The sequence below is a fragment of the Calypte anna genome, chromosome 10 (genome assembly GCF_003957555.1).
Source record: "Calypte anna isolate BGI_N300 chromosome 10, bCalAnn1_v1.p, whole genome shotgun sequence".
Classification (NCBI taxonomy): Eukaryota; Metazoa; Chordata; class Aves; order Apodiformes; family Trochilidae; genus Calypte; species Calypte anna.
In genome coordinates this window covers 20,648,656-20,788,500 of record NC_044256.1, presented here as the reverse complement: position 1 = coordinate 20,788,500, position 139,845 = coordinate 20,648,656, and the positions used below count along the sequence as shown (strand labels likewise).

The 139,845-nt window shown below is 50.9% G+C and overlaps 4 protein-coding genes and 1 long non-coding RNA gene across 14 annotated transcripts in view; 1 reads left to right on the top strand and 4 right to left on the bottom strand.

Annotated features, from left to right (window-relative positions):
* The window catches only part of GLCE (glucuronic acid epimerase), a 47,441-nt gene extending 11,447 nt beyond the window's left edge, over positions 1-35,994 (bottom strand). The window contains exons 1-4 of one of the 6 annotated variants that reach the window (XM_030457140.1): positions 35,902-35,967; positions 29,244-29,438; positions 28,579-28,658; positions 20,138-20,256 (exon numbers count right to left, since the gene is read on the bottom strand). The gene's annotated coding sequence lies outside the window, so the exon portion shown is untranslated. Of the gene's footprint in view, positions 1-20,137; positions 20,257-28,578; positions 28,659-29,243; positions 29,439-35,901 lie in introns of all 6 variants that reach the window. The other 5 variants (XM_030457144.1, XM_030457143.1, XM_030457142.1 and 2 more) reach the window with 5 other exon arrangements.
* A 7,171-nt stretch (positions 35,995-43,165) lies between these two features.
* NOX5 (NADPH oxidase 5) lies at positions 43,166-55,192 on the bottom strand. The gene is made up of 16 exons (XM_030456663.1): positions 55,070-55,192; positions 53,810-53,960; positions 53,055-53,265; positions 52,207-52,432; positions 51,127-51,280; positions 50,410-50,597; positions 49,757-49,939; positions 48,149-48,281; positions 47,160-47,302; positions 46,880-47,011; positions 46,735-46,779; positions 45,945-46,069; positions 45,040-45,124; positions 43,861-43,960; positions 43,576-43,742; positions 43,166-43,297 (listed from the first exon to the last, which is right to left on the bottom strand). The coding sequence occupies exons 1-16, from the start codon at positions 55,190-55,192 to the stop codon at positions 43,166-43,168; spliced, it is 2,298 nt and encodes a 765-aa protein (XP_030312523.1).
* A 17,294-nt stretch (positions 55,193-72,486) lies between these two features.
* On the bottom strand, positions 72,487-76,429 carry LOC115598819. 4 transcript variants are annotated; one of them, XR_003987947.1, is made up of 4 exons: positions 76,158-76,429; positions 73,431-73,638; positions 73,193-73,323; positions 72,487-72,937 (listed from the first exon to the last, which is right to left on the bottom strand). It is a non-coding gene; the product is annotated as an uncharacterized LOC115598819 (long non-coding RNA). The 4 variants fall into 4 exon arrangements; XR_003987944.1 differs by lacking the exon at positions 76,158-76,429 and adding an exon at positions 74,119-74,356; XR_003987946.1 differs by lacking the exon at positions 76,158-76,429 and adding an exon at positions 74,119-74,356 and having other exon boundaries at positions 73,431-73,634.
* On the top strand, positions 74,474-96,158 carry ANP32A (acidic nuclear phosphoprotein 32 family member A). The gene is made up of 8 exons (XM_030456855.1): positions 74,474-74,735; positions 89,321-89,470; positions 89,639-89,761; positions 91,031-91,223; positions 91,534-91,620; positions 93,215-93,312; positions 94,214-94,274; positions 94,548-96,158. The coding sequence occupies exons 1-8, from the start codon at positions 74,682-74,684 to the stop codon at positions 94,607-94,609; spliced, it is 828 nt and encodes a 275-aa protein (XP_030312715.1). The 5' UTR covers positions 74,474-74,681; the 3' UTR covers positions 94,610-96,158.
* A 3,950-nt stretch (positions 96,159-100,108) lies between these two features.
* On the bottom strand, positions 100,109-128,531 carry CORO2B (coronin 2B). 2 transcript variants are annotated; one of them, XM_030456847.1, is made up of 13 exons: positions 128,351-128,424; positions 116,415-116,482; positions 115,038-115,238; positions 108,984-109,100; positions 106,654-106,803; positions 105,409-105,573; positions 104,950-105,066; positions 104,462-104,566; positions 103,968-104,064; positions 103,448-103,560; positions 102,989-103,079; positions 102,742-102,881; positions 100,109-101,548 (listed from the first exon to the last, which is right to left on the bottom strand). In XM_030456847.1, the coding sequence occupies exons 2-13, from the start codon at positions 116,463-116,465 to the stop codon at positions 101,417-101,419; spliced, it is 1,479 nt and encodes a 492-aa protein (XP_030312707.1). In that variant the 5' UTR covers positions 116,466-116,482; positions 128,351-128,424; the 3' UTR covers positions 100,109-101,416. The 2 variants fall into 2 exon arrangements, with proteins under 2 accessions (XP_030312707.1, XP_030312706.1); XM_030456846.1 differs by having other exon boundaries at positions 100,111-101,548; positions 115,038-115,241; positions 128,351-128,531.
* Positions 128,532-139,845: the final 11,314 nt, after the last annotated feature.

Sequence of the window (139,845 nt, the reverse complement as noted above, 5' to 3'; positions counted from 1 at the left end):
TCTGGTACAGAGTAAATAAACTAAAGCCAAGCCTGAGCAGTGACTGCCAGTCTGAGACAGGTTAAATTCAGTATTTGGAGAAAAAATCCACTGCAGTTTAACAAAACAAGGCAACAAGGCCAGAACCTCCAGACATAACCAGACCTGAAAGTTATACCCAGTTATGCACAAACCTCAGGGAGTTTTTTCCCCACCCTTTTTCTATCAAACACAGCAAAACACCACTTAGGTGGTGACATTACCCAACATAAACCCCAAAGAACTCAGGAGTTGTTTTCAAGAATGGTGGAAAACTCCATCTGATGAGCAGAAGGACATCAAGATTTCAGACCCCTTGCCAAGATCCTTAAAATGTGATGTTTGAGCTTCCTGACAGCCCCCCATTCCCCACTCCATGCTTCCCCTGCTCACCCTTCCCACCTCCTGCTCTGCTCTGCTCTGCCTCCTCCTCTTCCTCACTCCCCATCCCACAAACCCCAAGGCCTGGAGGTCTTTCCCACTGAGGAAAACCCATTCCAAAGGTTCTGGCAGCAGGTAGAATCCAGCAGCACATTAAGCAGCTGAGCCTGGGTGCTGAGATGTTGTTTCAAGTTGGGTTGCAGGCTGTATTTCAATACCTCAAAGGTTGCTGGGGTTTTGGGTGAGGTTTTTTTTTTTTGGGGGGTTTCTTTTCTTTCCTTAAATGCAGGGAAATTACCAGACTGTCCAAACAAATGAACGTGCCTGCCACAACTGCCTCTGGATTACCAACCTCTCCACTGGCTCTTTAGCTCAGATTTACTGGCTAATCCTCACTGCTTCCAGTGCTCCATCTGGGGGTGATTAGACAGAGAGGATCTCAAATAAAAAGTGAAGAAGCCACAGCCAGCAGCTCATCCCACACTTCTCCACTCCAATTAGAACCTAACACACAGGTTTATTTGTTCCAGCACACCCGTTATTAACCACCAGCCAAGCCAGTGGCTGGGCAAGAGTTAATCCCAAGAGCCAAAGGACTTTTCCTCCAGATCCTGATGTTATCATTTCCTCCTGGAAACTGAGATCTGCATCTCATTTCAGCACCAGGCACATTCCCAAGCTGGTATCCACTGCAGCTGCAGGATTTCCAAGGTTTTCCAACAGTTTTAGCTGCTGCCCTGAGCCACGTAGGAGTGACTGCACCCCATCCTCCCCTTGCTTCCCCAGGGCAGAGCTGGCTTCTCCTCCCCACTGGTCATTTCTCAGCATGCAGGACAGAACTTTGCTAAAGCAAACCCCTTCCAGAGCAGGAGCTTAGTGACTCACAGGCCTTGGATGTTTTATGCTCTGAAAGGTGGTAAAAATGGAACAATAATACTGTAAAATTGGGGAAAAAACCTCACACGTTGCATTGCAGTGAGGTGGAGAAGCAGCTCCCAAGACTTTTCAAGGCCCTTTTCAAGGGTAGCTTGGTCTAAGCCCTGCTTTCAACAGGAGGTGGGGCTAGATGATCTCCAGATGTCCCCTGCAACCTGGGAAGCCCCTGGAGGACACACAAGTCACAGGCAGCACTGGTGGAGTCAGCAGAGCACAAGGATCTGGTGATGCTGCTCTCCTTCCTCCCCTCCTGCAGAAGCTGCAGGCTTTTAAAAGCATTCATCAGCCTCTATCAGGTAAAAAAAAATAACCCAGCAGAGCTAAATTTAATAGAAAAAATACTTTTTCTGAGCTGCTCCTGCAGAAGCTGCAGACTTTGAAAAGCATTCATCAGCCTGCAGCAGGTAAAAGATAATCCAGGAGAGGTAAATTTGATAGAAAAACCACTTTTTCTGAGCTGCTGCTGCACTTTATAAGCTCCTGCTTCTCCTGTGTTTCTGTGCTCAGCCTGGGCAAGCAGTGCCAGGGGCTGCAGAGGCTCCCAGGCACCTTTGTGCCTTTGTTTTTCCAGGGAATTCCATGCAGAAGATCACTGCAGGACTCTGGAGCCAGAGCTACTCCAGTGGCACACTTTGATGCCATATCAGGGAAAGGAGCTGCTGCTGTAATTATGAGCCCATTTATTCTACAGCCTAATAAATCCACTTGCTCTCCAGATGGATTAAGCTATTAAACCCCTCACTACTGGCACAAACAATAACTCCAAAATCTAGCTCCTGCTCACGGAGCCATTAGGCTGCCTCTTCCCAAGCTATCAAGTCCTATATTGTTACCATGCAGATTAATGAAGCAAAATCAAGGAACTGTTTCATCAGCCTCCCTTGTGGTTAAGCTCTCAAAGCCATGCCTGAACAAGCCTCAAGACATGACAGCATCAAGGGCTCTAACAAGGCTCTCAAGAGGAGCCTGGCAACATTATTCCCAAGGGCACTGCTGGTTTTCCAGCACCTCCATCCCTGTCTGTAGGCACTTCTTATGCCTGGGACTGACCTCTCCTGGCTGCTGCTGCTCCCATTTCCAGAACAAATGGTTTTTAATTACCTTACCTTTAATGTTTCTGACAGCCCCCCAGGGATGCCAGCAGGGAAGGGGAGTGGGGTGCCACACGTGGCCATCATTGGGGTACCCTGGGGATAAGGGGGGGTGAGGAGCTCCCCCCAACCATCCCAGCTGAGGTTCAGCAGCTTTACATTTTTGGTTCTGCTTCCACAGCAGTCCTGGGATCCAGAGGGAATAATAACTGGACCTAGGAACCTGTTTAACTTCCAGGTCTGTGCTGGGATGGCACTGCCAGAGCTGCTCCTCCTCCTGCTCAGCAACACCTTGGTACCTTCTTAGAAGAAGGCAAATGCATCATTCCAACCCTTTCTCTTCCTAAAATAAAAATGCAACAACAAACCAAAGAGGGGAAGCCCCCCATGCCTTTTTCTGGATAGTGCTGCTTGGTGAGATGGGATGAGGGGAGTGCAAGGAAAGGTCTCATGGGGGATTAAACCATCCCAAGCAAACCAAACCCAAACTGCCCTGGGATTTTGTCTAAGAGCTGCTTTGTGGCCACAGATCTATCATCCACCTCATCTTCCCACATCCATCCACTTCCATCATCCCACCTGCCTGGCAAGAACAAACCATTGGGTGGTTTTAGGATCATCTGGATCATCAGGAACTTCTCCCCATGACCACAGACTCCAAGGAGACCAAGCAGACTTCACACCAAGAAAATAAAGAGGGAGGACACTTCCTTCCTCACTTTCCCTCTCCCAGAACTCCTGTCCCCCCTCCTGGCAGCAGCTGGGGTGTCCTGGGGAACTGGGAACCCAGGGGTGATCCTTTAGCCCCCCATCCAAGAGGGATGGGGCAGTGGTGGCCAAGCCAGCTGGGACACCAAGCATCCCATCTACTCAAATCCTCAGTGAGTACAAGTGATCCAAAAGGTTCCCAAGGGTGCAATTTCACCCAATTATTTACATTAATAAGACACACGCTCTCAACTAAGTAAAATACCTCATTTCACATCATTTTTTGTCCTTAAAACCAGCCAGCCCCAGCCTCTCCAGCCTCAATATAGGTCACATTTAATCATCAGCCCTGGCAGCTACACCATGACCACGTCAGCTCCTATTTCTTACTGACTTATTAAAAGAAGAGAAGCCTTTTATACTGATGATGGAGAGCAGCAAAAGTTTTAAATGACCCCAAATCCCCCTCTCCCAGCCCTGCCCTGGCAGCAACTCCCTCCCGTGCTGAGCAGCCCCATGCTTTGTTTTGTTTGCCTTTCCCAAAAAGTTAAGCACTGGAGCTCAGGAGTTATTTTTGTCCTCAAGTGGCTTCAAGTGCTGGGTGGAATGAGAGTTCTGGAGAACATTTGTCACCTACAGATTTCCAGCTGTGCTCCTCACAACACATCAGACCCCCAAACATCCCCCCCCCCCCCAGCTCTGGTACACTGAATAATTGTGAATATCTGTTAATGGAGAAAGTACACACAGGGCTTGGGCAGCACTGCTTGGCTGGTTTACATCCCAACTTTGCTGCTAGAAAATTCTCCTGCTGGTTAAATCATTATGAAGCTTTTCCACCTTAAAGGTGGGAAGGTATTTTGTACCCAAGCCACAGTCGAGGGACACCCAAATGACCAAAAGAAGAGAAAAAATAGTGAGATGGCTTTCTAAATAGATGGATATTCTCCAGACAGGTATTGAACAGATGCACAGGTGGATGTGCCATGGGGACAGAGGGGACAGGAGCCACTGTGGCTCTTGGGAAACTCATCTGGGCTCTGCTGAGGAGCTGAATGCCTTTAATGCCTTTAATGCAGGGACTGATCCAGTCCAGCAGCAGGAATTTCAATTTTAATCATGCCACTGGAGGGAGGATAAGCCACATAACTCATGGTCTATTTAGCCTTAAGAAGTCAGAACATATCTACTTTGCAGCTCGAAGTTGTGCATGGACATCTTTAAGGCTGGAAAGGCAGAAAAAATAAAAAAGAACCACCAGAATTTTCCTTCCCTGCTTCCCCCTCCATGGCTATCAAACCTCCACCCCTGGAGGAGAAGTTTGGAGGGTTTTATGAGAGAGAAAAACCCACACATCCTTCTCAAATCACAGACACAGGATTCTGCTTTAATTCTAGGCTGGATTTAGCCAGCCTCGATGTTGTGCATGGACATCTTTAAGGCTGGAAAGGCAGAAAAAATAAAAAAGAACCACCAGAATTTTCCTTTTCTGCCTCCCCCTTCATGGCATGGAGCTATCAAACCTTCACCCCTGGAGGAGAAGTTTGGAGGGTTTTATGAGAGAGGAAAACCCCACAGCTTCTTCTCAAATCACAGACACAGGATTCCACCCTAATTCTAGGCTGGATTTAGCCAGCCTTGATGTTGTGCATGGACATCTTTAAGGCTGGAAAGGCAGAAAAAATAAAAAAGAGCCACCAGAATTTTTCTTTCCTTCTTCCCCCTTCATGGCATGGAGCTATCAAACCTTCACCCCTGGAGGAGAAGTTTGGAGGGTTTTATGAGAGAGGAAAACCCCCACAACTTCTTCTCAAATCACAGACACAGGATTCTGCTCTAATTCTAGGCTGGATTTAGCCAGCCTCAACGATGTGCATGGACATCTTTAAGGCTGGAAAGGCAGAAAAAAATAAAAAACAGTCACCAGAATTTTCCTTTCCTTCTTCCCCCTTCATGGCATGGAGCTACCAAACCTTCACCCCTGGAGGAGAAGTTTGGAGGGTTTTATGAGAGAGAAAAACCCACACATCCTTCTCAAATCACAGACACAGGATTCCACCCTAATTCTAGGCTGGATTTAGCCAGCCTCAACGATGTGCATGGACATCTTTAAGGCTGGAAAGGCAGAAAAAAATAAAAAAGAGCCACCAGAATTTTCCTTTCCTTCTTCCCCCTTCATGGCATGGAGCTATCAAACCCTCACCCCTGGAAGAAAAGTTTGGAGGGTTTTATGAGAGAGAAAAACCCACAGCACCTTCTCAAATCACAGACACAGGATTCCACCCTAATTCTAGGCTGGATTTAGCCAGCCTCAACGATGTGCATGGATATCTTTAAGGCTGGAAAGGCAGAAAAAATAAAAAAGAACCACCAGAATTTTCCTTTCCTTCTTCCCCCTTCATGGCATGGAGCTATCAAACCTCCACCCCTGGAGGAGAAGTTTGGAGGGTTTTATGAGAGAGAAAAACCCACAGCACCTTCTCAAATCACAGACACAGGATTCCACCCTAATTCCAGGCTGGATTTAGGAATTACACAAAACCCCCACTGTGGTTAAGGTGTGCAGAGCAGACAAGCATCCAGCCATGCACCAGGAGGTCCCACACCTCAGCCTGTCCCTGCCTTGCAGCACAACTTCACAGCATCAACTTTTTGCTTAACAAACCAGCTTCACCAAACCAAAAAGCTGGGTCCCCTTCTCTCCATCACCTGCACTGGGGGAAATCACCCTGATCTCTTACTTCCTTACCTGTCTCTGTTCCAAACATACCTCAGATGAGCTAAAATGCAAACCCTGCAGCTTTATTTCCCTCATTTTTTTGTTAGAAGAGAGGACATCAAACCCACTCCTCCCACCAACCCCGGATCCACTTTCCTGGGGAATTCAGGCACAGTGAACACACAACCTGGGATTAAAATGAGATTTTTCCATCTCACTCACAGCCCAGTCCAGCACTAAGTTTGCTTGGTGCCATTTTCCCCTCCCAGCTTCCCTCCAGGACTTTTTCCCCTGATGATTTACATCCCTTTGGTTTTCCTCCCTGCCTGCTGGTGGGAAAGAGGGAGCAGCGTTTGCTTTCCCAAGGGGTTTCATGGGCAGCAACAGAGCTGCAGGATTCCTACTGCCAGCTCTTGTCAACACCAAGAATTGGACAGAAAGTGTGCTCCAAATTACAGCTTGGGACAGCTGGCAAGTGTTTGGCATGCCTGGGTGCATGCAGCCTGCAAACAAAAATAGCAGAACCCCTCCTGTGCCACTGCCACCACTTCAAAGGAGTGGGCAGGAGAGCACACATCTCACCCTAAAATCAGCCTGCTGCCTTCCAAGGAATGGATTTTGCAGTCCTACACCTTGACAAGAGCATGGTTTTGGTTGGAAGTTGCTCCTGAGCTCCGTGGGATTCCTGCCATTCCCCATCCTCTCCCTTCCAGTCGGTGATGGGAAACCCAGCAGCTCTGCAGGAGCTGCAAATGCATTCCCAGTTCCCCCATCTGAGGGCTCCCCTAAATGCTCAACCCCACAGGGAAGCCCCAAACCCCACACTTTTGATTCACTGATGTTGAAAGCTCCCATCTGCCAGGACACACTCAGAACCCCAAGGTCCTCTGAAGGTCCAGTCCCTCCTGTGCCACTGCCACCACTTCAAAGGAGTGGGCAGGAGACCCTGCAGAGCACACACCTCACCCTAAAAACACCCTGCTGCCTACCAAGGAATGGATTTTGCAGTCCTACACCTTGACAAGAGCATGGTTTTGGTTGGAAGTTGCTCTCAAGCTCTGTGGGATTCCTGCCATTCCCCATCCTCTCCTTTCCAGTCGGTGATGGGAAACCCAGCAGCTCTGCAGGAGCTGCAAATGCATTCCCAGTTCCCCCATCTGAGGGCTCCCCTAAATGCTCAACCCCACAGGGAAGCCCCAAATCCCACACTTTTGATTCACTGATGTTGAAAGCTCCCATCTGCCAGGACCCCCTTGGAGCCCCAAGGTCCTCTGAAGGTCCAGTCCCTCCTGTGCCACTGCCACCACTTCAAAGGAGTGGGCAGGAGACCCTGCAGAGCACACACCTCACCCTAAAAACACCCTGCTGCCTACCAAGGAATGGATTTTGCAGTCCTACACCTTGACAAGAGCATGGTTTTGGTTGGAAGTTGCTCCTGAGCTCCGTGGGATTCCTGCCATTCCCCATCCTCTCCCTTCCAGTCGGTGATGGGAAACCCAGCAGCTCTGCAGGAGCTGGGTCCCAGCAGCAAATGCATTCCCAGTTCCCCCATCTGAGGGCTCCCCTGAAAGCTCAGCCCCACAGGGAAGCCCCAAACCCCACACTTTTGATTCACTGATGTTGAAAGCTCCCATCTGCCAGGACACACTTAGAACCCCAAGGTCCTCTGAAGGTCCAGTCCCTCCTGTGCCACTGCCACCACTTCAAAGGAGTGGGCAGGAGACCCTGCAGAGCACACACCTCACCCTAAAAACACCCTGCTGCCTACCAAGGAATGGATTTTGCAGTCCTACACCTTGACAAGAGCTTGTTTTTGTTTGGAAGTCACTCCTGAGCTCCGTGGGATTCCTGCAATTCCCCATCCTCTCCCTTCCAGTCGGTGATGGGAAACCCAGCAGCTCTGCAGGAGCTGGGTCCCAGCAGCAAATGCATTCCCAGTTCCCCCATCTGAGGGCTCCCCTGAAAGCTCAGCCCCACAGGGAAGCCCCAAACCCCCCACTTTTGATTCACTGATGTTGAAAGCTCCCATCTGCCAGGACCCCTTTGGAGCCCCAAGGTCCTCTGAAGGTCCAGTCCCACTGTAGAGAAAAGCAGAGGTGAGGGAGGTAGCACTGCTCCCAGCAGAGAAATAAAGAAAATTTGGTTTAAAGTTAGAGAAAGTGGCCCAAGATGCCTCGTTTTTCTTGCTTGGCACTCTGCAGAGCTGGCTCTCCAGGCAGGAGTTACTGATGGGAGGTGCTCAGCTGCAGAATTAAAGGATTCAGGGAAATTCTGCTGCTTCACCCACAAAGTATTTCTAAAGAAAATGAGCCAGACAACAATCAGCAATACCACTTAATCAAAGGAATTTTGCCAGGGAGTTTTCAAGCTTTGATAATAATTGATAATAAAATAAAAAAATAAAAAAAGACACCAAAACCACACCAAAACCCAACTGAAAATGCTCATCCTGGAAGTCCAGGGGGTGACTATCAGCAGTGCCTGGAGCTCACTGCTGACAAATACAAACTAAGCAGCAGAAAGCATCAAGTTTTCCCTAAATATTGGTTGGAACAGCAAAGAGAGAGGGCAGAGACCACCAGGGTGCCCACCTTGGGGTTTTCCAGCCTGGCTGAGACCCAGGAGCTGCACAATCCAACCCGGATGGGCACCAGGAGCACGATGCTGAGATAAAGCACAACCCCACAGCCAAATCCCTCTTTTCCCTACGGAATATACACACCAGGAAAGGGTCTCCAGGGGCAGAGGGTGGAGGCAGGAGCAAGCAGCCCGGGGGCTCCCATCCAGTCTGTTCCTGGGGAATGCTCCTGCCTTTCCTTCCCCATATCCTGCACACCAAGCTGAGCCTGGCACTTCATTCTCCAAATAACAGGCAGTCCCAGCAGAGCTGATGTTTAGACTCTGGCATTAACCCTGGCAAACGTGTCTGGAAACCTTCTGGTTCTAGATTTTATGGTTTTTTTCCTCCTATCCAGCACGTCAGAGCTGACTGGGAGGCAGCAGTGCTGGGGAGACCAAGATAATGAATTCCCCACAAAGGCTGAGCTAGTTTGGGCATCAGACACAACAGTAACTTTAATTCTGGCTTTTTCATATTTTTTTTTTCTTTTAATACAGCCCATGAAGGGCTACAGGCACGTAAGAAGGCATAATATAGAGCTAACTCTTTCATTTTACCTTTTTTTCCATCCTAATTTTCAGCTCTTCAGAAGAGCCGATGAAAAAGGAGGGCAGAGTAAAATTAGAAGCAATATAAAAACATGCTGAAAGCTCCTTGACAGCAAACTGCTTTGGCCATGAATTATTCTGTATGGCTATGACAGTGAATTATTTATTTTTAAGTACAGGATGTGATTACTATTTTACATCCAGTAGACTGAGAGAGAGAAAATTACCAGTGAAAGGAAAGGTCAGAACGACTGCTGAGGAGAGAGAAAACATTTCCAGAGAGGATTCCTCTCTTCAGCAAGAGACACAGGTCAGGAAAATGCAGGGGGAGAGAAGGAATATTTTCTGTTCATGGTGTCTGTGAACAAAAATCCTACTGATTTCTGAGATTCCTGCAGTTTTTTGGGCTGCATCCCTCCAGTTGTCACAGGCTTGCACGTCCAAAATCCCAGCAAACAAAATACAACTTGAACCTGAGCAAAGAGCTTTTCTGTGTCAGCAAGAGACCTGCCAAGCCTGCAGACTCCTTCCTCAGAGCCCCAAGGGAGATCAGAGCTGGCAGAGAGCAGCAGGACCCAGGGGATCCCCCTCTACCTACCTGTTCTCTTTGGAAAGGCCACGTCAGAGCTGAAATAGTTTTAAAGCCAGTAGGAACAAAGCAGAGACCTCATTCTTAAAGACAGCAGGAAATAGCAGGCATTAAACTTCTCCTGGAGCACCAAATTCTTCATTTTGGGGGGACTTTTTTAATGCCTGTCCTGCTAGAAAAGTATTTTCATCCCTGGGATGCAGCCACAGCCACGCTGCTGGTCCCACTCCAGGATCCAGGATTCAGGGACAGACCCACAGCACCATTTTCTGGAGGTGTTTTCCCCACCTGCTTTTGACACCCCCTTCCCTGCTCCTTTGCCTGGATATCAAAAGCAGTTGATACAAAGCAACAATAAAAAAAAAAATAATAGAATATTCCTCTCATTTCCTGGAGCAGTTCAGTTAATTTCATCCCAGCCTAATGGGGTTTCAGGAAGTTGAAGTGGTTTGTCCTTAGGAGAAGCAGCCTTGGAGCTAAGTGTGTCCAGGCATCCCCTAGAGAAGCTCTTTTTTCCATGTCATTCAGTGGGAAAGAGTTGGTAATTGTGTTGAAATAAGACAAAAAAAATAATATTGTGCATGACAACACTTGGAAACAGTTAATGGAGGATAGATGTTACAGTAATGGCTCTGTTCAGTTTGTCTAACAGCTTCAATGGAACCTTGTCAAGTTTCTTTTTGTATTCTGGTAAAAAATAAAAATAAAATAAAAATAAAGGGTTTGTGTACCTTTGGGTGGCTGCACCCTTCCAGTCTGTGTTCTTCAACTTCAAGTCCTAATGACTGATTAAACTCTCAACCTCTCTTCCAAAGCAAATTCCCCTTCTCTAGGTTAAACCCCAAGACACATTAAATCAACAGTGAAAAAGAAAAGAGCCTCTCAAGACAAAAAGAAAAAAAAAAAACAAAGGGAAAAGTTGGCCTTCATCTGGATAGCTCATGTATTCCCTCTACCTATTCCTGACTCCTGTGGGAGGAGAACACACAGGATGATTTTCCTCCCTCCTGCCACCTCCTTGGGATTAGGAGAGGGACCACTCCACTGGGATGAGGCAGCTTTGGGTTTACTCTCTCAGGTGGGGACCTGGGGGCTGCTAAAAAGAGGGGACTGGGGGTTTCTCCTCAGTGCAGGGAGCAGGGGGAGCCCCCCAGGGGTGTCCCAGGGCAGGATGCCATCCATCCATCCATCCATCCATCATCCATCCATCCATCCATCCACCCATCCATCCACCCATCCATCCTCCCATCCACCCATCCACTGGATTTCCATCCCCTGGAGGGAGCAGGAGGCACAGCTGTGCTGAATTCCTTCTGACAGGCTAGAAAAATAGATGAGGTGACTCCAAACTCACAGAAGATTTCAGAGGATGAGGCCTGGGTGACTCCCATGTGGACAGAAAATGTTTTGGATGAAGTTCCTGTGCAGGAGGCAGCAAGAAATCCTCAGCTTGCTGGGAAGGACAGAGATTGCCCAGTCCCTCCCCACCATGCCCTGGCTCTCTGTGCAGGAACCAGTGAAACCACAGCCATAAAACCAGTTCCCAAACCCTCAGAAATCAGGAACTGACACAAATATCCCAAGTCCACACTCCTCCTTACCCCTTGTAACTGAGAGTCCTCCCTGCTCACCAGGGGAGCTGAGATGCCCTGACTGCAGCTTCTTATAGTCAAGAAGAAAAGAATTTACAAAGAGACAATGAAAATGGGGATTTAAAGTCAATGTTAATCCAGGGGGAGTCTTTAATGGCCCTCTTTTTGGTTCCACTTCTCCAGACAGGTTTTAGCTGTTCTTCCTCTTGCACTACACCAAATTCCCATCTCCTACCAGGATCCTCACGAGTCTGTAAGAAGTGGTGGCACTTGAATTTCTCCAGCCTCTAAATACTGAGCTACCCACAGAACAGAAAGCTGCAACCTAAACTTATTCCTCTTGACAACATCATCTTCCTGATTTTCTGCTTGAAATCAGCCTCACAAAAAAAAAACAAACCCAAAAAAACCCAACACCAAAACAACTCAGTGTCAGCCCCAGTGTCGAGCAACATCATTAAACAACAGACACAGATGACAGATATTCCTGTGTTTTCTGGAGGAATAACTAGCAGGAGAAAAACATATTCCTGTGTTTTCTGGAGGATCAACTAGCAGGAGAAAAACCTCACTCCTAACAAGCACAGCCTGATTTGGGTTTGCAGCTACACGAGGGTTTCCATTTCCTCTACGGGCTCTTAGTTTGATTGGATTAACTTGAGCTGACAGACCCTCCAGCAATGCTCCCGTTGGATTTCCACATTTAAAAAAAAATAATAATGTGGAGTGGGGGCTTTTGGAGCTGCTGTTCAGCTGGAATTGTGTGGTTTAATACCTTCAGTGCTACCAGGAGAGACCCCACAGCCATCAGGGATGCTCAGGGATGCTGTGATGTCCCTACAGCAAAATCTTTACAGTATTTCAGCTCAGAAGCAGCTGCTGTCAATAAAGTTTCCTAACTCACTCACTCTCCTCCCTAAATACTTCTGAGCAGCCCAGATGAGCTGAGCTCAGGTCCTGGCTGGCATACTTGGACATAAGGATTGTGTTTGTGGCCAGCCAAACCCTTGCACCTCCCACACTGTCACCCCCCCAGCACCACAGGATGGGGAACCTGGCACTGAATCTTCTTAAAATACAAAGTATTTTTTTTTAAATTGAGCAATGTGGGGAAAAAATGGTTCTCTCCTCCAGCCAAAAAAAAATAAAACCCATTCCACTGGGAGCAGGATCATGCTCAGCAATGCTCTGCCCTTTTCCCAGGCAGCTGCACTACAGAACAAACCCTCAAGGAAATCAGCAAGTTTTTAATCTTTGACTCTTCACTTCCATTTACTGTGGACTTTTTGTTGGCTCACAACTTGCTGTGCAAGTTAATCAAAACACTGACATTCTGCTGGAGATGTGGGCAAGGGAACAGACCCAGGTTAAGGGAGTTTCACCACCCCAGGCTGCAGAGGTGCCCAACTTCAGCACAGCAGCTTTGCTTCTTTTTCTCTGCACAGCCTCCCCAGCCTGAAATATTTCCCTTCTACTCTCTTCTTGCACCTTATTTTACACAAATTAACCCAGAGCTGCTGCAGACCAAGTCCTCCCTCGATTAAAATGCTTTGAGGAGCCCCATGTCAAGCAGCAAAGATGCATTCAGCATCCTCAGAAGATGGGGATGTTTGGAAGGAAGCTGCACAATATAAACCCTCAGAACCCCAAGTTTTACCTACAAATTCCTGTAGAATCTGATTTATGAAAAATAAGATGTTTTCCTGCAAAAAAGAGGCCACGTTTGCCTCTGTCTCCTCCAGCCCTTCAGGTACCAGGGAATGATTTGTGATAGACATGTGGCTTTTGATCACTTCTCTGAGACAGAGCCTAATGGACCATAAACTGCCAACCTATCCCATGACAATGAATAATGAATATGTATTCATACAAACACACACACATAATGCACGGGGACAGCAAGACAGAACCAGCAGGAAAATGTCTTCTTTTCCATTAAACCATCACCACTTGATGCATCCCTTCCCATTGCTTAAAAAAACCTCCAGTTTTGTGGTTTACCTGGTTTGGCTTTTTCCCCCCCAACACGAGTGCTGCTCTGCAGGTTTTTCTGTTTTAAATAAACTGCTGTGAAAAGATCACCAAGCCCAATCCCTGCCCAATCCAAGAGCAAGAAAGAAAGCAAGAAAGATTATAAAGTGCAAAGGAACACAAGAGGAAGAATGAAATCAAGTTTGCTACTCTGGGGAGGAGCAAACTTCAAGAAACCTTGAGAACACCCAAAAAAATTCAGCAAGGTCCAAGAGAATTCAGAATTCCTCCATAATGCAGCACCTGCAAAACCAGCAACAGTGCAAAAATGACTCCTTGCAAGCAAAAAAACCCAATCCAAGGGCAAGCCAGTCCACAAGCACCCTGAAGATGAACCCAGTCCCTGTGTTGAACACCCTCGACCTTCCCCTTGTGACCTGCAGCCACTGAGCTGTCTGTGACTAAACTGCAGCTTTCTTTTCCCAAAACCACATTTTTTCCAGTGGCAAAAAGTGTTTTCTCAAGACACAGGGTCACAAACTTCAACCCCAGGCAGAGGATGTTGTCTGCAAGTTGCAAATACTTCAACTGGACAAAAAATACTGATGGGAAAGTCCACAAGCAACCCAATTAAACCTCTGAATTCTCTCCTTGCCATCTACTCTAAACCATGAAACATGCAACTCACTGAGAGAGGAAGCAGGGAAGAAGAGGAGATGAGTCAATTAAATATTATCTCCTGATCTGAAATACTTCTGTTCAATTTCCTGGGTGATCCTTTCTCATTAAAGCAAAAAAAGAGCACGATTTGCAGCAGCAGTTCCTGAAGTGCTCATCTAACCACACACTGCACTACTTCCACCTGATTTTATGTCAGATATAAACACCTGGTTTTGCTGGGCAAATTTCAGGAGAAAGATTCAGTGTTTCCAGTTTTTAAAGTGGCAGTAGAATAAACTGAGTATCGTGGTTCAACCCTCTGGTGACAGTGTTTTATGTCACCTCCTGCTGATTCCCACCAAAGGACTTGCACTGCATCCCAAAGCAGCAAAAACTGGAGATGCTGGAGTCACCAGGAGATGCTCTGGAGACCAGAAGTTGGAGATTAAATCTGAAGTGTTTTCAGATTTCAGAGATTCATTCTGATTGGAAAAAAACCTTTAACATCAAGTGCAATCACTCAAACCATTTGAATAGCTTTGCCTCTCTGCAGGAAGAGCTTTTACCAAAACAAAAATAGCACCATGAAAAATAGAAGAAAACACCATTCTTTAACCTCAGTTGAATATATTCAGAATGAAGCCTTCAGCATTCTGAAAGCTTCAGGAAATCCCCATTTGATGAAAATCACTCAGAAAGTTCCCTCTTAGAGATGTCATGAAAGGCTCCACCATGCAGACCCTCAGCTTCAGTCCACAAAGAGGAAATTCAGGTGAGAGTTTTCCCTCTCCCTGAAAGTAAAATAAATAAAATAAAATAAAAAATAAAATAATAAAATAAAGGAAAACTTCAATTTTTGGAGGAGATTGGGCACAGTGAAAGCTTCAGTTGATCCCAATATGCAAGAGGACCAACACCAGAAATCCTGACAGAGCCACCAGCAGAGCTTTATCAATCTCCACACAAACAAAAGGACTGCTTTATAGACAAGTTATGTCTGTGCCACAATGAGGTCATTAATCTAATGAAAATACATCAAGAGAAGTGTGTGGAGAGTGACAGCAACACCACACCTCATCACTCATCTTCACATCTCCCAGCGCCACGGGCAAAGAGCTATTAAGAGGAAGACACTTTCATGGCCACAGATGGAACTCATCACAGCCCTGTAAAACTGGTTTATTAGCAACACACTTCAAAGCATTATCTGAAATTTTGATAGCATGTGATTTGGGATGTATTTAATATTTATTGGGGTTTTATTCTTAGCTCCTCCAAAAGGTTCGTCCCATTAATGACAGGTCTGCCACTGAGAGACAGAGCACTGCAAGCAGAATTTACTCACAAGTGGTGGTTTGGGTTTTTTCTTTTTTTGGGGTTTTTTCTTTTGTTTTTTTTTTTTTTAAAATGGGGAGATTTTCTTTTGAGCAACTGGCAAAGGCACTGCCAACAAAATCCTGCAAACATGCAAAGCTCCAGTGAGCAATTCAACCCCAACAATCGTTCCGCTGATGACACCCAACGCATTCAGCAACGTGCACTGCAGCAAGAGCAAAGGCAGGCAGGATCAAGTGCTTCCCAGGCTTTCTGTGCTAGCAGCTTCACTGAAAACTGGAATAAAAAGAACTTTTGAAGTCAACATTTTAAGCAGAAACATAAGCATTCAGCATTTCTGTTCCAGGCGGGACGAGCGGCTCCGCTCTCTGCAGTATAAGCACTGATTAGCAATGCAAACAGAGGGGCTCTGACTTCTTTCCTAGCACTGCTGAGAATTTTTTAGAGAAGATGGTGCCTGGGAGATGGCAAGTGAAGGCACACAGCACTAAAACCACGGGTGGATTCCTGGTATTTCATCAGAGAAGACATCCACACAGTCTGGCCCCAGCCTGAGGGCTGCGGTGCCATCACAACACTGGATTGATGGTACAGAATTTGTTAACCAGAACCATCCAGAGATGTAAGGAGATTATCTCCACTAACCTAAGTCACTGCAGACCAACCAGCTGGCTCCAGAAGGGTTTCCATGTGAGCTGGAGCTTGCGCTGTGCTATGGGAAAGGCACTTGCAAGGGTTAATGTTGGTAGGTGGAGGTGAAGACAAAGAGTTTGCTTGTGAGCACAGAATGCCAGGAGCAAAAAAAACCACAACAGAACTGGCAAAGAAACAGCAATGTCTTGGTCAAAACCCAGCAAGCACTTAAATCTCCCCCCTCCACGTTAGTCTTAAAGCTAATTATTGTACATGGGTCAATGTGATTGCAACACAGCCCACAGAATTAGTTGGGATTAATGTGAACCTCATAATGCACACCCTGCACCCAGATTTCTCCTCATTCTGCTCTCCTGATGAGTTTCAGGAGCCAAAGACAAGGCAGATGGATTTTGCCCCCCTTCCCTGACACCAGTGTCAGCACTCACTGGGGGTCTTCAACAATTCTAAGGCAGTTTAACATCTTCTCTGGTTTTGTTTTACTTGCAAGACACCTGCCCAGCTCCTCAGTGGTTTTGAGCTGGCTGCTCATCCACCAGGAAGATGCTCTGGGCTGATAAACAAGTGGTTTAACTCACATTTAGTGCCCCATTTCAAGTAGGTACAAATTAACTCAACCACCTTTTTGCCATCTGCTTGGAGAAACAAATTCCCACACCAGGGTAATAAATTATGGTGATGTGACACTTCCAAGGTAGCAATGGAAAAGCCTGCCTGGCCACAGCCCCCCGAGCACAAAACCCATCTCACCTCCATGGGGAAACAGCACAAAATTCACCCTAAACTTGGGGAAGTTCCCAAAGAGAAGCTGGTCCAGTGGGTCACCTGAGAACCAGTGCCCAGCCTGGCTCCAACCATCCCATTCCACCCATCCCTGAAGCATCCCAGGAGCTGGGAGGGGGCTCCACAGAAGCACCAGCACTGGGATTTGGTTTCAGGACCAAAACACCCCCTTTGTTTGACAGGGGTTCAGCAGAGCCTTTGAAATGACAGGTTTTGAGCTGCTGCTGGCTAAGAGTTTAATGAAGCCTCAGTTAACACAAAGCAGAAATAGCAAATGAAAAGGTTAAAGCTGCTCTGCAGACCCAAGGCCACTCGTGTTTCTCCAAGGGACTGAGAGACCTTAAACTTCAGGAGGTGTCCTAGAGACCCACAGGCTTTGTTATTGAAAATATACAATGGGTGAAGCACCCTGGAAAGATTTCATCCCAACTCTTACAGCCAGCCAGCTACCACTGAAGCACAAGCAGAATAAGGGACCACCAGAAAGATAATTGATAAGATAATTGAACCAGCAGCTCCAGAAAGATTTAATTGAAGCCATCAACGAGGATGAGGAAACTTGACAGAAGGGCTTGTGCCTGCAGAAATCATCTGGAACACCCTGTCTGGAAGGGTAACACTGACCTGGAGGTGTTGCAGAGGGCACAGACTGATGCAGGAGTCCAAGGCTGGACTCTCCATGGCAGAATCAGCAGGAGGATGCAGGCAGAGCTGCTCCTGCCCACAGCAACCTGGCACTGGGGCAGGGGATGAGTGATCAGGCAGGCAGAACATGCTGGTGCCACCAACAATGTGGAAGTTTCTTACAGAAGTTGTACCCACACACCCCCAACACCTCCCCGTGCCAGGAACAGAGAATTCTCATTAAGCTTCTGTCCAACAGCTGTTCAATAGTCAAGCAGAAAAATACAATTAATGCTGATCTGTTTTCTTCTGGATGCCACAGGCTCCTTTCTTCCTGTAGAAATGCACTGCATTCTACTCTTTATTCTCTTTCAACCCCACTGATAACCCTATAAACTCTTTCCAGGGTCAAGGCAAGGTGCTAGAACACAGACCCAGGTTCCAGAAAGCTGCTCTGTCAAAATAACCTCTTAGTGCAGATGCTAAAATGCTCCCTGGTTGTTTCAAATTAACTCAGTCTGTGTCAATAGCTTCTCCTCTGCTCTTCCCCCTGGTAGATTAATCATTAGTCCACCCAGATCTTCCCTTTCACCATATTAACTGATTCAATGTCCTTTAAAACACATTTAATACAGCAATATAGCAAACTTGGAAATTTGAATAATTCATGAAGACAAAAAAAAAGAAAGGTCCACACAAAGCCAGGGAATTCAGCAAACATCACTCTTTCATCTGCCACCCTCCACAGGATTGTTTTTAAACCAACAGTGAACCTGGGGGCAGTTAATATCTGAAAGAGTTGTAACAAAGCAAAATAATTTTTAGCATCTCCTTCAACCCACTGTTCCATGCCATCCATCACTTGCAGGAAAACACAATCAAGACAGGAGCCTATGAATAACTCTGCTTTTTCTCCAGGATTCCATCTAAACTGCTTCTAAATATGTGTAATGCCTGGGTTACATTAACACATTAAAGCTCAGTCGATTGCCATCAGTGCTTCTGCAGCTTAATTTCATCTGTCCCTCACAATTCACATCTTCAACTACTCTCATCCTGAAGAAAATAATAAATAAAACCAAACCACACTCTACTTTAAACATAAAAACTGATGCTGCTCACATAAGCAGATTGCTAAGCACGTTTAAGAGGATATCTATTTAAAACCTGGCAGCAAAACTTCATTCCCCTCCTAAACAGGAGCCTTCTCTCAGGTTCTATTGCCTCGTTGTTAATAAAAAGCATTTTCTATCATCAGCTGAGCTTGGAGAAGCCTGGGAAGGATGATGAGTTTGACAAGTCAAACAATTCAGGAGGAGGCTTGGAGAACAGAGCCGGTGCTGGGAGTGAACGTTTGAAGCAACTGATAAAAAACCCCAAAAAAAAACCCAACCAGAAAGCCACCACAAGGGATTTGGTGTGTTTGTTTTTGACTCCAGCTGCACACAGCATAGGCAGGCAGATGCAGCAACACAAAATGGATGCTTTTTAGCAAACACCACCTTAATTTCCAAGCAGGTTCGTCCGTCCGGTAAAAAATAAAATAAATTCATTTCCTCCCTTCCCAGGGCAGGTTTTAATTGCTGGCACAGCTGCTCCCTTCTGCTCTGCTCCAAAGTAAGGGGAGGATTTGAAACATTCTGTGCCCCAGACAGTCCTGCTGCACAAAGTAATTGGAAATGACAGATCACAGACACCAGTGCAGGCTTGACATTTGTACATCGAGTTCTGAAATAAACCTCGGCAAATTCACAGGAGCACTCACCCCCAGCTCAACAAATTCAGCAGCAGAAAGCCTGAAAAAAACCCATAAAACTTCCAGTTTCAGGCCGAGCCCACAAGAGCAGCATGTATTAATTATTGGGCAGAGGTTTAAAGTTGCCTTTAATCATTCTGAAACGCTTTGAAATGTCTGTTCTGCCACAGCAGCTCCAGAAGAGCTTTTATCTTCCAGCTGTAACACAGGAGGCAGACTGGAAACCCCAGACAAGATTTTCTACCTTCCAGTTTAGGCATCTCCCCTTTTGGAATCAGGTTTCCTCAAGTTCTGCCCAGCAACATATACCACTAAGGAGGAAAGAAACTGTTTGGGTCCAAAAGACAATCACTAAATGTAAGAGGAGGAGAAACTTCTCCTTGGAAATCAGAGTCCTGGAAAGCCCAGCTGCAGTTTAACATGTCTGCTTTCTGCCAAAGCCTCAGTGCAAGTACAACAGGTTAAAAACCTCTGCTCTCAGCTCTCAGCTCATGTTTACAGCATGGATATTAAACACATCAGACAAAGGAAGGTAATTAAGATATTTCACACAACAAACAGCCAGGGAAGCTACCAGCATGCAGACCCTTCCCCACCAACCACCTCACCCCCAGTAATTCACCACTGTTCCTTCCAAGCTCTCACAATGGAGTAATTTATGGATACCATGGTAACATAACTACAGCTCAACCAGTCTCACCTGCCACCAAATCCATCCAACTCCCACCTCTGGAAGTGAGGATTTGGGTTTTTTTTTCTACCACCTCCCCCTTTCTCCCTTTCCCCAGCATCCTTCAGAAGTTACCAAGCTCACTTACCATCCACAGAGAGGGGACCAAAAAAAATAATCCAAACCTCTGCAAACACAGCTTTTTAGGCCCCCTTCAGCTGCCCAACAAAACCAAGGAGGATTTATTTTTTTTTTTTGCCCAGGGAAGGAGCTGGTGGAGTCCCTGTGCTCAGCTCCTCTTCCTCTGGGCAGGCTGACACCTCCTGTAAACACGCAGCCATCCGCCTTCTGCAGCTGCAAGTTATTAAACTGCATCAGGGCTTTAACCATTTAGGCATCAGGGCACTGGAGATGCCTCAGAGAAACCCCAGAGATCTCAGAATGCAGGCAGTCAGGAAGCAAAGTGGAGAAACCTTTCTTACCTTAAGCAAAGGGAGGTCTCTGAATCCTAATGCATTGCAGAGTTGGGGGTTTTTTTATCCAACTTCAAACAAATAGCGGCGGTCGGTGAATTAAAGGGATTTCCCTCCTCTCTGGTTTCCTACAGGGGAGATGTGGAGAGAAGGGGGAAAAAAAAAGGAAAAACTGAAGTACTTAAGGATCTGCAGCAGCCATTGGAGCTGATTTTTTTCGCTCCCCTCTCTCAGTAAAAATCCTCTTGTTCAGCCCCTGCCTGCTCTTCAGGCAGCGCTGCTGACGAATTTCAAGGCTCAGCTCTTGACATGCAGAATCACTGAAGGATCAAGAGCATAAATGTCACTTCCTCCAGGCAGCACATCAACTGCAAAGGAGCCTAATCTGCTTCCCACCCAACTGAAGAGTAAATCCTGACATCTGCCTCTTGCAGAGCTTTCATTAAAGGCTCCTCAAGGACCCCGGCTGAAAGCCCCATCCAGAGGGTCCCAGTTTTACCCAAACCGTTGTGGAGTTTCACTTGAGAAGCTGCACAGAGTGGCAGAATATAAACTGAAAAGCTAATAAAAGAGAAGTCAAAGACTAACCTTGAGACACATTACAGCTGCCTACATCTGAGCAGCAGCAGAGGCTCTGGAATTGTTAAATGAGCTTCAGAAGAGATTTAAACTAACCAAGTTCCACTGCAATGCTTTATTTAGGGTATGTGTGCTGGTCCCAAAATATTTTCCAAGTTTTTTTCCATCTCCTTTATTGCTTTTGCATATTTCCTAATCAAACCCAACAGCCACAGACCCTATGGAGGCTGGAAGATTTTATTATTATTTTTTTTCCCCCCCACAGTATTTCACAACAAAGTGGCCTAAAGTTCCTTAAAAGAGAAGTTAGACGAGCACAGCAACCTAAATAAAATGCTATATGGGGACTAAACAGAAAGCAGGACACCAGCATTGACTGGAAACACCACATAATTAACTCCTAAAATGGCATTTTAATGGTGTCTGCCCTTCCTCAACTTGGCACTGGTGTGTGTATAATCACCCTCTCATGAGCTCCCTGCATCCTTCCCAATTTCCAATTAAACAAAAACTCTTCTGTTGGAGTTTGCCTTGAAGAAGTCTTGTTTTAAAAGGATTACCCACTGCTAAAAGCAAGCTGAATTCCAGAAAAGGAGGTTTATTTCTTATGAAACAGGCTTCTTGTAAGAGAACTTCTATTTCTTCAGGTGTCTGATACACACCTGGATGTTTTTAACCTCCATTTGATTTTTTTGCACTGAATTAGCTCAATAAAGTGAATTTTATCACCCATTAACATTTATTCCAAAGCAACCTGAGCCTGCACGGGATTTCTTCCTATAATCCTTTGGCTGGAGGCTCAATTTAATAAACAAAGGCAGCTCTAATAATTCAAATCTTACTTCCAAAGATGTGATGTGCCTGTCAGAAGCTTTCTGCAACATAGTCAGAACATTTTTTCAGTCTCTCTCCAAGGCTTTGCATACATTTAAGGCTGCATCTTGCCTTTTGAATGCTGATAACTACTGTGTTGCTTTTCTCTCTCCTTTAAGGGATTAAACACAATCACACAGACACTTTTATTAGTGCATCATGCACCACTGAATTGTCAGCTTGTCTTCCATGATTCTTTCTAAAAAAAATAAACAAATAATTATATAAAATACTTATTTTTTTGTTTCTTGGCACTTATTTATAAACATCTGACCCACAGAGGATGTGTTTTCTGCAGAAGAGGAGAACCACTCTGCACACATGTATTTTTAAAGCCTTTTGCAGTAGGTTCCCATCACATCTCCCAGGGAGCCCCTCAGATGGCTCCCCCCAAGAGATGGATTTCATTATTTAAGAGTTCACCCTGCTGCCTGCAAGCTGCAAGGCAAGAGCTTCCCCCACTTGGCACTCAGGCCATAGGGAAACAACATCTCCCAGAGAATAAATACAGGTTTTTAACAGGATAAAGCAGTGACATTTTCATCTGAGACAGCTCCCTGAGCACCCAGGATGGTGCCAACACACACACTACGTGTCCCATGCTGGGAAGGTGACAGCTCAGGGCTGCCTGAAGTCCTCTCTCCTGGATTTTTAACACATTCCTTATTTAAAATAATATATTTTTACATATTATTATTCATATATTTCTATCTGGGAGTGAATCAGCCCTTTTCCATACACTGCAGTTTCCTTCTCTCAAACTCCACCCTACAGCAAAAGGTGCCCAAAACTCCCTCAGGATGAGGCTGAGCCCTGGCCCAAGCTCCAACCAAACCCCACAGCCCAAACTTGAGAAAAACCAAGGCAGCCCTGCTCGAGTTCAGCCCCTGCTCAAATCAAACCCATCCAGAGCATTCTGCCCATAAAAACCTTTCACTTTGTGTCTCACAACCAAGTTTTACAAGCAATCTATGTCTGAAGGCACCAGACCCACTCCCACTTGAGGTCTGCACGTTCCTTCTGCTTTGCTGACACAGGCAGCAGAAATCTCTCTCTGCCTTTCCAAAGAGGGGGTTTTCCTCTCTGAAAAAGAAGTCATAAAATTCCAGGAACCATCACAGTCCTTCCTTGGTCAACACTGATGGAGGGACGAGTGCCAGGCCGAGGTCACCCTGCTGCCCCCAGAGAGGCAAGGACCAGGCTGGGTCCTTACAAACCCATGGGGAATAAAGCCAGAGTATCCCTGCAACAGCTTGGACACAGCAACGTGGCCAAGTTCTGGTTCTATCTGCTCCTGGCTTGCAGCTAGAACAGCTGCAGAGCCTGGAAATAAACCCAGGAGATGTCCTGAAGGCTGAAGCAGCCAGGCAGGTGGCATCACCCCCGTTCCTCTCTCCAAGCAGCTCCTGCAAACAGCTTGCACTGGGAGCCAGGCAAGGGCAGCACTCCAACAGCAAAGAAATCCCTCCAGAACCCATCAGAAAAAGGGGTGGGGAGCTGGAGGCAGCCAGGCACCCAACCAGCTCCACCAGGAGCACGGGAGACAGAGGGTGAGGAGAGAGAAAGCAAGCAGGGAGGGTTAAAGGGACACCTGGTGCATCCCAAAGGATGGAGAGTGGCTTAAGAGAGCCCAAAGCCTTGCTGGGAGCAGCAGAGCAAGGTGCTGGCTTCCTCAGGAGGGATCTCAGCAGCAAGGCAGCTGGTTCCCAGGCTGCAGGCACAATTCCCATGCTCACAGGTGCCCAGCCAAGAGTTTTTCCAAATCCATGTGAGGAGGGAGAGATTGCCAGTAGGTCCAGGGAAGGGATTCTGCCCCTGTGCTCAGCTCTGGGGAGGCCACAGCTTGAGTCCTGTGTCCAGTTCTGGGCCCCTCAGCTCAGGAAGGAGATTGAGGTGCTGGAGCAGGTCCAGAGAAGAGCAAGGAGGCTGTGAAGGGATCCAGCAGAATTGCTGTGAGGAAGGGCTGAGGGAGCTGGGGGTGTTGAGGCTGGAGAAGAGGAGGCTCAGGGGAGACCTCATCACTCTCTACAACTCCCTGAAAGGAGGTTGGAGCCAGGGGGGGGTCGGGGAGGTATCAGTGGGATAAGAGGGCACGGACTAAAGAATTTTGTCCTAATATCCAACCTAAACCTCCCCTGGCAGAGCTTTAGCTCTGCCAGGGGAGGTTTAGGTTGGATATTAGGAAAGGATTCTTTGCAGAGAGGGTGATCAGACACTGGAATGCCCAGGGAGGGGGTGGATTCTCCGTGTCTGGAGATATTTCAAGAGCCTGGATGTGGCACTGAGTGCCATGGGCTGGGAACCACGGGGGGAGTGGATCAAGGGTTGGACTTGATGATCTCTGAGGTCCCTTCGAATCCAGCCCATTCTGTGATTCTATGAAAGCCTTGCTGGGAGCAGCAGAGCAAGGTGCTGGCTTCCTCAGGAGGGATCTCAGCAGCAAGGCAGCTGGTTCCCAGGCTGCAGGCACAATTCCCATGCTCACAGGTGCCCAGCCAAGAGTTTTTCCAAACCTGTGTGAGGAGAGAGAGATTGCCAGCCACCTCCAGAGACAAGTCTCAGCTCCAAACCATCTGCTTCAGCTTTAAGCCTTGCCCCACGTCTCCAAACTGACAAGAAAGCTTTGGGTGCCTTTTGTTCTGTTTCTGCCCTTGCAGTGATGCCAGCAGGGTTTGGTCAGAGGGCTGGGGTGATGGGAAGAGCCTTGGCTTGCAAGCTGCCACTCCAGCTCCTGTGTCACCAACCTGCTGTGCCTCAACACAGCTTCAAACCCCCAAAACAAGCAGCCAAACAGGCAGATTTCACTCCAGTTTTCCTTGGCTCCAACCTCCTGACTGACTGAAGGTGAAATCTGGCTTCTAGGTGCAAGCTTTGGGGATGCAGTGCCCTGAAACAGAATTAAAACAGCCAATACTTGCTGTGCTTCCTCAATTTATGCTTTATTCTGCTATTTAGTGGTTTTAATTAAAATAATAATAAAAAAAAAGAACTGCAGCTTGCATTAGGAGGTGCAGCCCTTCCAGGAGCAGGGGAGGTTGGACAACTCCAAGTTCCAAGCTGCTCCCTGGAGGGAGCTTCACATAAAAGAACAAAACTTCCTCACCTCTGATAATCCCAGTTTTGACTGAAGGCAAAGCTAACTGGAGAGGGGAGAGGCTAATGAGAGCTACAGAGACAACAACTCAACCTCTCCAGGAAGGACTTGCAAGAGGATCTCATCCTAAGGCTGCCAGGATGCATCCTGAAGGGATGGTCCAAAAAAAGCAACCAGTTTAATTCTGCTTGTATTACTCTCACAAATCCATAAAAATAATATTTTCCCCTTCATGGCCAGCCAGGAGGATTTTATCTCGTGTCTATTAAGCAGGAAGACCTGATATTTTCCTCCAGTGCTCTATAAAATGGAATTTTGAGTTGGTTTTGAAGCCTGAGATTATGAAGAGAGAAAAAAAAATAAAATAAAATCATCATCTCTAGCCTGCTTCCAGCTCTTGGACATTCCTGCCACTGAGCTGCAGCCACACAACTCCTCCTCCTCCCAGCTGCATTTTAACATCTCCCCAGCCAAGAATCCAACAGGTCCCAGTTCCAGGGTTCAAGCCCAGGCATCTGAGGTGGCAGGAAAGCCCAGGAGCTGAATTCCTACTCTCAGGGATTTCTCATCCCACCCCTGTTCCCCACACGTGCCCAGCACAGAGCAGGATGCCCAGGATGTCTCCTCCATCCCCCAGGAGGGTGGCAGGGAGCAAGGAGGAACCTCAGCCTGATGTCTCAGCTGAAATGCCAAAAAACCAGCAAAAATCTCTGGGGTTTGAGGTTCAGGAGAGGGAAGAGGCAGAGGCAGAGCAGGCTCTGGAGGAGCCCAGCTCCACACTGATGTCTGTCATTTAATAAGTGCACTTTCCAATTTAAATAAGGTGGTTGAAGAGATGGCACCCAATTAATAGCTCAGGAGGAAGATGGCATTAATATTCATCAAACAGCCAAAGCAGACGTGGGGTTCTTAAACTGTCTGAACCCACAGGTTTCAGCAAAGCTGTGCTGATACTGGACCAACACCCCCAAAAATATATTAGTAACAACAACAACAAAATCAATATTCATCCCAGTAAATAATTCTGGTTCCTTTCTGGTTTTTCCCTGTTTAAGCAGCAGTGTTACCCAGCCCTGCTCCTGGGGACAGGGGACTTTCTGGTGTCACAGCAAGAGGAAGCAGCTTGACTCAAGCCCACGGGGTCAAACCCAACCCCACTCTGTGATTCCAGCCATGGGAGGCAGGAAGGAAAACCAAGAGTTCTCCCAAACCCTGCCATTCCAGTGCTCAATCCCAACACAGCTGCTTGGGCTGGCGTAGTGCAAAGAGATTATTTAGAGTTTAAAAAACAAACTACAAACCAAACCAACCCACAAAAAAAACCCCAAAAAACCCCAACTAAACCCAAGAAAAAAGATCCCATTTCAGATTATCTCCTTACAAAGTGGGGGGGTCAATATGTATTATTTTGGAGACAGGTCTGGGGTAGATGGAGGCAGGTGGACCCCTCCCTGTGCTCACTGAACCCAGGCAGAGCAAACCTCCTTGGAACAGCTTTGGAAGCTTCCCTGGTTTTATTGGAGTCTCCTTTTCCATCCTCATCATCCTGGGAAGCTTCATCCCCAGGCAGACAGGAGGAGCAAGGGGAGAGGAGCTCCACATCCTTCCCCACCCAAACACCAGCACTGCACAGAACTTGGAATTAGGGTTGTTTTTGTTTTAAAGCCCATTCCCAAGAAAAACGATGGCAACGAGCAGGAGGCTGACCCAGACTGGGATGCCAAGGCTAGGGGTGACACCAAGCCCTGGCAGGTCCTGCTGTCACCTCCAGTCCATGGTCACAGGGCCACCAGAGGGCACTCAGATGCCAAGAGAGAGCAAAGCCACCAGCCCAGGGCTGGCACACACCTCCCCTCCTCAGGCTGACCCTAAAACCCCTTCCACCTCTGATCCAACCTCTGAATCCAGGCTCTTGTCCAGCCACAGCAAAATCCCTCTGCTCCCAGGTCCCATCCTGAGGGTTCTGCAGCACCCCTGGGATGGGGAGGCTTCAAGAGAGGAGAGGAAAGGCAGGGGAGAGGAAAGGCAGGGGAGAGGAAAGGCAGGGGAGAGGAAAGGCAGGGGAGAGGAAAGGCAGGGGAGAGGAAAGGCAGGGGAGAGGAAAGGCAGGGGAGAGGAAAGGCAGGGGAGAGGAAAGGCAGGGGAGAGGAAAGGCAGGGGAGAGGAAAGGCAGGGGAGAGGAAAGGCAGGGGAGAGGAAAGGCAGGGGAGAGGAAAGGCAGGGGGGAGGAAAGGCAGGGGAGAGGAAAGGCAGGGGAGAGGAAAGGCAGGGGAGAGGAAAGGCAGGGGAGAGGAAAGGCAGGGGAGAGGAAAGGCAGAGAGCAGGAAAACCAGAGAGCAGGAAAGCCAGAGAACAGGAAAGCTCTCTCCAGCCCCTAAGGAGTCTCACAGAACGTTTAGGTTGGAAGAGACCTCCAAGATAATCCCATCCAACCTCTGACCAACACCATCATCCATCTCCTAAGGACCAGCTCCAAATTCCTTTTAAATCCCTCCAGGGATGGGGACTCCACCCCTGTCCTGGGCCATCCCAATCCCTGACAACCCTCTGAGTGAAAAAATGTTTCCTAAAATCAGCCTAAACCTTCCATCCATCCTTTGGGATGGCTGTAGGAGCCCTTCCACTCAGGGAAACTGAAGGGAGCTGTGACATCAGGTGGAAGGAGCAAGCAGTGTCAGGAGCTCAGCCAAGCATCTTGGTAGGTTTGGGGTTTTTTATTTAGAGAAGCAAAGCCTGAAATTCATAGAATCATAAAATGGGTTGGGTTGGACCCCCCCAAAAAATGTGATTTAAGAATTCTATCTTTAAAAAGGTGAGAAGCTGATAAATCTCAGCCCTGCAAGAAAGCCACTTGTCCCAACCAGCTAAAACCAGGTCACACATCTGCATCACTCTGGAGCCTGCAGTGTTGGGGCAGCCCATTTGCATACCTATTATTCTATACATTTTACACTCCCCAAACACCAAGGATGCTTTGGGGGTTCTGAAAGCCAACACCAAGACTTGTTTTCCTAAGAAAAGGCAGATCTGTGAAAAACCCTTTATCCAAAATGCAGCCCTCTATGACCCACTCAGCTGAAAGCTTAAGGAAAAAACCAACTTGTCCTTCTGTATGTGGAATACTTCTGTAAGATATAAACCACCAAACATTCACTTCATGCTGCAGTTCAAAGATCAAACCTGAGTTTAAGGGCTGGATGTGTCTTGGGATTGACTTATTCCATGTTACACCAGCAGGGACACCCAACCCCCTGTGCAGAGCAGCAATAAAAGAGGCATTTGGGACCCCCCAAAAATGTGATTTAAGAATTCTGTCTTTAAAAAGGTGAGAAGCTGATAAATCTCAGCCCTGCAAGAAAGCCACTTGTCCCAACCAGGTAAAACCAGGTCACACATCTGCATCACTCTGGAGCCTGCAGTGTTGGGGCAGCCCATTTGCATACCTATTATTCTATACATTTTACACTCCCCAAACACCAAGGATGCTTTGGGGGTTCTGAAAGCCAACACCAAGATTTGTTTTCCTAAGAAAAGGCAGATCTGTGAAAAACCCTTTATCCAAAATGCAGCCCTCTATGACCCACTCAGCTGAAAGCTGAAGGAAAAACCAACTTGTCCTTCTGTATGTGGAATATTTCTGTAAGATATAAACCACCAAACATTCACTTCATGCTGCAGTTCAAAGATCAAACCTGAGTTTAAGGGCTGGATGTGCCTTGGGATTGACTTATTCCACATGACACCAGCAGGGACACCCAAGCCCCTGTGCAGAGCAGCAATAAAAGAGGCATTCAGAGAGGAAAAAAATAAAATCCTGACTGAAACCTCAGCTGGAAACGAGAGCCAGGGCTATGGGGGAAAGCATTCTGGCAGACAGGAAACCCCAAAGCACACCTTTTCTCACCTCTCAGCAGGGCACTGATCCTGCTCAGCTCCCAAGGATGCTGAGTGTCAGGACTGGGGTGCTGTGCACACAGAGTTCATCTTGAGAAAAGGCAGAGGGAAGCACTCAGACACCTTCCAGCAGCTCCAGAGGGTTCAACACCAAGACATGGGGGTCCTGCCCCCTTCTTTCCCCCCTCAGTGTGATGTTGTTTTGTATGTTACACCAAGGAGTCCACACTTTGCATGGAGTTCTCCCTAATTCTTCACTTTTCATGATAAGAGGAACAGTTCTTTTATAAAAAACCTCTTTAATTCCCTGCAGGCTTAATATGAACATTCTCCCAGAGTGCTGCTCATGCTTAAAAAACCCAGGCATTAAACAGCTAAAACATTTGATGTTTGGAAACAAAGTTCCCCATCTGCCAAGGCTTTTGGAAGCATTACATACCACCCAAGATTTTCTCTTCTAAAACCCTTTCATGTTAAAGAAAAATTGCCAGGCATGCAAAGAGCTTAGAAATAATCCTTTCCACTTACTTCCACCTCCCTTTTCTGCAAAAAAACATCTGGTTAATGGGAAGCTGCAAACACCCCCCAACCTCATAGTGCTGATTTAGGATCTCCTTTACCCTCTAGAAAATAAAGGCATTTATAAATTAACCAAAACACTTAAAAAACCCTGACCTGCTCTGCCTCAGCAAGGCTGCCCTGGGCCCAAGCACCTGAGCTGGGAGGTTTTGGGGGGGTTCTTGGGGGGAAGGTGCTGAGCTGGGTCCTCCAACAGGAGCTCAGGGTGGTGGGGGCCAGGTCTGCACCCCCTGGGGACACCTGAGGCTTCAGCTGAGCTGGGCAGAATGCTCCTGGGCTGCTGGGGGGGCACTGGGAAGAGAGGAGAAGGAAAAGAGGGTGAGCTTGGGGGGGATGCAGCTGGGAAGGGTGGGGGGACAAGGGTGGCAGGGGAAGAAGCAGGACAAGGATGGGGGACAGGGATGTCCTCTGACTGTGTCACCCAAACTCTGACGGGCACCCAAACTCCCTGTGTCACCCAAACTCTCTGACTGTGTCACCCAAACCCTTTGTCACCCAAACTGTGTCACCCAAACTCTGTGTCACCCAAACTCTCTGTGTCACCCAAACTCTGACAGTGTCACCCAAACTGTGTTATCCAAACTCCGTGTCACCCAAACTCTTTATGCCACCCAAACACTCTGTCACCCAAACTCTGACTGTGACACCCAAACTCTCTGTCACCCAAACTCAATGTCACCCAAACTCTTTGTGCCACCCAAACTCTCTGTGCCACCCAAACTCCATGTCACCCAAACTTTGTCACCCAAACTGACTGTGTCACCCAAACTCTGTCACCCAAACTCCTTGTGTCACCCAAACGCCTTGTCACCCAAACTCTGTGCCACCCAAACTCCATGTCACCCAAACTCTTTGTATCACCTAAACTCTGACAGTGTCACCCAAACTCTCTGTGTCACCCAAACTGTGTCACCCAAACTCTCTGTGTCACCCAAACTCTGACAGTGTCACCCAAACTGTGTTATCCAAACTCCGTGTCACCCAAACTCTTTATGCCACCCAAACACTCTGTCACCCAAACTCTGACTGTGACACCCAAACTCTCTGTCACCCAAACTCAATGTCACCCAAACTCTTTGTGCCACCCAAACTCTCTGTGCCACCCAAACTCCATGTCACCCAAACTTTGTCACCCAAACTGACTGTGTCACCCAAACTCTGTCACCCAAACTCCTTGTGTCACCCAAACACCTTGTCACCCAAACTCTGTGCCAAACTCTGTGCCACCCAAACTCTTTGTATCACCTAAACTCTGACAGTGTCACCCAAACTGTGTCACCCAAACTCTGTGTGTCAACCAAACTCCATGTCACCCAAACTTTCTGTGTCACCCAAACTATTTATGCCACCCAAACACTGTGTCACCCAAACTCTGTGTCACCCAAACTCTGTGTCACCCAAACTCTGTGCTGTGTCACCCACCCCACCTCTGTCCTTCTTTCCCTTTTTCCCCTTCCTGTCCCTTTGCTCTTCCTGGCTGTGCATTCATTCACCCCCACACTCAGAAACCTGGGTGCCCCCCACCCCAACTTGCAGCCAGACCCCTGGTGCCTCCCCACAGCACTTTTTCCAGGGCAGAACCAGTTCTGGACATGGAAAAAAAAAAAAATAAAACCTTTGCTCCTTACCCCCAGCTTCCCCCAGCCAAACTTCCAGCATTCCTGATGAAGTTTAAAAGCCATTCCCCACCTTCCTGAATGAATCCTGCTGTGGGGAGAGCCTTAACCAAACAGAACCTTTATTGTCCTCCACCCCACCAAGGCCAGAAGGAGACAGGAGGTGTTAAAACCCAAAATAAAAGAGGGTTTTCTGAGTGGCCAAGCTCCCTGCTGCCTCAGGAAAACCCTGCCCTGGGGCTTTTCTTGCCAGGAAACTGGGAATAAAACATTCCTGAGGGAGCCAAGAGCCTCTCTGCAGGGTGGGCACTGCAGGGGCAGCCACCTGGGTGTCCCCTGAACCCCAAAAAGGGTTTTTTTTTTAAGCAAGGAATGGAGAAAACGTGGGCAGAGCAACCTGTGGGGTCCCCAAGAGGCCATAAATCAGATTTTACCAAGTGACTCCAGCCAACTGGTTCCCATCCCAGGGGGCACCAGCTGATCTTCAGCTGATACAAGGAGTATAAACGAGGGAAAAAAAAACCCAAAACCCCTAAAAGGAGCCATTTCTGAGATGAGACACTAATTAAAAGCTCTCTCCTCTGGAATTAGCAGTGAGCTTTCCTCAGAAGGATCTGGTTACCATGTGTTTTCTCTGCCACCTCCAACGTTCCAGCTTCAATATTAACATTTAAAACCCAGGAGCTGTGCAAGGGTTTCCTGTGAAGTTTGTTAAACATTAACTGGATGGTTCCAAAGTCCTCCTGCCTCCTCCACCCTGCCCAAAATCAAGTGCCAAGGCTCCCCTGGGTCTCTGCCAGCACCAAGTTCAGCTGCAAGGAGGGGTTCAAAACCTGCAGCCACTGGGGGGGAAGGAGCAGGGAGCAGAAATGGGGAAAAAAAAGAGAAAAAAAAAACCCCACAAGGAAAAGCTGTGGCACTGAGAGGAAAAATCAGTTCTTATTTTGTTCCAGAAAGACTCAGAGGGCCCAGAGAAAAGCTGAGGATGCACAAGGCTTGCTCAGAAATATCAGGGGTTGTGGCCCAGATTTTCTTCAGGAGCCTCAGAGTGTGAGCAGAGGGGGGAAAAAAAACCCAGAAAGTCACTAAATGCTGGAAAAAGGGGAATATTTCCTGGCATTTTGGGCAGTGGTGACACTGGTGAGAAAGCCAACAGAGCTCCCAGGTCTGCCTGCAGCTCAGACCCAAAAGCTTCTTCCTCAAAAACATCCCCACAGCCTGAAAAAAACCCCAAACAGATGAATTTTAACCCTAAAAGGCTCAATTAAACCCCCAGAAAAAAAGATACAACACAACCCCACTGAAATTCCCCTCCTTATCCCCATTTTCTGACCAAAGGGACAAAAAACCTCACAAAAACCCCAAACCCCCCACATCCCATGAGGCAGAAAGAGCCCAGAGCAGGAGTTCTGCTCCTCACCTGCTCAAGTTCCAGGTAATCCTATTTTTCCTCACCTCCTCCTCCCTGCCAAAAGCCATAAAACACTCCTGGAAGTTCCTTCTTGGCTACAAAGGGAAGTTCCTCCCTTGGTAAAAAGGGATTTGCCTTAAAAAAAAAACCCTAGAAATAGGACCTGGAGCATGGAGATGCCTGTGCCCTCAACTGTATTTATTGCTCAGCAGCTCAGTGAAGGGAAAACATCCCCACAGCCTGAAGAAACCCCCAAACAGATGCATTTTAACCCTAAAAGGCTCAATTAACACCCCAGAGAAAAAGATACAACACAACCCCACTGAATCATCTCCTCTTACCCATTTGCTGCTCCTCACCTGCTCAACTTCCAGGTAATCCTATTTTTCCCAACCTCCTCCCTGCCAAAAGCCACAAAACACTCCTGGAAGTTCCTTCTTGGCTACAAAGGGAAGTTCCTCCCTTGGTAAAAAGGGATTTGCTTTAAATAAAATAAAAAACCCCCTAGAAATAGGACCTGGAGCATGGAGATGCCTGTGCCCTCAGTTGGATTTATTTATGTATTTTATTTATCTATTTCTTGCTCAGCAGCTCAGTGAAGGGAAAACATCCCCACAAACTGAAGAAAACCCCAAACAGATGCATTTTAACCCTAAAAGGCTCAACTAAACCCCCAGAAAAAAAGATACAACACAACCCTACTAAAATTCCCCTCCTTATCCCCATTTTCTGACCAAAGGGACAAAAAACCTCACAAAAACCCCAAACCCCCCACATCCCATGAGGCAGAAAGAGCCCAGAGCAGGAGTTCTGCTCCTCACCTGCTCAAGTTCCAGGTAATCCTATTTTTCCTCACCTCCTCCTCCCTGCCAAAAGCCATAAAACACTCCTGGAAGTTCCTCCTTGGCTAAAAAGGGAAGTTCCTCCCTTAGAAAAAAGGGATTTGCCTGATAAAACTAAAAAAAAAAAACCCTAGAAATAGGACCTGCAACATGGAGATGCCTGTGCCCTCAACTGTATTTATTGCTCAGCAGCTCAGTGAAGGGAAAACATCCCCACAGCCTGAAGAAACCCCCAAACAGATGCATTTTAACCCTAAAAGGCTCAATTAACACCCCAGAGAAAAAGATACAACACAACCCCACTGAATCATCTCCTCCTCTTACCCATTTGCTGCTCCTCACCTGCTCAACTTCCAGGTAATCCTATTTTTCCCAACCTCCTCCCTGCCAAAAGCCATAAAACACTCCTGGAAGTTCCTCCTTGGCTACAAAGGGAAGTTCCTCCCTTGGTAAAAAGGGATTTGCTTTAAATAAAATAAAAACCCCCTAGAAATAGGACCTGGAGCATGGAGATGCCTGTGCCCTCAGTTGGATTTATTTATGTATTTTATTTATCTATTTCTTGCTCAGCAGCTCAGTGAAGGGAAAACATCCCCACAAACTGAAGAAAACCCCAAACAGATGCATTTTAACCCTAAAAGGCTCAATTAAACCCCCAGAAAAAAAGATACAACACAACCCCACTGAAATTCCCCTCCTTATCCCCATTTTCTGTCCAAAGGGACAAAAAACCTCACAAAAACCCCAAACCCCCCACATCCCATGAGGCAGAAAGAGCCCAGAGCAGGAGTTCTGCTCCTCACCTGCTCAAGTTCCAGGTAATCCTATTTTTCCTCACCTCCTCCTCCCTGCCAAAAGCCACAAAAGACTCCTGGAAGTTCCTTCTTGGCTAAAAAGGGAAGTTCCTCCTTGGCTAAAAAGGGATTTGCTTTAAATAAAATAAAAAACCCCCTAGAAATAGGACCTGGAGCATGGAGATGCCTGTGCCCTCAGCTGGATTTATTTATGTATTTTATTTATCTATTTCTTGCTCAGCAGCTCAGAGAAGGGGAAACAAACCCCTTTAACCAACCAGGCTGCATTATTTCACCCAGGTTTCCACAGCTCCCCCACAGACACATTAAATCCTCTTTTAGGGTCAAGTTTAAAAGCAGGGAAGAGCCTGAAAACCCTTTTCTTGCTGGGCCAGTTGAAGTACCAAGTGCTGGCAACTCCTGGGCCAAAAAGAGGCCAAAAAGCTCAAGTTCTAAGAGCAAACAAACAAAAACAAAACCCTAAACCCACCCCAAACCTCAGACTTTCTGTGCCTGAGGCCACCAAGCCCCATGTGGAGGGACTGGGAGGTCAGGGCTCTGGCTGGAGGGAGTTTTCTTTCCCATTTATCTGTTTTCTCCTGGCTTCTCCTCACTAGAAAACGCCCCAAATCTCTTTAATTACAAGAAATCCCCCCCCAAATCCCACACCCAGCCCCCCCAGCAGCTGCTCTGGAGGCTGCAATGAGCACACCCCAACCCTGGAACCTCCTGCACTCATTCTACCTGAAAAAAAAACCCCCCAAAAAACAGCTATTATTTTAATTTCCTCCTTTCCAGGGAGGTTTTCTCCTCTCCAGGGGCCCCAATTCCAGAAGGCAAACCCAGAAGCCACATCCCTGGATGAGGGGGGGACTCTGCCTTGCCCCCAGCCCCCCCAAGACCCCCTTCCAGGTGCCTGTTACCCCCCTGCTTCCTGGGGAAAGGGGAAAAACCTCCTGCTGGGTGACAGAGGAGGAGCCCCAGAGCCTCCTGAGCCTTCAGTTCAGAGGGAAAAAAAAACAAGGAAAATTATCCTTGAGCTGCAGGGAGGTCTCACCACAAGGAGGGGGTTGGGGGGGGGTCTCAGCGTTTCAGGGGCACAATTAAACCATGGCATAATTAAAAAGACAATTAAAGGCAATTAAATAAACACCCCCCCCCATTCATCCCACACCTCAAACCCCAACTATGTCCCAGCTCAGCCCCACCAGGACCCTGCTGAGGGGGGGAGCAGCGTTTGGGGGGTTTTAGGGGAGGGGGAGAAGCGTTTGGGGGGGTTTAGGGGAGGGGGAGAAGCGTTTGGGGGTTTTATGGGGTGGGGGAGCAGCGTTTGGGGTTTTAGGGGAGGGGGAGCAGAGTTTGGGGTTTTAGGGGAGGGGGAGCAGTGTTTGGGGGGCTTTAGGGGAGGGGGAGCAGCGTTTGGGGGTTTTAGGGGAGGGGGAGAAGCATTTGGGGGTTTTAGGGGAGGGGGAGCAGAGTTTGGGGGGCTTTAGGGGGAGGGGGAGCAGAGTTTAGGGGTTCTATGGGGAGGGGGAGCAGCGTTTGGGGGTTTTAGGGGAGGGGGAGCAGCGTTTGGGGGCTTTAGGGAAGGGGGAGAAGCATTTGGGGGTTTATGGGGAGGGGGAGAAGTGTTTGGGGGGTTTTAGGGGAGGGGGAGAAGCATTTGGGGGTTTTAGGGGAGGGGGAGCAGCGTTTGGGGGTTCTATGGGGAGGGGGAGCAGCGTTTGGGGGTTCTATAGGGAGGGGGAAGCCCCCTCAGTGCCCTCCCTGCTTCCAGGCTTCGCCTCACCTTCCATCGCTGCTTTTCCCTGGAATCCACCTCGGGAAAGGCTTTCCCAGCACCCCCACCCCATTCCCACAGATCACCCCCCCCTTCCCCACCTTTTCCCTCCAGGAAAACCCCAAAATCCCCTCAAAAAACCCCAAAAACCCCAAACTCAGGCCGAGCACCCACAGCGTGGGGCGAGGCCGCGCAGCCCCTGGCACAACCCCCGCTGCAGACACCGCCGGTCCCGCGGAGCGCAGAGGGGTCCTGGGGGGGTCCCTGTGGGGGTACCCGGGGTGGGGTTGGGGGGTCCGGGGGGTCCCTACCTGCAGCTCCGGGCCCTGCCTGCCGCCGGAACCCCAGCGCCGGGCGGCGGGGGCGCACGGAGGGGTCTGCACCGCGCCCCGCCCTCCGGCTGCGCAGCCAATGGGAATCGAGAGGGGCGGCGCGAACGCGAGGCGCTGGCCAATGGGAGCACGCGGCGCGCCGTGACTGAGGCGCCGGCGGGGCGGGGAACTGAGAGGGAGGGGGGGGGGGGATGAACGAACCGCACCGGGGACACCGGCCCCGCACCGCCCGTCCCGCACCAACCGCGGATTCCCCGTCCTTCCCCTCACACCCCGCTCCGGGCCTGCGCGGCGCCGCCGAGCCTGAGGGGGAAGGGGGGGGAAGGGGGAAGGGGCCGGGCCCCGCCCCTGCTTCCCGCGAGAACGGCGCCTGTGGGCGGGGCCTGGAGGCCGCCAATGGGGCGCGCGGGGCGGCGGGCGCCGTTGATTGGCTGAGCGGAGCCACGCCCCTCCGCACCCCGCACGTGGCGGGAGGCGGTCGTGGGGAGTCGGGGCTGCGGCTCAGTTGAGCGTCAGGTCCCGTGAGGGGCGGGTCGGCTCCTCTGAGCTCCCCTCAACTGCTCCTCAGTGCCCCCTGAGCTCCCCTCAGCTGCGGTTCAGCTCCCCCTGAGCTCCCCTCAGCTGCGGGTCGGATCCCCCTGTGCTCCCGTGGGCTGCGGTTCAGCTCTCCCTGAGCTCCCCTCAGCTGCTCCTCAGTGCCCCCTGAGCTCCCGTGAGCTGCGGGTCGGCTCCTCTGAGCTCCCCTCAGCTGCGGTTCAGCTCCTTCTGTGCTCCCCCTGTCCTCCCTTCAGCTCCCCCTGGGCTCCGCGGTTCAGCTCCCACTGAGTTCCCCTCAGCTCCCCCTGTGCCCACAGACAGCACGGACATTCCCATGGCAAAGGAGCCCAAAATCCCACCAAGGTTTTACACCAAAATCCCACCACGGCTTTATCTCAAAATCGCACCAAGATTTTATACCAAAATCCCACAACAGTTTTATCCCAAAATCCCACCATGGCTTTATCCCAAAATTCCATCAAGGTTTTATCCCAAAATCCCACCACAGCTTTACACCACAATCCCACCAAGGTTTTATCCCCAAACCCCACCACAGCTTTATCCCAAAATCCCACCAAGGTTTACACCAAAATCCTACCAAGGATTTATCCCAAAATCCCACCAAGGTTTTACACCAAAATCCCACCATGGCTTTATCCCAAAATCCCACCCGAGCTTCACCCATCCAGAAACTCCTGGTTTAGTTTAACCTTAGTAAGAGGGGCAATTCCTTATCCCTCCCCTCCTTTTGCTTTCGTTTAACCTTAATAAAAGGGTTTGGGGGGAGCAGGGATGTGGCACTGGGATGGGGAGGGGGAATGGATTTGGGGCCAGAAACTCCTGGTTTAGTTTAAGCTTAATAAGAGGAGTAATTCCTTATCCCTCCCCTCCTTTTGTTTTCATTTAACCTTAATAAAAGGAGTAATTCCTTATCTCCCCCTCTCCTTTTCCTTTCCTTAACAAGAGGGTTTGGGAGGAGCAGGGATGTGGCACTGGGGCAGGGATGGGGAAGAATTTGGGGCTAGAAACTCCTGGTTTAGTTTAAACTTAATAAGAGGAGTAATTCCTTATCCCTCCCCTCCTTTTCCTTTCAGTATCCTTAATAATAGGAGCAATTCCTTATCCCTCTCCTCCTTTTCCTTTCATTTAACCTTCACAAGAGGGTTTGGGGGGAGCAGGGATGTGGAACTGGGATGGGGAGTGGGGAAAGGATTTGGGGCCAGAAACTCCTGGTTTAGTTTAATCTTAACAAGAGGGGCAATTCCTTATCCCTCCCCTCCTTTTCCTTTCCTTAACAAGAGGGTTTGGGAGGAGCAGGGATGTGGCACTGGGATGGAGAGTGGGGAAAGGATTTGGGGCCAGAAACTCCTGGTTTAGCTTAACCTTAACAAGAGGGTTTGGGGGGAGCAGGGATGTGGAACTGGGATGGGGAGGGGGGAAAGGATTTGGGGCCAGAAACTCCTGGTTTAGTTTAACCTTAGTAAGAGGGGCAATTCCTTATCCCTCCCCTCCTTTTGCTTTCGTTTAACCTTAATAAAAGGGTTTGGGGGGAGCAGGGATGTGGAACTGGGATGGAGAGAGGGGAAGGATTTGGGGCCAGAAACTCCTGGTTTAGTTTAAGCTTAATAAGAGGAGTAATTCCTTATCCCTCCCCTCCTTTTGTTTTCATTTAACCTTAATAAGAGGAGTAATTCCTTATCCCCCCCCCTCCTTTTCCTTTCCTTAACAAGAGGGTTTGGGAGGAGCAGGGATGTGGAACTGGGATGGGGAGGGGGGAAAGGATTTGGGGCCAGAAACTCCTGGTTTAGTTTAACCTTAGTAAGAGGGGCAATTCCTTATCCCTCCCCTCCTTTTGCTTTCGTTTAACCTTAATAAAAGGGTTTGGGGGGAGCAGGGATGTGGAACTGGGATGGAGAGAGGGGAAGGATTTGGGGCCAGAAACTCCTGGTTTAGTTTAAGCTTAATAAGAGGAGTAATTCCTTATCCCTCCCCTCCTTTTGTTTTCATTTAACCTTAATAAAAGGAGTAATTCCTTATCCCCCCCCCTCCTTTTCCTTTCCTTAACAAGAGGTTTTGGGGGGAGCAGGGATGTGGAACTGGGATGGGGAGGGGGGAAGGATTTGGGGCCAGAAACTCCTGGTTTAGTTTAACCTTAACAAGAGGGGCAATTCCTTATCCCTCCCCTCCTTTTGCTTTCCCAAGGGATGAACAGGGAGCTACTGAGGGCTTGGCAAGGGAATATTGGGAATATTCTGCACTCCAGAATCAAGCAGAGTTTGGGGGAAGGGGGACTTGGGGGGGGGGGGAAGCAGCAGAGCCCCAGCAAGCCCTGCTTGCCTCTTCTTTGAAGCCTTCCTGCTGCAAGATGAAGGCAATTACATCTTAATAAAATTTTAATTCCAGGGAATTCTGCACTGTGCCAGCCAGCAATTAGCTGTTGCTAGGCTACAGCCTGGCTGGAACCACGGGGAGGACTCCAGCCAAGGGGAGGCATCCAGCAGGAGGTAAATCCTTCCCCAAACTCATCCCCTGCCTCCTGGGGCTTTTTCCATGGAAAAAAACCCAAACCAGGTGCCCCCCCCCTCCCCCCGGGTTTGGAGGGTGCAGCCCCTCCCTGGGTCCTGCTTCCCTTCTCATCCCATCCCATCCCTAGGTCCTGCTTCCCATCCCATCCCACCCCATCCCACCCCACCCCATCCCATCCCTAGGTCCTGCTTCCCATCCCACCCCATCCCATCCCATCCCTGGGTCCTGCTTCCCATCCCATCCCATCCCATCCCATCCCATCCCATCCCTGGGTGCTGCTTCCCTTCCCATCCCATCCCTTGGTCCGGCTTCCCATCCCATCCCTTCCCATCCCTAGGTCCTGCTTCCCATCCCACCCCATCCCATCCCACCCCATCCCATCCCATCCCATCCCATCCCTGGGTCCTGCTTCCTTTCCCTTCCCATCCCTTCCCATCCCATCCCTTCCCATCCCATCTCTGGGTGCTGCTTCCCATCCCATCCCATCCCTAGGTCCTGCTTCCCATCCCACCCCATCCCATCCCATCCCTGGGTGCTGCTTCCCTTCCCATCCCATCCCATCCCATCCCATCCTGGGTCCTGCTTCCTTTCCCATCCCATCCTTTCCCATCCCTTCCCATCTCTGGGTCCTGCTTCCCTTCCCATCCCATCCCTAGGTCCTGCTTCCCAGCCCATCCCAGCCATGGTTTGGCTTTTCCAGCTTCCTGGCCATGTGCCCCCTCCCCACCTTTCACATCTTCTCAGGATTTATCCCTCAGATCCAAAGGAAGCATCTGGATGAGCAGCAGCTGACGGGGGGTTCTGTGGCTGGAAGAGAGGAAGAATTCCATCAATTTTTCATGGTGGTGGCTGGGACAGGAGCAGCCGGGGCAGCAGTGACATGTGTCCCTGTCCCCAAAGCCCAGTGCCTTCCTCTGGAGGGGAAATCATGGAATGGGTTTGGGTTGGACCCTAAATCCCCCCCATTCCCCCCCTGCCATGCTCAGGGACCCCTCCCACCCCCCCAGGGTGCTCCAAGCTCCATCCAACCTTGGACACTGCCAGGGATGGGGCAGCCACAGCTTCTGGGGGCACCCTGGGGCTCAGCACTGAATTTCTCCCTCCCAGCTCCTCTTTTCCAGTTCCAAGCCATCCCCCCACATCCCATCAAGGGATGGAGCATCCATCCATCCACCCAGAGCCCCTCTTGGGGTCACCTCCCTCACCTGCTCCAGGGGGATGACAAGGAGGGACCTTAAATTCCCCCATTCCCCCCCTGCCATGCTCAGGGACCCCTCCAACCCCCCCAGGGTGCTCCAAGCCCCATCCAACCTTGGACACTGCCAGGGATGGGGCAGCCACAGCTTCTGGGGGCACCCTGGGGCTCTGCACCCTCAAATTCAAGAATTGTTTCCCTATGTTCATCCTAATTCTCCCTTCTTCGAGATTGAAACCATTTCCCCTTCTCCTCTCACTACACACCCCTGTCAAACCCCCCATCCCAGCTTTCTTCTAGGCAATAATAAAGAAAAATAAATTTAAAAAAGCCCCACCAAGTCCCCCAGAAGCTTACAAGACCCTTTGAGCACCCCCTGTGTGCTTCCCAGCAGGCTGCCAGCCTCTTTTCTTGGATTTTTGGGGTGATTTCCCCCCTCTCCTCTGGCTGCCCCCTGCTCCAGAAGAGACATTTGTGATTTATTTATTATAATTATTACTTTTTTTTGGGGAAAAATCCCCCCGTGGCTCCGTGGGGCTGGGGCAGGACCGTGGTTCCCAGCAGACAGGGGATGATTCCCTCTGTTTCTAACTGCTCTAAATCCAGCTGGGAATGTGCTTCCCTCTTCCCCATGCTGGAGCTGTGTTCCTGGGCCACGTGTCACCTACACCAGCTCCTCAGTTTGATTTTTATCTCAGATTTTGGCATCTTTGGCCACGGGAAAACCAGGTGGATTTATGGGATCAACCTGGGGGCTTAGCTTAAAAAATATCCCTTAAAAAAAAAACCCCCAAACCAACAACCAAGCAAGACACAACCCTGGTGTGCAGGGGGGTGGATTCCTCCTCCTGCAAGCCCCAGGAGGCTGCAGCTGTCCTGATTTTCCCTTGGATGTGCTGAGCAGGATCTTGCATCATCCTGGAATCAGCTCCAGGAATCCTGACAGCACCAGGGCTGGCTCTGCAGCACCACAGAAAATGGGGGGGAGTGGGAAGGAACCTCAAAAAAACCCCATTGGGTCCAACCCCCCCCTTGCCAGAGCCCCTCCAGCAGTCCCCAGAAACAGATCCAGGTGGGATTTGGATGTTTCCAGGGAAGGAGACCCCACAACCCCCCCTGGGCAGCCCAGGATGTGTCCCAGAGGCCCAGCCCCAGGGTTTGGGGTCCTCCTATTCCCCACTGGGGGGTTCTCCAGCAAAGCCCCCCCAGTGGGTTTGGTTTCCTCAGCGGGATGGGAGGGAGTAAGGGGATTGTCCCCCTCTGCCCTGCCCTGCTCTGGGGGTCCCCAGAAGGACCCGGAGTTCTGGAGCTGCTCCAGAGGAGGTTCTGGAGGTGCTGGAGCCACCCAGGGGTCCCCAACCCAACCCAACCCCCCCTGGGCTCTGCCACCCTGGGGTGGGATGCTCCCCCAAACCTTGCTCTCCCCACGGGTGACTTTGCCAGCAGATTAGGGTCTCATCTCACCTCATCTTCCTTTTGGTGTTTTTTTTTTTAGGTTTTTTTGGGTTTTTTTTAATTTTTGTGTGGGTTTTTTTTAGACCTTTTCACCCCAAAGCACCAGCACCTCTCCCAGGGGACCTGGGGCACTCCCTACAAAGCTTGGAGGGACCACAAACGTTTATTCTGGGGGGGAGGACGGTAGGGAGAGGGGGTTAGGGCACGAAATTCCCTCTTTTCCAGGGGAGGTTGTGTGGTTTTCTGGGAAGGAGCGGGCAGAGCTCCGGGATGCCCCGGTTGCCGAGGCTGCAGTGCCCTCCTGTGGGCACCGCTCCCCGCGGGACCCCGCGGGACCCCACAGCCCTGCCCGGCTCCGTGGGACACACAGACAGCCCCCACACCCACCCCATAACACCCCCAGCCCTGACAGGCACCCCAGCACCCCGGTACCACCACCCCAAAGGGCTCCAACACCCCATCCCTTCCATCCCAAAGCCCTGCAAGGTGCTGGGGGATCCCATTCCCTCCATCCCAAAGCCCTGCAAGGTGCCCCAAGACCCCATCCTTCCACCCCAAAGAGCTCCAAGACCTCATCCTTCCACCCCAAAGGACTCCAAGACCCCATCCCTTCCATCCCAAAGCCCTGCAGGGTGCTCCACTTGTTCCCCTTATCCCAGAGAGCTCCAGGACCCTGTCTTCTCCCTCCCAAAGCCCTGCCAGGTGCCCCAAGACCCCATCCTTCCACCCCAAAGAGCTCCAAGACCTCATCCTTCCACCCCAAAGGACTCCAAGACCCCGACCCTTCCATCCCAAAGCCCTGCAGGGTGCTCCACTTGTTCCCCTTATCCCAGAGAGCTCCAGGACCCTGTCTTCTCCCTCCCAAAGCCCTGCCAGGTGCCCCAAGACCCCATCCTTCCACCCCAAAGAGCTCCAAGACCCCATCCCCTCCACCCCAAAGGACTCCAAGACCCCGACCCTTCCATCCCAAAGCCCTGCAAGGTGATGGTGGATCTCATCCCATCTCCTCCACCCCAGCCCTGACAGGCACCCCAGAACCCTGGTACCACCCCAAAGGGCTCCAAGACCTTGTCCTTTCCATCCCAAAGCCCTGCAAGGTGATGATTGATCCCATCCCCTCCACCCCCAGCTCTGCCAGGTGCCCCAAGACCCCATCCCCTCCACCCCAAAGACCTCCAAGACCCCATCCCTTCCATCCCAAAGCCCTGCAGGGTGCTCCACTTGTTCCCCCTATCCCAGAGAGCTCCAGGACCCTGTCTTCTCCATCCCAAAGCCCTGCCAGGTGCCCCAAGACCCCATCCCCTCCACCCCAGGTGGCTCCAGGACCCCATCCCCCCCACCCCAAAGGCTCCAGGACCCCATCCCATCCTCTCCACCCCAAAAGGCTTCAGGACCCCATCCCCTCCACCCCAGGTGGCTCCAGGACCCCATCCCCTCCATCCCACAGCCCCATGGCCCAGCTCAGCCCCTTCCCCTCCCCACAGACCCCCCTCTGGAGCTCAGGCTCCACCACCCCGTGTCAGGGCAGGCTCAGAAATTCTCTTTGAAGAACTGGAAGCCAAAGTGCTCGCAGTGTCCCCGGATGACTTTGGCGAGGGCTGGTGAGCCACAGAAAAAAACCTGGACTTTCCCTCTCTTCTCCTCTGCCACCTTCCCAAAGACCTGCCAGGGGGACAGGAGAAAAGGAGAGGGTGACAGCTCCCACTCCCACCTGGCACATCCCTCACCCACCCACGGGAGGCTGAGCTTCCCTCAGGGAATGGAGCATCCCTCAAAAAAATAAATAAAATTAAAAAGCAGGTCCTGAGGATCCTGGAGCATCCTCCACCCCCCCAGGAAGGTACAGCTGAGATATCCCAGTGCATCCTCCCACTCCAACACAGTGCCCACCCCACCCAGAGTGGGCTGAGGGGCAGGATTTGGGCAGGACCAGCCCTCACCTTGCTCCAGTCGGGTCGCCCAGGCTGGGTCCTGGTCCTCAGCCCCGTGATGGAATCTCTCTGCTCCTTGGCAGCCAGGAGGTCCAGGGCCACCTGCAGCCCGATGGCCTTCATGTCATTCCTGCCCAGGGCTGAGGTCATGTACAAGTGCATCTCCAAAAACCTCCCTGAGTTCAAAGGGTTGCAGGTTTGGGGGGGTCCAGCCCTCCTCCTGACCCCCCCAAAGTCAATCTGGGTTCTGCTGAGGCCAAAGCAAGCCCGGGGCAGCCCCCAGGTCCCCCTCACCTCCTGGTTCCTCCTCTGCCTGCTCCAGCTCCAGCTTGGTCAGGAGGCTGACAAACCACTCAAAGTGCTTCTGGTCCCGGTTGATCCAGATGAAGTCAACCTGGAAGGACACAGCAGGCTGGGAGCTGGGCTGATCCCAAGGGGATGAGGTTCAACACAACAACCCCATGGGGAGCTCCAGGCTGGGCACAGAGTGGCAGAAAGGGAGCTGGGAGTCTGGATTGCCAGGAAGCTGAAGAGGAGGCAGCAGTGTGCCCAGGTGGCCAAGAAGGCCAATGGCATCCTGGGCTGGCTCAGGAACAGCGTGGCCAGCAGGTCCAGGGAAGGGATTCTGCCCCTGTGCTCAGCCCTGGGGAGGCCACAGCTTGAGTCCTGTGTCCAGTTCTGGGCCCCTCAGCTCAGGAAGGAGCTTGAGGTGCTGGAGCAGGTCCAGAGAAGAGCAAGGAGGCTGTGAAGGGATCCAGCAGAATTGCTGTGAGGAAGGGCTGAGGGAGCTGGGGGTGTTGAGGCTGGAGAAGAGGAGGCTCAGGGGAGACCTCATCACTCTCTACAACTCCCTGAAAGGAGGTTGGAGCCAGGGGGGGGTCGGGGAGGTATCAGTGGGATAAGAGGGCACGGACTAAAGAATTTTTTCCTAATATCCAACCTAAACCTCCCCTGGCAGAGCTGAAGCTCTGCCAGGGGAGGTTTAGGTTGGATATTAGGAAAGGATTCTTTGCAGAGAGGGTGATCAGACACTGGAATGCCCAGGGAGGGGGTGGATTCTCCATCCCTGGAGGTTTTTAAGAAGAGCCTGGATGTGGCACTGAGTGCCATGGGCTGGGAACCACGGGGGGAGTGGATCAAGGGTTGGACTTGGTGATCTCTGAGGTCCCTTCCAACCTAGCCAATTCTATGATTCTGTGATGGGGACCTGCTCCATAGCCCTGGATCCAGGCAGGGATCATCCAATCACTGAATCATTTGGGTTGGGAAAAAAAAATCTTTAAGGTCATTCAGTCCCACTGCCCCGTGTCCCTCAGCACCATCTCCAGGGCTTGGAAATCCCTCCGGGGATGGGGACTCCCCCTGGGCCATCCCTTTGGACAAAGAAATTCCTTTTCATTTCCAATTTAGAAGGATTCCCTCCAGCCCCTGTGCCCGGGGCAATCCTTGGTGCCTCATCCCACCCATTCCTACCTTCCTGAGCATCATCTCCCCATCCTGCAGGTCCTCACACCAGGAGTAGTGGCAGCTGGGACAGTTCTGCTTCCTCCTCTGGTACCTGCAGAGCCAGACACAGCCCTGACAGCCCCTGCCCCCCCCCCAGACCCCAGCAGGACCTGAACACCCCCTCCCCACCAGCCCTGCTGCCCACCCAGGGGTGTCCTGCAGCAGGAGACCCCAGGGAGCAGCCCCACGGGAGGGTGACACCCACCCACTCACCCATCTCCTGGCCATGTGTTATGGGTCACAAGGGGACACTTGGGGGGGAACCACCACAGGTGCCCCCCCTGCACCCATGGTGATCATCCCAGAGAGAGAAGTGTTGGCAGTCTTGGGGCTGCCATGGGGCTGCCATGGGTCTACCATTGGTCTGCAATTGGTCTACCATTGGTCTACTATAGGTCTACCACTGGTTTGCCGTGGGTCTACAATTGGTCTTCCATGGGTCTGCTATGGGTCTACCATGGGTCTATGATTGGTCTACCATTGGTCTGCCATGGGTCTCCCATGGGTCTCCTATGGGTCTACCATGGGTCTGCCATGGGTCTGCCATGGGTCTGCCATGGGTTTGCCATCGGTCTACCACTGGTCTACTATGGGTCTACCATTGGTTTGCCATGGGTCTACCACAGGTCTACCATGGGTCTGCTATGGGTCTACCATTGGTCTGCCATGGGTCTACCATGGGTCTCCTATGGGTCTCCCATGGGTCTATAATTGGTCTACCATTGGTCTACTATAGGTCTACCATGGGTCTGCCATAGGTCTACAATTGGTCTACCATTGGTCTCCCATGGGTCTCCCATGGGTGTGCCATCATGACTTGGGTCTCCCAGTGCCACCCTGGGGTGTGGGGGGATCCCCGAGGTGCTGCCCACCTGTACATGATGCTCTGGAGGATGGAGGCAAAGGGGGTGATCCCGATGCCGGCGCCGATGAGCACCGCGTGCTCCGAGCTGAAGATCCTCCTGGTGGGGGTTCCGTAGGGACCATCAATGAAGCACTGGGAGAGGTGGGAAATGGGGAGAGATCGGAATCCAGCAGCCTAGGGGAGCTGAAACCACCCTGGGGGCTGCTGGCACATGGCAGGGGGGATTTGGGGGCTTTTGGGGGGAGCTTGAGGGGAGCAGAGGAAGAGGAGGATGGGGGGAGCAGGAGTGTGAAGGCTTCCAGCAGTGCAGGGTGTGCACCAGCCCCCATGGGACCATCTGTGTGGGGTGTCCCAGGGGGGACAAGCATGTGGGGTGCCTCAGGATGTGTGTGGGGTGGCTGGGAACACACTGGGGGTGCCCAGGAGCGTGCTTGAGGTGGCCAGGAATACACTTGGGGTGGCCAGGAACAACTTTGGGGTGGCCAGGAGCAGTTGGGGTGATCAGGGACACTCCTGGGGTGATCAGGGACATTCCTGAGGTGGACACGAATACACTTGGGGTGGCCAAGAACACTCTTGGGGTGACCAGGAATACACTTGGGGTGATCAGGAATACACTTGGGGTGACCAGGGACACTTTTGGGGTGGCCAGGAATATACTTGGGGTGATCAGGAATACACTTGGGGTGGCCAGAAATCCTTTTGGGTTGGCCAGGGACACTCTTGGGGTGACCAGGAACACTCTTGGGGTGGCCCCCTGGGGATGCTGAGCTGGGGAGGATGGAGCTGTCCCTCACCTGGACACTGCAGATCCGATGGGTCCCATCCATCCCAGGGCTGACCTGTGGGGTGCAGAGAGGGGTGCCATGGGTCCTCCCCACCCCAAACATGTCCCCTCCTGTCCCCCCATGGGTGGGGGTCTGGGTGGGAGATGGTGCTCACCTCCCCAGCTCTTGGGTCCCCCTCTCCTGGCCCAGTGGCACCAGTGGCTTTGTATGATGTCAACTGGATGGCTCCATCCCCACTGGTGGCCACAGAGCCCCCCTGGGAGCCAACCCCACCAGGGAGCCCCTCCTGGAAGCCAAAAGCCAAAGTGTCACCAGCTGGGACGTCCAAGGGGTGATGGGGGGGACAGGCAGCCCCCCAGCCCCCCTCCCCAGCAGCATTTTGAGGGAAAACCTCAAGGTGGGAGCCCCAGCACCCACCTGCACCCAGCACCCACCTGCACCCAGCGCCGCTGCCTCCTCTCCCCCAGGATCTTTCTCAGGGGTTTGGGCTCCGGGTTGGGCAACTGGGGCTGCTGGAAGTACTGGTACAGCTTGTGGGTCCACTGGCCCAGAGACCTGATGTGCAGCCAGAGGGTCTCTGTGGGGTGGAGGGGAGTTATGGGGGGGGAAGGGGGAAAAACCTCCACCAGGGGCTGTCCCCAGGCTGGGGACGTGGGGAACATCCCCACCAACACCCTCCAGACTGCAGCAGGGACTGGGGATGCTCTGGCAGCTGAGCCACTCATGGAACCCCAGCATGGGGTGGGTTGGAGGGACCTTAAATCCCCCCCAGTGTCCCCCCTGCCATGGGCAGGGACCCCTCCCACCCCCCCCAGGGTGCTCCAAGCTCCATCCAACCTTGGACACTGCCAGGGATGGGGCAGCCACAGCTTCTGGGGGCACCCTGGGGCTCAGCACCCTCACCCCACAGAATTTCTCCCCAAAATCTCCTCTCCATCTCCCCTCTCCCAGCTGCAAACCCTTCCCCCTCATCCCATCCCTCCAGGCCCTTGTCCCAAGTCCCTCACCAGCTTTCCTGGAGCCCCTGCAGGCACTGGAAGCTGCTCTGAGCTCTCCCCATTGCTCCAAGGTCTCTTCCCCAGCCTGAACACCCCCAACTCTCTCCCCCTGGCTCCAGAGCTGCTCCAGCCCCTGGATCATCTCTGAAGCCTCCTCTCCAAGAGTGAACCCCAAACCATGGGCACCCCTGGAGCTGGGCAGGACATTTTGGGGGCCATTCAGTCCCCACCCCAATCACTCCCCCAGATGCAGAGGTTTTTGCAGAGCAGAGATGGAGGTAGGGGAGCCAGGGGATGCATGGACACCTCAAGAGGGGATCCAAGCACCCGGGGGGGGGCTTCACAACACAACCCATCCCCTGGGTGCTGGGGAAATGATGCAAACTGGGCTGGTGCTGGGAAAGGAGGGAAGGTTGGGGTCTGACCTGGCTGCTCAGGGGCACTGCTGATGGTGAAGGGATGCCACTCGTAGGAGGCAATGGCTGGGATGTTCAGGTAGATGTAATCTCCAGGCTTGTAGTGGAACCCTGGGGGTCTCTGGATGACCAGGTGGGTCACCTGGAGGAGAGGGAGACACTGGGAGCATCCCTGGGGCACCCAGCTCTGCTTGGGGGTTCTGCAGCCCCCAGTGCCTGAACCTCCTGCTCGTTCCCCTGGCTGCTGCTCAGCTCCAGCACCAACCCAGAATCTCAGTCAGGGTCAGCCCCAGGCAGTCAGGTTTGGGGAGAAAGTCAGAATTGGAGCAGTTTTTGTTTTGTCTCCAGTTGTTCTGTGAGTTTAGGTTGTTGGGGTTTTCTTGGAAAAAAAATAGGTAAAAATCCTAAATAAGAATAAGAGAAGAAAAAGGAGGGAGGAGAGAGGAGAAAAGGAGAGAACAGAGAAGAAGGAGAGAGAAGAAAGGAGAGGAAAGGGGACAAAGGGAAAAGGGAAAAGGGAAGGGAAGGAAAGTAAAAGAAAGGAAAGAGGAAAGGAAAGAGGAAAGGAAAGAGGGAAGGGAAGAGGGAAGGGAAGAGGAAAGGGAAGAGGGAAGGGAAGAGGGAAGGGAAGAGGGAAGGGAAGACGGAACAGGGAAAAGGGAAGGGAAGAGGGAAAGGGAAGGGAAGAGGGAAGGGAAGAGGGAAGGGAAGAGGGAAGGGAAGAGGAAAGGGAAGAGGGAAGGGAAGAGGGAAGGGAAGAGGGAAGGGAAGAGGGAAGGGAAGAGGGAAGGGAAGAGGGAAGGGAAGAGGGAAGGGAAGAGGGAAGGGAAGAGGGAAGGGAAGAGGGAAGGGAAGAGGGAAGGGAAGGGAAGGGAAAGGGAAGGGAAGGGAGGGAAGGGAAGGGAAGGGAAGGGAAGGGAAGGGAAGGGAAGGGAAGGGAAGGGAAGGGAAGGGAAGGGAAGGGAAGGGAAGGGAAGGGAAGGGAAGGGAAGGGAAGGGAAGGGAAGGGAAGGGAAGGGAAGGGAAGGGAAGGGAAGGGAAGGGAAGGGAAAGGGAAGGGAAGGGAAAGAAAGGAAAGGGAAGGAAAGGGAAGGGAAGGGAAAGGGAAGGAAAGGAAAGGAAAGGGAAAGGAAAGGAAAGGAAAGGAAAGGAAAGGAAAGGAAGGAAAGGAAAGGAAAGGAAAGGAAAGGAAAGGAAAGGAAGGAAAGGAAGGAAAGGAAAGGAAAGGAAAGGAAAGGAAAGGAAAGGAAAGGAAAGGAAAGGAAAGGAAAGGAAAGGAAAGGAAAGGAAAAGGAAGGAAAGGAAAGGAAAAGAAAGGAAAAGAAAGGAAAGGAAAGGAAAGGAAAGGAAAGGAAAGGAAAGGAAAGGAAAGGAAAGGAAAGGAAAGGAAAGGAAGAGGGAAGAAGAGCTTGAAAACAAAGAAATTTCTTTCACCTCTTGATGCCAACACCCCAGAGCAACCCAACTCCCCCCTTCTCCATCCATTGCTCCTCATCCCTCTTGTCTGTGACTCCCCAAGTCCCCCCTTGTCCCCTCCCTCACTTGCCAAGTCCCTTTCCCCAAACTGAACCCTTGGCCAGCCCTGGAGATTTGGGAAGGGGTCTCCTGGGTGCAGACCTGGGAGGGGAGCAGATTGACCTCCACGATGTGCAGCCCCCCAGCCCTTCTCCAGGCCAAGCCAAGGACCTTTTCCAGGGTGAAGAGAGAGCCAGGAACCAGGAACCACTTCCAGAAGTGGGGGCCATGGAAGAGGAGGAGGGTCCAGATGGAGATGTAGGAGAGATGGGTCCAGTAGAAGAGCTGGGGGGGCAGGGAGAGGATGGACTGAAAGTGGGGGAGCCAAGGGGGGCTCCCTGCTGAGGCTGGGTGAGGAAAGGACAAAAATGATGGAGCACAACCCACCCCCCCAGGCCATTTTTAAGTGGAACAATGGCACAGGTTGCCCAGGGAGTGGTTGAGGCCTCATCTCTGGAGATGCTCAAGGTGTTCACAAGGCTCTGAGCACCCTGCTCTGGGTGAGGGTGTCCTTACTGCAGGGGGGGGTGGATTAGATGACCTCTAGAGGTCCCTTCCAACCCAAATTATTCTCTGATCCTAAAACTGCACACCTGAGGAGGGTGGGGGTGTCCAAGGGAGGTGTTGGGGGCACCACACTGGCTCCCAAACTGTCCCCCACCCCTCCAAGATGGGCACCCACCCACCAGCCCCTCTCCCAGACCTGGAGCACCCTTGAGCCCATCTGGGAGTTTTTAGGGGGCATTGGGACCCACCTCAAAGTGCCCCCTGCTCCGGACACAGGGGCTGGAGAAGATGAGCATGGTGACCAAGAGTCCCTGCAGTGCCAGCCCTGTCTGGGGGGCTGTGTCCCCCAGGCCCCCTGCCCCAGCTCCTGATGACAGCAGGTACCTGGCCAGGCCACCAAGCTTGTCCCTGTCCCCATCCTGCTCCACCATCCTGCCTGGGGGGGACAGACACAGAGTGTGCAGCATCAACCCCCCCTCCCCAGGCCTTACATCCCCCTCCCTGGGCCATCTGCATCCCTCTGGGACAAATCCACCTCCCCTGGGACATCTGCATCCCCTTCCTGGGACATCTGAATCCTTCTAGGACACATCCACCTTCTCTGGGACATGAACATCCCATCCCCAGGACATCTGCATCCCTCTGGGACACATCCACCTCCCCTGGGACATCTGCATCCCCTTTCTGGGACATCTGAATCCTTCTAGGACACATCCACCTCCCCTGGGACATCTGCATCCCCTTTCTGGGACATCTGCATCCTTCTAGGACACATCCACCTCCCCTGGGACATCTGCATCCCCTTCCTGGGACACCTGCATCCCCTTAGGACACATCCACCTCCCCTGTGGCATCTGCATCCCTCCCAGCCATGACCTCAGGGCTATGTTAGAGCAAGAGTTGCCCAAGATGGGCTCAGGGCCACGGAAGGTCCCTCCCTGGCTCCCCTGGGAGGTGCCACTCACTGACGTTGGCCAGGTGGGCACCCGTGTGGGTGGCTCCCAGCACCAGCACCAGGTAGCCCACCAGCTGGTGCAGCCCCACGTGCTGGTCCAGAGGCAGGAGCTGGGCCAGGGGGGTTGTGCGCAGCCAGGTCAGGCACCTACGGAGCATCAGCACCTTGGGAGAGGGGGAGAGGGGCTGAGAGAGGGGCTGGGGTCAGCTGGAGGGGGGGGACACAGAGGGAGATGCTGGGGGACAATCAGAGATGTTGGGGACAATCTGAGATGCTGGGGACAATCTGAGATGGGGACAATCAGAGATGCTGGGGGGCAGATGGAGTTGCTGGGGGACAGATGGAGATGCTGGGGTGTTTGGGGTGATGTTGGGGACATTCAGAGATGCTGGGGACAATCAGATGTTGAGGGCAGAGATGCTGGGGGACAGATGGGGGTGCTGGAGAAAATCAGAAATGTGGGGGACAATCAGAGATGCTGGGGGACAGATGGGGGTGCTGGGGACAATCAGAGGTGTTTGGGAGTGATGCTGGGGACATTCAGAGACGCTGGGGGCAGATGGAGATGCTGGGGACAATTGGAGATGTTTGGGAGCAATCAGGGATGTTTGGGGACAATCAGAGATGTTTGGGGGCAGATGGAGATGCTGAGGAAAATCCGAGGTTTCGGGGTGATCAGAGATGTTTGGGGACATTGAGAAGTTTGGGACCAATCAGAGAGGTGGGGGACAGCTGGAGATGCTGGAGACAATTATTGGAGATCTTGGGGACAATCAGGGACATTTGGGGATGATTGGAGATGGGGGGGCTCAGCCAGGGGCTGTTCCCTTGGGTGTCCTCAGCCAGGTCCCCCCCCGGGCAGGGTGTCTGTCAGTGGGGAGAGCACCCCAAGGCAGAACCCCCCTCATCACCCCCAACCTGCAGGGTCCCTCAGTGTCCTCCTGCCCCCGTGGGGAGGGGACCCACGACTGCCCCGAGCCCCCAGACTCCATCTGCTGACCCCAACCAGCACCAGGACAAGGTTCTGATGGACCCAGGACCTCTCCCACCCCAGGTCACCCCCCCGGCCGGGTGCCCCCCCAGGACTCACTGCCAGGAAGGCGCAGTTGAAGTTGAGGCACTGCCCACAGCCCCTGGCCAGGGCCACCCACCCGGGGTGCTGCAGGGCACCCGTGGTGAAGAGCAGGAGGTTGAGGGCAGCGAAGGCCCCCAGGCAGCCCAGGGACCCAGCTCGGTTCTGCCAGAACCCCCGGGTCAGGATCCGCGGGCGGGGGGGAGGCACTGGGGGGCCCGGGGGCTTCAGCCAACTGGCAGCACTGGGGAGAGAGGCAGGGAGAGGAGGGGGGGCTGGGCCAGCACCCAGAGCTCCAGCTGAGATCAGCACCCAGCCCTACACCACACCTGCACCCATCCCAATATCATCCCAACACCATCCCAACACCATCCCAGCACCATCCCAACACCATCCCAGCACCCATCCCAACACCATCCCAACATCATCCCAGCACCCATCCCAACACCCATCCCAACACCCATCCCAACACCATCCCAACACCATCCCAACACCATCCCAACACCATCCCAACACCATCCCAACACCATCCCAACACCCATCCCAGCACCATCCCAGCACCATCCCAACACCATCCCAACACCCATCCCAGCACCCATCCCAACACCACCATAACACCCATCCCAACACCATCCCAACACCATCCCCACACCACCCCAGCACCCCGTGTGACCCCCTCCCATCACCCCTCCACACCTGCACCCCAATCCCTGTCCCCGGGTGTCCCCACGATGTCCCTGGGTTGCTCTGGGTGCTGTCCCAGCCCCCTGGGGAGTTTTATTCCCGAGTTTTATTGCTCGGAGCAGGAGGACAGGGACCCCCCAAAGGCGGGCAGGGGGCTGTCCCACCCCCCACCCCGCAGGTACCTGATGGTCAGGTTCTCCATCACCTCTGGGAAAGCCTCCAGCTCCTCCCGGAGCTCCTCGAAGGTGATGGAGCCGCTCCGGTCCTTGTCAGCGGCTTCGAAGAGGCTGCGGGTGAGGTCCCCGAGGCGCTGCGGGGACAGGTCCAGGGAGCTCTCCCGCAGGCACCAGCCCAGCACCACCCGCAGCTCATCCGGATCGATGGAGCCGCTGCCTGGGGGGGGACAGCGGAGGGGATGCTCAGGGTCACCCGCTCTCCCGGGTGTCACCCTCACCCCCAGGTGTCACCTTCACCTTCGGGTGTCACCTTCACCTTAGGGGAAGCCACGGCCCCCCCGGGTGTCACCTTCACCCCCGGGTGTCACCTTCGGGTGTCACCCTCACCCCCGAGTGTCACCCTCACCCCTGGGTGTCACCTTCACCCCCAGGTGACACGCTCACCCCCGAGTGTCACCTTCACCCCCGAGTGTCACCTTCACCGTCGGGTGTCACCTTCACCCTTGGTGTCACTCTCACCCCCGGGTGTCACCTTCACCTTCGGGTGTCACCTTCACCCCCGGGTGTCGCCTTCACCCCAGGGTGTCACCACGGGGGAGCCCCCGCACCGCCGGCTCCGTGCTGGGTGAGGTGCCCGCCCTTGGGTGCGGAGCCAGGCGGAGGGAAGCCCCGGGGAGGCTCAGCCCGGGGTGGTCTCAGCCCGTGCGGGTCTCGGCCCGGCCCGGGGGAGGTCTCGGTCCGGGGGGGGTCTCGTCCCGCACCGTCCACGTCGTACACTCGGAAGAGGAACCGCAGCTTCTCGGTCTCGCTGCCCTGGAGCAGCCCCCGCAGCGAGCGCAGCAGCTCCGCAAGGCTGAGCGAACCCTTCCCCTCCGAGTCAAAGAGGGCGAAGAACCGCTCAGCGAAGAAGGACTGCGGGGAGGGGGAAAGTATATGGGTATTTATGGTTATATTTTTATTCTTATTTATATTGTTTATTTTTACTTTATTCATGTTTTATTTATATTCCGTATATTATACGTTGCATCTATTGATATATTAAATATAAATAAATATATTTATAAATATTTAGTATATATAAAATCTGTTTATAGATGTATAGATTAATATATAGTGTTTATATATTTATAAATATTTATTGATTATTATTTAAAAATATTTATAAGGATATACAAATATATAATATATAATAAATAATATATAATAGGTAAGAGATAATATATAATAGGTAAGAGATAATATATAATAGGTAAGAGATAATAGATGATATATATATAAATATTTATAAAATAGATTTATATTTTACTCTATTTTTATAATGTATATTATATAATATTTATTTAGATTTTAAATATAAACATAAAAGAGAAATAATAGAAATCTAAATGTAAATAAAAACTAAAAATAAAAATTAATATAAATACAAATATAAAAAATAATAAAAATGAAAATAAAAATAAAAAACAAAAACAAAAATAAATATAAATAATATAAATATAAATAATATAACTATAAAGCTCCTATCACCACATCAATAACCACTCCTTGGAACCACTCTGGCAGCAGAGCTCAGAACAGGAGGCAGCCTGTGAGCACCTCAGCACTTCTGGTTCCAAGCAGTGTAAAAAATAATAATTAAAAAATTGATTAAAAAAATTTAAAAATGGTTTAAAAAATATTTGTATGTTATTTTAAAAATATACTTTTTTTTTTTAAATATTAAAAAATAGAAAATAAAATTTTAAAAGCCAAAAACCAGGCCTTGCTGCAGTGTTTAATGCTGGTGATGGTGATGATGGTGATGATGGTGATGAAGGTGTTGGTGGTGATGATGGTGATGAAGCAGCCGGTGCTGTTCTGCCCCCCCAGCCCCATCACTGGGAATCTCTCCTGGGAATCTCTCGGCTCCTCCCTGGGAGCTCCTTCTGGAGTTGGGATTTTTCCCCGGCCTCAGGGAGGTGTCAGGGGGGGTTTGGGTGCCGGGGCAGGGACAACCCCCCCGTGGTGGGGGTGCCGCTCACCTCCTTCACCTGCAGGGCCCGGGTGAACTCCTCCAGGGTGATCTCCCTGTCCCGGGACCCCCCCGCACCCCCAAACTGCTTTGTCACCCAGCGCAGCCACGCCGTGTCCTCGGCTGTGCCCATGGGGAGGGATCCTGAGGGAGGGAACAGCCAGGAATGCCCAACACCCCCAGAAACACCCCCAGAAACACCCCCGGCAACACCCCCGGCAACACTCCGAGCAACACCCCCAGTGACCACCCCCAGAAACACCCTCAGCAACACTCTGAGCAACACCCCCAGCAACATCCTCAGCACCACTCGCAGCGATACCCCCAGTGACACTCCCTACAACACCCTCAGCAACACCCCCAGAAACACCCCTCCCAGCGACACCCTCAGCGACACCCCCAGCAACACCCCATGCAACACCCCCAGCAACACCCCTCCCAGCGACACCCTCAGCAACACCCCCAGCGATACCCCCAGTGATACTCCCAGCAACACTCCCGGCAACATACCTGGCAACACCCCATGCAACACCCCCGGCAACACCCCAGAAACACCCCCCCCCTCGATACCCCCAGCAACACCCCCAGCAACACCCAGAAACACACCCCCCCCCCACGACACCCCCAGCAACACCCTCAGCAACACCCCCTCAAAAACACCCCCCCAGCAACACCCCCAGCAACACCCCCAGAATCTCCTTTTTCCCTCTTTCTCACCTTATTTTCAGCCCCCCCAGCCTCGGCCCCGGCTCTGCTCGGGCTGTTTGGGACGAGCTGGGTCTCCAGCAGGTTTCCCCCTTCCTGAGGAACAACAACCCCGAATTTCCATGTCCCAGAAAAACCCCCAACCTGCTGAGGCCTCTTGGTGCTGCCCCCAGATGCTGGGGGTGTCCCCGGTACCGACAGGGGGGGACTGGACCCTTCCTGTGCCTGAAGCTGTGGCTGGATCAGCCCCCCCAGCTGAGACACACAGCACCCCAGATTGGGTTGGGGGGACCCTAAATCCCCCCCAGTGTCCCCCCTGCCATGCTCAGGGACCCCTCCCACCCCCCCAGGGTGCTCCAAGCCCCATCCAACCTTGGACACTGCCAGGGATGGGGCAGCCACAGCTTCTGGGGGCACCCTGGGGCTCAGCACTGAATTTCTCCCTCCCAGCTCCTCTTTTCCAGTTCCAAGCCATCCCCCCACATCCCATCAAGGGATGGAGCATCCATCCATCCACCCAGAGCCCCTCTTGGGGTCACCTCCCTCACCTGCTCCAGGGGGATGACAAGGAAGGACCTTAAATCCCCCCCATTCCCCCCCCTGCCATGCTCAGGACCCCTCCCTCTGAGGTCAGGAAATCCAGGGACTGCTCCACCTTGGAGCTGCTCCAAAGCATCCCAAGCCTTGCAGGACATGAGGAGCTGAGGAAATGTCCTTGTCCAGGCAGAGCAGGGAGTGTTGGGGCTTGGAGAGTCCCACAACCCCAGTCTGGGGTGGGTTGGGTTGGAGGGACCCTAAATCCCCCCCGGGGACAAAATCCCGAGGCTGGGCAGAGCTGGGGCTCCAGGGATGGGATGGATCTGGGATGAGCAGATCTTGCCTGGACTGAAATCCCTGCTCAGGTAAAAGCTGCAGCCCTGGGCATCCTCGGGCATCTTTGGGTAACCCTGGGGTGGGGGCAGCACCTCCAAACCCTTTATCTGGGAAAAAGAAGGGACAACCACAGGGTCCCTTTGGGCATCTGCCACCCAACCTACAGCCAGAGAATCCCCAGACTGGGCTGGGTTGGGTTGGAGGGAGCTTAAATCCTCCCCATTCCCCCCCTGCCATGCTCAGGGACCCCTCGACCCCCCCAGGGTGCTCCAAGCCCCATCCAACCTTGGACACTGCCAGGGATGGGGCAGCCACAGCTTCTGGGGGCACCCTGGGGCTCAGCACCCTCACCCCACAGAATTTCTCCCCAAAATCTCCTCTCCATCTCCCCTCTCCCAGCTGCAAACCCTTCCCCCTCATCCCATCCCTTGTCCCAAGTCCCTCCCCAGCTTTCCTGCAGCTCCTTCAGGTGCTGGAAACTTCTGCCAGACCTGGAGATCCCAAAGTTACCCCCAGGAGAATCCCCCAAAATTACCAAAGATGTTCAGGTGTTTGAATTAGATGAGGAGTGGGGAAAAAAAAATTAAAAAAATTAAGTTAAAATTAAATTAAAATTAATTACAATTAAATTAAAATAAAATTTTAAAAAATTAAATTTCTTTTTCCTTTCTCAGCAACCCCGCTATCAAATTGTTCCTAAACTCACCTGAAATCAGACTTTTAACCCAAGTTTCCCTCCTGGGTTTTCCAGAGGATGGATCCCAAGCTGGGTTTCCCCTGGAATGCCCGTTCCAGCCTTTTTAAGGCTTCTGCAGCTCAGGCAGCCCCGGGAACCTTTTCATGGCAAATAAAAAAGGGATTTTCAGGAGCAGCTGCTTGGGACATTTCCCAATTCCCTGCTGATTTCAGGGCCATTTGGAAAGAAAAAAAAACCAGGAGAGAGCCCCAAATGCAGCAAATCCAATTATTCCCCTTTTCCCTGGGGTGACCTCCAGGTATAAAGCAGCATTTTAAATAAATGATATTTATATAAATTCTATTTCTCATTTTTAGTCATTTTTTTCCCCCCCCAGTGTTTTGCACCCAAACCTCTGGGCCCTAAAACCCCACTCGGAGGTTTTGGTGATTTGGGGGTTTTTTTAAGTTCTTCTCTGGACCAAAACCCCCCCCAGGTTCTGAGCAGCAGAAAAGGAGGGATTGATTCTATAGAATAAAATAAAATAAATTAAATTAAAATAAAATAAAATAAAATAAAATAAATAAAATAATAAAATAAAATAAAATAAAATAAAATAAAATAAAATAAAATAAAATAAAATAAATTCTGTGCCCTGGGTTGGCTCAAATTTCCTTTTTTTCCCCAGATTTGCTGAGCATGGGTTGGGTGAGAATGCCAGGATATAATGGTCATTTTCCTCCTTTTCTTGCCCAAAAGCTGCAGGGAAGGAGCAGGAATTGGGGAGTTCAAGGAAGAAACATTAATAGTAATAATAATAATAATAATAATAATAATAATAATAATAATAATAATAATAATAATAAAAATAAATAATAAATAATAATAACTATAATAATATAATAAAAATAAAAACAATAACAACAAAATAACAATAAAATAATAATAATAATTATAAAAATAACAATAACAACAATAATAGTAGTAGTAATAGTAATATTAGTAATAATAGGAAAAATAGTAACAGTAATAATAATATAATAGCAATAAAAATAACAATAAAATAACAATAATAGTAATAACAATAATTACAATATTGATAACAATAATGACAATAATAATGACAATAACAACAATAACAAGAATAAAAAATAATCGTAGTAGTAATAGCAATAATAGTAATAATAGCAAGAGTAATAATAATAACAAAAATAACAATAAAAATAATAACAACAAAAATAACAATAATAATAGTAGTGGTAATAGTAATATTAGTAATAATAGTAGTAGTAATAGTAATAATAATATAATAATAGAAATAGTGTAATAATAATAGTAATACTATAATAATAATAGTAATAACAGTAATATAATATATTAATAGTAATAGTAACAGTAATAATATAATAGTATATAATAGTAATAATATATATAATATATAATATACATATATAATAATAATTATATAACAATAAAATAACCTAATAATAATAATAAATACAAATACAAATAAATACAAATAAAAATACAAATAAAATAACAGTAACCTTGATAACACTAATAATGCCAATAACAACAACAACAATAATTATTTATATTTATTATTATTTCTATTTCTATTCTGTTTAGAGTCTTTACACCCTCTGACAACCTGGGCTGGTTTCCTCCACGTACCCATCACAGAGATGTTTCCATTTTCCTCTAAATTGCCATTAAAACCCATTCCCACCCCAATTTATATTTTAACTCAGGACTCAGACCCCAGATTTTATTTCCCTGCCTCCAGCTGAGCTCTGCCTGCAGGGAGCAGAGAGACAGAGGAGCCAAGAGCAGGAAAACCCCAAATCCCAGCAAATTCTCCCCAATCCTCTGAGCAGCCCCAAGGTCCCTTCACCTCCCGTTGGATCCTGGAGCTCCCCCAACCTCCTTCCCCTTTTTCCTGCTGCTTTGGGGCTCTCCCCACACTCAGCTTTGCTTTTTCCTCTCCTTTTTGAGGCATTTTGGGAGGATTTCCCTCAGCCCCTTCAGCAGCAGATCCAGGCTCTGGCTCCTCACCCTCCCACCAACGCTTTCCACCACCCCCAGCAGCTCCTCCACTGCTGCTCTCAGCTGGGCAGACCCAGAAACACACCAAAAATGGGGGTTTTGGGGGGCTGACAAACCCTGGGGGGTCAGAGATGGGGTGGCTTTCCTTGGCCCTACAACGGTTTGGGGTTTTTGTGGCTCTTCAGCACCTTTTCTGGATGCTTTGGAACCCTTTTGGGGTTTTTGTTGCTTTTCAGCACCTTTTCTTGATGCTTTGGAACCTTTTTGGGTTTTTTGTTTCTCTTCAGCACCTTTGCTGGATGATTTGGAGCCTTTTAGGGGTCCTTTTTGCTTTTCAGCACCTTTTCTTGATGCTTTGAAGCCTTTTTGGGTTTTTTGTTGCTCTTCACCTCTTCTGGATGCTTTGAAGCCTTTTTGGGGTTTTCTTGGCTCTTCAGCACCTTTGCTGGATGCTTTGGAACCTTTTTGGGTTTTTTGTTTCTCTTCAGCACCTTTGCTGGATGCTTTGGAGCCTTTTTGGGGGCTTTTTTGCTCTTCAGGACCTTTTCTGGATGTTTTGAAGCCTGGAGCATCATCTCTAGAGGTGCTGGGAGCATCCCCAGGAGGCACCTTCTGCATCACTTGCTGCAGTGAGGCCACCAGGAGCTTCAGGGTCTCCTCCTCTTCCTCTTCCTCAGAGGGAGATGCTGCAAAAAGAGGGACCCAGGTGGAGCTCTGAAAGTGCCAACAAATCTGCTGGCTCACCCCTGGGGCAGCACCAACAACTTTAGGGCCTTTGCACCTGAGCTGGAATAATTTATAATTTGATTTTTCCAAGCTGTGTTGCTCAGGAAAAAGGAAAAATCCCCCCTGGTTCCCTCCTGGCTGAGCAGGGGGAAAGTTCTTACCTGGGATGAAGGCTCCAGAAGCTGGAATCCCAGCAGGGGAGGGAGGGGGGTGGCCCCTCAGCTGTCAGAAACAGAAATCAGCTTTAAGCAGCTCATTGAAAGGAGAATTTAGGTGTATTTAGGTGTAAATTAAGAGGAAAAAAAAAAACCCCAAAAGCAAAGCTAACAAACCAGCTTAAAAAATAACACCCCAAAAAAAAAATCTAACCCAAACCACCCCAAAAATACCACCCCCCCAAAAAAAAACCCCAAACCAAACAAAACCACCCCAAAAAAAACCCAAACCCAAACCAAACCACCCCCAAAAAACCCTCAAAACCAAACCAAACCACCCCAAGAAACACCACCCCCCAAAAAAACACCAAAACCAACCAAAACCAAACCACCCCCAAAAATACCACCCCCCCAAAAAAACCCCAAAACCAAACCACCAAAAAAACCATCCCAAAAAATACCAGCTCCCCAAAAAAACCCAAACCAAACAAACCACCCCAACCTCCTCGTCCCCCCCCCAAAAAACCCCCTAAAACCAAACCAAACCACCCCAAAAAAATACCACCCCTCAAAAAAACCTGAAACCAAACTAAACCACCCCAAAAAAAAACCATCCCCCCAAAAACCCCAAAACCAAACCAAAGCACCCCAAAAAAATCCCAAAACCAAACAAACCACCCAAAAAAAAACCATCCCCCCCAAAAAAATCCCAAAACCAAACCAAACCACCCCAAAAAAAAAAAACCCAAATCAACCACCCCAAAAAAACCATCCCCCCAAAAACCCAAAACCAAACCCCCCCAAAAAACCCAAAACCAAACCAAACCACCCCAAAAACCCCCCAAACCCCAAAACCCCACTCCTGGGGGTGTGGGGCAGGACCCAGCCAGCTGAAAAATGCCCAAACCCAACCCTTCCAGCCCAAGATTTCCCTTTCCACTTTGCTTCCCTCTTAAAGGGAAAAACAAAAAAATCAAACTACAGCAGGGAGGTTCTAAACAGCTCCCAAGGTTTCATGCTGGAATGGGAGCAAGACACCAATTCCCAGAAAAGTTTGGAAAAAAAGGGAAACCCCATAATTGTGTTTGGCATCAGGAAAAAAAGGCTGTGGTGACTTTGGTTCCTACATCTTCCTTAAAATCCCGTGGAATGTTGTTAAGGTGTTGGGATGTAGTTTAGGAAGTGTCACCTGGTGAAATTCACTGCGTTAGGGATAAAGAAATGTCTGGAGGAAGGGGTTTATTTTCCAAACTTTTAAAAAAAAATTAAATCCATGGGGTTTTAAACCTGCTGGGATCCCTCTTGGCCTCCCCTAAAATTCCCTTTGCCTCCCCTAAAATTCCCTTGGCCTCCCCTAAAACTGCTTTCCTAAAAACCAACAGGAAAACTCCCTAATCGTGCCAAAAACAGGGGAAAAAAATGGGTTTATCACCTACACCAAACCAGAGGGAATTAATTAGCAGTAAATACACCCAAATCCCAAAGCCCCCTCATCAGAATTACCTGTCCAGCTTCTGCACGCCTGACATCACCTAAAAAAAAAGGAAAAGAGAGTTTTTTTTTAGAAATCTACTCAGTTATTCAGCACAAAGCCAAGCACCACGATCACAGTCTGGATTTGCTGTTTTGGGGATTTTTTTCCTTTTCTGGGGATGGAATTTGGGGCAGTTTTGCTCCTGGGTGCAGAACAGAGAGGTCTCTGCTGCCATGAACCCTCTGCAACTCCCACAGGTTTATTCCAACAATGCAGCTGCCTTCCTAAAGCTGGAATCTGAGGATCAGAAGCTCTAAAGAAAAAGAGAAATTATATATATTTTTAATTTTTTTATTTGTTTTTTCCCCATGCAGCATCTGAATAAAGAGCTCACATCCCTGTCCCGAGGCAGCTCCAGGAGGACACAACCCCCAGCCCCACACTGCCCTCATCACCCCCCAGCTACAGATTTGAAAGCATTTGAACATTCCCTGAAGTTCAGAGGTGATTTTTTTGGGGGGAAAGGGGAAACTGGGTCCCATTTTACCCCATCAGTTCACCTGATTAATTTGGGAGTGAGCTGGGAATGAGGAAGCAATTTGCCTGGAGGAGCAGAAGAAAACCTTACAGGTCCCTCCTGAGCAATACAAAAGAGCAGCTTTAGGGGAAAAAAAAATACATGAAAGGTAAGGTAAAAAAAAAATAAAATCGAATATTCCAGTGGCAGATAAAGGAGTTTCCATCTCAGCTGTTAAATCCCTGGGGAAGGGAACAAGCAGAGGAGCAGCCTGTGCCGGTGCGGCTGCTGCCCCAACGTGATCATTCCAAGAGCCCAGGTGCTGCCTCCAGCATCTGACAACTGCACTTCAGCAAGGCTCCAGAATGAAAAAGGCAGCCACAAAAAGGGGGAAATGTCAAAGCCAACACTGAAGCAGAGAATCACGCTGTTCCCTAGGCTGGAAAAGGCCTCCGAGAGCAGCGAGTCCAATGGAATGAAGTGGGAGCTGTGGTGCAGCTACTGCTCAGCCCAAACTTCAGGAAATTATTCCTTAATTTCCATGGTTTTCTGAGAGGCAGAAAATGCAAAAGAGGAGGAATCTCACAGCTAAAGCCTTCAGGGTTCAGCAGGAACCAACAGGTAGGAAGGAAAGCTGCAAACAACCCCCACGGGTATAAAATCAAATTGGAGTTTGCACATCCCAAAAAGGATCCTGATTTGTGCTGAAAGGACACAAAAATGTAATATATGTGTTTGTGAATGCAGGCTGAATAATTTATTATCATCATTTGAAGAACTATAAAGTGTTTACTAACCCAACCTTTATAAAGTGTTTGCTAACCTATAGAACCTAACTATAAAGCTAGGTTAGCAAACACTTTATAATTGGGTTAGTAAACACTTTATAATTATAAACATTTCTAATTATAAAAATAATGATTCAACCTAAATTCACACACACATGTATCACAGAAGTGTCTGGCTTTCTCCTGTCTCCTGGGAGGCTTCACAAGACCTCCACAAGTCTGGAATAAATCCGACCCTCAAGCTCAGTTTCAGCTCCAGAAGAGCATCTGCCCCAGAGGTGATGTTTGGGGTGAGGCTGAAACCCTAAAATAAAAGAAATTTGACTTCTGGAGGGAGAGTGTGTTGCTCAGACTCACACAGAGTCTTTTCCTCACCTTATCAGTTCCCTAAAACAGGAGGATTAACTTCCAGACTTCCCAGGCAGTGCTTTCAGCAGCCAGGAGGTTCCTGATTGCATCATGCAGATGAACAACAATAGAAGAAATAAACAATATATAAAATAAATAAATGTATAAATAAATTAATTAAAATAAATAAATAAAATATAAAAACATATAAATAAATAAACATATAAAATAAATAAACAACAACAATAAAAATTAACCTGGGCATAGAGGAGCAACCTAGGTGAGCAATGGGGAGAAAGGGAAAACCTAAAGGGGTCTTAAGGGGTTCAGAGAAGAGGAAATGTGATAATGGGGTAATTTGGCCAGGAAAATCAAAATAAAATAAAATAAAATAAAATAAAATAAAATAAAATAAAATAAAATAAAATAAAATAAAATAAAATAAAATAAAATAAAAATAAAATAAAATAAAATAAAAATAAAAATAAAATAAAAAGCCCACATTGCAATCCAGAAGCAGTCAGTCCTCTCTGGTGCCTGGACCAGGATGTGTCACCTCGGGAGGGTGGGTGTGAAATGGGAGGAGAGGGAGAGGCCCAGGGGTGCTGCCAAGGGAAAGGTGGGTTTGTAGCCAGGTGTCCTCATGAACAGGAAAGGTGCTGGGGGGGACACAGCAGCCACTCACCCCTGGGTGGCCCTGGCCCTGACTCCAAGCCCAGCACTGTGGCCACCAGCAGTGCCAGCACTACCTGTGTGTCCCCAGCCATGGCCCAGCTGCCACCAACAGCCACCAAGTGCCACCAACTGCCACCAAGAGCCATAAATAGCCACCAAGTGCCACCAAGTGCCACCAACAGCCCTCAATAGCCACCAAGTGCCACCAACAGCCCCCAACAGCCACCAGGTGCCATTAAGAGCCACCAAGTGCCACCAACAGCCATCAAGAGCCACCAACGGCCCCCAATAGCCACCAAGTGCCACCAAGAGCCCCCATCCATCCTGGGGATGGGCAGAAAGCCCCTGTCAGTGGTGGCCTCCTGTGAAACACCATCAACCAAACTGCTTTTGGGGATAGAAATGTGAAATTGCAGCAAGGGCAGAGAAACCCACAGCACCAGGGGAACAAGTAACAAGAACTCACAGCACCCCAGCACCCCAGGGTTGGAGGGACCTTAAATCCCCCCCATCCTCCCCTGCCATGCTCAGGGACCCCTCCCACCCCCCCAGGGTGCTCCAAGCCCCATCCAACCTTGGACACTGCCAGGGATGGGGCAGCCACAGCTTCTGGGGGCACCCTGGGGGCACCCTGGAGCCCCTTCAGGCACTGGGAGCTGCTCTGAGCTCTCCCCATTGCTCCAAGGTCTCTTCTCCAGGCTGAACACCCCCAAATTTCTCCCCCTGGCTCCAGAGCTCTCCAAGCAGCTCCAGAACCTCCTCTGGACCAGCTCCAACAGCTCTGGGTCCTTCTGGGTCTGGGTCCTTCATGCCCCAAGGTCCCATCCCCTCACCAGCTACTCTGGGGGGTGGGATTGAGGACAGGGTCAGAAGCATCCAAGTCCTCCCATGGACACCTTGTCCCAGGGCTGGATGGAACTGTGAGCTGGCAGGAAAAGCAGCAGGAAAAGGCTGAAAAACAAAGGGCACCCCATGATAGGAAGGGGGAAAAGTCAGAGTATAAGGCAAAGGAGCTGCTGCCCCTACAGACAGTAAAATCTGACTGGGATAAAACACATCCAAAAGGTGTTAAAATTCAGCTTTCCACTTGATACCCTCAGAAAATTTGTTCCAGAGGAGAGAGGACATCCCAGGAACAGCTCCTGTGGCCCAGGCAGTGAGGGGTCCTTGGGCAGGGAGAAAATGGGCTGGGAGCATCCCAGGAAGAGTGGGAATAAAACCTGGGAGCCACCAGGAGGAAGGAGTGGGAATAAAACCTGGGAGCCATCAGGAGGAAGAAGTGGGAATAAAACCTGGGAGCCATCAGGAGTCAGGAGGAAGGAATGGGAATAAAACCTGGGAACCATCAGGAGGAAGGAGGAAGGAATGGGAATAAAACCTGGGAGCCACCAGGAGGAAAGAGGAAGGAGTGGGAATAAAACCTGGGAGCCACCAGGAGGAAGGAGTGGGAATAAAACCTGGGAGCCACCAGGAGTCAGGAGGAAGGAATGGGAATAAAACCTGGGAGCCATCAGGAGGAAGGAGTCTGCTGGTGCTGGAGAAGATGGAATCTGCACTGCAACCTGGCACTGCCTCCTCAGCTTCTCCCACTGAGCAGCTGTTTGTGGGCTTGGAAGGAAAGAAATCCTCTAGAGGGAGTCAGAAAATTGTTTAAAGGTTTTGGGTTTTTTTTAATTTAATTTTTTTTAAATTTTTTTTTTCCTTTTTCACTGCTCCCTTTCAGGCTGGTAGCATCAAAAGGCCAAGGGAGCACGAGAGCCATTTCAGAAAGAATAAAAAAATAGTAATAAAAATGTAGTAAAAAAAAAATAGTAATAAAAATATTAATAAAAATATTAATAAAAATATTAATAAAATATTAATAAAATATTAATAAAAATATTAATAAAAATATTAATAAAAACAGTAATAAAAACAGTAATAAAAATAGTAATAAAAATAGTAATTAAAATAGTAATTAAAATATTTCTTTCTTTTTTTTTGTTTTTCAGTGTTAGTGGTTTTTTTTTCTGTGTTTCAGAGTGTGTCAGGAATCCCCAGGGCTCCAGCAGCTCTCAGGACAGAGCAATCAGCTCCTTGGACCCAGTTCCCCCGTGTACCCCTTTGCTCCCATACTCACAAAGGATGCTCCAGGCTCCACGTCCCCCCTGGCTCCCCAGGCTGTGATTTTTCTTTATGCACCCTAAAAGCAAAACAGAGAAGTGTGACTGGTTACTCATTTTGCTTAAAACAAAAAAAAAATAAATTAAAAAAACTCCTTCTTGCTGAGCTCTTCCCCTGGATGCTGAGGTTCTTCTCTCCCCTGGTGCCTGCAGAGTCAGAACCTGAGAGAGCTGGCAGCAAAATCTGCTCTGCAGAGGAAATTATTTTACTTCAAATTATCTATTTCTATTTATGTTCATTAACTCAAATACCTGGGGAGAAATAAAGCTGAGACTTCAAATCCTTCCCCTTTCAAGCAAAGCTGACAACCCCCCCCCACCCACCCACAGCATCTCTGGGTTATCCACAGTCACCCAGGAGAAAAAAAAAATAAAAATAAAATAGCAGTAAGGTGGATTTCTGAAAGGATAAAGAGGATTTCCATTTATTCAGCATCATGGGAAATATATTTATTTTTAAGTGACATTACAAGCCACTTCTCCCCATTTCTGCTCCAGCCTACAAGCAAGCAGCTGTCTGAGAAGCATCCACAGAAAGAACAGATCACAAAGGAATGAGAAGTGGGGAAAAACAGACCAAAGAAAAAGGTTTTAAAAGGAAAAACAACAAAAAAAAATATTCAGAAGTTTTCTACTTCCCTGGTTTCAAAACCCCCTGATTCCAAGGGTTGCATCTTAACCAGGAAAAAGCCATTAAAGAGGCAGAGAATGAGCTTTGGGCCCGTGTGTCTGTGACAACATCTGAAGGGAAATTAAGCAAATAATCACTTTTTATTCAGAAGCCTAACTCAGTTTTAATAATAGAACAGAACCACTTGATTCCAGTCCCACCAGTTTGCCCAGAATCTCCACCCCATTAAACCTGCTGGGCAAGGCAGTGCCTGACAAGACTTTTCCCCAAGTTGGGGATCATTTCACCAGGGATGTTTTGGGGAAAACTCTTCCTGAGAGTCCCTCTCAGCTTGCTGAGGAACCCAGGGGCTAATTAATTAGCCAGGAGCTAATTAATGCTTCCTTAGGGATTACCCACCCCTGGGAGCCCCTTTTGGGGTCACCTCTGGGGAACTCCTCCATCCCTCTGCCCCTTCTTTTTGCTTCTCTTTGGGTGCTGTTCCTGCTTCTCATTCTCAAACCTTTTGCATCTGCTCTCAGAACCAGTGGGATTGGTAAATTTTGGGGAAGATGATCCCAAATTCAGCACGAGTAGAACAAGTAAATTTTGGGGAAGATGATCCCAAATTCAGCACCAGTAGAACCAGTAAATTTTGGGGAAGATGATCCCAAATTCAGCACCAGTAGAACCAGTAAGTTTTGGGGAAGATGATCCCAAATTCAGCACCAGTAGAACTGGTAATTTTGGGGAAGATCCTAAATTCAGCACCTGTGGAACAGGTAAATTTTGTGGCAGGTGATCCTAAATAATTGATTATAATCCTAATTACCCCATTATTGAAAATTATCCTGAATTTTGATTCCTTACAAAACAGCCAAGCTGCTTATTTCTGCTGAGGAACAACCCCTCTGCACACCACAGGGCAGTGATAAACAGAAATTTCAATACCAAAGCCTTGGGAGTATGCTTAAATAAAATAAAACTTAAATTTTAATACAGTCCAAGAGCAGGGGGGTTTTTTGTATTTTTTTTTGCCCTGCAAAAGGGCATGTATTTTTTTTTTTACCCTGGAAAAGGGCCTGTATTCTTATTTTGTATTTTTTTTACCCTGCAAAAGGGCATGTATTTTTTTTCTGTATTTTTTTTACCCTGCAAAAGGGCATTTACATGTTCCTGTAAACAGACTTAAGAAAATCTGACATGGCAGCACCCAGTGCTCCAAGATAAACATTTAATTCTTTTGACCATGACTATGGTTGGGTCAGGAATGCAAATGGAGCAGATGCCTCCAGCCAGACTAAATCCAGGTGTTAATCCCAAGGAAAACACCAAAGCTCCCCTGTTTCCTCCTGCAGTTTTATGGGAGTCACTGCTCCAACCTCCAGGTGTAACACGGGATGCCTAGCAGGGAATTTGGGAAAGCATCCCATTAATCTGGAGGGCTGGGAGCCAGAGGATCACATCACATCACAGGGTTTAGATATTCCTGGCCAATTAAAGCAAAAAAATCTTTTGTTGAGACCACAGAGCTGTGTCCATGGAACTGCTCTGGTTGAACTCTCGGGATTTCAACTGCTCCAAGTCTGGTTTTGAGCATTTTTTTTGTGTGTGAGACTGAAAAGACTGAAGAGTTCCTTCCATAGAATCACAGAATCACAGAATGGGCTGGGTTGGAAGGGACCTCAGAGATCACCAAGTCCAACCCTTGATCCACTCCCCCTGTGGTTCCCAGCCCATGGCACTCAGTGCCACATCCAGGCTCTTTGGAAAGATCTCCAGACACGGAGAATCCACCCCTCCCTGGGCATTCCAGTGTCTGATCACCCTCTCTGCAAAGAATCCTTTCCTAATATCCAACCTAAACCTCCCCTGGCAGAGCTTCAGCTCTGCCAGGGGAGGTTTAGGTTGGATATTAGGAAAAAATTCTTTAGTCCGTGCCCTCTTATCCCACTGATACCTCCCCGACCGCCCCCTGGCTCCAACCTCCTTTCAGGGAGTTGCAGAGAGTGATGAGGTCTCCCCTGAGCCTCCTCTTCTCCAGCCTCAACACCCCCAGCTCCCTCAGCCCTTCCTCACAGCAATTCTGCTGGATCCCTTCACAGCCTCCTTGCTCTTCTCTGGACCTGCTCCAGCACCTCAAGCTCCTTCCTGAGCTGAGGGGCCCAGAACTGGACACAGGACTCAAGCTGTGGCCTCCCCAGGGCTGAGCACAGGGGCAGAATCCCTTCCCTGGACCTGCTGGCCACGCTGTTCCTGAGCCAGCCCAGGATGCCATTGGCCTTCTTGGCCACCTGGGCACACTGCTGCCTCCTCTTCACCTTCCTGGCAATCCAGACTCCCAGCTCCCTTTCTGCCACTCTGTGCCCAGCCTGGAGCTCCCCATGGGGTTCTTGTGTTGAACCTCATCCCCTTGGGATCAGCCCAACTCTCCAGTCTGTCCAGGTCCCTCTGCAGAGCCCTCCTGCCTTCCAGCTGATCCACACTTCCCCCCAGCTTGGTGTCATCTGTGAATTTGCTGATGATGGACTCAATCCCCTCATCTAAATCATCAATAAAGATATTGAACAGCACTGGGCCCAGCACTGATCCCTGGGGGACACCACAGCCGCCATTTTGGACACCACAGCCGCCATTTTGATGCAGCCCCGTTCAGCACCACTCTCTGGGCCTGTTCCAGCAGTTCCTGACCCAGCACAGAGTGCTCCTGGCTGATCCATGGGCTGACAGCTTTTCCAGGAGGATCCTGTGGGAGATGGTGTCAAAGACCTTGCTGAAGTCCAGGTAAATCACATCCACAGCCTTCCCCTCATCCCCAGGCAGTCACGCGATGATAAAAGGAGCTCAGGTTGGTGGAAGTGTGTGTGGGGAGGGAGAACAAACCATTTGGCAGTAAAAACATGCAACCTATTTTCACTGGAGCAGCACAAGGAGTTTTTTATCTTCCAGGAGATGCCTCCATTTGCCAGGGGTGTTTCCCATGGTTTTTAGGGTCCTCTTTCCATAGGAAGGAGGCAGAGACCCTCTGCAGGTCAAGCTGGTCATTCCTGATCCAAGTTCTGCTTCTCCTCTGGGGCAAATTCCTGCTTCAGAAACTCCATACCCACCTAGGAGGGAAAACAACACAATGCAGGATTAGAAGTCTCAATTATTAATTTTTTTTTTTTTTTAAAAGCAACATTTATTTAATTAGATTTTAATTAAATTCCAGGCTGATGTCTACCAGCAGCTCCTGATTGCTCTTGATTCCCACTGCAGAACTGGGACTGTAAGAGAGCAAACCCAAAGACCCTCAACTTTATTATCAAACTAATTAATGGGTTAAATGGGTTAAATTAAATGGGTTTGATAATTTCTAAACCACGGAATTTGCTTCCTTCCCACTTCATTCAGTCTCCAGACTAAAAAAATTACCCAGGTATTCTGACACAAGTCAGGTCTTCAATTTATTATAATAGTGAAACAATCTATGCTAAAATCCTATTTATTACACCAGTGAAACATAGCTATTATTATGATAAAATCCTATTTATTACACCAGTGAAACATAGCTATTACTATGATAAAATCCTATTCATTACACTAGTGAAAGATATTTATTACTATGATAAAATGCTATTTATTACAATAGTGAAACATATTTATTACAATTAGTGAAACATATTTGTGTAATGGAAGTGCAAAAATAGAAAATGTTTTTGTTTAAGGGCTGAGGGTGTTTTTTTCACCTGAATTCAAGAGGCTTTCCTCATTATCAGAGCAACCCAGTGCCTCTGGATCCTTGGCCTTTCACTCTTATTTACAAAAAACCCACAAACCCCAAACTTACCAATTCCCATTCCCAGCCTAAAAGTTTCAGGAAATCCTCTGGAGCTTTGGTGTCAGTCTGAGACCTGGCAGCAGCAGCAGCTCTGGTCTGAAGCTGGCAAGTGGAACCAATAAAGCATCAGACATGACAGATTATTTTTAATTTTTTTTTCCTAGTGGCAGAAGTTCCCCCAGCAGCTGCAGTGGGAATTCCAGGAGTGACTATGTCCCATGAATCACATTCCTCTTCAAGGCCCCTGCCCAGGACCTGTCCTCACTTCCAGCTTCCTGAGTAATATTCTTCTCTCTTCTGAAACAGAACTTCTCCTGAGTTCTTAACTTGGAGCAGCTGCTTCCCCTTCTCTCCATCACTTCAAATAACCTTTCTTCATCCCTCCTCTGAGGGTCCCAGCTGAGGATCAATCTCCTGCTTGAAGCACTGCTAGAAAACAGAATATTGTGACTCACAGGTGGCAGATTTGCAAGCAATTAATCCCAAATCCAAACGGGAATGCCTCCTGTGCAGGAGCAACTACACACCAGTCCCAGGAGCAAGCACTGACAAACAAATTGTTTTGAACTTCTCCAACTCCCTCCAAGGGCTGATTCCTGTTAGAAAAAGCAGAAAATAAGAGCAGGCAGGAACCCTTCTGGGTTTAGACTTGACCACTCACTTTACACCTTGCTAACAACTGGGAGAGAGAAAAAAAAAACACCTCCTTTTTGTCCCTTTTTCCAAAGAAATCCTCTGTTATCAATCCTGTTTTAAATCCCCCTTTAATGACCAACACTCCACCTGTGCTGAGGGGTGGGGGATGTCAATACAGGGGCAATTTAAGAACTGAATTTTCTTTTTCCATCGGCCAAATCCATGGAAAAGGCTGCAGAAGATGTTACAGCCACCATGAAGGAATGCATTGTGCAGATGCTGCAGGGACAGACACCACCCAAGCAGATCTACAAAGGAGTATTATAAAGCCACAAAACACAACCAGCAGCTCATTCCAGCTAAAAGCTCAGCTTTTTACAGGGATTTTTAGAGGCAGAGAACACAGCAGCATTCCTCACATGATGCAGATGAAACTAATGTAAGGACGAAGTGTTCATATTAAAAAGATCTTTTTTAATTAATATGGAAAACCATCCATAATAAAACATAAACTGGGGATGAAATCACTTCATTAGCCAAGCTGCAGTTACATTAAGTAGTTTTTAAAGGTAGATCAGAAAAATATCTGAAAGATAATGGAACAGAAGTACATAAAAACCTGACTGAGGCTCAGCCAGAACTGAGGAGCTCCTACAGAGAGTGGTTTTTTTTAGTATTTTAGATTTTGGCTCAGGACTCTGACATAAGGACACCCCCAGCATCCAAACCCCTGCTGAAAATTTCCTTTCCATGTACTTCACACAGGATTTACTCTGAGCAATGAAGAAAGTGGACAAAATACATGAGCCACGTGCAAAATGAAACATTAACTGTAGAGAGTACTCACAAAAGGAACTTCTTTGTACTTGAGCTTTTAAAAAAAAACAAAACACAGATAAAACAGAGTCTTTGGATCTTTCAGTGGGGCTCAGACCACCAACAAGAGGGAACTCCATACCCTGGGTCAGCCTGCAGTGTTTCTAACCAGTGACATCCCTAACACACAGCTGACAGCTTTATTTATTGAAATAAAAATCCCCCCCAACTAAAACTCAGTAATTTAAATGTTAAATGTTGATGGCTTCATCAAAATTTAACAGTTTCTTCTTCTATCCCAAAGAGAAACAGCATAATCACACCCTAAAACCATCACTCAGTCCAGTGACCAGACCTGTTTGTTTAAGAAAAGCTGCACTCTGCAAAGATGTTATTGAACATTTATTTACTGTTGTGAACAGAACATTTAAGATATTTAGCCCACAGAACATTTCCAGTCAGTTGTAGCTCTCCAAACAGTTCTCCAGACTTCTCAAACATCTGCAGCATGCAGAAGGATGGGGCAGAGGGGAACAAACAGGTTTAAACATTGAATTTTCATCTGGAACTTTGAATCAGTTTCCTCTAATAGCTTGAGAGGGGATTTTATACAACTCTTCTATAAACTAGAGCACACAAGGCATTCTCACTTCTGAGAAAACAAAGGAAAGCCAAGAAGTATCTCTGCATTCTCAGAAACTTTCAATATGTCCCTTTAGCTGATACGTATAGATATTCTGTTGCCATGATAAAAGTTCTTTTCCAAAGGTCTTCACCTGGGTCATGAAAACAAATTCCAGACCAAACCTTCCTTTGGGAAGCCTCAGCCCAGGGGCCACCTTTGTTCACACCTGTAAGGGAGAATTTGAAAGAGAGCTAAAATAAAATCCACCCTCACCCACAAGCTCTGAACACTCTGTGTGAAGTTCCTAGCCCAAAACTACTGCAGTAGCTTCTGTCATGCTGGAACCAGTGCCACAGAACAAGAAATACAACAAGGTGCCCATGCCACAAAGCTAACATCCAATCTAACAGATGAACCACGACAAAAACATTAACCTGCTGCAGAACCCGGGTGGTACCATGCAAAAAACTCCACTTTTTACCTGAAGCTGAGTCCAGCTCGACCTCTCTCCCAGCTCCCCCACTCTGGGCAGAACTTGTTGGTAGCTGTCAGCTGCATCCATTACAGTTTATCCACAGTCGAGGCAGGTAACAGAAGCCTTTACATCCTGCACTGCAAAAATATTTTGACAAGAGCCTTTTCCAGCCATCCTCATCCTTTTTGCTGACACCGAACACCAAATATTTCAAATCAGAGGCTCACAGCTCTTCCAAACCAACCTCCTGAGATGAAATCCAGGCTCACAAGTCCACCCAGACTCCAGTGACTGCCACAAAAACACCAAGTTGGGGTTTTTGGGTTTTTTTTGCTGCCACTACACCCGAGGTTTCCCAGACACAACGCAGGGTTCCGCCGCTCTCCGGGAAGGAGCCAACACCTGGAGCATCCTTGCCAGGACATAGCTGGCACCTCATTTCCCAAGCCTGCCTGGCAAAACAAAAAAATATAAAATAAAAACAACCCAGGGAAACAACCCTCCCGTCGGCACCACGGGCCTCATCCCGCGGAACACCGCGCAACGCCGCAGGGCTGCAGGGGACGCGGTGCCAGCATCCCCGAGGGCGGGAATCCCCCCAACCAAAGGGATTTCTGGACATAACCCCCCGTGCCCACCCTCAGGACCCTGCTCACCCACTCGCGGGGGTGCAGAGCCCCGGACCCGCAATCCCCGGCAATCCCCACGCTCCCTCCCGCGCTCTCCCGCAGGGGCTCAGCCGCGGGGACCCCGCGGGGCTGGGGCAGGGCCCGCCGCGGAGCCCCGGCAGAGCTGGGGCGGTTGTGCTGAGGCGCTGAGCCGCTCCTCCCCTCAGCCGCCGCTCTCCCCGCCTTCCCCCCCCCCCCTCCTCCCCTTCCCCTTCCCTCCCTTCTCCGCCGCCATTGCCCGCGCTCCGCCGCCCCGCTCCGCACCTTTCCCTCCCTCCTGGCTGCGAAACCCTTTGCCCGGGCGGGCTCCGGCTCTATCTTGCCGCTCCCCGCCCCGCGCCTCGGCGCCTCCCCCAGGATCCGGCAGGCTGGGAGAGAGGAAGGGGGGTGTATGGGGGGAAGCGGAGCGGTGTCTGTGTGTGTGAGGGGAAGCGGAGCGCGGAGCCGCAGCCGCCGTTCCTTCCCCATCAGCCCCCAGCACGGAATGATCCTCCGCTCCTAGCCGGGCTGTCCCCCTGGTCGGCTTCGCCGCTCCCCTATTGGCTTTCACCTCCCCTTTGCCCGCCCCCATTGGCTCCGTCCCGGCGATGCGGCGCCGTGGTTGGTCGGCAGAGCCGTCGATCATGGCGGAGCCCCCGGGAGGGCCCGCCCCCGCAGTTATCAGGTTAGTGTTCGCCGCGGTGCTGGGGCTGGGGATTCCGAGCGGAGCTGGGTGAGCCCTAAAGTCCCTTCCCCGCGCTGGCTTTTTTTTTTTTGGGAAGGGGGGGGGTCTCCGTCGGTGTCACTGCACGAGAGGAGCCGGGGACAGCGAGCGACTCCCGCCAGCCATGGACATGAAGAAAAGGATCCACTTAGAGCTGCGGAACAGGACGCCCTCAGATGTAAGCAATGCAAAATAATAATAATAATAATAATAAAAATCCATCCCACGGGGTTTTTTTTTTTTTAATTGTTAATTTTAAAATGTTTTTTAGATTTTTTTTTTTTTGGAGGAGGAGGAGGAGGAGGGAGGTGTGCATCTCCCCCCACCGCCACCACCACCACACACACACCTCCCGCAGGGCTCGGAGTGGGGTGGGGGTCGAGCAGCGGTGAGGGGGCAGCGGGGCTGCCCTTGAGGTCCCCACCTGCGTGGGTCTGGCTGTGTGGAGTGTGGGGGGGATGTACCCTTCACCCCCCCCCCTTCCCCAGTTTTAGGGGTGCCAAGGCCGCACGCGTTCCGGTTTAGGGGAAAACTAGAGGCTGCTCCTGCCGGTGCGCGATGCCTTGGAGGGGGCTCGCCGGGCATTAAATAAAAATAAGTTGGTGCTCGTCTCTTGGCGTGTTTAGTTGGCAAATATTTGTAGTGGGTGCTGGGCAGGGAGAGGCAGGCAGGGGCTGCGAGGGAGTTGCAAATGGTTTAGTTTAAAGTGCGTCTTCATTTCTTTGCAGTGATCAGGCAAGAGAGACTGGGGAGCCATATTTGTAACTTTGTAGTCCTCATGAACGCGCCCTTTCTCTCCCTCTCCCTCCTCTCCCTCTTCCTCTCTCCAGATGCTGAGAAGATAAAAGAATTTTAAACCAATGCTTAGCGGTTGGTTGCTTTTTTTTTTCTTCTTCTTTTTTCTCTTTTTTCTTTTTTTTTTTTTTTTTTTCTTTAGAGGGAGAGGAGGAGGGGAGAGGGGGGGGGCGGCGATCGGGTATCGCCGTCGGTAGTGAGAGCGTTGAATTAAAAGAAAAAAAAATATTGCGAGAAAGAAACGCGCTCTCCACCCCCTCCATCCCCACACACGCACAAAAAGCCTGGATGCGTGCGTGTGCGTGGTTTTTTTTCCTCGTGTGCTCCCCCCCTCTCCTTATAACCCCCCCAACCACCGCCACCCCGCCTTCCTTCCCTCTTCCCCCGGGGCCGGACTTCAGGTTGTTGTTCCGCGTCTGGCGGAATAAACGAGAGAGAGAAAAAAACTTTGTCAGGACAAAAAAAAAAAAATTATAATAACGCTCTTTACCCCTCAGAGAAAAAAAAAACAACCCAAAACCGCCCTCTCCTCAAAGAGGAGGAGGCGGGGGGGTACCCGCAGCAGGCGGCGAACCGAGTCCGCTCCGTCCGGGCCGCGAACTCGTGGCACGGGGGAGGCCGAGGGCAGCGGCGGGGAAGCCCCGTCCTTCCCTTCCCGCCGGTACCGGTACTGGTGCCGGTGCTGGGCCCGCTGCCGCCGCCAGGCCCTTGCATAATGGCCGGGGGAGGGCGAGGTGCGTGTGTGCCCCGTCCCCGCCGCTCAGGAGGGGAGGAAGGCTGAGGGAGGCGCGGGGGGTGAACGTACCTCTGCGGGGGGAGGGCGGAGGCAAGGCGGCGGGACGCAGCCTCCGCCGCTTTTCGGTGGCCGAGCGCCGCGTCCGAGGGACAAAGGCGGGGGAGGGTGATGGAACCTGCGCTTTAAAGTTTAAAAAACTCCTGGACGGTGGGGAGGAGGGGGGGATAGGGGGAGAGAAGAAGGAGGAGGAAGAGGAGGAGGGTTCGGGTTCCCGCCGCCGCCGCCGCGCACGCCGGTGGGCGCTGAGGCGCGGCCCGGCCGGGGCTCATTGTTCAGGCGCGGGGGTCACCGTGAGGCGAGCGGGGACGGTCCCGGTTCCCCCCCGCCCCGCCGCTCCCGCGCCACACAGCAAGTAGGACGCGGCGCCATGTTGGGTTGGTGGTTTTTTTTTTTTGATGTTTGTTATTTTTTAATTATTTTACCGCCACCCCCCTCCTTCCTCCTCCTCAGGAGGGAAGGGTGGATGCGCAGGCGGTTGCTTTGCCCGCCCCGCTGAGCTGCGAGGGGAGCTCCGGGGGCCATTCCCGGAGCCGGGCCGGGGTGTGGAAGTGCGACATGAGGCGTTGGCGGAGGGAAAAGAGGAAAAGGAAAGGAAAGGAGAGGAGAGGAGGGAGCGGGGGGGGCCCTTCCCGCCGGCACTGCGGCGGGGCCGGGCGGCGGCGGGGCGCCCGGGCGCCCTCTCCGACATGACTGCCATCCGCCGGGGCTGCCATTTTGTCGCCGAGAGCCGGGCGGGAGGAGGAGGAGGAGGAGGCGGCGGCTGTTGGCAGCGGGACGAGGCAGGAGGGTAGAAAGGCGCCGTCCCCTGCCCTCAACCCCTCGTCTTTTATTATTATTATTATTTGATGATGATTTGTACTTGATGAGGCCGCCTTGGTGTCCCCGGTCTGCCCAGGGAACCGGGCGGGATCGGTACCGGGGGTGCCCCTACAGCCCCCCCCTGAGCTGGCAGCGCCGTGCTGGGAATGCGGCTGCTTCCAGGGCAGGAAGGTAGGTCTCAGCTTTGGGGGATCCTTTTATTTTACTCCATTTTATTTTTAATTCGTTTATTTTCTTGCTGTTTGGTTGGTTTTGGTTTTTATTATTGTTGTTTTTTACCGTTTTCCTTAGTTTTGCCCACCATTCCCACTGCTAGAGGCTTACTCACCATTTTAAACACAGACCGTGGGTTCCTAGGCTTCACCCAGAGCGTGCTAGGGATAAACTGGACAGTTTGGGTTGGTTGTTGTTTGTTTTTTTATTTTTCCCTCTATGCTCGAATTTTGCTGTGTCCTGGCTCACCCCAAAGCCAGCTGAGGGAGCTGTGATCTGGTAGGGGGTTTCACTGCACCCCGAAGCAGTAGGATGGGAAATAAGCCTTATTTAACACCTCACTTCTTTTTACCTGCTCGCCTCTGACTCTTGCCAGTGACTTAACGTGGATCAGGCAGCAAACGGGACAGTGGTGACAAAGCCCGAGCTTTTTTGGCTTCCTGGGAAGCAGGATGGAGCTGCCCTTTTGGGAACAGTGTTCTGCTGAGAGCCCCCTTTGTACAGCCCCTGATCACAGGTCTGGACACGTGTTGGGGTGTCCTGGAGAATTAGCTGGCTGGTTTGAAGCCTTGTCTCTCCAAATCACCTGTTAAAATAAACCCCAGCCCAGTGCTTTAAGGTGAGATGCTTAAAACTGGGGTTTGGAAGCGATTCTAACACCAGTCTCAGTTGTTTTGGGGGTTTTAGGGAGTCTTTGGGGATGAACAGGATGGGTCTGTGAGCTGGTTTTGTTTGATAGGCAGCATTTCTTTATTTCCAAACTTTTAATCACAGTGTGAGTAAACCTTGGTGAAAATAACTGAGCACACGAGTTCTGCCCTGCTGAAGTTTTGCAGTGCATCTTCTTTGGAGACATCCTTTGACCTGATCAAAACTTTGTGTAAATCAAAGGTAGGAGGGTGTCAGTAAGGTGGTGTGGTTCTTCCTGAGCCTGTATTAATACTTCATAGTCTGATCTGGCTAACACCAGGCTGGTGTAGAACACACCTGAGTGAGCTGCTTCAAGCTGCTCAGCCAAATAAAGTTCTCTGTTGATGATTAAAACATGATATAAATGTTCTAAAGTGGATTGTATAGGAGATATTTCTCACTTTTTTTTTTTTTTCCTCCCTCAGCCTCTTTGTTGTTGTTGTTGGCTTGGTTTAAATTCTCCTTTTTTTGGGTTGTTGAGAGGTTTTGGTGCTTGAAATGTTTTTTTTTCTGTGTGTTTCTAGAGCCAACTCATCTTTCTGCCCAAACACTTCAACTTTTATGCCAGTTTGCTGTAGCCTTTATCACTTTGTTTATCACTGTGGCTTTCTATAATAATTAACTGCCTGCTGGAAATGGGACAGATATTATTTTTTATGGGTTTCCTTCAGAGCAATCAGCTGGTAGTGGTGTAACCACTGACCTGGGCATATTTGGGGTATTCTTGTTCAATTCCCTTCATAAACTTCATTTATAAAATGCAAAAACTTTGGAACAGGTGCTGAGGCTCTCAGCCAGGTGACACAGAGAGAGGTTTTTGAAATTAATTTTCAAAAAATTAAAATTAATTAATTTTAAAATTAATTTTCTCTACTTCAGTGCTACCAGTTGGTTTAGTCTGAGGATTTTGTGCTTTCCCAGCTCAAAAGTGTGACACTGGGAGAATACTGCCTGTAACACCAGGTATTTTGAGTTCTTCTAACTCTTTAAAACTCACCTGACAGCCCAATTTCTCTCTTTTTTTTCTGTAGGTTTTAACAGTGAAGGGAAATATGATGCAGGCATTTATACAAAGTGCTCACTTAAATGAAGGATATAAATAAGGATGTAAAGGATATAAAATAAGGCATTTTCCCCAAGCTAGTTCCTTGTTGTGCTGCTTGAAAGAACAGTAAAGAGTTTAAAGTGACACACAACGTTTCAAAGACCTAAATGTGAAAAAATATTGCTTTTTTTTTTTAACTTTCCCCAGGCTGAACAGCCTCAAAAGTGAGCAGGGAGATAAAAATGGGATGTGGTTGTGTCTAGGGAGGCAGGAGAGCAGCACGTCCAGACTCCAGGCAGCTTGAGCAGATTATCAGGGATTTTTGTAGCATTTAACCACTTCTGGAGCTGGCAGCAGGGTGTGCAAATGGCCAAAGAAAACTGCTGCCTGTTTTGCAGACTTTCCCAGGTTGGTCAGACATTTCCAGGTACAAACCTCTTAAGTCAGCATCCTGGTGGGTGAGTGGGTGGATGGATGGATATTCACCCCACAGAAATCAGGCTGAAAAATTGAAGTAGAATTAAAAAATACCAAAAAAATTAAAATTAAAAAATTACCAATGTATGGATTTAAGTTACATGATAACCACCTCTGCCTGATGCTGCTAGAAGGTAGCAGTGGTAAAGTTTGGGGTTTATTTTTTGTTTTTAAACTCTCAGCTCTTGAGAATTCCCTTTTGACTACCAAAATGTAACATAAATTAAAGTTACAAAGTTTTCCTTATGATTCAGGTGTGTTTCCAAACAGTGTTTTGGTAAAAATGTATTAAGAGAAACAGCTGGGGTTTAGGTGATGTTATTCTGTCCTGGTCCAGCAAGAAACACATCTGAAGAAACAAGGGTTCTTGGATAAAAAAAAACCAAACAAAAAACTTCTTAGTTGGGCTTAACTCTAAATTTGTCCTATTATAAACCCCTAAGTTTGTCCTATTATAAACCCCTAAGTTTGTCCTATTATAAACCCCTAAGTTTGTCCTATTATAAACCCCTAAGTTTGTCCTATTATAACCCATCCTTGCAGCAGGATTCCTCTGTGATGTATCCATAAAAGCAGAATACACCTTTTTTGCTCTTCTGCTTTCAAAGTACCCCCAAAATTCCTGGATGCTTCAAGGTCCCACTTGAGATTTAAGCCTTTTAAATAATGTTTTCTCCTTAAGTGTGCCTAAAAGACCATCTCACCTACCCCAGTGCTGATCTTTAAGTGGCTGTGGCACAATTACCAGTGGCTTTCTCAAATATTTACATCCCCTGAGGCTCAATTTGACCAATTTATTTATTTTTTTTCCCCGGATTTATCAGCTCTGTGGATAACTCCCCCTGTTTTTCTGCCCTGAAGGTACAGATAAGTTGGGAAAAGGCTGAAAATGAAGCTGTGCCTTGTGGAACACCAGTCAGTGCTGTGTTTTGGAACGCTGAGTGAGTCCAAAGTCAGGGCAAGTTATGGGAATTGGGTTTGGAGAGCAGAATTCCAGGCACCTCTGGGATCCCAGTGCCAGGGATGCCAGGAAAGGAGGGGAGGGGGGTCTGCTCCTCACTGCCCACCCAGACAAACCATTTGTAGAGTTTTTAGCAGCTTTGATTGACAACCAGCTCAGCTCCATGAACCAAACTCTGTGTCTGCAGTGAGGGACAAGTCTCAAGTGGAAACAGAGAGCAGTGATGGTTTTGTTGTGCTTTGGAGTGATGGACACTTCTCAGCTATTCCTGTGACACTCCATGACTTGTTCTGCATATAATTTTTTATTTTATTTTTCCCTGTCTCCCCTCTTACTCTTATCCTTTGGGTGAACTAGCTGGGAAAGATGCAGCCTGTGGTTTTTTTTGACTAGGTTGCTAAATTCAGTCCTGAAGCCCTGGTGTGTGTGAGCACAACCTTTGAAATATTTCCAAAAAACCAAGAAAACCCAACAAAAAAGCCTCAGTGGTTCTGCCTTTACATCCCTGGGTGAAAGTTGGGCTTTTATTCTGTCCATCCACACTTTCCCTTTAAAGTCATAAAAAAAAAAAAGCACCCTAAGAAAAGCTTATCTCTTGCAAGTAGGGTTTGCCAGGGCATTCTGTAGCAGCTGACATCTTCAGGGACTGCTTCCCCTATTAAATCTGCAGCTCTTAAAATTAATCTTCATTTAAATGCAGTGTTTCTTTCTCATGTGTGTCTCCACCTCAGTCCTTTGTTGCTGAGCTCAGTGGTTCAGCTCAGTGCTTAACATTTCTAACTGAAGAATTTTCAAATGAAAGGGGAGGTGCCTTCCTGGGTTTTCCTTCTGTTTTATTTAATAATAGCTGGCAGTGAGGGGAAAAAAAAAAAAACAACACTTTGGATGTGGTACCAGGCACTGGGTGTCTCAGAAAGGAAGAAACTGAGAGGTGGAGCACCCAGCCCAGGCAGGACAGGGCTCTGCTGGGCAGTGATACCATCCCTAGGAAAGGGAGAAGCAGCCACCATTACCCTGAATATTCAGAAGCATTAAATGCAAAGGTCAAGCAATTTAAGTCCTTGAAACTCAAGGGTGTCCAAAGAAATACTTGGGGTTTTCACAGGTGGTAACAGGAGAACCAAAACTGACAGCTAAGGATGCACTGTTGGACTAAAGAGCTTTCTGTGTCCCTCAGTGTGTTCTCCCTTTATTAATTAGTGTGTTGCTTATGCAAATGGCTGTCCTGACCCTTGTCAATGTGTGAGGGGATATTTAGGTGACTCGTGGTGCTTCTTGGTTGGGGGGGATGTTTTTCAAGAAAGGCAACAGTAGTTTGTTCTTTCTGGCAGTTTTTCAGGTAATTAGCTCTGAGTGTGAGCCAGTCAGGATTGCCACCACTCTTTCCTTTCTGTCTTTACCCTTCTGCCACTCTCTGTACTCCACCTGGAGCTTTGGTTTCCCAGAGAGGAGAGCAAAGGGACATGACTTGGAGCCACACGTATTGCTCAGGCTTTGTAGCTGAGCTATCCACAGTTTCAGAGAGCAGAAAAAGTGAATGCATTGCTGCTGAGCCAGGTTTTTTTTTTCTGAGCTGTGCAAGCAGCCTTAAGCTGTCCCTGAACACAGAGGAGCTTTGATTTAAAAAAAAAAAAACAACAACCAACAAACCAACACACACAGCACCTCCCAACAACCAACCCAACAAACATCTCCTGTCTCCTTCCCTGTGTTGTCTGGTCCCTAGGCTGCTGTTCTCATGCAGTTCCTTGCAGTTCCTCATCCAGAGGAAATTTTGAGTTTTTTCATCACTATTCTTCAACTAAATGAACTGTGAGAGGCTTTTTCTAAGGTGTAGTTGCCAAACAGAGTGTAAAGCCCAGTGAGGACCTTGGCATTTTAGCTCATGGACAGCAGGATCAGGATCTGTGGGGCTCTGTGGTGAAAAATCTGAAGCACTAAAAGCAGTGCTGTGGAAGTTCAACTTTGGTCCTGTAAAACCCTCCACTGAAGTGTTTAACAGAATGGGTGGGAGTTTCTGAGAAAAAAAGAGGGCAAAGAGGAACTCAAATACAAAGTTCAAAAGGGGTTGCATCATTTGGAGAAACCCTAGAGGAATTTTTAGGTCTGGGAGTAGTTTCACATGAGCTCATTGCAAGAATTTGGAGTTCCACCTGGGGTGAATGGGTCTAAAACAAGCAAAACAACCAGAAGTGGAGTCACTGATGAGGCAGTTGTGTGGTTGTGAGCAATGACAAGGTGCTCACATCCATCCCATCCAGTCCCTTCCCAGCCCTCACTCCCTGCTAACATGACTCCCTATCTCCAGGGAATTGGTTTGTGCTACGTGGCCATTTTTTACTCAGAATTTCTCCCTGCCCTGGGATTTGCAGATTCCTTGCATGATAGAGCAACAGCCAGAGCCTGGGCAAGGGGAAGGGTTGTTGGCTAACTGGTTTTAAGGCATGTACTGCAAGTGACTTAACTCTGTTTATCTCATCTCACACAATAAAGCCTTGAAGGAAGGCATCAAAATCATGTTTGGTTGGTAAGGAAAAAAGAGAACAACAAACCCTTTCTGCTGTCACCTGCAGCTGGTGCCTTTGTTCTGGTTTGGTTTTCACTTGCCTGTCACTCCCTGTCTTGGGGGAGGAAGAGGAGGCCAACCCTGGTGGAATTTCCCCTCCTCTGTTCTATTTCATTCTCTCTCTGGCTACATCCCCATCCCTCAGCATCTCCACCCAGAAGGAGCAGCTGAGGATTGCCCCATGGAAGGGGAATCCCCTGTGGCACCAAGCCAGTGCCACAGCACCTTCCAGCCTGCTTCCCAGCCTGCACATCTGGGATGGTTGGAAGGGCTGAACATCTCTTGGGCTGCCTCAGAATTGTTGTTCAGCAGCTGCTTTAATCTGGGTGAGAGATCCTTCTGCCCTTCCTTCTGGTGTTTTTCCAGGAGCTGAGCTTTGTGTGGCTTGGCTCTGCTGTGCCTTGGGATCACAGGGAGCTTGGGCATGGCTGAAGGGCCCATCTTGAATGCAGGTGGCAACTGGCACGTGGTGCTTTCTGTGCTTTTTAGAGAAATTCAGCTCTGCTGGCTGGTTATGTTTTGGTGATCATCCTGGAGCAGAAATTGCATCACGTCTCTGAGCCTTCAGAGCAGTTTTTTTAGCCCAAGGTATTAAATAAGCTGTTCACTCAAGCATTTTTTGGCCTAGTCACATTCCAGATAATATCTGAAATGGAAATTCATGCCATGTTCAGCTCCTGCAGTAAGGAGCTTGAGGGAAGCTTGTAACCTGAGGATGGAGAACATCAGGTGGCAATAGAACAAGAGGAAAGGGTCTCAGGTTGTGCCAGGGGAGGTTTAGGATGGAGACTGGGGACAATTTCTCCCTGGAAAGGGTTTTCAGGTGCAGTGCCCATCCCTGGAGGGGTTTCAGAGCCCTGGAGCTGTGGTGCTGAGGCCATGGGGCAGGCAGTGGCAGTGCTGGGTCAGCTCTTGGTTCTTGGTGACCTTGAGGGTCTCTTCCAACCCATGTGATGGTTCTGGTTCTCTATCCTTACCATGCCTGTGAAGCTGGGTTCCTGCAGGACTTGGGCATTATCTGGGGCTTTGTGAGAACATCTGCCTGGGCCAGCCTGGCTTCTCCTAAGCCTTGCTGCACAAATGGAGTGGGATGGGAGCCCCAGGGGATCCATTTCTGGATCCACACGTCTTGCACGCGGTACAGGAACCAGAGGGACCCAGCTCTTGGCAGTCTGGTTACAGTGGGCAGCAATGGGCATTCTGTAGTGTGGCTTTTGAGCCCAAAAAAGCCCTCCCAAACCCAGGAACCCAAGTGTCTGCAAGTGTTGGTGCATCAGGGAGAGAAGAAAACTCTCTCAGCTTTCAGAAGTAATCAGGGCTTGGCTTCCACCAGCCCTTCCTTCCCTCCCCTCCTTTCCTCAGCTCTGCCCTCCTCCAAATCAGGATTCCTTTGGGTTATCCCAGTGTTCCCCTGGATGCAAGGCAGGGTTAACACCCTCACCTTTACTTGTTTGGGGTTTTTTTTCCATAAAAATGCCCCGCAGTGGGGATGCTCCTGTCCTAGGGGTGCCATGTGCCAGACACTTCAGAAGCACCTGGTCCATTGTGCTGAAAATGAGAAGCTGCAGCCTCTGCTGCTCCTGCTGGGGCAGCCAGCAGCATGGGATTTGTACTTGGCAATCAGCCTTTTATCTTTTCCTATCATATGGGCAGCCCTGTCCTCCTCTCACCTCCTTAAGCCCTAATTGCAGCTGGGTGTTCAGGAGCTGAGTCCCAAGTCCATGGATCTCCCTGGGGGCTGCAGCTTTCTGGAGGAGAGACTTTGCCTTTTTAACCTCTTCCAGTGGGAGCTGTGGGCTGAAGGTGAGGGTGATAACTCTCTGTCTGCTCTTACGTTCCACTGCTTGCCTGTTGATAACTGGGGAGGACATTCCTCTGACAACAGCACCAGGAAGGGGAGGCAGGGAGATTGGCCAAGCCCCAGATGTGTCCCTCGTGGTGATTCCTGTGAAATCCAGTGGCTGCTGGCACGTGGTTGCCTGTAGTTATCCCAGGAGGATGCTGGACACTCGTGGTGATGTTCAGGGTGTTGTGTGTGCGTTTGGGAAGCAGAGTTGGGGTCTGTGCAGCCTTGAGAAGGCTCAGGACAGACCTTGTTGTGATGTCCCAGAGCTTAAAGGGGGCTAAAGAGCAGAGGGAGACTCCCTGTTTCCCAGGAATCCCATGGACAAGGGGCACAAGGTGCTCCTGGGGAGATCCCAGTTGGACACAAGAGGAAAGTTCTTCCCCCTGAGGTTGGAATGGTCTCCCAGGGGAAGGGGGGGATTCCCCCACTTGGGAAAGTTTGGAGTCTCAGCTGGATGGGTGCTGGGACATCTCCCATCACCAATAACATGGGAAGGGTTGGAGCAGAGGATCCTGGGGGTCCCTCCCACCCTGACATTCCCTGAGGAGTCCTTGGTGATGGAGCAGGCAGAGGGTGATGGCACCAAAGTCCTGGAGAGGAGGAGCTGAAGGGGATGCTGCAATCCCCAGCTCCCAGAGGGGTGATGTCCTGGGCTGAAAGAAAGCATCAGGGACTCTCAGAAAATGGGGTGAGCAGCAGGTCCTGGTCTGGAGAGCTTGCTGGAGGGAAGGGCTGACACTGGGAAACCACAGAGCAGGGCTGAAGCAGCAGAGCAGAGACAGCCAGGAAGCACCTGCTGGAGCAGATGGCACCCACCAAAGGGGGGAGAGGGACAGCAGAGCCACCCCAGCAGGCAGGGGACAAGCAACCTGGGCAAGAAACACTTGTACCATGTGCAGGGTCCCTGGCCAAGCACCCGAGGGTGATTTCCCATAAATGCCAGCACTGCTGTACAACAGGAACCTCAGCTTTCCTGCTAGGTGTTCACCCTAGGTGTAAGCTTTGTGGTGTTACCTGGGGTGGTGGTGACCTCTGGCATGTTGCTCTTCCACTGTTTCTCATGCTGCAGCAGTTTTTTTGGGGTTTTTTTGGCAGATAAACATGGGTGATGTGGCTTGCCTTGTATTGACATTTATCCTTACTCCAGTTTGGTTGTGGGGTGGACAGAGAGAAAGTTGGCAATATACCAGTGGGACTTTCTTGTCTTTGTTGGTGAACAGGAATGAGCTGAGGACTTTTATGCCTTTACCCTCTCTCTCTCTCTCCAAGTATCTTCATGTTGTCCTCCTTAGCTCTGACTGCTCATCCTCCACAGCTGCTGGGGCCATCTGAGCTCCTCTCCTCTCCTCCAGATATGTGACAGGACTCAGAATAAGTCCTCACCCCAGTGACTTGATCAGCAAAGCTCTGTTCTGTGGTTTTGCTGGCAAAATCTGAGAAAAGAGATCTAAAAATCGTGGTGTTCCTTTTGTTGTTTTTCAGGGGAGTTTCAGGAGATGTTTGGAGAGTGATTCAGGAGCTGGAATTTTCCTTAGGATTACAAAGACTCCTGAAAAAAACAACTGAGGAATGGGGTTTTTTTTAGTCCTCCTGCCATGCAGTTGTGGTTGTGAGCTGTTAGAGGTGGAATGCAGCTTCCCTGAGGTCACCTTCCCACTTTTCCTTCTCCTTATCCTGACACAGTTAGGTGCTCACTGGTGCTGGTGAGGCAGGATGAGACCCAGCATCCTCACAAGGCTCCCAAGAAGCATCCAGCACCTTGGAAAAGTGTCCCTGTGAGAGCACAGAGGGCTCCTGGGGAGCAGTGTCTTCTCCTAAGGGGCACAGGGTTGTTTTGGTGGTGAACTTCAACCCAGCAGGTCCTCAAGGAGGAGGAGTGGGATGTAGAGGACTGCAGGGAATTTCAGTCCTTACAAACACTCCCAAAGCTGGTGGTGATCCCTGCACTTTGTGCTGTGAGAGCCCTCGGGTGTGATGCAGCAGAGGTGGTGAAGCTGGGAGAAGCCCAGTCCCATCCTCCCTTCCCACTGTTAAATCTCTTGGGACAGAAAACCACTGGAATTTTATTTTTGGAGTTTTATTTTATGGATTTGTGTTCTTCCAGAAGGCACTCAGGGTGTGAACACACCTCTGACCACAGAAGCCCTGCTGGGATCATGCTGTGTTTGCACTTCTGGAGCAGGAGGAGCCTCATTCCCTAAAAATGCTTCTCAGTTCCACCAAGCTTTCTGCCACTTCCCAACCTGCCCAGTTTTATTCCCTGGAATTGCTTCCCCAGGAGCTGTTCTGTCTGTCCCTTTGCCCTGTCTCTTGGTGCAGTGCAGGAGGGAGCATTGCAGCTCTGCATCAAAGTCTCCTGAATGCTGGGAACAGCAATTTGTCCTAAAACCAGCAAACTCAAAGCAGAAACCAGTTGGCTCTGCCACCACATTCAAGGGTTCTGCTTCTGAATCCACGGGTATTCCAGCTCCTCCTCAAATCTCTACCCCTGAGGGAGCTTCACCCCTCTTTACCTCTTTATTTTTTCCCCCCTGAACTCCCTCCTCCCATCCTTCATCCCTTGGGAAAGAGGATAAGGCAGGAGGAGACCTTGGGGCTCTCCAGGTCTGGGTGGTTCCATCCCACTCTCTGCTGCCCCTCTGCCTCCAAACCATCTCTGGAGCTGGGTGCTGTCTGGGCTCACCCACCTTGCTGGCCAGGGCAGATAAGGGGGAGACACAGATAGAGGGGTGCAACTGCTTTGGGTGGAGCTGCTTTTATTTTATCCCTTTTTCTTCTTTTTCTTTTCTTTTTTTTTTTTTTTTTTTTTCCCCTTGCTGGGAGCCGTGTGTCTGTGCGAAGCAGATGACAGAAAACTCTGTGTTTGTCCCCAAACTGCTCTTGCTGGGGTTGGCTGATACCTAAATACTGTTAGAGCAGGCAGATAGCCATGTGTGTGTCTTTACTCTGCCTTGCCCTCTGCCCAAATTTCCAAGCAAAGAGGGGTTTTTATTTTGTTAAAAGTGGCTTTTTGGGGGGGTTTCTCTTCCCTTCTCTTCCCCAGAGGTGGTGGGATCAAGGTTTGACTTGATCTTTTGGTTTCTTCTAACCAGATTTTTCTGGAAGGCTCCTGTGTAGCCATTCCCCACCATAATTCTTTTAGGAAAACTGGGGAGTCCTGGCAAATGTGTTTCCTGCCTCCTTCTCCAAATGAATCACTTTGTGCTCTCGTGTTGCTTTGGGCTGGCTTCCCTATTGACTTCAGTGCCTGGGATTTAATTAGAAATCAAGGGATGTTATTTGGAGCTATAAAACCAAGTAGCTTTTTTCTCCATGCAGTGAAATTGCAGCAATAAAAAAATTAAGAAAATTAAATATTTGCATATTAACTGTCCTCAGTGTGAGCTGAAGTCTCTTCGTGTTTCTGCATCCACCACTCTTGCACCTTCTCCTTTCCCAAAGGTGGAAACAAAGCTCAGACACGAGAGGAGGTCTGCAGGGCACCAGGATGGGTTTTCCTGGGTATTTTGGAGGGAAGAAAACTCCCAGAAATTCTCAGGATGTTCCCTGGATGGATGGGCTCTTCCCGTGGACTCAAAGTCCTCGGTGGTGGAGCTTCCCCAGAACCCAGAAGAACTCCTGTTGGTTATTAGGGGACTTGAATCCTATAGGGCTGGCCTGGCTTTAGGGTGCAAAGGAATGTTTTTATTGGGGTGGGGGTGTCTTTTAGGGGCTCTTCTGCGTGGTGCTGGTTGGAGGCAGCACCTGCAGAACCAGCGCTGCTCTATTTAAAGAAACAAAACAGAACCAAACCCTCTGCTGGCTGCACACACCCGTGGGGCTGCCCAACCCTCCTGTCAGGCAGGTCCTGCTCTGCTGAGCCCCACATTATCTTCCCCTTTTCCTTGGAGCCTCCCTGCTGCAAAAGGCTGAGGGAGATAAGGAGCAGCAGCAGCTCTGTGCTCGGCACCTCCCCTGCCAGCATCCCTCACACATCCCAGGGAATTCCCCAAGCAAGGAATTGCCTCTGTGGAGAAGATCTTCCCCTCCAGTCCCATCAAGGTGCTGGAAAGGGGAAGGTGAGACTCCAGCCAGACCTGCAGCTGGTCACCCTTTGGTTTCCAGGGCTGTCCAAGCAGCCAGGGATCTCTCCACTCTGGAAAAGCTTTTTGGATTTTTTGCACGTGGAGAGCAGCGATTTTAACAGCTGAGATGTTGAGATAGCAGCTGAGTTGTCTGGAGCCTCAAGGTGTGGGTTAGTTTAAGAATAAGTAGCTCGGTTGGTTATTTTAGAATGCTTCTTGCTTGCCTTTACCAAAGGTGATGCTCAGGTGAGGCCAGGATGGTTCAGAACCCTTTTACCATTTACAGAACAACACAGAGCTGGGCAGCCTGAGCAAAGCCAAGTATCTGAGCCTCTCCGACACCAGCTTGGCCTGCCAGCAAAACCAGGGACAAAACAACCTTTGGGGGCCCCCCTTTTATTGGAATGCCTTTCATTTCCCACCTCATCTCTGCCACCCTTTGCTTGGGGGTGAAATTTTCACGGACATTTTGCTCTGTCCTTTTTTTCCAGGTGAAAGAACTTGTCCTTGACAACTGTAGGTCATGCGACGGCAGAATCGAAGGCCTTACAGATGAGTTTGAAGAGCTGGAGTTCTTAAGTACAATCAACGTAGGCTTAGCCTCAGTTGCAGACTTACCAAAGTTAAACAAACTTAAGAAGGTAAATAAAAAAAAAATAAATCAACCCCCTCTGTTGCCACCCTCCCCCTTTGCCTGACGCCCCGCGTGTAAAGCGGTGCTTTGGGTAATGCAGATGTAATTTAACTGAGCAGACTCCTTTGTGATCCGTGTTTGCACTAAAAACTCAAGATGTTTGTGTGCCTTTTAGCTTGAGCTAAGCGACAACAGAATCTCAGGAGGACTGGAAGTCTTGGCAGAAAAATGTCCCAACCTCACGTATCTAAATCTAAGCGGCAACAAACTAAAAGATCTCGGTACAATAGAACCTCTGGTAAGTAGATGTGGGCTGGGGTGAAATCAAACACCCAAACTTTGTGAGCAGTATGAGAATTTCAGGCTTGGAAAAATCTCAAGGTACCCTGGGGCTGAGCTGGCCCTGGCTCTGGCTGCCCTGCCCCAGGGCTTTGCTTCCCTCTAGTGGTACCAAGGCTGGTGATGCCCCAAGCTCCCCCAGCCCAGCCTGGGCTGCTGAGGAGTCTCTCAAACTCTGTCTGAGCTGCTTATATTTTCACTGGAGCACTGGGTCTACAATCCCCAGCCCCTGCTTCTGCCCAGGGCTGTGGTGTCTGCTGGAGGTTGTGCCCCCATGCTGGGTTTGCAGCTTCCATCACCCCTCCTGCTCCTCACCATGGTTGCTCTGCCTCCTGTTACCAGTGCTGAGATCCAGTTTGTCAGGATGCACTTCCATAAGGCATCCTGGTCTGGTAGTGCTGATTCCTGGTTTTTGCTTTGTGGGCCCTTTGCTCTCCAGAAACTAAAAGTTTTTGCTCATACTTATTTCCCAAATACTTAAAATGTCTGAAGGAGCAGTTTTGGGATCTTCTTTTCCCCAACAAAAGGGGAGCAGAGCAGATAAACTCCTGGAGCAAACAAGTGGGAGAGAGGATTGTAACTGCTACCAGGTTTAGTTTTACTGTTTCCTTGCTGTCACCATTGGTCTACACCCTAAATTCCAGCAGGGAGTTATTTCATAAGACTGGTTACAAATCTTCAACTGCTTCTGCTTTTATTGTTTGTACATCAAAGTGCTCTGGGAAATGCACAAAAAAAAATTAGAAAGTTAAAATGGGGAGCTTAATTCCTGTTCCATTTCTGAGCCTTTTTATTTTTCCACAGTCTAAGATACAATCATTAACATTTTTACCATCTCTTTTAGCAAAATTCTTGTGTCCAGAGAAGAGTCTGTTTCTTATAGTTGAAACACACCTGACTGTAATTATCTGTCCTTGTGCTTTTTGGGGATAATTGGCTGCACTGAAACATCCTCAGCGTGGCCCCTGGCAGCAGGTGTGCTTTTGTACATTATCTTTTTCCAGACTTCAGTCTCCTGTTTGTAAGAAGCATTTTCCCCTCTCAGACACCAGCACTGGCCAAGCATCACAGATCTTTGTTCCACCCCAGGCAGGGACTGAAATTTCCCTTCTGACCTGGGGAAGCTCTTGAGTTGTTCTCTCAGCTCTGCAGAGAATTATGGTGACGCTGAACTTCAGAGCTTTCTCTTTTCATTTTTATTTTATTTTATTCTATTTTTTTTTTCCAGAAAAAGTTAGAAAACCTGAAGAGTCTAGATCTTTTCAATTGCGAGGTAACCAACTTGAACAATTACAGAGAAAATGTCTTCAAGCTCCTCCCCCAACTCACATACCTCGATGGCTACGACCGGGATGACAAAGAAGCCTCGGACTCTGACGCAGAGGGCTACGTGGAGGGGGACGAGGAGGAGGATGAGGATGGTATGTGAGCTGTGCTGCTCGGGCTGCCCCAGCTAAAAGATGGATGTGCTGCCTGGCACCCTGGTGCTTCCAGCTCTGACTCCTTGGCAGGAGAAAGGTGTTCCCAGCAGCTCCTTCCTGAGGGGTGTCGAGGAGAAAGTGCCCTCGGTGTCCTCTGAAGGGATTGAGGGGTTAAAGGAGGAAGTTCTCTCTGTGTCCTCTGAAGGAAGGAGGGTTAAAGGAGAAAGTTCCCTGCGTGTCCTCTGAAGGAAGGAAGGGAAAGGAGGTGGGCAGGCCCTGAAGGAGCTGCTTTTCTCCTTCTTGTCTCTAGGGAAAGACCGGGATGACAAAGAAGCACCGGACTCTGACGCAGAGGGCTACGTGGAGGGCTTGGACGACGAGGAGGAGGATGAGGATGGTATGTGGCTTTCTGCTGCTCCCAGGGTGGAAGCTGGGAGGTTGATGATGCTGTGTGGGATGTTTTGCTCCCTGCCTCTGACTCACTGGCAGGAAAGGGGTGTCCTCAGCAGCTCCTGGCTGATGTACAGCTGAAGGATCTCAGTGAAGGACCGTGCCAGGACCCTCTCAGTGAGGGGAAGGGAGGTGGGCAGAGCCTGGAGGAGCTAAACCCTCAGCCATGTCTGTAGCCAGAGATGGGGAGTGAAAGGGTGGTAGAAAAAGGGGTCTGGAAGAGGAGACATTGAAGGAATCCAGGGGACAATAAACCCAGGGGAAGAGGGGACTTCAGGGAGAGCTGGGCAAGGGTGGCAGGCAGACACTGGAGTTTTCCAGGAGCAGTGTGAGCAGGGAAGTAGGAAGCAGTTGTGTAGGGAGAAGGGCAGGGTGGAGAACCAGACTGGGTGTAGAAGCAAGTAGCTGAGTCAAGGAATCAGGCACAGGAGCCAAGGCATCACCAGGAGGCTGTAGCAGCTTTTTGAGTACAAAGTGAACTAATTGGTATTGGGCAGGAAGAGAGGAGAGGGTGTGTGCTGAGCTCTACTTGGGGAAGCTGTGTGAAAGGCACTGGTGAAGCAAAACTTTTTCATGTTAGGAAAAGTCCTGGTGGGTCCCACTGAGCTGGGGGGGCTGCTTTGCCCCCCCCTTCCCTGTCAGACTGCTCTGGGAGGCATCAGGGCACTGGGTGGATGAGTATCCAGCTGAGCTGGGGGAATTTGCTAGACTCTTCAAACCCAGCTGCACAGCAAAAGCAGAATTGCTGGGTGTGCAGTTTTCCCTCCAGTGCTGAGTGTGAGCTGTGGTGAGAGGGGTGAGCACTGGTGCAAGCAGCCAGCTCCAGCAGGGCACAAGTCTGGGCCTGCAGGCAAAATGCAGGAAAAGCTCCAAAACATCATTCCTGTGTTTTGGGGAAAAAAACCCCAAACAGAACCAACCCCAAAAAAACCCCAAACAACTCAGTATCTGGTTTGTTGCATGGGCTGGTTGCATTTAACCTCTTGAAAATCAGAAGTTGCAGACCCAAAAGGTGGATGGATGGATGGATGGATGGATGGATGGATGGATGGATGGATGGATGGATGGGGTGTGACTCTCCTGGGGTACTTGGGGAGGGTTCCCAAAGTGTGGTGAGTTGTCTGGTGAGGTTGTCCCTGTCCTTGAAGTTGCTCTGTCCCTGCTGGGAGCAGATGCAGATGAAGAGCTGCAGGTGTCCCACGGGCTCAAAAATGCACATTAGGAGTGGGGAGTGGAGCAGCTGAAGCTAAAGCAGTCCTGGGGCTGCTGTGACTGAGTTGTCAGGGCCTCTGCAGCCCTCGAGCACCTCAGAGCAGCTGCCACACTCCCCTGTCCCCAGGCTGCAAAGGCACAGGACAACATCTTCACCCTGTGGAGCAGCTGAGGAGCTGCCTGGGGTTGTGTCCTGCCCTTCAGTTGAGCTCCCAGGGTGGGTGGGTGGGAGGTTGGCACAGCTCAGGTGGCAATGCTGGGGGGAAGGGAAAAAAAAAAAAAGGAAATTTTACATGCCTGAGTGGTTAATCTTGTCTGACATTTTCTAGAAGAGGAGTATGATGATGATGCTCAGGTAGTAGAAGATGAAGACGATGAGGAGGAAGAGGAGGAAGGAGAAGAAGAGGATGTGAGTGGAGAAGAGGAGGTAAGGGTTGGGGGGATTAATGATGGGTGGGGAGTGGGAATAGTTGGCCAAGAAATGGACCAAATTTGGGGGGGTTTCAGGCAGTGAAGCTTGAGCAGCATGGTGTGGGGGTGGTTTTGAGGTGTGCCTATCCATGAGCCAGCTGCCATCTAGTGACCACTGCCTTGAAATCCTTCTGGTGATTGGGCTGCCAAAAAACAAACCAAACCACCAGCAGGAACATCTGCAGAGCTGCTTTGAGGTGCATCCCAGGAGCTGAGCTTCCAGCCTCTGTCCCTAAGGGGGGTGCACAGGGATTAATGACCCTCTGTTCCTCCTCGGGCTTGTTACCTGCTGGATTTTCAGGATATTTAAAGTTTTAGAGCAGCCCAGCTGCTGTGTGTGGGTGTGAGGAGCTGGGCACAGCCTGCTGAGGCTTTGCTGTTAGCACAGCCCTGAGGAATGGGGAGAAAATGGGAGTGTTTGGGTCTTTCCCAGTCAGGGAATCTTCCCTGCTTCCCTGCCACTCCCAAACCCAGCAGCAGCTCCTGGAGTGATGTCTGTCCATGCTTTAACCCTTCCTGGCCCTACACCCCCTGCCTTCTCCTGACCACTCAGCTCACAGGGTGTGCAGCTCAGCATGAGGGGGCAAACTGGCTGAAGCCAAGGGGGGGCTGCTCTGATGGCTTCTGATTTTCTGCAATGAAACTTGGGCCAAAATCCAGTTTTATTCTAGCAAAAACCTCTGCACTTACACAAGCTGGTGGGAAGTCTCTGCCTTTTAGTTTAAGATGCTTCAAGGACTTTTTCCCTGTTGTAGAATTCTGGTGGAGACCCCCAGGTGCTGAACAGCCCAGCACTGAAGCTGACTTATTTTATTTTATTTTAATCCTTTTTTTTTTCCCTTTTTTTATAAATCCAGGAGGATGAAGAAGGTTACAACGATGGTGAGGTAGATGATGATGAAGATGAAGAAGAGCACGGTATGGCAGCAATCCACCTCTTGCTAGAGATAAAAATAAGAAAAACCATTTTTATTAAGGTTTTTTTTAAGATTTTTTTTATCAAGTTTTTAAATTATTATTTATTAACTAAAATGCCATTTTCTAACAAGCAGGCTGGTGCTTGCAGTGCTGCTCCTTTGAGAGTGAGCCAGTTGTGAAAGTAGGAGCTTGATGAAGTTGTAAAACTCCTCAGGAGTGTGGGGGAGCCCCCAGCATCACCCCCACTCTGGTTTCTTTTGGTTTCTTTTCCAGGGGAAGAACAGGGACAGAAGAGAAAACGAGAGCCTGAAGAAGAAGGGGATGAAGATGACTAAACTGAATAACCTATTTTGAAAAATTTCCTATTGTGATTTGACTGTTTTTACCCTGTATTTCCCCTCCCCACACCCCAACTTATTTTTTTTCTTGGTTTTTTTTCCTTTTTTTTTTTTTTTCTGATTGTAACGTTGCTGTGGGAACGAGAGGGAGAAGCAGACTGGGTGGGCAAGGGAATAAAATACTATTTTTACTGCCACTCCTCCTATTCATTTTGATTTTTTTTTTTTTTCTTCTTTTTGTCCCTCTCTTAGTCCCTGTAACTGCAATAGCAAGTATAAACCAAGTGGTAATTTGTTTCTTATTATTGGAGTGGGGAGTTTGCCATCTTTCCATAAAAAAAAAAAATTACAAATTACAAAAAATTGGGTTTTTTTTTCAGAGATCAGTGGATGATACCCCAAAAGCCAGACTTTTCTTCTGAGGCAGCTAAACAGAGTTGGTTGCTGGGATTTTCCCACTGCTGCCAGTCACTAAATGCATTGTCAGCATTTTTATTTTCTTTTTTTTTTTTTTGGGGGGGGGATGCTGCAAGCTGAGGCAGGAGCATCATCATCATCATCATCATCCTCCTCCCCCAGCAAGGGGGGGGTGGGAATGGCATCTGGATCAAGGGATTTCTTTGTTGCCTGTCTGCCATTTTCAGCCAGTGCTTTCCCTGCTTTTCTAGGTACCTTTTTTTTTTCTTTTGCTGTTTGTAAATAGTGACCAAATATTTGGGTTTTTTTTTATTTTTATTTGGTTCCTTTTGGGGTGTTCCTTTTGGATCTGGTTTATGGGGTGAATTCACAACCCCCCCCTTCCCCTCTCTCCCTCCCTCCAACGTGTGTTGTGTGTTTTCCTTTCTGTTTCTTTAATTTTTTTTTTAAGTGGGGGGTTTGCTTTGGGTTTTTTTTTTTTTTTTTTTTTGGCTAGGGTATAGCCAATACACTGAAAATGGCAGGCATTGAAATATATATATAAATATATATAAAAAAAATGTTCCTAATTCCTGAAGTTACTAGTGAAATGAATTTGACAATTGTAATAAAACAAAAAAAAAAAAAAGGAATTGTTTCAACCCTTTTAAATAAGGTGTGTACTATTTTGGTCTGTAATATAGAACACCTAGGACAATTTTAAGTGGTGAGAAACTACTTCCACTTGTGCTCTATACTTTGGAAATTTTTACAACCCTAAATCCAGGAGGCAGTTCAGCATGTAGGGGTAGGAGGTTTCTTTTCATACACTCAAGCACGAGATACTAATACAAAATTGTATTTTCTTACCTAGTGGAAGTCAGTAAAATGACTGAAAAAAAGAAATAAAATACCTAGTGAATGTACAGTTTTACTTTCATATCCCTCTTTAAAATAGCTTTAGAAGTGACTTGTATTTCCTAGTCAATATTTCATCTGTATAAATACATTTGCAACAGTTTTTTTGGGTTTTTTTGGTTATTTTGTTTCGTTTTTTTGGTTTTTTTTTTTTTTTCCCAGAAGAGCCAAACTTTGAGTTTTATGTCTGTTTGTCATTGATGAATTTCAATAAATCTTTTTATACAATTTTTTCTGTGGATTTTTTAGAGTCCAAACGGGCCGCTGGGATGGAAGGAGAAAATAGGATAAAAAAAATAGGATTTACTCCAAGCTATCCTGGTGAGTTCCCTGATATTTTTAGGAACTTGATGACAGGTTCTGCTCCAGAAAAACTCCTCTTAACCACCCTGGGGTGAAACCAAGGGAGAGGCTTTCATGCTAATTAAATTTGTGGCTTTCATGCAAATTAAATGCCCTTTTTTTGCTCAAAATGGAGGTTCCTTCAGTATTCCCAAGGGAATTTCTCAGGATCCTCCTGGAGAAGCTGTCAGGCCATGGATCAGCCAGGAGCACTCTGTGCTGGGTCAGGAACTGCTGGCCCAGAGAGTGGTGCTGAACGGGGCTGCATCAAAATGGCGGCTGTGGTGTCCAAAATGGCGGCTGTGGTGTCCCCCAGGGATCAGTGTTGGGCCCAGTGCTGTTCAATATCTTTAGTGATGATTTAGATGAGGGGATTGAGTCCATCATCAGCAAATTCACAGATGACACCAAGCTGGGGGGAAGTGTGGATCAGCTGGAAGGCAGGAGGGCTCTGCAGAGGGACCTGGACAGACTGGAGAGTTGGGATGATCCCAAGGGGATGAGGTTCAACATTCCAAGTGCCGGGTCCTGCACTTTTGGCCACAACAACCCCAAAAGGTGCCCAGCAGAAAAGGCAACGCCTTTGACACCTTAACCCACAGCATCCTCCTGCAAAAGCTGTCAGCCCATGGATCAGCCAGGAGCACTCTGTGCCCAGAGCCCAGAGAGTGGTGCTGAACGGGGCTGCACCCAGTTGGCAGCCGGTCACCAGTGGTGTCCCCCAGGGATCAGTGTTGGGCCCAGTGCTGTTCAATATCTTTATTGATGATTTAGATGAGGGGATTGAGTCCATCATCAGCAAATTCACAGATGACACCAAGCTGGGGGGAGTGTGGATCAGCTGGAAGGCAGGAGGGCTCTGCAGAGGGACCTGGAGAGACTGGAGAGTTGGGCTGATCCCAAGGGGATGAGGTTCAACACAAGAACCCCATGGGGAGCTCCAGGCTGGGCACAGAGTGGCAGAAAGGGAGCTGGGAGTCTGGATTGCCAGGAAGCTGAAGAGGAGGCAGCAGTGTGCCCAGGTGGCCAAGAAGGCCAATGGCATCCTGGGCTGGCTCAGGAACAGCGTGGCCAGCAGGTCCAGGGAAGGGATTCTGCCCCTGTGCTCAGCCCTGGGGAGGCCACAGCTTGAGTCCTGTGTCCAGTTCTGGGCCCCTCAGCCCCTCAGGAAGGAGCTTGAGGTGCTGGAGCAGGTCCAGAGAAGAGCAAGGAGGCTGTGAAGGGATCCAGCAGAATTGCTGTGAGGAAGGGCTGAGGGAGCTGGGGGTGTTGAGGCTGGAGAAGAGGAGGCTCAGGGGAGACCTCATCACTCTCTGCAACTCCCTGAAAGGAGGTTGGAGCCAGGGGGGGGTCGGGGAGGTATCAGTGGGATAAGAGGGCACGGACTAAAGAATTCTTCCCTAATATCCAACCTAAACCTCCCCTGGCAGAGCTTCAGCTCTGCCAGGGGAGGTTTAGGCTGGATATTAGGAAAGGATTCTTTGCAGAGAGGGTGATCAGACACTGGAATGCCCAGGGAAGTAGTGGATTCTCCGTGTCTGGAGGTTTTTAAGAAGAGCCTGGATGTGGCACTGAGTGCCATGGGCTGGGAACCACGGGGGGAGTGGATCAAGGGTTGGACTTGGTGATCTCTGAGGTCCCTTCCAACCTAGCCAATTCTATGATTCTATGATTATTGCAGCCCAGCCTCTTCCTTGCTCCTGATTCCTTCTCTCCCTCTTCACCCAGGGAGAAGGAAAAATTCTTGGATTTCTCCTCTTTTATAGAGATCCCAAATTCCTGGGGGGTTTATTTTCCCTGGATGTCCTCAGCCTTGCTCTAAACCTCAGCCCAGCTCCTTAATGCTTTTTTTTTATCACCTTTTCACCTCTGCTGGGGACCCCTTTTCAGCCCCCCAGCCCCTTTTTTTCTTCTCCTGGGGCAGGAGATGCTCTTGGTAAAACCAGTTTGGTGCCAAGCTGAGCACCATGGAGATTTCATAAATTAATGGGCTGGGATTCTGCAGTCCTGCCACCTTCCAGGATCCTTTTTTCAACCTTGTTTTAATAATTCTGCCATGTTCCTCCATCCCTGGGCTGCTTCAGGACCCTGCTGAAGGGTCCCTTCATACCCCAGTTAACCCCAGTTAACTGGAGGAGGGGGCTGCCAGCCCTGCACCCCCAGTACTATTTCCCTAAAAATTCAGCAATTTCTGGCCATCAGGGAAAGCCTCATCCCATCCCCAGGGTGGGGGAAATTTGTCCACATTTCTAATTTATTTTTTTTTTCCTGGGTGAGGAGCTGCCCCAAGCAGTGCTCGAGCACCCCTGGATCTCCAGGGTGTCAGGAAAAGGAATCCCCAGCCCTATCCACACCAAAATTGCAGGGAAGCTCCCAATTAATTATAATCAACCCCCCAGCAGCTTCTCCCTCTGCATTTTAAACTTCCAAACCCATTCCTTTCTATCTTCACCTCTAAATCCAGGGTCTATGGGAGGGGGTGGGTGGGGGTTTAATCCCCAGAATTTATTTTTTTTTTCAAGCAGGGACTCAAATTGTTGGGAAACTGGAGAATGCCAGATAATCCTGCAGCTGGGAAGAGGCCAAGGAGGCCAAGCCTCAAACAAAGCAAAACCTCCAGGAAGCAGAAAGTAGGTCAGGTTGATAAGGATGAGCACAGAGGGACAGCAGCAGGGAAAAAAAAAAAGGAAAAATAAAGTGGGAAAGAAATCACCCTGCTGGAAGAAGGAAGGGACTGTCTGCTAGGGAGAGCTGAGAGCTCTGAGCATCCTTTTGTCTCCTGAAAAGCTGTTATCCTGGAGAGGACAGCTGCTCTGGAGAGGTAATTGCAAATAAAAATAAAATTAAATTAAAATTAAAGTCCCCTTTGAGCCCTCAGCCTGGGTCTGGAAAGGGAGAAAGTTGGGAAATGCTGTGGATGAATGTTTGTAAATTTATTATTAAGGGTTTGCTGGAGGGCAAGGAGCAGTTGGGAGGCTGGAGAGATGCTGGAATGTTGTCTGGGAGAAGGATGGGGAAGGGAAGCTGGGAGGTTATGGGCTCACTGGGCTGGAAAAGCCTGCAAACTACCCCAAAAGCATCTAAAAAAACCCCAAAAACCCCACCAGAGCACCAGGGGCTCAGGGAGAGCCAAGGGCAGGGGTGTGCAGGGACAAACTCCCAACAGGGGGAATTCAGGAAAGGGAATTCAGTGCTAAACTGGACCAGATCAGGGTTTGGTTTTTCCACCTTAAACTGCAGGAGGAAATTCTGGGAGAAGCTGGAGCTGTTCCTGAGAGAGGGGATCTGGGGAGGGAAGGTGGGAGAGGAGGAGGAGCAGAGAGGTCCTTGGGAAGGGTTTGCCCTGGGAAGAGCACAAGTGCAGCTTGGGATGGGCTTTGGTGTGAATCCCAAACGCTTTGGGAGGCTGTGAGGATGCTGCCTGCATCCCCAGGCATCCCCTGCCCTGCAGGTACCCAGGGGCTCATTAATCCCAGGAGCTCATTAATCCCTCCCCATCCCCAGCTCTAATTGGGCTCATTCTGCAGCCACTCCAGGGGCTCTGGAGAAACCTTGGTTCTTCCCTTCCAAGGAACACTCAGTAAATCCCAGAATTTTCCTTCAGAATAAGGGCAGAGGGACCCCTCCCACCAGGTTGCTCCAAGCTGGGGCCTTCAGCAGGGCTGGGGCAGAACTTTTCTGGGCAAAGATGTCCCTGCTGGCTTTAAAGGTGACCTTGAAAGGTCCCTTCCCACCCCAAAGCATCCTACAAACCCCACCTGGACCTGGGCCTCCCCTCTTTGCAGGAGAGCCCAAAGCACCCGAGGCAACAGAGAGGAAGGAGCAGGGCAAGGGTTGGGTACCTTGAAAACATTTTATTCCATCACTAATCCGTGGTAGCATAAATAAGAGGCAATGACAGCACGTGGAAAGGCAGTGGGAAGGAGAGGGAAGTGGTGGGAAGCAGGGCACGAGGTCCCCGTGGTGCTTGGGGACACCTCAGACCCTTGAGTTAGTTCCAGGAGATAAAATTACAGATCCAGGAGAAACCAGCAGGACTTGGGGTCCTTCCCTGTGCTCCAGGCCTGATCCAGAGCCCTCCCCAGGGCAGGACACAAGTGGGGAAGCCACTGAGTGCCTGCGGGGTCCATCCCACCCAGGGACCCTCAGGTTCCATCCATCCCCCCTGTCCCAGGGTCAGGGAGGAGTCCAGGTCCCCTTTTGCAGAGGTAGAGGGAATAAAAACCCCTCTGGGTTTAGGAAACCCATAGAGGGAATAAAAACCCCTCTGGGTTTAGGAAACCCAACCTCTCTTCTTATTTTTTTTAATTTTTTTAATTATTCAAAGAAGGCTGGAGGTGCAGGGGGAGGGGATGGAGCAACTCCCTTCTCCAGGCTGCATCCAGGGGACCCCCAAGCCACCCCATTCCCAGGGGAATTCCCCCCCCAAAACAACAGCAGCAGATTTGGTGCCTCCAGCCCATCCCACACCCTCTCTCCCCTCCTCCTGCTGCTTTTTTTTATTTATTTTTTGCATAAGAAACCCCCAAAAAATGACCAGCAATGAAGTGCCAGGGATTCCCCCCCAGCTCAACTCCTCGGGGCTGGATGATCCCTAGGGAAAGGGACACAAATCTGGGTTTAGGAAACCCATAGAGGGAGTAAAAATCCCTCTGGGTTTAGGAAACCCAACCTCTCTCTTATTATTTTTTAATTTTTTTTAATTATTCAAAGAAGGCTGGAGGTGCAGGGGGAGGGGATGGAGCAACTCCCTTCTCCAGGCTGCATCCAGAGGACCCACCCCACACCCTCTCTCCCCTCTTCCTGCTGCTTATTTTTATTATTTTTTGCATAAGAAAACCCAAAAAAATGACCAGCAATGAAGTGCCAGGGATTCCCCCCCAGCTCAGCTCCTCGGGGCTGGATAATCCCTAGGGAAAGGGACACAAATCCATTTACTCACTCCCAAGGCAGGGATGGGTCCCATCACCTCTGGTTTTGGGTGGATTTAGTGCTGGAGAAGAGGAGGAGGAGGATGAGGAGGAAGAAGATGTGGTTCCAGTTAGTGAGCAGGTTCTTGGGAGGTCACTGGGCTCCTGCTCCGGGGGTGCAGTGAAATTAAGGAGTAGAAACAAAGGAAAAGTTTCTTGTAGAAAAGGCCCCCAGCAGTTAATTGTTCTTGGGGCTGTTCCTCAGGTTCTTCAGCTCCAGCTGGAGCTGCCGGATCCGAACGTCCTTCTGGGCCAGCTCCTCCTTCAGCCTCCGGATCTCGTCCTGCTGGCGGAAGAACATCCGGAGGAGCTGGGAAAGGAGGAGGAGGAGGAGGGAGATGAAGGGCAGGGATGAAGGAGGGGGAACAGCAGAGCCCCCTCCCCAAACCCAGCAACATCACTGGGTTTCAGCTCTCCCCTTGCATCTCCGTAGTTGGAGATGCAAGAAAGGGATTTGAATAAAAATAAATAACTTTAAAAAAAAAAAAAGATATAATAAATAAATAAATAAATAAATAGAAAATAAATAAATTTAAAAAATAAAAATAAAAATAAATTACCCTCCCCAGCCCAGCAACACCACTGGGTTTCAGCTCTCCCCTTGCATCTCCCTGGTTGGAGATGTAATAAAGGGATTTGAATAAAAATAATAATAAAAAAAAAATTATATAAAATAATAAATAAATAAATAAATACACATTAAATAAATAAATACATAAATAAAAATTAAAATTAATAAAAATAAATTACCCTCCCCAGCTCCCCAGAGCCCCCTCCCCAAACCCAGCAACACCACTGGGTTTCAGCTCTTCCCTTCCATCCCCGTGGCTGGAGGTGCAAGAAAGGATTTTAATAAAAATAAATAATAAAATAATAATAATAATAATAATAATAATAATAATAATAATAATAATAATAATAAATATAAAATAAATAAAGAAATAAAAATAATAAAAATAAAATACCCTCCCAAGCCCCCCAGAGCCCCTTCCCAACCCAGCAACACCACTGGGTTTCAGCTCTCCCATTCCATCTCCCTGGCTGCACCCTATGGATCCAGCCTGCCATATATATATATAAAATAATAATAAATAAATCAATAAAATAAAATGATAATAAAATAATAAAAAAATAAATTACCCTTCCCAACCCACCAACCCCACCTCAGCCACTGGGTTTCATCTCTCCCGTGGTTGGAGATCCAACCTGCCAGCTCAGCTCCAGCTCCAGGAATCCCTTCCAGATCCCCCAAATCCAGATGATTTATTTCCCCAGCACCTCCAGATGTTATTCCCCAAAATCCAGAGGATTTTAACCAAAATAAACTCCCTCAGGAGCTGCTGGGTGCTGAGGGCTCAAAGCCAAGGGGGATGCCCCGAGCTGCGGGGCAACCTTTCCCCGGGCACCCCCTCACTTTGGGGAGCACAAGCAGAGGGTGGTGGCTTCCCAAAAACCAGCAAAATGTCCCCAAGAGGCTGGCAGTGTTCCCCATGCAGCCCCCACCTCATTCTCTGTCCTGGGGGGCACGTTCTCCAGCAGGTCGATGCCATTGACCACCACACTCTTCTTCTCCCTCGCTGGTGCTTTGAAGACCACCTTGGATGTCCTCTTGTAGCCCTCCTTGAGTGACACCAGGATGGGATCTGAGCAGGGCAGAGCAGGGGAGGGGGTCAGGGAAGGGGTTGTGACCCCCCTATCCCTGTTGCTTGGTTTTGGGGGGGTTTTGTGTCACCCACCCTGGTGGCTTTACCTCTGTTCACCCCACTCAGCCACTCGTCCGGGGTGAGGGCTGGCTCTGTCCCTGGAGTCATGGGGTAAATGTCCTCTTGGTACGTTTCTGACTGAAAAAAACCCAGGAAAAAAAAAAAAAAGCAAAACATAACCACCTCCACCGCCAGGAACCTGCTCCCAGTTTGAACTCCCAGTTTGGAGCCAGCACAGTTCACCCCTGGCACCCCAAGCCCACCCAGACAACCCATAAAGTGGGTGCAGCATGAAGTTGGAGCAGAGGGATTGTAGGAAGGGCAAGAACAGTGCAGAAATCCCTATTAACCCCCACCCCAATCCTCATAAACCTGGGGTTAAAATCCCCCCGGGATGGTGACCATGGGGAAGGGGCTGGTGCTGGGATTGGGGTCAGCAAAGCTGGGGGGATGTCTCCAACCCATCAAACACCCCTCCCCACCCCAAAAGCCAGCACGGGACTCACCCTCCTGGGGACAATCATGGAGATGGGTTCAATCAGCCCCTTGAGGGTGATGAGTTTGTAGAACCGGAAAACCTCACAAGCTGCCACGTCCAACCCATGCTTGGGCATCACCCCTGCAGAGGAGGTGCAGACCCCCCCAAAAAAATATTAAAAAATGTCTTTGTTCTGTGATGGGAGACCCAGATCCCAGGTGGATCAATCCCTGCTGTCACCTGGGGACAGAGCTGGACCGACCCAGGTTTTGGGGATGCTGGGGAAGGGATGAGCTGCTTTAATCCAGGATAAATGACAGGAATCTCTGCTTGATGTGCCCTGGTAGAGGTGGGGGACAGCAGGAAGGGTGACAGGAGGAGGTATCCCAGCAGGGACAGCACAACCATGGGGACACCACCCCGTGTCGATGCTCCGGAGCCACCCAACCCATGCCTAACCCCATTCCCAAATGGGATTTTAACCATGGACCTTCCCCCATCTCCCCAGCAGGCTCTGGGCATGGCCAGGGCCACCCAGGTGTCCTCACCCAGTCCCTTCTGGGGGGCCGGGGAGCGGAATTCCATCAGGTAGCTCAGGTAGGGCTTCTCGGAGCCGATCTCGTAGTAGCGGATGTTCCCATCCCCCTGGAGAGAGCACAGGGAAGGAGGAAAGAAAGGGGGGGTTTGCTTGGGAGAATGGGAAGATGGGGACAGAGCAGGGTTACAAGACCCCTGGCAGCTCCTCCAGTTCCCATCCCACTGGAGAGAGCACAGGGAGAGAGGGAAGAAAGGGGGGGTTTGCTTGGGAGAATGGGAAGATGGGGACAGAGCAGGGTCACGAGACCCTTGGCAGCTCCTCCATTCCCATCCCACTGGAGAGAGCACAGGGAAGGAGGAAAGGGGGGGTTTCCTTGGGAGAATGGGAAGATGGGGACAGAGCAGGGTCACAAGACCCCCAGCAGCTCCTCCTGGCAGGGGAATGAATTCCCTGGGGATGGTGCAGCATCCTGCAGCCCCATGGGATGCAGAGCTCAGCCCCTACCTTGCCAGCCAGGTAGAGCATGTGAGTGTCAGCATCATAGAAAGGGAAGAGCAGCCCGGAGAGCCCATCAATCTCCTCCTCGATCAGGGGCATGGAGAGATCCTCCTGCACGGGAGGAAAAACCAACACTCTGGTAAGCGAGGGAGTCAGCAAACAGCCTGGGGAGGAGAGGGATGGAAGGGGGAGAGCTCAGAGAACCTCCCAGGGGCTCCAGGAAAGCTGGGGAGGGACTGGGGACAAGGGAATGGAGGGATGGGATGAGGGGGAAGGGTTTGCAGCTGGGAGAGGGGAGATGGAGAGGAGATTTTAGGGAGAAATTCTGTGGGGTGAGGGTGCTGAGCCCCAGGGTGCCCCCAGAAGGTTGGATCCAAGGTTGGATGGGGCTTGGAGCACCCTGGGGGGTGGGAGGGGTCCCTGCCCATGGCAGGGGGGGTCTGTAAGGTGCCTTCCAAAGCAGGGAGGGGTTCTGGGGGGCTCCCAGCACCCACCTGGTCCCAGAGGGCGATCTGCCGGGTGTTCCATCGGGAAACCCCCGTGGTCAGCAGCCTCTTTGTGCTGCCCAGGAACACCACCCTGTTCACACGGTGGTTCTTGCAGTTGGCTTCCTGAAAAACAGGAGTTCCAAACCCAAAACTCATCCCCCCTGAACCAGAGGTACCACCTGGGGATGAGAAACCACCAGGCTGTGGCTCTTCCTGGAGCTTTCTAAGCCCCTTTCCCAGTTTCTCCACTTTCCCACAAATCCTGGATCAACAGAAGACTCAAATCCTGTGCTTGGGGTGAAGCCAAACCCTCCCCACCACCTGACCCCTAATTAACAAACCAGCAGGAAATGCCCTGCAGCACCAGTATCACCCTGCTGAATGCTTTTGGGGTTTTTTTTGGTGTTTCCATTGGGATTCCTCCCCAGACCCCCACTCCCACCTCATCCAACACCAGCCCCACACCTGCAGGACCCTCCCCGAGCGTGGCTCCAGCACCCTCAGCTTCTTGTCCTTGCAGGTGGTGGCCAGGAGGCTTCCATCAGTGTTGAAGGAGATGCAGAGGATGACATCTGTGTGACAATCAATCATCTTCACGGGCTCCCCCGTGTCCAGGTTCCAGATCAGGACCTGTAGGAAGGTAAAAAAATCCTGGGAGGGTGCTGGGTGCCCCCAGAAGCTGTGGCTGCCCCATCCCTGGAAACGTTGGAGCTTGGATGGGGCTTGGAGCACCCTGGGGGGGTGGGAGGGGTCCCTGAGCATGGCAGGGGGGGCACTGAGGGGATTTAAGGTCCCTCCAACCCAACCCACCCCAGGCTGGGGTTGTGGGATTCTCCAAGCCCCAACACTCCCTGCTCTGCCTGGACAAGGACATTTCCTCAGCTCCTCATGTCCTGCAAGGCTTGGGATGCTTTGGAGCAGCTCCAAGGTGGAGCAGTCCCTGGATTTCCTGACCTCAGAGGGAGGGGTCCCTGAGCATGGCAGGGGGGGAATGGGGGGGATTTAAGCTCCTTCCTTGTCATCCCCCTGGAGCAGGTGAGGGAGGTGACCCCAAGAGGGGCTCTGGGTGGATGGATGGATGCTCCATCCCTTGATGGGATGTGGGGGGATGGCTTGGAACTGGAAAAGAGGAGCTGGGAGGGAGAAATTCAGTGCTGAGCCCCAGGGTGCCCCCAGAAGCTGTGGCTGCCCCATCCCTGGCAGTGTCCAAGGTTGGATGGGGCTTGGAGCACCCTGGGGGGTGGGAGGGGTCCCTGGATGGCACTGGGGGGGATTTAAAATAACAAAATTACAGAAAGTTTGGGGTTGGAAGGGACTTTGAAAGATGATGGAGTCCAACTCCCCCCCCTGCCAGAGCAGGGCCCCCCCCAGCAGCTCACACAGAACCCATCCAGGTGGGATTTTTGCAGGAAACCCCACAACCTGAGTCACTTCCCCCCCAAACCACTCTGGGGTTCGATGATCCTAAGGGAGATGTTGCCCCCCATTCCCCCTATTCCTGGAGACCTCCTCCCCATCCCTTTGGCTGCCTTGGCAGCTCCTATTTAGGCTGGGACCCTCCTCCCATCCCCTACAGAGCCCTTTCCCTGCTCCCAACCCCAAACCCACCCTTCCAGGGGGGTGCCAGCCCCTGGCAGGAGGTGAAGCTCCGTGGGGAGCTGGATCCTGGCTCCAGGGAATTCCCAACCCCATGGCAGGAGCAGGACTCACCTTGTAGTCGTAGCCAGCACTGAAGAGGATGTTGTTGGTTGTGGGGTGCCACTCCACCAGCCCCACCCTCCTGCTGTGCCCATACAGCTCCAGCACAGCCTCTGTCATGTTCCTCTTCAGCCCTCCATCAGGAATCTCCCAGATCCGCACCTGTGGGATGGGAAAGGAGCAGGGATGGCGTTGGGATCACCCCCAGACCTGCCCAGGGCTGAGGGGCTTTGGGATGCATTGTCCTCATCCTGCAGTGTCCTCATCCTACAATATCCCCATCCTACAATATCCCCATCCTGCAGTGTCTCCATCCTGCAGTGTTCCCATCCTACAGTGTCCCCATCCTACAATGTCCCCCTCCTGCACTCTCAGGCACATCCAGAGGCTGAGCCAGGCCCTGGGGAGGGCAGGGGGAGGATGGGGAACCCCCCCTATGGGACCAAGCCTAAAAAATGGCCATGGGAGGGAGAAACTCTGTGCTGGGAGGGTGCTGAGCCCCAGGGTGCACCCAGAAGCTGTGGCTGCCCCATCCCTGGCAGTGTCCAAGGTTGGATGGGGCTTGGAGCACCCTGGGGGGTGGGAGGGGTCCCTGCCCATGGCAGGGGGGGAGGTCAGGATTAGGGTTAGGGTTAGGATTAGGTTAGGGTCAGATTTAGGGTTGGGTTTAGGGGCTGCAAACGCCCCTCTAACTCTGCAGCCCTCACCAGCTCCCCCTGCCCAAGGGCTCCAGCCCAGGGAAGCCACAAAACCACCTCTGGAGATGGAGGGAATTCCCTTTCCAATCCTTGGTTCCTCCTGCCCTTGGGATGCTCCTGCAGAGCCCTTCAGCAGCATCCTCATCCCTGATTGTGCTGAGAGGACAAAGGATCAATTAGCAGTGCCCAGGGGAGAGCAGGAAGCCAGGGCAGGAACATCAGGGATGGAGAAAGGTTGGAAAACTCTGGGAACAAGCAGGGACAGCCACCACCCCACCACCTCACTCCCTGAGACCCCTAACACCCCATTTCCCTGATTTAAGGCTGGCTCCTGAACCACCCCCCAGCTCCTCCTCTCCCTTCCCAGCTCCTGGATAGGAAGAGGTGATTCTTTTCAATAATTATTTTACTTGTCACCTTTCCTCTCAGTGGGGAGCACCTCACCTCCATTCACCACCACCATCTGAAATATTGTTTTCCCCCCCCTGCTGCATCCCTTTCCTAAATCTGGAAGAAAAATCCCAATGTGCAGGGTGAGGATGAGCCAGGGGGGGTAAAACTAGGTGACCCCAAACCCTGCCTGGTACCATCATCCCCTTCCCCTCTCCTCCCTTGTACACAGCCTGGGTGGGTTGGTTTGAGTTTTTTTCCCCCTTTTCAGCCTTTGGGCTTTTTTTGTGCCCAGGAACTAAAGAGGAGGCTGCAAAGATAACCTGATTCTGGTTCCTTAGCCCCAAAATGAGCAGTTTTTAATTTATTTTTTTCTTTCTTCTATCACTGGGTGGATCAGGGCCACCAGAGCAGTTGCAGCCCCCTGAGAGGCAGAAGGTTTAATAATAGTCTTGTTGTTGGGCTTGAAAAAAAAAAAGAAAAAAAAAAGAAAAAAAGGGATAAAAGGAAAGAAAAAAAAAAAAAAAACAAAAAAAAAAGACCCTGTTGTGCACAGCTGGAGGGCTGCTCTGCAGCAGGGGACACAGAAAGAGCAGTGCTTGTGACAATAAGTGACACTGGGGACAGCCCATGGGCTGCTGACACAGGAGCTGGGAACAATCTGCCCATTGCTCTGCATCCATCTGGGAGGAGCTGGGAATGCTCAGCATGGAAAAAGGAGGAAGAGGGGGGAACTTGTGGTGATTTCCAGGTCCTGGGGTGGGCTGGGTGCTGAGCCCCTCTCCCCACTGAGGATGGATGGGGCAATGGGGTCAAGTTGCCCCAGGGGAGGTTCGGGTTGGATAGCAGGGAAAAAATTGGATAGTAGGGAAAAAAATGGATTTAAAGGAAAAAATTGGATTTAAAGGGAAAAAAAGGGGTGAAAAAAAGGTGGTGAAGCATCAGAAGAGGTTGCCCAGGGAGGTGGTGGTGGAGCTGCCATCCCTAGAGGTGTTCAAGGAGATTCTGGGGAGGTGGATTCCATGTTCTCAAAAGCCTTCCCCAACCAGGATGATCCCGGGATTCTCCCCTCTGCACCCCAGCATGGAGAGGTGGGAAGGGACCTCTGGAGTTCATCAATCCGGGCAGGGTCCCCCCCAGCATCCTGCAGCACCTCCAGCTGGGTTTGGAGCATCTGCAGAGGAAATTCCCCAAGTTCCCTGGGAAGTGGAGGATTCCCAGGAGCTGGTGGCCTCCCCCAGCAGCCCAGCTCACCGAGGTGTCCTCGGAGCAGGAGGCAATGATGTTCTCAATAAAAGGGTTCCACTTGATGTCCAGCACATTGCCCTGGTGCCCACAGACTTTGGGGTAGTTGGGTTCGATCCGACCCGTCTGGAATTTAAAACAAACAAAGAAAAAAAAAAAATGTAACTTCCCTTTTCAAGTTGGTTATTTTCAAGGCTGGAGCCCTAAAAGTGCTCAGGGGTCCCTTAATGACACCCAGAGGTGTGAGGCAGCTCCGTGGGATCCTCCCCCAGGGATGGGAATTCTTCCAAGCCCTTTAAGGATGCTCCTGAGCTCCCAGCAGACCCAGGACCTGCAGAGGATGGAGCCCCTCTGAGGGTCCCCATCACAGCTGGGTCACAGGGACCCCAGGACCTTGCAGGGACCCCCAGCTTCTTGCAGGGACACTACAGGGACCCCCAACTCCTTCTAGAGACCTTGCAGGAACCCCAAACTCCTTTCAGAGACCCCCAGATCTTGCAGGGACCTTGAAGGGACCCCAAGTCCTTGCAGGGGTCTCCAGCTCCTTGTAGAGTCTTTGTAGAACCCCCCCCAACTCCTTGTAGGGACCTCCAACTCCTTGCCAGGACCTTGCAGGGACCCCCAACTCCTTTCAGAGACCCCCAGCTCCTTGCAGAGATCTTGAAGAGACTCCAACTCCTTGCAGGGACCCCCAGCTCCTTGCAGGGACCCCCAGCTCTTTTCAGGGACCTTGCAGGGACCCCAACTCCTTGCAGGGATCCCCATCTCCTTTCAGAGATCTTGCAGGAGCCCCCAACTCCTTGTAGGGACCCCCAGCTCCTTGTCGGGACCTTGCAGGGACCCCCAACTCCTTTCAGAGACCCCCAACTCCTTGCAGGGACCTTGCAGGAACCCACAGCTCATTGCAGGGGCCTTGCAGGGACCCCCAACTCCTTGCAGAGATCCCCAGTCTCCTTTCAGGGACCTTGCAGGGACCCCCAACTCCTTTCAGAGACCCCCAACTCCTTGCAGGGACCTTGCAGGAACCCACAGCTCATTGCAGGGGCCTTGCAGGGACCCCCAACTCCTTGCAGAGATCCCCAGTCTCCTTTCAGGGACCTTGCAGGGCCCCCATCTCCTCGCCAGGACCTTGCAGGGACCCCAACTCCTTTCAGGGACCGTTCAGGGACCCCAACTCCTTTCAGGGACCTTTCAGGGACCCCATCTCCTTGCAGGGCCCCCCATCATGGTCCTTCCAGAGGTGACTTCCCAGCCTGCTGAGCTCCTGCTTCCATCCCAGGGTGACAAAGCCCCCCAGGAGCAGCCCCTGCCCCTTATTTCATTACTAACACAGGAGCAGATGCTGCTCACCCACCCACCTCAGGCTTTCCCCACTCTTTATTTTCATATTTTTACATTTTTCCATCAGCTCCACGGGGGCCAGAGCAGAACTCCAAGCTCTTGGACCCCAGCCCCTGCTCATGGCACAAGGCACTACCAGGAATTTTGAATTCTGGGCAGCCAGCTGAGGGATTTCCTTTGCAAAAGCAGCTTCAGTGAGCCCCATCAGCATTTTTATTTTTATTTTTATTTTTTTGTTCAAGAAGCTGGAGCAGAATTTGGTTACTGAGGCGAGTTCCTGCCCAAGGAATCAGGAGGAAAATCAAGCTGAATGCAAGAAGCTGCTGCCCCCAAACTGTGGCCAGGGCCAAGGTGCCAAAAAAAAAACCCCAAAAAAACCCCAAAACCCAAACCAAACAAATAAAGAAACCTAAATTATCATTTAAAAAGCAGGAATTTATTGCCAGAGCTTCCCCTGGGATCATCCCCCAGGGACCTGGCCAGCAGCTGGGCATGAAACCACTGTGAATCCTAATCCCTGAATCCCTGAATCCCTGAATCCCTGAATCCCTGAATCCCTGGCTGGGGGAAGCTCAGTGACCCAGATCCTGTTCCTGCCCTCCAACACCTCCCACGTTTTCATCAGCAGGAAGGAGCAAATCTTCCAGCAACTTCAGCCCCTTGGCTGGAAAAAAAAAATAATTAAAAATTAAAAATAATAATAAAAATAATTAAAAAATAATAATAAAAAATAAAATTAAAAAATAAAAAAGAAGAAAAAGGAGAAAAAAGCCTTTTTTTTTTTTTCTCCCCCCCCAGCAAGCAGAGGGTTTCACTTCTCTTCCACCGGCAGAGGGGGCAGGAAAAGCTGAATTTTTCCCCAGGCTTTTCCAGCAAAGCTGCAGCATTAATAGGACAAAAATCCCCATTTCCCCTCCGGGGCTCTTTTTAGCCCAAGGACCCCTGTTTCCCAACCTCCTTTCCTGCTCTGACCCAGCACCAGCTCTCGGAGGGAACATTAAAATCCCATTTATTTTTTTTTTGCCTGATCTCCTTGATCAGGGTCAGGAGCCTGGAGCAGCCCTGCTGGGGTGTCAGCTCCTCTTTGCAAGCCTCACATCTTTTTATTTTATTTTATTTTATTTTATTTTATTTTATTTTATTTTATTTTATTTTTTCACCTCTGGGTTAAAGGAGATGGCAGAGAAAAAAAAAAAAAAAATCACAACAAAAAAACCCCGGGGCAGAGATGGGACCTGAATTCACCAGCAGAGAAGCTCCAAGGATGTGAAAGATGGTTCAGAGCACAGAGAGAGAAAATCCTGGGGTTTTTTTGGGGGTTTTTTTTCCCTGCAGAAAACCTCTGGATGCTTTGGGGGGCAACTGTGGGGTGAGGGGGCAAAGAAGGGGGAAAATAAAACCCCTCCTGAGACAGCAGCAGGAGTGACAGACAGACTGACAGACAGACAGACAGACAGACTGACAGACAGGCAGACAGACAGACTGACAGACAGACAGACAGACTGACAGACTGACAGACAGACTGACAGACAGACTGACAGACAGGCAGACAGACAGACTGACAGACAGACAGACAGACTGACAGACAGACAGACTGACAGACAGACAGACTGACAGACAGACAGACTGACAGCCTTCTCTAGCAGCAGCCCACCATCACCAGCATCATCAGCAGCTCAACATCATCATCATCAGCCCATCATCAGCATCGTCAGCAGCAGCAGCAGCTCATCACCAGCATCAGCCCATCACCACCATCATCATCACACCACCATCATCATCATCAACCCATCACCATCATCATCAGCCCATCACCACCATCATCATCATCAACCCATCACCATCATCATCAACCCATCACCATCATCATCAGCCCATCACCACCATCATCATCAACCCATCACCATCATCATCAGCCCATCATCATCATCATCATCATCCTATCATCATCAGCCCATCATCATCAGACCACCACCAGCCTCATCAGCCCATCACCATCAATCATCATCATCTGATCACCACCATCATCATCATCATCATCCCACCATCACCACCATCAGACCACCACCAGCACTAGCTCATCACCAGCAGCAGCAGCCCATCACCATCAATCATCATCTGATCATCACCACCACCATCATCATCATCCTATCATCATCATCCCACCAGCATCATCAGCCCATCATCATCATCCCACCACCACCATCATCATCATCATCATCATCCCACCGTCACCATCATCCCACCACCAGCATCAGCCTATCATCATCATCATCCCACCACCACCATCATCTCACCACCACCATCATCATCATCATCCTATCACTATCACCATCAGCCCATCATCATCAATCATCATCATCATCAGCCCACCACCATCATCATCCTCATCAGACCACCACCAGCACTAGCCCATCACCATCATCAGGAGCAGCCCATCATCATCAACAGATCACCATCAAAACCACCACCATCATCATCATCACCATCACCATCTTCATCATCAGCCCACCATCATCATCATCCCATCACCAGCAGCAGCAGAACATCACCATCATCAGCTCATCACCAGCATTATCATCATCATCAGACCACCACCAGCATCAGCCCATCATCATCATCATCATCCCACCATCACCACCATCAGACCACCACCAGCACAAGCTCATCACCAGCAGCAGCAGCCCATCACCATCAATCATCATCTGATCATCACCACCAACATCATCATCATCCTATCATCATCATCCCACCACCAGCATCAGCCCATCATCATCATCCCACCATCACCACCATCAGACCACCACCAGCACAAGCCCAGCACCAGCACAAGCCCATCACCAGCACCAGCACAAGCCCAGCACCAGCAGCAGCTCACCATCATCCCCCCACTTAACAGCTCCTCCTCTCCTCCCCCCTTCCTGACCCTCAGCCCCATTTGTATAAAACCAATCAAATCACTTCCAGCTGAAATAAATCCCCATCCCCCTGGCCCTGTTTTTCCCTCAGCTCCTTAGGCCAGCCCAGGGCCAGCCCCAGCCTCTTGAAGGACACCAGGGAGTTCTTTCAGGTTTGTGGATCCATATTTTTTTTTACTGGAAATACCCCAAAACACAGCCTGGAGTGTTGGAACACCCAGGAGAGGTGAAACCTCTGTGGATGGGGTGGGGATGGAGATGCTGGATTTCAACACCAGTGCTGAGGGACCTGGGGAAACTGCTTTTTGGGCTCGAAATGGCCCATTTCAGGTTCTCTCTCTGCTGAAAAATAAAAGAGTGGCCTCAGCATTTCTCTCCCTTTTCGGGGATTTTTGCCCAGGAACCCAAACCCTGGATTTCCTAAATCATCCCAGGTCCTTCTCCCTCAGCCTCTCTCCATCCCACATCCCCTGGGTGGGGGTTTTAGGGGTGCTCTGGGGATGCTGAGAGCATTCCTGGGGAGATGGATGGATGGTTAATGGGAGCCACAAACAGGGATGGGGATGCCCTGAGCTGCTTCCCTGCATCACTTCAACCCCACTGGGTTGTGCTGGAGCCCATCCCATCCCTGCTGCCTCAAAATACAGATATTTTTTCTACCATCCTCTCCTCTCCCCTTCAGCCTGGACCAAATCCCTCCCTTGCTGTGTTTTGAGGAGCAAATCATCTTCTGGAGCTTCAGCCCCAGCTCTAATTCAGTGGTTTTTGGAGAAAAAGCTTTGTGGTGCTGGGGAGGGGGTGGGGGTTCCCAGGGGCCAAAGAGCCAAAATCTGGGACTTGGGAAAGGAGGCAATGAGGATTTCTGATGTGGCAGCAGAGGAGCATATGGCTCAGCACACCCAAAGGCTTTGTCAGAGGCAGGAGGAAGCAGAGGGGTTCCCAGTGAACATCTCTGAGCAGAGGGCAGAAAGGTGGAGGGGAAAAAAAAATAATAAAATAATAATAAAATAAAAAAAAAAAGGTGGCAGCAAATCAAATCCTGAGGAGCTCTGCAGTATCTAGGTTACCTTAATTATCTTTAGGCTAAATATGGATGGCAATTAATTAGAGGACGGCTGATTTCCAAAGAAAATGAGTTTACTTTTAATGAGCTAATCAGCCCCTCTCTCAAAAAGCAGAAAAAAAAATTAAAAAAAAAATGAAATGATGAGGTTGTACAAAGGAGTCTGCAGGCACTCAGCAGCCAGGGCTGAGCTTGGCCCTGCCTGGGATTTTTTGGGTGCAGAACAGGTTGGAAATGACACCAGGATGTGTTTTCCAGGGGAAAAAAACCCCAAAAAAAAAACAAAAAAAAAGAGGGTGAATTGGTGGCAATCCTGGTTGGTAACACCAGATTTAGGAGCAGGAGCAAACAGCGTGGAGACAAAGCTCCTGGATTTTGGAATATTAATAAAGAGCCAAGCTGTGAGCTGCAATTAAGACACTGATTATAATTTCTTCCATCTGTAGCTGACTCTGCTCCAGGAATTAAAGGGAAAAGCAGGAGGGATGGGGATGTTACCCACGGGAAGTGTGCCATGGGCAGGGACCCCTCCCACCCCCCCAGGGTGCTCCAAGCCCCATCTAACCTTGGACACTGCCAGGGATGGGGCAGCCACAGCTTCTGGGGGCACCCTGGGGCTCAGCACTGAATTTCTCCCTCCCAGCTCCTCTTTTCCAGTTCCAAGCCATCCCCCCACATCCCATCAAGGGATGGAGCATCCATCCATCCACCCAGAGCCCCTCTTGGGGTCACCTCCCTCACCTGCTCCAGGGGGATGACAAGGAAGGAGCCTCCCCCGGCGCTCTCGGTGACGATGGCGAGGAAGCGAGCGTTGACAGCACAGAAATGGTTGTCATGGACATTCTTGGTGATGGGGACCCCATCAAAGCAGTGTTCCCTGCTGGCCACCTTCCCGTAGACATTCCGGAATTTGGAGCTGCGGTACTGCGGGCGCCATGACATCTGCTGGGCAAAGGGAGAAGGAAGAGAGAGGGGCTTGGAGATTCCCAAAAAAAAGCATCCCTCCTCCCCATCAGCCCTCCCAGGTTGTTTTCCAGGTTCCAACCCAGGCTTCTGCCCAGAGCTGCTGGAAGAACACCCTTTGGATGAAAAAAAAATAGAATTAAAAATGGATCACTAGTGGTGTCCCCAGGGATCAGTGCTGGGCCCAGTGCTGTTCAATCTCTTTAGTGATGATTTAGATGAGGGGATTGAGTCCATCATCAGCAAATTCACAGATGACCCCAAGCTGGGGGGAAGTGTGGATCAGCTGGAAGGCAGGAGGGCTCTGCAGAGGGACCTGGACAGACTGGAGAGTTGGGATGATCCCAAGGGGATGAGGTTCAACATTCCAAGGGCCGGGTCCTGCACTTTTGGCCACAACAACCCTAAAAGGTGCCCAGCAGAAAAGGCAACGCCTTTGACACCTTAACCCATAGGATTCTCCTGCAAAAGCTGTCAGCCCATGGATCAGCCAGGAGCACTCTGTGCCCAGAGCCCAGAGAGTGGTGCTGAACGGGGCTGCCTCAAAATGGCGGCTGTGGTGTCCCCCAGGGATCAGTGCTGGGCCCAGTGCTGTTCAATATCTTTATTGATGATTTAGATGAGGGGATTGAGTCCATCATCAGCAAATCTGTGGATCAGCTGGAAGGCAGGAGGGCTCTGCAGAGGGACCTGGACAGACTGGAGAGTTGGGATGACCCCAAGGGGATGAGGTTCAACACAACAACCCCAAAAGGTGCCCAGCAGAAAAGGCAACGCCTTTGACACCTTAACCCACAGGATTCTCCTGCAAAAGCTGTCAGCCCATGGATCAGCCAGGAGCACTCTGTGCCCAGAGCCCAGAGAGTGGTGCTGAACGGGGCTGCCTCAAAATGGCGGCTGTGGTGTCCAAAATGGCGGCTGTGGTGTCCCCCAGGGATCAGTGCTGGGCCCAGTGCTGTTCAATATCTTCACTGATGATCTAGATGAGGGGATTGAGTCCATCATCAGCAAATTCACAGATGACACCAAGCTGGGGGGAGTGTGGATCAGCTGGAAGGGTCTGGGCTGTAAATTCAGGTTTTTTTCTTTAGCAGCAAGGGGTCAGAGAGTTTTTTCCCTGCTTTTTTCTGTCCCAGCCCTGGCCAGGACACTCACCAGGCTGCCGTGCTTGCTCCCCAGCACACTGGATTTGTGGAGGTCTCTCATCGGACTCGCCAAGAGCTCTGTGCAGAGAGGGAAAGCAAAAAAAAAAACAAATTAAAAAAAATTCAGTTCGCCATCCCCCAGGGCATCCCCTTTCTAGCCAGGCTGAGAAAAAAACCACGTGAATCCTTCCAGCTCCACACAAACCCTTCCAGCTCCTCCGACCCCAGTGGGTGATGCCCAGAGGGATCCCCCAGACACCTTCCAGGTTGCTTTAGGGGAAAAGAAAATCCCCCAAACTCGTCCCGGGTTGCTTTAGGGGAAAAGAAAGTCCCCCAAGCTTTTTCTGGGTTGCTGATGCTCAGAGGAATCCCTCAACCTCCTCCCAGGTTGCTTTAGGAGAAAAATAAAATCCCCCAAATCCCTCCCAGGTTGCTGATGCCCAGAGGGACCCCCCAAACTTGTTTTAGGGGAAAAAAAACATCCCCCAAACTCCTCCCAGGTGGGTGATGCTCGGAGGAATCCCCCAAACTGCTCCTGGGTGGGTGATGCTTGGAGGGATCCCCCAAACTGCTCCTGGGTTGCTTGAGGAGAAAAAAAAAAAAATCCCCCAAACCCCTCCCGGGTTGCTGATGCCCAGAGGGATCCCCCAAACCACTCCTTGGTTGCTGATGCTCGGAGGGATCCCCCAAACTTGCTTTAGGAGAAAAAAAAAAAAATCCCCCAAACTCCTCCTGGGTTGCTGATGCCAGGAGGAATCCCTCAAAATCCTCCCGGGTTGCTTTAGGGGAAAAGAAAATCCCCAAACTCCTCCCAGGTTGCTTTAGGGGAAAAGAAAATCCCACCAACCCCTCCCGGGTTGCTGATGCCCAGAGGGTTCCCCAAACCCCTCCCGGGTTCCTTTAGGAGAAAAAAAAAAATCCTCCAAACCCCTCCTGGGTTGCTGATGCTTGGAGGGATCCCTCAAACCCCTCCTGGCTTGCTTTAGGAGAAAAGAAAATCCCCCAAACTCCTCCCGGGTTGCTGTTGCCCAGAGGGATCCCCCAAACTTGCTTTAGGAGAAAATAAAAATCCCCCAAACTCCTCCTGGCTTGCTTTAGGGGAAAAGAAAATCCCCCCAACCCCTCCCGGGTTGCTGATGCCCAGAGGGATCCCCCAAACCCCTCCCGGGTTGCTTTAGGAGAAAAAAAAAATCCTCCAAACCCCTCTTGGATTGCTGATGCTCGGAGGGATCCCTCAAACCCCTCCTGGCTTGCTTTAGGAGAAATGAAAATCCCCCAAACTCCTCCCAGGTTGCTGATGCTCGGAGGAATCCCCCAAACTTGCTTTAGGAGAAAATAAAAATCCCCCAAACCCCTCCCGGGTTGCTGATGCCCAGAGGGATTCCCCCAAACCCCTCCGGGGTTGCTTTTGGAGAAAAAAAAAAACCCCAAACCCCTCCCGGGTTGCTGAGCACCCCTAAGGCAGCACCCAGCCCCCCCATATCCTCTGGTGTCAGGATCCCCTCCTGCTCCCTTCTAAAGCCCTTCCAAAAATAAAGATATTTTTTTTTTTTTCCTAAGAAAACCCGGAGCTGTTTCCATCCCCAGCCCACAACCCCAACTCCCATTCCATTCACCCCAAACCCTGCGTGGGGACCCCCGGGCTGGGGGAGGCTTCAGGGCTGGGGATTTCCAAGCACCAGGGATGGGGAGGGGGGGGGAGATGAAAAAAAAGCCATTTTGCAGGCTGCCACCCAGCAAATTTTTATTAAAATGGTGCCAGTCCCAGGGCTTCCAGGGCAGAGGGAGCTGAGGGCTTTGTGCTTCTTGGTTTGGTGGGGTTTGTTTTTTTAAATAAAAGCAGTTTCCACCCAATCCAGGCCAGGGGGATGGAAGGAGGGGAGGGAGGGGGTTGGGGTCAGGATTATTTATTCAGCTCGAAATAAAAGCAGATTATGGGTATTTCTGCCTTTAGGGGATGCCCACAGCCAGAATGAAGATTTAAGCTGAGCCATCAGGGTTTGGATGGCTCAGTTTTGACTCTGAGATAACATCAGGGATGCAGGGATCCACATCCCCTGGGATTCCCAGCACAGGAACAGCTCTGATTCCCTCCCCAGACCCATGGAAGCCTTTCCAGAGCTGTAAAATCCCACCTGGAAATGTTCTTTATCATCACAGCCATGGATACAATCAAAATGCCCCCAGCATCCTCGAGATGCTTTTTTTTTTAGATATATTTAAAGAATTCTTATTATTACATGAATGCTTCCATCCCTTGGTCACTCTTGGTTCTAAGGATCTCAGAAGGGTTAAGCCATAAGAATTTTGACTCCCAGATAACATCAGGGATGCCACAGGGACTCATCCACCTTCCCTGGGATTTCCAGCACAGGAACAGCTCTGATTCCCTTCCCCAGACCCATGGAAGCCTTTCCAGAGCTGTAAAATCCCACCTGGAAATGCTCTTTATCATCACTGCCATGGATACAATCAAAATGCCCCCAGCATCCTCGAGATGCTTTTTTTTTTAGATATATTTAAAAAATTCTTATTATTACATGAATGCTTCCATCCCTTGGTCAAATCTTGGTTCTAAGGATCTCACATTAAGTCAGAAGGCTTAGAGGATGGAGAAAAGTTTCCTTTGGTTGGTGCTGAGGTGGCCTTGAGCCCCTGTGAAAAGCTGCACACACACACACCCCAAAAAAAGAAAAAAAAATGAAAAATTCCATCCTTTTTGCTTTATTTACCCCCCATGCCCACCAACCCCAGACCCTTTGGGGAGACAGATCCTGCAGCAAAGCTCTTCGTGGGCTCCTCCTGTGCACATCTGGCTGATGGCACAAACAGCTGGAGAGGCAGAGGAAGCTGAGCCCGAGGCTCCAGCCCCAGGAAACACCTTGGGGCTCCGATAAACACCGGAATAAATCTGCTGAGGAAGGGGAAAAGGACACCCTGCTGCAAAGCAGCCTGTCCCCTACCCACCCCCTCCATCTTAGGGCAGAGGAGAGGCCACAAGGATGATCCAAGGGCTGGAGCAGCTCTGGAGCTAAACTGAGAGATTTGGGGGTGTTCAGCCTGGGGAAGAGAAGGTTCTGGGGAGAGCTCAGAGCAGCTCCCAGTGCCTGAAGGGGCTCCAGGAAAGCTGGGGAGGGACTTGGGACAAGGGCCTGGAGGGATGGGATGAGGGGGAAGGGTTTGGAGCTGGGAGAGGGGAGATGGAGAGGAGATTTTGGGGAGAAATTCTGTGGGGTGAGGGTGCTGAGCCCCAGGGTGCCCCCAGAAGCTGTGGCTGCCCCATCCCTGGCAGTGTCCAAGGTTGGATGGGGCTTGGAGCACCCTGGGGGGGTGGGAGGGGTCCCTGAGCATGGCAGGGGGAGCACTGGGGGGGATTTAAGATCCTTCCTTGTCATCCCCCTGAAGCAGGTGAGGGAGGTGACCCCAAGAGGGGCTCTGGGTGGATGGATGGATGCTCCATCCCTTGATGGGATGTGGGGGGATGGCTTGGAACTGGAAAAGAGGAGCTGGGAGGGAGAAATTCAGTGCTGAGCCCCAGGGTGCCCCCAGAAGCTGTGGCTGCCCCATCCCTGGCAGTGTCCAAGGTTGGATGGGGCTTGGAGCACCCTGGGGGGGTGGGAGGGGTCCTGCTTGGCACTGGGGGGGGGATTTAAGGTCCCTGCAGCCCAACCCAAGCTGAGGTTCCATGAGCAATGCTGTGCTCAGGGCTGGGATGCTGGGATGATGTTAGCACTGGGATAATGTCCAGGCAGAGTCATCCAGCCCAGGGCTGAGCTCCCAAGGGGTTGAACCCCCCCCAGCACAGAACTGCTCTGCTTTGCCCCTCCCAAAACCAGCAAAAAACCAGAGCAGATCCCTCCCTCTGCACCCTGCAGTGACCTGAGAGAGTTGGGGGGGGATTCCCAAGGGGGGATTTCTTGGGGGGCAGAGTTTGCTCCAGGAGAAGCCACTTGTCCTTCATGCACGGAGCAGGGGGAGAGGCAAAGGGAGCTCTGGGTGTTTCTCCAGCTTGTCCAAACCAGTGGGTGGACTGGGCAGACATCAAGGCTTAATCCCAGTGCCGTGGTCCAAACAAAGGACAAAAGACAGATGAATATTTCTGGAGCAGTATCTGCCAGCTGAGGTTTTTTTCCAGCCCGGAAGGAAGTGACTGGGATTTCCCTGGAGTTCAACTTCTCAACCATTTCTCCTTTCTAGAGCCCCCTGAGTGCCTGGGAAGAGCCTCAACTCTTCCCAAGCTGCTGGGAAAAACGCTCCCAGCCAGGCCAGATGTCACCACCAATCCCCATCCCACTTCCCTGCTTCCCACTGCCCCTTCCCAAGGTCCCAGGGATGTCAGGGAGCACCTGGGAACGATGCACGAAGCATCCCAGCAGCTGTGGGGCCACATTGGGGCCATTTTCCCCATTTTCCCCTTCCTGGAAACCAAAGCTCTGCTGGGCCCAGGTGCTGAGAAGCATCCCAGACCTCAGGCCTCTCCATAAATGATGCAAAGGAGCCCAGTTTTCCCTCCCACTCTGTTTCCCAGCTCCTTCCCAGCCCCTGAAACTGGAGAGAAGATCCCAGAAGTGTTTCTGGGTCACTGACCATGGGATTTTCCAAGCTCCAGCTTGATGGAATCAATATTTCCTTGAGGGTTAAAACATTGCAGGGTTTTTTCTCAACTTGAGGAGCTTTTATTCATCCCAGAGAGGGGGGAAAAGTCTTTTTTTTTTTTTTTTTTTTATGTTTAGGGATGAGCAGGCAAACCAGGGGCTCATCCCTGAGTGATGTTTCCCCTTGCATCACTCCTGGTTGAGAAAGCTGAGTCAGGAGCTGCTTGGTTAGAAGCTTTTCCAGCAGAATTTGACACATCCCAAAAGAAAAACCTCTGATGGGAGGATGCCAGAAATCCACCCCCCTCCCAAATTCACCTGGTTTTAAGGAGAAGGAGGTAAAAAGCCCCAAATAGGGTGTTAAAAGGAGGGGGGGGGACACAGCTTGGGGAAGAAACTCCTTGGGGAAAAAGCTATGGGGTGAGGGAAGCTCCAAAACCAAAATGAGGGCAAAAAGGACTGCTGGGAGCACTGATAATGCTCATTTTCTGACAGCCTGACCAAAATCCTCAGCTTTGGATGGGATGTGAGCCACAGGAACTTATTTATCCTGGCAAATGGGGCTTTGGGAAAGCAGGGAGAGAGTGAGCAGCTCAGCCACCTCTCTCTCACTTGTTTTCCCCCCCAAAAATCCCAAAATGTTCTGCGGGGATGAAATGATCCCCCGTGGAGCAGCATCCCACATCCAAGGGCTCCTTTCCCATCCCAGCTGGTCCTGCACAGAGCTGTTTGCTGACAAAACCCACAAAGGTTTTTTTTGGGAAGTTTATCCCGGTCGGGGGCTGAAGTTTTGGGGCAGAGAAGAAAGAAAAGAAGGAGAAAAAAAAAAAAATAGAAGAAAAACAAACACAACCCTCTGAAATATCTCAAGCTTCAGAAAGCCATTTCCTGGCCAGAGTGAGGAAGTGGCAGCTCCTGGGGGGATGGGATGGGATGGGATGAGGATATGGACCCCAAAGCACCCAGCACCAGGGATATGGACCCCAAAGCACCCAAAATGGAGCATATGGACCCCAAAGCACCTAAAGTGAAGGATATGGACCCCAAAGGTACCTGAAGTGGAGGATATGTGCCCCAAAGAACCCAGCACCAGGGATATGGACCCCAAAGCACCCAAGGCTGAGATTATGGACCCCAAAGCACCTGAAGTGAAGGATATGGACCCCAAAGCACCCAAAATGGAGCATATGGACCCCAAAATACCCCAGGCTGAGGATATGGACCCTAAAACACCCAACGTGGAGCATATGGACCCCAAAGCACCTGAAGTGGAGGATATGGACCCCAAAGCACCCAGCACCAGGGATATGGACCCCAAAGCACCCAAAATGGAGCATATGGACCCCAAAGCATCCAATGCTGAGGATATGAACCCCAAAGCACCCAACATGGAGCATATGGACCCCAAAGCACCTAAAGTGAAGGATATGGACCCCAAAAGTACCTAAAGTGGAGGATATGTACCCCAAAGAACCCAGCACCAGGGATATGGACCCCAAAGCACCCAACATGGAACATATGGACCCCAAAGCACCTGGAGTGGAGGATATGGACCCCAAAGCACCCAGCACCAAGGTTATGGACCCCAAAGCACCCAAGGTGAAGGATATGCACCCCGTAGCACCCAATGCAAAGGCTTTGGGTGCCACCAGCTGCCATGAGGGGGTCCCCACTCTCCCCACAGACCCCCCAGCACCGCAGCTACTGGCCCAGTGTCCCCTGTGTGTCCCCCATCACCCCAGCCCCAGCCCCTGTGACACCCAGGGTGCCTCAGGGTGGGTGTGCAGGGTCCTGGACAGAGGGACCATTCTTCTCAGGGGACTTCACAGCAGCTTTGTAGAGGAGGGACAGAGGGGATGGCTGGTCAAAGGGATGGCCATGGGACACAGGGAGCTGTGCTGGGCCCTGCAGCTTCACCACGGGGCTTTTTTTTTTGGCTGGAAAAGCTCCAGGAAATCTGGGGAGGGACTTGGGACAAGGGATGGGATGAGGGGGAAGGGTTTCCAGCTGGGAGAGGGGAGATGGAGAGGAGATTTTGGGGAGAAATTCTGTGGGGTGAGGGTGCTGAGCCCCAGGGTGTCCCCAGAAGCTGTGGCTGCCCCATCCCTGGCAGTGTCCAAGGTTGGATGGGGCTTGGAGCACCCTGGGGGGGTGGCAGGGGTCCCTGAGCATGGCAGGGGGAAATGGGGGGGATTTAAGGTCTCTCCTTGTCATCCCCCTGGAGCAGGTGAGGGAGGTGACCCCAAGAGGGGCTCTGGGTGGATGGATGGATGCTCCATCCCTTGATGGGATGTGGGGGGATGGCTTGGAACTGGAAAAGAGGAGCTGGGAGGGAGAAATTCAGTGCTGAGCCCCAGGGTGCCCCCAGAAGCTGTGGCTGCCCCATCCCTGGCAGTGTCCAAGGTTGGATGGGGCTTGGAGCACCCTGGGGGTCCCTGACCATGGCAGGGGTGGAACCAGCTGATCTTAAAAGGTTCGTTAAGGGTTTTAAGCTCCCTCTAACACAACCCGGGGTTGGATCCTGGGCTTTTGGTGCCACCATCCTGTTCTGCTGGAAGATTCCCACCTTTCCCATCAAGCCAGGTCCCCCAGCTGCACACCACAGCTGGACCCCCATCTGGGCTCATGATCCGATGGGTTTCACCTTATTCCTCCACTCTTTTACACCCCAAACCACATCTCAGCTGCTCCAGCATCTCCCTGGCACCTCCTCTCCCGGGACACTTCTCCCTCCGGGTGTTTTTGCTGCTTGGAAGCTCTGGAGAGCAGCAAGGAGGGGGCTGTGCCAAGAGCTTTGCTCTGAACAAAGGAGAGCAGGAGCTCTGGGAGCTGAGCTTGGCACAGATCCTGCTTCCCAGCTCGGGAAGGATGGGATTCACAGCTCGGGGGGAGCAGCTGCCTCCCTCCCTCTTTCCCTCCCTCCTTCTTTCCCTCTTTCCCTCCCTCCCTCCCTGTTTTTCCTGCTGCCAGCTTGGGGTAATCAGACACTGAGCTGGGAGATAGGAATCCAGGATCCAAGCCCTTCCCAGCTCTCTGCTAGCTGGGGAATGAATCGAACTATTCAGCATTTGATAAAATTTCCATGCAGAGCAGGAGGGGAGGAGGTGGAGGAGGAGGAGGAGGAGGAGGAGGGGGACGGGGGGTGACCCAGGGCAGGGGATGAATGACAGTGCCCTGCGAGCTGCTGGCCACAGCCTGAGATATGAAAAGCTCCAGATTAATGCTGCCTGCAAGCACAATTCCAACTCATTAAAAAGCCAGCGGGCCAGACAAGATGCCTTTGATGAGAGCAAAGCTTCTGGAAAGAGAGAGCTTCCAAGTCCAGGCTCAAAGCAGCTCCTTGTCCTTGTCCCCTCTGGGGACCAGGGGGCTCTGATCAAACCCCCTCAGTTCTGAGGCTCTTCTTCCAGCCCAGCCCAGCTGGGAAACAACTGCTGACCTTCTCACCCCCCTTCCTTCCAGCCCTTCCAGCCCTGGAGATGTTGGTAGCTTGCACCTCATCCCTGACTATTTTATTATTAATATTATTTGGAGCCCCCTCGCCCCCCACCCCCTCCACCAGATCAGGTTTCAGCCTACAGAAAGCTTCACCTGCTTTTCCCTCAGCAATCCACTCCATTTCTGCCAAGCCCCTTCCCCTGGGGATGGATTTTCCTTCATTTCCAAGCCTCCTGTTGTTCCTTCCATTTCCAAGCACCTTACCCCCAGACCCCCCCAAGCCCCCCCAATGTCCCCAAGGCAGAGGACACTGCCACCCTCACACCCTTGTCACCCTGACCTGCCCATCAAGGGGACACCAGGGCAATGACTTTGGGGTTTTTTTTTAGGGCTTCATTGATTGTCTGTGCTATTTCTCTCTGGCTTTGGCTGATGCCAATGAACAGATAACAGAGCCAGAGGGGACAGGGGGAGAATGCAGCTCCCACACACCACCAGACCTCCCAGCTGGCTTCCTCTTGGAAACAGCCTCTTAAAAAAAATAAAATAATAAAAAATCCAGTCATTTAAAAACTATATTCCCCAACTGAACACCCCCCCAAACACCCCCAGCTCGTGTTGCTGATTAAATCTCTCCAGGGCTCTGGGTGGGGGTTGGGTTGGAAGCATCGTGGCCATGCCAAGGGCCTGCTGCCAAAATTCACCCTGCTGGGAGGTTCAGCTTGTCTGTTCCTTCCCTGGCCACTGATTCCCACTCCTGTATCCCCAAAGATCCCATTGGATGAGGAATAAAATCAGAGCACTCAGCCCTGGGCTCTGTTCTCCATCCTCCGACCCAGATCCCTTCTCCCTCCCCATCATCCCAGCTTCTTCCAGCTCATCCAAGGTGAGGAACTGCTCCCCCACTCCCAGGAAAACCCAACCAGGGAGCAATTCCCTCTTTTGCAGCAACACAGACCAAGCCTGAGCTCCAAACCCTCAGCAGGGATGGAGCTGATTCCTACAGGAACCTTCTCCAGCCGAAAGCCACCCCTTTGGCAGCTCTTGGAATCACAGAACCATGGAAGAGTTTGGGTTGGGAAAAGACCTTTAAGATCATCAAGTCCAACTGCTGAGCCAGCACTGCCAAGAAAACCACTGAACCCCCACTGATGGCCACCAGGAAACCAAATTCCAGGTTTTATTTATTTATCCCAGGGAAAGAACTGGTGTGGAATGGCATCCCATCCCATCCCATCCCATCCCAACCCCACACCATGATGCCAGGGAGGTATCACAGAGTTTGGGCATCACCCCAAACATGAGGTGTAGGGTTTTTTTCTTTTTTTTTTTTTCCTTTCAGTCAGTCCTTCTCCATCCTATTTCTTTTCTCCTGGAAAGCAAATTCCCCTGAAAGAGCCAGGCCTGGGGCTGCACTGCAGTTGTTTTCCCATTCTTCCCGTGGGAGGGAATGGGGGTGGCTTGGGACTGGGATGAAACCAGTTTGTTTCACACCCTGCCAGCAGATATCCCTGCCCCCTCCTTGCCTCTCCCCACACACCCCAAAAAAAGCTTTTTGGGCCTCCCCCTGCCTCTGCCTGGCACCAGGGCCTGATCTGCAAACCCATTGCCCTCTGGCTCAGGAATACTGGAAAACTTGGAACAAATCCTGCCCCGTGGCACTGCTCCCAGCACCACCAAGGACACAGCCCCAGCGTGGCAGGAGAGGCTGCAGGAAGGCAGCACTGGGAGCTATGGGTTTTACTGGTTTGATTTAGGCACAGTAACTGGTTTTAGTTAGGCACAGTAACTGGTTTATAGGCACAGTAACTGGTTTTAGTTAGGCACAGAAACTGGTTTTGATTTTGGCACAGTAACTGGTTTTGCTCAGGCAGAGTAACTGGTTTTTAGGCACAGTAACTGGTTTGATTTAGGCACAGTAACTGGTTTTGGTTAGGCACAGTAACTGGTTTTGCTTAGGCACAGTAACTGGTTTTATTTAGGCACAGTACTGGTTTTATTTGGGCACAGTAACTGGTTTTTAGGCACAGAAACTGGTTTTTAGGCACAGAAACTGGTTTTGGTGAGGCACAGTAACTGGTTTTAGTCACCAGCTGTCAGGCAAAGCCCCCAGAAGTCCTTTGGGACTCCCCCCTTTTCCTGTCCCACACCCCATTCCCTGTCCCCAGCCCCCCAACCTTGTCTCACCAGACCCTTTCCTGAGTCCCCATCCCAACTCCCAGCAACCAAAACCCCCCAGGAAAAGCATCTTCTCTCCCATGTGTCACCTTTTCCCCCTCCATCCCCCATCACTGGGGACTGAGTGGTGACATTCTCCCTCTCAGTGCTGGGCTCCCTGTCTCAGGTTCCCCGCAGAGACCCCAAAGCTGAAGCTGTGGCAGCTCAGGACCCTGCTCGGGGTTTTTTTCCTTTAGCTAGCCCATATTTTAGGGAGGAATCCCTACAGAAACATCTCTAGGGTGGTTTTCCAGCTTCCCAGACCCTCAGTGAGAGCAGGGTCTGTGCACAGGGGGTAGAGCTTCCCACTTTACACCTCTGTTCCTCGAAAATTAAGGGGATTAATCCCCTTAATTCCTCCCCATCCCTCCTCTCCTTACAGCCCCGAGGCCTCTGCTCACCCCAGAGCTGAATAAATCCATTTGCACTCAAGAAAAAAAACCACAACAAACTGTCAACCTGCAAACCCATCCCCCCTGATGCTTGAAATCAAGAACTGTGTGGTTCCTTTTAACTCAAACCCCCTCCCAGGGCTGCCCTTCCCTCTCTCAGCACCCAGAAGAGCCAGGAACAGACTTGGTGAGCACCCAGCAAAAGCCAAGCTGGGAAAATCCAAGTTTTTTGGTCAGGGCAAAGCCTGGAGAGAGCTGGGGAGCCAGCAGCATCCTCACTGGGGAGCCCCCATCACCTGGATGCTTCCTGGAGCACCCCCAGGCTCCTGGGCGCTCTCTGGCACCCAGGACCAGCAGGGACCCTCCCAGTCCAGTGCTGGGATGGTGATGGCATCACACTGGGATGCTCCCAGCTCTGACCAGACCCTACCAGAGCAGCCAGGCCTTGTTGGGGGTTTCCCTGTGAGTGTTTCAACCACCAGACTCCTCAGCACCATCCTCCTGCTGGGGTTTGGGCCAAGCAGCACCGGTTCTGCCCCCCCCCAAACCTCCCCCAGTTTGGAGGTGCCTCTTTTCTCCCAGATACGACAGGGACCGATCCAGCAGGGTGCTCGGGACCACCCTGGGGACAATGTCCCCCCGACCCGACCCGTTTGGGGGAGGTGATGAACCCGGCTCATGGGGATGGGGAGAAAGAGGGGGGAAAAAAAAATCCTTCAGGAAACAAGCCCTTCCCCTTCCCCAGGGACCTGGGAGAGCCCAGGGCACCTTCGGGGCACCCAAATCCCCTCCCACGCCCCCCACCACCTCTGCTCGGAGGAGGGGAGGGGGCGGCTCCCTCCCCCCCCCCCTCCAATGCCCCTTCCCCCCCATAGCCCCCCCATCCCGTCCTTTAATCCCCCCACCCCAGCCCTATTCCCCGAGGTCTCCCCCCTCCTCCACAAGCCGGCAGCCACCTGTAGGGATCCGGCAGCATCTGCTGCGCGGCCGCGGAAAGCCGCTTAGCGCGGGGTCCGCCCGCGGAGGATGCTCAGCCCTCCCCCCCCCCTTCCAGACCCTCCCCCCGTTTCTGCTCCAAGGGTTAAAAATGCAGCAGAGCTGCGAGCTGGAGGGGCCGAGCGAGCGGGGGAGAGAAGGGAACAATAAAATAGAATAAATGATTATAAATCTAAAGGAATTAGGGGCGGGGGGGGGGAAAGGGAGGGGAGGAAGCCGGGAAGACCCGCTCTGCATTTCTTTTTGGGGGGGTTTTGGGGGTTTGGGAAGGGGGGAAGGTGTCAGTGGCGGAGATGGCATGTCCTTACCTTGGTGACAGTCATGCGGGATGTGGCGGAAGGAACGCGGGAGCTCCGGGGATGCGCGGAGGGGGGCGGGGGGGGGGAAATAATAATACGGGGATAAAAAGAAAATTAAAAAAAAAAATAAAAAAGAGGAAGAGAGGGAGGAGGAGGAGGTTGCTAAGGGTAAGGGGGGGTGTTCATTGCCCAGGAGAGGAGCGGGGACGGGGAAGGGAAGCGGCGGAGCGGTGGTGGCGGGGCGGTGATGTCACCGGCGTGACGGAGCAGCAGCCACCGCCCCCGGGGGGGACATGGAGGGGAGGGGGGGCAGGGAGCCAAGGAGAGGGGGGGAGAAGGGAAAGGACGGGCTTTAACTCTTGGTTAACCCTCCTGGCACCTGCTGCGTGTCTGGGTGCCTGGACCCCGGCGGTGGCAGGTGACCAGTAAAACCAGTGAGGCCGTACTGGGAGGGAGAGAGCGCTCCTGTCGGCAGAGGGATGAATCTGGAGGGGGGTGTCTGGGAGCTTGGGGGGGGGAAGCTGTGTCACCGGCTCTGTCCCGTGTAAAGTCCCGTTATTTCTTTTCATCAGAGAGGGTGGGATGAGTTTTAAGCTGAGAGAGGGCAGATTGGGGTTGGGTGGTGGGGGAAAAATTCTTCACCGGGAGGGACACTGGAAGAGGTTGGATCCAAGGAGGTTGGATTTAAGGTCCCTGTGTGGGACTTTAATTCCTGGGGGGGGATTTAAGATGCCTCCTTGTCATCCCCCTGGAGCAGGTGAGGGAGGTGACCCCAAGAGGGGCTCTGGGTGGATGGATGGATGCTCCATCCCTTGATGGGATGTGGGGGGATGGCTTGGAACTGGAAAAGAGGAGCTGGGAGGGAGAAATTCAGTGCTGAGCCCCAGGGTGCCCCCAGAAGCTGTGGCTGCCCCATCCCTGGCAGTGTCCAAGGTTGGATGGGGCTTGGAGCACCCTGGGGGGGTGGGAGGGGTCCCTGAGCATGGCAGGGGGGACACTGGGGGGGATTTAGGGTCCCTCCAACCCAACCCACCCCAGGCTGGGGTTGTGGGATTCTCCAAGCCCCAACACTCCCTGCTCTGCCTGGACAAGGACATTTCCTCAGCTCCTCATGTCCTGCAAGGCTTGGGATGCTTTGGAGCAGCTCCAAGGTGGAGCAGTCCCTGGATTTCCTGACCTCAGAGGGAGGGGTCCTGAGCATGGCAGGGGGGGAATGGGAGGGATTTAAGGTCCCTCCTTGTCGTCCCCTCAAGCAGGTCAGGAAGGTGACACCAAGAAAGGCTCTGGGAATGGATGGATGGATGGATGGATGGATGGATGGATGGATGCTCCATGCCTTAATGGGATGTGGGGGGATGGCTTTGAACTGGAAAAGAGGAAATGGATGGAGAAATTCTGTGGTGTGAGGGTGCTGAGCCCCAGGGTGCCCCCAGAAGCTGTGGCTGCCCCATCCCTGGCAGTGTCCAAGCACCCTGGAGCACCCTGAGGGGGTGGGAGAGGTCCCTGGATTGGAATGGGAATTAGATGATCTTAAAAGGTCCTTCCCACCCCAAACCATCCTGTGATTCTATTCTATAATCCTGTATTTTATCCTCCAGGAGGTGTTTCAGGATTCACACCTTGCTGCCCCCTCAGGATGTGGGGTCCTACAGCACCCACAAGCACCCACCCTGACCCTTCTTTCCTTCCCATCCAAGGTGATTTTTTTTTTTTATTTTTTTCCCCCATTATAGACCAGTGACAACACCAGAGCCCAGGGGGTTGTCTCAGGGTGTTACCCACAGTGTCCCAGACCAGAGGTGACACTTGGGTGCTGGGTGTCCCTCCACAGAGCAGCACCCAACCAGCTGCTCCCAGCTCACTGGTGCAGGAGGAAAATCGTGTAATTTTACCCCACTGCCTCCTCCCAGCTCTGAGCAACCCGACCTCCTGACTCCAAATAAACTCAGGGCTGGGCTGGCCACCCAACAGCCATTTTCTCAAGGTTTTAAACTGATAAGGGAATTAATACTTGGGGCAAAAAATGGCATTTTAGCTCCTTGGCCCCTGCTCCTGTGGGAATAAGACCCAGCAGGCTGCAGCCCAGGCAGAGAATTCTCCAGGTTAGATGTTGCACCAATTTTATTTTATTTTATTTTATTTTATTTTATTTTATTTATTTTATTTATTTTATTATTTTATTTTATTTTATTTATTTTATATTTTATTTTATTTATTTAATTTAATTTTATTTTATTTATTTTATTTTATTGTGACTGAATTCGAGGTACCTGAGGCCCTCACCAAATGCATTTGCAATTCCCCTTAAGGAAAAGCACTCTGCCCATAAACAAAGGATTTCCTTCTCATAAGGAGATTATTCTGCCAAGAGTCTGAGGAAAGATTACTGAGTTTTCTGCCAGCCTTCCCCCAAAATACTGGTGGATCTGGTGACAAGTGAATACCCAGGGTGGTAAAAAGAAATTACTCCATTCTCTGATATTTTTCTTTTTTTTTTTTTTTAATCACCTGCTTTTAAAGGTAAACTCTGGGCTGGGCTGGGAGCTGTGAGGAAGATTAATGCAATTAATGCAGAGCTAATGACTTTAGCCAGCAGAAGAAGCCACCTCTAATTCCCAGCCCACCCAGCAATGACCTTTATTCCCAACAACAGCAAAAAAAACCCCAATATTTTCCAGGGAGCTGAGTGTGGGGTGGGGATGAAGTCAAGGCTGGATGAGGACAGAGCTGATGGTTAAAACTCAGCAGCACTTGGCAAGGGAGCAGCCTGGGGGACACTGAGACCCCAAGAAGGCAAAGGAAGGAAACCCAGGGGTTTGGGAAGCCTCGAGGCTGCTGCTGGTGCCAGGGATGCTGCTGGAGCTGCTGGGATTAATTAGCACCAATTAGCTGAGTGAAACCCTCCCTGGGAGCAGCAAACCAGGGCCCTGGGTGAAAGGAGAGCCAGAAGGAAAAGGCTGAGGGGAAGGTAGGAGGGGGGGGGGGGTCCTGGGGGCTGGTCCTGCCCAGAGAGGGAGGGGGAAGCCCCATCCCCATCCCATCCCCATCCCCATCCCCATCCCCATCCCCATCCCCATCCCCATTCCCATTCCCATTCCCATTCCCATCCCCATTCCCATCCCCATCCCCATTCCCATCCCCATTCTCATCCCCATCCCCATCCCCATCCCCATCCCCATTCTCATCCCCATCCCCATCCCCATGTCCTCCTGCTCCTGAGGGTTCAGAACTGATCCCAGGATTCAAGGTGGGCACAGAAGGAACATCCCTGCCCTGCTCCTCCTGCTCACACCAGTGCTGACTCCAGCCAGGATGCTGGTAGCCACCTTGGCCACCTGGGCACCTGCTGGATCCTATTGGGCCACCCCAGGGTGCCCCAACCTGCCCCAGGGTGCTCCAAGCCCCATCCAACCTTGGACACTGCCAGGGATGGGGCAGCCACAGCTTCTGGGGGCACCCTGGGGCTCAGCACCCTCACCCCACAGAATTTCTCCCCAAAATCTCCTCTCCATCTCTCCTTTTCCAGTTTCAAGCCTTTTCCCCTCATCCCATCCCTCCAGACCCTTGTCCCAAGTCCCTCCCTGGATGGTTTGACCAGCACAGCAACTCCAACCCCAAATCATCCAGCTGGGAAGGTTTTTTTATTATATATTTGGATCAAACTGAAGGGAGTGATGGACTGCAGGGGTTTTGCTGGTGGAGTTTGGCTGTGAAGGTTTGGTGGGACCCCCACTCAAGGCCCAGGTGGGTCTGGAGGGGCTTTCCTGGGGCTGTGCAGACCAATCCTGGCAGCACCCAGGGAAAGGGGGATGCAAGGGGTTAAAATCTCCTTCTGGAGAAGGATTGCCCAGGATTGTCCCTGCAGGGGAAGCAGCAGCCGGCTGGGAGGAGAGGAGAGGAGAGGAGAGGAGAGGAGAGGAGAGGAGAGGAGAGGAGAGGAGAGGAGAGGAGAGGAGAGGAGAGGAGAGGAGAGGAGAGGAGAGGAGAGGAGAGGAGAGGAGAGGAGAGGAGAGGAGAGGAGAGGAGAGGAGAGGAGAGGAGAGGATGGGGGGTCCAGGAGGATGCAGGGATAACCTGGACCCCCAACCCTGGACCTGGTGCGGGGAGCCCTTCCTGCAGGGACCCCAAATTCCCATCTGGGTGCCGGGAGGGCGATGCGGAACCACCCAGCAGCTGGGGAAGGGGGAGGTGACAAGGACCGAGGCCAGCAGCAGCCTGGAGCTGGCTCGGGCTCCCTCTCCCGGCTCTGCCGAGATCCCGATCCATCCCTGGAGCATCCCGGGGATGGGAAAAGCCGCAAGGCTGGCTGCAAGGGGCGTGGGGACAGGATGGGGGACATCAGGGGACACCGGGTGGCACTGCGCATCCCTCGGGGCCAGGAAAAGTCCCCAGCAATCCCGGGAAGGGGCTGGGTAACAAAAACCCATCCCGAATGTTAGGTCTGGAGGGAGTCGATCAAGCCCATTACTCAATGCTTAGGGTTTAGCCGGGCTGGGCTCGGCTCGATCTGAGGCTGAGCTGGTTCCAGCATGGATGAGTTCAGCCTCTCCTTGGATTCAGCTCTTGGAAAGACTCATCCCTCCTGCAGCAGGAGTAGGAGAACAACAACAGCAGAGGCGGCTGGTGGTGCAGAGCATCAGCCCTGTGGCAGCAGAGAGCTCTGCTGGGGTCAGGAGGCAAGGACAGAGCTGCAAACCCTGTGCTCAGCTCTGGTGAGGCCACAGCTTGAGTCCTGTGTCCAGTTCTGGGCCCCTCAGCTCAGGAAGGAGCTTGAGGTGCTGGAGCAGGTCCAGAGAAGAGCAAGGAGGCTGTGAAGGGATCCAGCAGAATTGCTGTGAGGAAGGGCTGAGGGAGCTGGGGGTGTTGAGGCTGGAGAAGAGGAGGCTCAGGGGAGACCTCATCACTCTCTGCAACTCCCTGAAAGGAGGTTGGAGCCAGGGGGGGGTCGGGGAGGTATCAGTGGGATAAGAGGGCACGGACTAAAGAATTTTTTCCTAATATCCAACCTAAACCTCCCCTGGCAGAGCTGAAGCTCTGCCAGGGGAGGTTTAGGTTGGATATTAGGAAAGGATTCTTTGCAGAGAGGGTGATCAGACACTGGAATGCCCAGGGAGGGGGTGGATTCTCTGTGTCTGGAGGTTTTTAAGAAGAGCCTGGATGTGGCACTGAGTGCCATGGGCTGGGAACCACGGGGGGAGTGGATCAAGGGTTGGACTTGGTGATCTCTGAGGTCCCTTCCAACCCAGCCAATTCTGTGATTCTATGATTCTATGAGGATTTGCTTTCCAAAAAAAAAAAATAATTTCCATTTAAAACCAGTGTCAGGAAGAGCAAACATCTCCCTCTGCCTCAGCCTCCATCCTTGTCCCCTCTGCTGCACTCATCTGCTTCAGATTAGTCCTGGATTGGGTCCCGTTGTGCTCCGGGAGCTAGGAGGGGAATTTGGAGCCATTCCTGCTCCTTTCAACTATGAACTGAATGTGGTGCACGAAGGAAAAGGCACCGAGGTCCAAGCTGGGAAGGGAAACTCGGAGGCATGGCAGCTCCTCCTGCTGGAAAATCCCTTCCAGTGGCACAGGGGATGGAAAGGGGAAACTGAATTTCCCACCTCAAAAGTGAGGAGGTGGGGAAAAAGTGAGGCCATTGGTCCCCAACGCCCCCAAAAATAATAATAATAAAAACTCAGGATTGGTAGAATGACCTGGGAAAGGTGGAAGCTGGGGCTGAAGTTCAGGTTTTTGGGGTAGGAGCTTGGGCAGGGCAAGAGCAGGGTCCAGCTGGGAGCAGAAGGTCCCAAGCTGCTCTCCTGGCACCCATCATCTTCTCCCCCCACTGGGAAACTGCTTTTTTTCCTCAAAAAAAAAAAAAAAAAAAGGATGAAACAAACCTTCCTCACTCACCTCCCCAGCAAGGGTGTCAGGAGCCTCCTCCCAGCTGGGAGAAAGGGCAAAATTTATTCTGGGGGCAAAGTTTATTCCCCCAAAAAAAGCCAAGAGGGGAATCCCAGTCAACCCCATCCCATGCTTGTGGTTTGGTGTTCACAGAGCTCCTGGTTGGCAGCCAAGCCCTCCCCAGAGCTCTTAATGTGACAGTAAGGGGGGGTGGGACAGGGACAACGCTGCAGAAGGTGATGGAGAGAAAACCAGGATCCAAGGATGGGGCAAAGCAAGAAGAAGAGGGGGGGAAAGAGCTGTTTAGGTTGGGGCTGGTGTGTTTTGGGGAGATAAAGAGATAAATATGTTCTAATTTCATACAGATAGCTCTTGGGGTGCTCAGAGCTTGACCCTGCCCCCTGTCCCCCTGCCAGACGTGTGGCTGGGGGGGACACAGCAAATGTGTCCCTCAGGGCCACGCTGCTCTCAGGACACGGATTTTTCTGGAAAGCCTGAGCTGATCATCATCAGCAGCAAATTCGCAGATGACACCAAGCTGGGAGGAAGTGTGGACCAACTCGAAGGCAGGAGGGCTCTGCAGAGGGACCTGGACAGACTAGAGAGCTGGGCCGATTCCAACGGGATGAGGTTCAACAAGGCCAAGTGCCAGGTCCTGCACTTTGGCCACAACAACCCCATGGGGAGCTCCAGGCTGGGCACAGAGTGGCAGAAAGGGAGCTGGGAGTCTGGATTGCCAGGAAGCTGAACATGAGCCAGCAGTGTGCCCAGGTGGCCAAGAAGGCCAATGGCATCCTGGCCTGTATCAGAAACAGCGTGGCCAGCAGGTCCAGGGAGGTGATTCTGCCCCTGTACTCAGCACTGGGGAGGCCACAGCTTGAGTCCTGTGTCCAGTTCTGGGCCCCTCAGTTTAAGAAGGATGTAGAGGTCCTGGAACAGGTCCAAAGGAGGGCAGCCAGGCTGGTGAAGGGACTCGAGCACAGGCCCTATGAGGAGAGGCTGAGAGAGCTGGGGCTGTTCAGCCTGAAGAAGAGGAGGCTCAGGGGAGACCTCATTGCTGTCTACAACTCCCTGAAAGGAGGTTGTAGCGAGGTGGGAACTGGACTCTTTTCACAGACGACCTTCAACAAGACAAGAGGACACAGTCTTAAGTTGTGCCAGGGGAGGTTTAGGTTAGGTATTAGAAAGAATTTCTTCACGGAGAGGGTGATCAGGCTATGGAATGGACTGCCCGGTGAGGTGGTAGATTCTCCGTCCCTGGAGACATTTAAAAAGAGACTGGATGTGGCACTCAGTGCCATGGTCTAGCAACTGCTCCGGTTCAAGGGTTGGACTAGATGATCTCTGAGGTCCCTTCCAACCCGGCTAATTCTATGATTCTATGATTCTATGATCCCCACCTCTGATCCCCTTCCCCCTCATCCTCATCCTCAGCAAGGGGCTGGCTGTGCCCCCCAACGCCGCAGAGCCACCCAAGCTGGTGGCACCCCCGGGGCTTTGGCACCCTGAGGACCTGTGTGGTGCCACTGGGTCCTTTCCCGGGATCTCAGCACACCGGGAAGGGATGGATCTAGGGCAGGAACCCCCTTAGGGTCAGCAGGATTTCCCAGGGATTTGCCCCAGGGGCTCTGGCTGCTAAACCAGGGATGGGTGGCAGGGGGCGCAAAAGTCTTGAGGATTATTTGGGAAAAGAATCCCTGGGGATTCTGAGACTGATGTCCCCACGGGGGTCACACAGCCAGGGACACATCATCTGCCCCCCACTTGGTGGCTCTGGCCAAGGCAGGGGAGGTGGCAGCGTCCCCTCGAGGTGACCCTTTGGAAAGAGGGGGTTTTGGTAAAAGTTGCTGATTTTTGGTAAAAGTTTATTTCTGGTAAAGTTTCTGCCTCAGCCTCCCTCACCCAATGGGTGCCCTGGGGGGCTCTGACACCAGGCAGCTCCCTTGGGTGCTGTGCTTGCCTCCTGAGCTTGGCTGGGAAGCCTTCAGCCCCTTCCTGAGGCTCAGCTGTGTCCATCCTCATCCTCTCCAGGGTATAGAGATGCTCCTGGTGCTGATGGATCTGCACTGCCAGGACCTGAAGGATTGATATGGATCAGAACCTGGGAGCTGAGCTTCTGACATCTCAGTTTGCTCCCAGCTCTGCTCCCTGGCTCCATTTTGGATGAAAAGTCTGTCCCCTGCCTTGTGGAAACCAGGACCTGGCCTTTTTTTCCCCCAAATACTTCCCATCTTCCTTATTTTTTTTCCCCAGGTAGAGTTTCTTTGTGGGAAACCAGGGGGCTGGGAACATCAGCTGGTGCAGAAGAGAGGCTGGGGTCTCCTGAGGCTCTCCCATTGCTGGCTGATGGATCTGTGGGATCCCAGAGGCACCTCTGACCCTAAACCCAAGCAGGAGGGATTTTGATTAGTGGGAAGTGGGAAAACCCAGGGTTACTACAAAAAAAAAAATCCTATGGGGACTATTTCTTCCCCCAGTCCCACCAAGGTGAGGAGCTCTCCTTGCCTGGGTGCCTCTGCTCCATTACCATCCCTAAAAAAATTCCATGTCCCCCTCCCCCCCCAACTCCCTTCCTCCAGCTCCAAGGCTCCTGCCAAGCTCTCTCTGCTTCCAGAGCCCCTGGCTAAATCCTGAGGGACCAGAGGGATGATATGGGGTCACAACCAGGGACCAAGGGCCATCTTCTCAGCCAGCTCCTCCAGAGGATGCTCCGGATGCAGCTGATGGCACCACCAGTCCCTGGGAGCATCCCAAGAGATTCCCAGGATCTTAACATTGTCCTGGATGGAACAGGGCGGGATGGACACAGGGAAAAGGAACAAACAGGACAGGAGGGTGCAGGTGGGAGACTTGGTCCCACCTGCTCCAGGTCGGGACTGAGCTGGAATCCAGCCTGAAAACTCCTCCAAACCAGGAGAAACCACGGACTGAGCTTGGAAAACCTGGAGGATTCGGTGGCAGGACAGGAAGAGCAGCTCCAAGGCTCCTGCCAAGCTCTCTCTGCTTCCAGAGCCCTTGGCTAAATCCTGAGGGACCAGAGGGATGATATGGGGTCACAACCAGGGACCAAGAGCCATCTTCTCAGCCAGCTCCTCCAGAGGATGCTCCGGATGCAGCTGATGGCACCACCAGTCCCTGGGAGCATCCCAAGAGATTCCCAGGATCTTAACATTGTCCTGGATGGAACAGGGATGGATGGACACAGGGAAGAGGAACAAACAGGACAGGAGGGTGCAGGTGGGGATTGATCCCAACCCATGGGAGCTCATTCCCATGGAAGCTCGTTCCCATGTCCCTCATCAGCTGGGAGAACCCCACCTTGGGGTCCCAAGCTCCTTGGGACCTTGGTCCCACCTGCTCTGGGTTGGGACTGAGCTGGAATCCAGCCCAAAAACTCCCCCAAACCAGGAGAAACCACGGACTGAGCTTGGAAAACCTGGAGGATTCAGTGGCAGGACAGGAAGAGCAGCTCCAAGGCTCCTGCCAAGCTCTCTCTGATTCCAGAGCCCTTGGCTAAATCCTGAGGGACCAGAGGGATGATATGGGGTCAATACCAGGGACCAAGAGCCATCTTCTCAGCCAGCTCCTCCAGAGGATGCTCCGGATGCAGCTGATGGCACCACCAGTCCCTGGGAGCATCCCAAGAGATTCCCAGGATCTTAACATTGTCCTGGATGGAACAGGGATGGATGGACACAGGGAAAAGGAACAAACAGGACAGGAGGGTGCAGGTGGGGACTGATCCCAACCCATGGGAGCTCATTCCCATGTCCCTCATCAGCCAGGAGAACCCCCCCTTGGTCCCACCTGCTCCAGGTTAGGACTGAGCTGGAATCCAGCCCAAAAACTCCCCCAAACCAGGGGAAACCACGCACTGAGCTTGGAAAACCTGGAGGAGGGCAGGAAGAGGCCGGATTTGGGAGCTCTCCTTGCAGCCTGGAGGTCATGGAAAAGGGGGGGATTTCATTGGAAGTCTCCTGGCAAACATCCTGAGCTGTGGGAAGCCAGCCCGGGGCAATTTAAGAAGAGTTTTCCAGAGCTGCAGCCTCTGGCATCGCCTCCAGCATGAATTTTAAAGGTAACCCGAACCCCCTGGCCCATTTTCCTCCTTTTTTCCCCCCCCCAGCAGCAGCAGCAGCACCCCCAAAGCTGGGGCCAGGAGTGGGGGGGTGATGCTCCCAGGGGAAAGGGGCAATGGCACCCACTGACCCCTCCCAAGGATCCCCCCCACCATATTTTCACCCTAAATAGGATCATTCCTAAACCCAGAGCTTAACCCAGAGTTTTGAGGGCTTGAGCTCAGGGTGCACCCCAGAATTTTGGGGGGTTTAAGCCTAGGGTGCATCCCAGTATTCTGGGGGGATGATCCCAAAAATCACCCCAGCATTTTGGGGGGATGAGCCCAAAGTGCACCCCAGCATTCTGGGGGCCTGAGCCCAGGGTGCACCCCACTATTTTGGGAGGATGATCCCAAAGATCACCCCAGCATTTTGGGGCCTGACTTCTGGGTGCACCCCAGAATTTTGGGGGTCTAAGCCCAGGGCACATCCCAGTATTCTGGGGGGATGATCCCAAAGATCATTCCCGGAATTTTGGGGGCCTGACTTCTGGGTGCACCCCAGAATTTTGGGGGGTCTAAGCCCAGGGTGCACCCGGGTATTTTGGGGGGATGATCCCAAAGATCACCCCAGTATTTTGGGAGGATAATCCCAAAGATCACCCCAGCATTATGGGGGCCTGAGCCCAGGGTGCACCCCAGTATTTTGGGGGGATGATCCCAAAGATCATTCACAGAATTTTGGGGGCCTGACTTCTGGGTGCACCCTGGTATTTTGGGGGGATGATCCCAAAGATCACCCCAGTATTTGGGGGACCTGAGCCTGGGGTGCACCCCAGCATTTTGGGAAGAAGATCCCAAAGATCACCCCAGCATTTTGGGGGCCTGAGCCTAGGGTGCACCCCAGTATTCTGGGGGGATGATCCCAAAGATCATTCCCGGAATTTTGGGGGCCTGACTTCTGGGTGCACCCCAGAATTTTGGGGGGTCTAAGCCCAGGGTGCACCCGGGTATTTTGGGGGGATGATCCCAAAGATCACCCCAGCATTTTGGGAGGATGATCCCAAAAATCAACCCAGTATTTTGGGGGGATAATCCCAAAGACCACCCCAGCATTTTGGGAGGATGATCCCAAAAATCAACCCAGTATTTTGGGGGGATAATCCCAAAGACCACCCCAGCATTTTGGGGGCCTGAGCCCAGGGTGCACCCCCACTATTTTGGGAGGATGATCCCAAAGATCACCCCAGCATTTTGGGGGGATGATCCCAAAGTGCAGCCCAGCATCTTGGGGGCCCGACGTCTGGGTGCACCCCAGAATTTTGGGGGTCTAAGCCCAGGGCACATCCCAGTATTCTGGGGGGATGATCCCAAAGATCACCCCAGTATTTGGGGGACCTGAGCCTGGGGTGCACCCCAGCATTTTGGGAAGAAGATCCCAAAGATCACCCCAGCATTTTGGGGGCCTGAGCCCAGGGTGCACCCCACTATTTTGGGAGAATGATCCCAAAGATCACCCCAGCATTTTGGGGCCTGACTTCAGGGTACACCCCAGA

What these genes read in the sequence shown, in the direction of transcription:
- NOX5 (XM_030456663.1), bottom strand. Translation starts at nt 55,192, where the DNA reads ATGGGCACAGCCGAGGACACGGCGTGGCTGCGCTGGGTGACAAAGCAG. An exon ending in ATGGAGAACCTGACCATCAG is followed by an intron (nt 52,433 to 53,054) that starts GTACCTGCGGGG and finishes CTCTCTCCCCAG; the next exon opens with TGCTGCCAGTTGGCTGAAGC. An exon ending in GGGACCCAAGAGCTGGGGAG is followed by an intron (nt 46,780 to 46,879) that starts GTGAGCACCATC and finishes TGCACCCCACAG; the next exon opens with GTCAGCCCTGGGATGGATGG.
- ANP32A (XM_030456855.1), top strand. Translation starts at nt 74,682, where the DNA reads ATGGACATGAAGAAAAGGATCCACTTAGAGCTGCGGAACAGGACGCCC. An exon ending in TCGGTACAATAGAACCTCTG is followed by an intron (nt 89,762 to 91,030) that starts GTAAGTAGATGT and finishes TTTTTTTTCCAG; the next exon opens with AAAAAGTTAGAAAACCTGAA. An exon ending in CGAGGAGGAGGATGAGGATG is followed by an intron (nt 91,224 to 91,533) that starts GTATGTGAGCTG and finishes TCTTGTCTCTAG; the next exon opens with GGAAAGACCGGGATGACAAA.
- CORO2B (XM_030456846.1), bottom strand. Translation starts at nt 116,465, where the DNA reads ATGAGAGACCTCCACAAATCCAGTGTGCTGGGGAGCAAGCACGGCAGC. An exon ending in GGAGCAAGCACGGCAGCCTG is followed by an intron (nt 115,242 to 116,414) that starts GTGAGTGTCCTG and finishes CCCTTTGCCCAG; the next exon opens with CAGATGTCATGGCGCCCGCA. An exon ending in TTGTCATCCCCCTGGAGCAG is followed by an intron (nt 109,101 to 115,037) that starts GTGAGGGAGGTG and finishes TTTAAATTCCAG; the next exon opens with ACGGGTCGGATCGAACCCAA.